Source organism: Crinia signifera, chromosome 3, assembly GCF_055691185.1.
Source record: "Crinia signifera chromosome 3, ASM5569118v1, whole genome shotgun sequence".
Classification (NCBI taxonomy): Eukaryota; Metazoa; Chordata; class Amphibia; order Anura; family Myobatrachidae; genus Crinia; species Crinia signifera.
In genome coordinates this window covers 124,398,321-124,542,499 of record NC_139219.1, presented here as the reverse complement: position 1 = coordinate 124,542,499, position 144,179 = coordinate 124,398,321, and the positions used below count along the sequence as shown (strand labels likewise).

The following is a 144,179-nucleotide window of genomic DNA, read 5'->3' as shown; positions in this document are numbered from 1 at the left end:
GGTGCCGGAGAAGCACCTAATTTCCAACTACCTCAAAAAAATGGACTGGATTACGCTGTACATATGTCTATGTTTAATGTGAAAGTAGAGGTCAGGTAATCTATGTCTGGCATTAGGACTTTTTGTGTGAATTCAGTAAGGACGTATAAATACCCCTCCCAGTGGCCTTACCTTGTATGCCTTGAAAAAGATATCGCAAGATATCGAAACCGGTCGGCTGGGGCCATTTGGAAGAACAAAAGAAGGGGATCCAGAAGGACTATCAAACCAGTTTCCGTATCCAGGGACGCCTGAATTGGAATCCATTACATCATATGCTTTGTTTGTCTGCACTTTGCCTGTAGACATAACTATTTGGTGAGAGTCCATCTGTTTTCCCTATTCATTGTTCATGTAATTTTAATTGTTTCATTAAAGTGTGTACATACTACACCATGAAGTCTCTTTTATATATTTGAGATAATTATCGCATACTACAGAGGAGGAAAGGAGAGGACCTTATCCCGTGTGACGTGTATCGTCCCCCATGTTTATGCGCAGTTGTCTACACCACATGTAGACCACATTTTAGGGTACGAGTCCATTATCTGATAAATGCCGGAATCGAATTGATGTTAAAACAATATTACACTATTGTAGCATTTCTCTTTTCTTTTTGGGTTTATCTTCTGGACTCAATTGGATGTTTGCTATAGCGCCCAGGAGACCTATTCACAATCCATATTGGTATTGTATGTCAACCCCCTTGTTTGAAGTGGTTCTTCAAAATTCTGTGAAAGTGGTTACCAGGGCTGCTTAATTTAGCGCACGACATTTTGGATTTAAATCTTTTTGTGTAAAACTAACAAAATGTTGACATGAAAATTCAGTATGTGTACATGGACAACGTATAAGTGTGGTTGTGGTATCTACAATGTCTAGATCTACAGTCATATGGTCGACCACTAATAATCGACAGTCAAATGGTCGACAGGGTCAAAAGGTCAACAATGAAAAGGTCGACAGGGTCCAAAGTTCGACCGTGAAATGTTGACAGGTTCTAAAGGTCGACATTGTTAACAGGTCGGCAGCCAAAATGTCAACATGGTCAAATGGTCGACATGGAAATGACAGGCAGTACCAGCCGTGTGGCTTCTATCTGTGTGTGTGTCTGAACTATGATCTAATAACACTTGAAATGTATTTAGCTCTTCAAATAGCTGTAATGTATCTAGTCTAAACGAACGTTGCAGGTTTGGGATCAGGGTGCCGTGTACCTAAGCTGAAGATCGCAGCTTGTATGGGCATCTGACCCGCTACGGCGCTCAAGTCTGTCTCTGATCATATACTAATACTGTACGCATATGAGAGGTGGTTGCGGCCGCAAGATTGCCTATGTATATTGATTGAGTTAGACTACAACAATAGCCAGGATTGGAGGCAGATCTTTCAGAAGACTGTCTGTTTGGTGCAATAAATGTAATTATACAAATCCCTCTAATGAACCAAGGGTATTTTTATGTGAAATAAAACTAAAGGACACATCTCATGACTAAATATATATGCAACAATAGCCCATTTTTATGTAAAAACACAGAGGAGCAATAATAGTCATAGTGTGTTCTTAGTGGTGCAACATTGTATCTGTGTCTTATTATACAAATAAGGCAAACTACAATATAACAGAAAGTGTTATCCCTCTGGTTACAGAGATTCTATAAACCTGCAACAGTTGCTTGATTAATAAAACGACTGAATATAAAATAATAAATAAAACTACGTGAGACGTAAAAACACACACAATATCCCCACACGTGCTGTTTTAACACGCACATTGTTTCACTTGTCTGTTTATGTTTGTATGTGTTATTTTAATATTTTTTCACCAAGTTTTTAATAAAACAACATTAAAAGTTATATCTTACTGTGCAATTATTCTTCTTGAGGTGCATCGCACTATAGACACACCTTTTTCTTTCCTAAAAATGATCGACATGGAAATGGTCGACATGGAAAAGGTCGACATGAGTTTCTCTGTTTTTTGTGTCTTTATCAACATAGGTCTGAGTGTACTGCATCCCCTCGCATGGCTCGCTGCACTCGCCATGCTTCAGGCCCGGTGCCTCGGTGTGCTCGGCACACTATTCTATTCTCCCTTCATGCCGTAGTGGATGGTAGGACATGAGATATCGGCACATTTTTCATGCCAACCTTTTCCATGTTGACTTTTGCCCATGTTGACATTTTGGCTGTTGACCTATTGACCCTGTCGACCTATTGTCTGTCGACTTTTAGACCCTGTTGACCTTTTCACTGTCGACCTTTTGACCCTCTCGAACTTTTCACTGTCGACCATTTGACCCCGTCGACCTTTTGACCCTGTCAACCATATGACTGTAGACCTAGACGTAGATCTAATATACCATAACCATACTTATACGGTGTCCATGTACACATATTTATTTTTCATGTCAACATTTTACTTGTGTTGTTAGTTTTGTCAATGTCTGACTAATGCATGTCTGACTTTTGTCAATGTCTGACTAATGCATGTCTGACTTTTGTCAATGTCTGACTAATGCATGTCTGACTTTTGTCAATGTCTGACTAATGCATGTCTAACTTTTGTCAATGTTTGAATAATGCATGTCTAACTTTTGTCAATGTCTAAATAATGCATGTCTGACTAGACATTGTCGGTCAGCTGTCTGAAACCCGCACAATCCTATGGTTGCTCAGAATGACCATCATAAATGAGTCCAAAGGCACAAGCGCTGACTGCAACACAAATATTTGTGTCACACCTGCATTTTGACATACCTCCCAACATATATAAGATGGGAAGTGGGATTACTATGTGGCAAAGCCACATCTTGAGCACATACTTGTGCAGTAGCCATAACATTGAGAAAAATGTGCACAGCTCTGCAGTGCTGCAGCTCTGCAGTGCTGCAGCTCTTAACCGGTATATTGCCAATTTTTTTGCCTTTTAAAATGGTTGGAGCTGCAGTGTGAAAGCGTCAGTCTGCATTTACCAGTTACAAATAACCGGTATTTGCAAATGGGTAAGAAAAGCAGAGTCCTATGGTTCAGAGTCGTTTTTTATGCAGTGTGAACGGCTCTACCGGTATTTAGGACTCAGGCAGCAGTGAGCACTGAGCTGGTCCCGCTCTGTGCATATATATAAAGAAGCGGGACCCAGTGCAGTGAATATTTAATGAGCAGGACCCGCTCATTACATATGCGCATATGTAATGAGCGGGTCCCGCTCATTACATATGCACTGTGCTGTCTCATAGCTACTGTGTGTCCTGTTCTCCTCCAGCTGCTTTCACACCACAAACCTGCTTGAGACCCGGTATTTACGTGTGGTGTGAAAGGGGTTTTACTTGCTCTGACCCATTTTGAAAAACGTTTTAAATACTGGGTCTAAGCAGGTTTTGCGGTGTGAAAGAAGCATATGTGTGTTTGTGGGAACTGAATATAAAGTACCAATAGACATTTAGGGGGAAATTTCCTAAAATGAAAAACCTAGTTTTTCTTATTAGTATTTTCTCTACGACTGCATACAACTGTTTCAGTCGTATGCAAAGTCGTGATCCGGAGGGGGATTTACAAAGCAGTCATATACGACTGCTTTGTAACCCTCCGATGTTGTACTAATTCGTATTAGCTGGCCATATATACGGCCGCTAATACGAATTAGTGGAGGCAGTCTGCACGGATCAGTCAGATCCGTGCAGGCTGCAAGGTGTAAAAAAAAAATGGAAAAATAAATAAATAAAAAAAAAACGGCGTGGGGTCCCCCCCCCACCGGTAATTAAAAATCAGGGAACCCGACAAATAGGGTTACCCGATTTTTAACAACCAGCCCCAGGCTCCAGGTCCTGGGCTGGTTCCCAAAATACGGGGGACAAAATGACTAGGGGTCCCCCGTATTTTAAGAACCAGCTCCAGGCCAAACCAGCCAGCAGGGTAATGCCACAGCCGGGGGGAGACTTTTTATACAATTCCCCCCAGCAAAAGCATTCATCCCTACTGACCAGTCAGCCTGGCCAGGGGCCCTGGTGGAGTGGGGACCCCCCCAATAAAGAGATCCCCCCCCTCCAGGACTTACCTGACCAGGCTGAAGCCTGGTGCTGTCCTCGATGCCCCTGGGCATCGAGCTGATAGTGATGTAAAACAATAGATGAATAAACTATTGTTTTAAATTGTGGAACTATGAGTCCCAGTAAGCCTCCCCGCAAGGGGCATTAAAGGGCCCACTGGGTCTTGTAGTTCCACAGTAAAAAAAATAGTTAAATAAATACACACTGACACAATGAAAAATAAAAGTTTAATACATACATTACACACATACTGATACTTACCTATCTTGATCCCGTAGGTAGGTCCCAGGGTCTTGATCCGGTGCCTTGTCCTGGTTCCGGATCCATGTCGTCATTCTTCAGCATGACGATCTTCATGTCGGCGTCCGGTCCGGGTCCGAAGAAATCCATGGGGGACCTGTGGAAGGAAATCCAACTCACCCAGGTCCTCCATGGAAGCTCTGGTCTTGACTCGCAGTAGTCCAGGGCTTTTTCCATCGTCTTCCATCTTCTTCAAGCTGCCGGCGACTCCGGCAAGCTCCGCGCTGCGGACTGAGAGGCGCAGAGATGTTTCCTCCTCTGCGCCTCTACTCACAATGATTTCTGGCCAATCAGGAATTTATTGGCTCCTGATTGGCCACTAGGCGGCCAATAGAAATCATACTGAGAAGACATGTTTCATGTTCGGCGCCTCTTTTCAGTATGATTTCAATTGGCCACCTAGCGGCCAATCAGGAGCCAAGAAATTCCGCTCCTGATTGGCCAGAAATAATTCTGAGTAGAGGCGCAGAGGAGGAAACAAGGAAGAAGCCCTGGACTACTGCGGATCAAGACCAGAGCTTCCATGGAGGACCTGGGTGAGTTGGATTTCCTTCCACAGGTCCCCCATGGATTTCTTCGGACCCGGACCGGACGCCGACATGAAGATCGACATGCTGAAGAATGACGACATGGATCCAGAACCAGGACAAGGCACCGGATCAAGACCCTGGGACCTACCTACGGGATCAAGATAGGTAAGTATCAGTATGTGTGTAATGTATATATCAAACTTTTATCTTTCATTGTGTCAGTGTGTATTAAACTATTTTTTTTACTGTGGAACTACAAGACCCAGCGGGCCCTTTAATGCCCCACAGGCTGGGAGCTTGCGGGGGAGGCTTGCTGGGACTCATAGTTCCACAGTTTAAAACAATAGTTTATTCATCTATTTTTTTACACCACTATCAGCTCGATGCGAACCGCCCAGGGGCATCGAGGACAGCACCAGGCTTCAGCCTGGTCAGGTAAGTCCTGGAGGGGGGGGACCCCTTTATTGGGGGTCCCCACTCCCCCAGGGCCCCTGGCCATGCTGACTGGTCAGCAGGGATGAATGCTTTGGCCGGGGGGACTTGTACAAAAAGTTTCCCCCCGGCTGTGGCATTACCCTGCTGGCTGGTTTGGCCTGGGGCTGGTTCTTAAAATACGGGGGACCCCTAGTCATTTTGTCCCCAGTATTTTGGGAACCAGCCCCGGACCTGGAGCCGGGGGCTGGTTGTTAAAAATCGGGGAACCCCTATTTGTCAGGTTCCCTGATTTTTAATTACCGGGCCCGGGTCTTTCAGCCTCGTGCTGGTTACAGCTGTGGGCGGGACCCCACGCCGTTTTTAATTTTTTTTTATTTAATTATCTATTTTTTTTACACTAAAGCCTGCATGGATCTGACTGATCCGTGCAGGCTTAAAGCAAATATGACAGGACAATCAAGGTGTATTTTCCTGTCGTATTTTCGTGCCTGTTTTACACCAATTAGCAGCCGTATTATCAATACGGCTGCTTAGTAAATCAGGAACCACCATTCTTTTGAATGGTGATTCCTGTCGTATTCTATCGATGGTGTAGACATTCGTATTTGTAAATACAAATACGAATGTGCCATCTTTAAGAATACGAATTGCTGTATTTTTGGGATAGTAAATCCCGAAAATACAAATGTGTAAAAAATAGGTGTATTTCTGCCTACGAATATACCTATTTTTTACGAATTCATATTAGTAAATTTCCCCCTCATTGTTTTCTCAGTTATGCGGTACTAACTAATATTAGTTTGTTTAACAATTAGTGATATAATATTTTACAATGAAAAGAAAAGAGTAAGAATTGCATACAATAAGCTGCTGCAAGCATCTTAGCATATACAATCCCAGCTGAATTAAGCCCGTAGAGTCATAAATATATAACGTCTTCATTGTTTCAAATAGGTTTAGAAGAAGCTGGGATCCATTTCTGGTGCAACCAGTGGATGATGGAGAAGAAAAGACAGGGCGATGCACTGGTGTCCTAATATGGCTGACATGCATCGCTGTTGGTCTCTTAGTTTTAGCAACTGGATTTCTCAGCAAGGTACGTCAATTCTTGGTATCTTTTAGTCCACCAAACATACGCTATTTAATTACTGCAGCTTTATGTATTACTGTATGTAAAGGCTTACTTATTTTAAAAACGTCATGGGAACATTTACAGTTGTTCCTTTAGTTCTAGGCATTTACTGTATAAAGCAACTGACACAACAAATAAACAAATGAGACTCAAAAAAGTAATCACAATTTACAAGTATGTAATTGAAGGAAAAACCATGAAGATTTATTTGGAATGTCTTTTTGGGACAATGTACTAATTCTTAGATCCTGGGATACAGCACTTTTGAGTTCAGACCAAACTGAGCATAACATGCATATGTGATACCCGCACTTTTTTTAGGGACTTTCCATCCAGGGGATTAGACAGCAATAGTGGACACAGAGTCGAGGGAGCATGATACACTTGAACAGGTTGAGATTTTATTATTCGCCCTCTTACAAGAGAACATGTCAAAGCTGCGGGTAAACAAGTTATTGTGATAACAAAATCAAGGGTTTAATCTACGGTAATCAAACGTACACATTCCATATCTCAGAATTCGTGCAACCAGGAGATAGGCCCAGTGCAATTCAACCTAGATAGACTTGCTCCTGATGTACAAAACAAACAACCTCACTTAATCTAACGATCACGGTCTCTGCTGTTCCTAACAAAGTATGTCCTAGCGGTACCGGTACCCAATTACGGTCCTGGACCCAAATCCATGACTCGGCCGGTGCACCGGGATTAACATATAACTCCCCGGGGAAGCAGTCTCTAATGGAGAACCCCGGCCTTCCTACGGATCAGTAGCCTGGGGAGTACTTGGCCCGGCCTTCCTACGGATAAATAGCCTGGGTCTTGCTTGCTGCAGGCCTTCCTACGGATAAATAGCCTAGGGAGTATCTATACTCGGATATGGGGTAAATCTGTAAAAATGCAGGGTATTAACCAGTCTGGCCACTAGGTGGTCTTGTTTCCTCACAAGTCCATTTACATAGCTGACTTGGGCCTTAACCAGGAGACAGAGTGATAGCACCGAGGATTCACTAATTGGTCATTGCTGGGGTGGTTTTGCCTGGGGTAACTACCCAATATATACAGAGTCCCACCACTGGGCATGGTGCCCTCCAGGATAATGAGGTGTAGCACTCTGCCTCTGGGCAACCAGGGTGCCCCGACTGGCTGAAGTGTACAAGTACCGGTGTGGTGGTGCAGCGGAGCCCTTTACCTGTGGGGGGCTCTGCCCTTGCTTGCTGCGACTGGTAGGGGAGGCTATTGCTGGCTGCTCTCCCTCTCCCTTTCTCCCTGGGTTGGGCGGTGGGGGTCCCTGGCGATTTGCCCAGTCTGTCCCCGGCTGCGCTTGTCAGCCTTACCTCCCAGTTGCTCTCTCCTTCCCTGTGCAGCCGAGGCTGACGTCACCTGCGCCCGCAGGCTGCTGTGAGTGGCTCCGACTACTGTCAGTGCTGCAGCTGCGATCAGCCCCCTCACGCTGCCGGGTCTCCTGTCTCCTTTCCGGCGCACGCTGCCACTCACACCATCAGCCGTGTTCCTTCCGCGCTCTCCAGACAATTCCTCCGCTTCCGGGCTCTTCCTCACTCCTTCGCTCTGTGGCCCCCTCCAATCCTCGCCGGGCTCCTGCCATCCATCATTCTGGGTAGGTCCCGCCCCCTGTCCTTCAGCATTGGCACTAGTGGGGAGGGTAGTTAATGCCTTCTCTGGGGTGGGATCAACTTCAACTGCCCTGCTTAGTGGGACCCGCTGTGAAGTGCCACACATAACTACCAACAATCATAAAACATGATGTGTGCTCCCGAAAGGCGGTGTGGCCTCTGCAAAAAAGGGATATGACCTTCAGGCCCTATGTGTTGCACGCATTAAGCGTGATCTTGTGTGGCAGGGCTGACTGGCCGCTCGCATCCACGTCTCCGCCAGTGTCAGGTACGGTTGCTCAGCAACCAGGGATGCCAGGGAATGACGTGGCTGGACATAGCCTCCGGCAGAAGTAATCTTCCCCGCTCCGGCGTTGCTGGGCAGCGTGCAGGACGCTGTCTAGTGCGCGCTTCCCCAGCTGGGGGCAATTAGGCTAGGCTGGGGCTTCATTGTGATTGGTCACACTTCCTTTTAAAGTCAGCCCAGCTGAGCCCCGCGGTGATAGCTTCTGTGCTAGCACTATTCACCTGCCTGATCCTTCTGTCCCAGTGCCTGTCAGCTTCTGGAAGACCATCTCTGCGGTCGCTGCCTGCATAGCAGTCTGTCCTGGTTCCGTAAGTTCCCCTGTTAGGGGACCTGGTTCTTTATTATTTCTGGTTGGCCTCCTGGACATTCGCCTTATTTGCCTTCCCTCCTTTTACATTAGGGTTTTTTCCAGCGTTATTTGTCTCTGCCTGGGTGCTACCCAGCAGTGCTATTCTTAGTGTTTATTGTCTAGTGTGTCCATTTTGTTGTGTACCTTTGGTGTGGTGTATTTTCTCTTGTGTATGCAACGCGGTCGCTGGCAGTTGGCGACTAGGTCAATGGCGCTATTAGCAGGGTTAGTTAGTTTTGGCAAGTTGCCTTCCTTCTTATTTTCTAGTCAGGTCCTCTTAGCCAGATTTCCTTTTGACCGTACCCTTAGGGAGTCGCTGATTCTTTGTACCTACATAACAACTGGTTGCACCGGAGCTGTAGCGGGCCTAACTCGCTACTTCAAACGTGGCAACTACAGGTAAGGCCTAGCATCTGCAGGAATCAGCCACCTTACTTTGGGGGTCAACAGAGTCAGCGTAGGGATCTGCCGTGGCTGTCCTAAACAGCAGTCCCAGCTGTGGGTTCATGCCCCAAATCCATAACATTATGTGAAGACTAGATGGTCAAGTGGTTCTTATGTCCTGTCAAATTCTATGTTTCTATATTTACAAAACACACACTAATAGACTGGAAATGCCTGTCCCCAGCAATGCAATATTGGAAGGTTATTACAGTATTACCACATAATATAACAGGAAGAAACAATTAATAGGGATCTGGAAAATGGTAACCTACTAGCAAGTGAATTTGCTGTAGTGTAATAAGAGAATACACACATTATTTAGGGGTCTAAAAATACTGAACTTCTAAAGTTAGTTAAATTAATTAGGACATTTTGCTGTGAAAATTTTTGAGGTTTTGGCAGGAATTAGCATTGAGGTTGCCTATGGTTTAATGGTTCTGTATCCAAGGAAACACCCCCCTGGTGGCTAGTAGGACTTTTGCCCCCAGTGGCCAGTGAGTGCAACCACTAATGAGGAGGCAATAGATTTATTATGATACACAACAGTGACCTACATTTATATATCCAGGGGTAACCCCAGTAACTCAGTGCTATCTAATGGGGTTATATTTTTCAGATATCTATCTAGATCGTTTTTATAACATATTACTGCTATTTCTACTTACTGTAATAACATATAATGGGGCAGATGTATTAAGCCTTAACAAGAGATAAATTCAAGGATGATAAAGAGGGATAAACGTCCAGCCATTCCGCTCCTTACTTACTTTTTTCAGACACAGCCTGTAACATGGCAGTTAGCAGGTGATTGGCTGGATGTTTATCTCTCCTTATCAACCTTGCATTTATCTCTTATTAAGGCTTAATACATCTGCCTCAGTGTTTTCATTTATAACTTTGCAATATTAACACAACAACACATACCCTGTCCTGGAGACATTTCACTTCTTACCATGTGTCAGGTTTGTTTTTACGCTGTAAGTTACTTATGTTTGGATCAGTGGTTATAATACAGAATTTATTTGCTACTCAGATATGAAGTTAGCAGATCATATATATTGTAAATGCGTGCTGTGCATCATAGGAGATGATGTCATGCTGAGGGGACTTACTTCCTGCTGGTCTCCTATTACTTTCACCTTGTGTCTGGCTCATGTTGAGTAAAGACCTGCATTACATTTATGCTGCATGTGTTGTCCTGATTTTGTTACTATACATCTACATGGTGTCAGAAGAGGGTTGCCATGGCACATGGTTTGAGAAGAATAGATCCGCTGATATTTGATAAAAATGTGGCTGATAACTGGCTCAGGTTTAAAAGGGAATGGTACGTGTACTCCATAGCAGGCCTTTCAGACAAATCAAAAAAGTCCAGACATACTGTACACCCTGCTGAACCTCGCAGGCACCAATGCTGTTGTATGTGCTGATGGAAAAAACAGAGAGGATCCTGACATCCTACTTGCAAAGTTTGAAGAGATCTGCTTGCTAGTAAAGAATGTCATTATGAACATACATACATAGGCGGATCTAGAATTATGGTAATGGGTCCCAGATCTAGACACAACAGCAGGGGGACCTTTGCGCGGCGTAGCTGCGCAGCAAAAGGGGGCGTGGCCTCATGAGGAGGCGTGGCATCACAAAAAGGGGTGTGGTATTACACTTTAGACCATACACAGTAATGCCCATTACACATTTTAGCAAACTCCGTAATACCCATTACACATAAAGCCACACGCCGTAATGCCAATTACACATAAGGCCACACACCATAATGCCCATTACACATTGTGCCACACATCATGATGCCCATTTCATACTATATAACAAACAGTAATGCCCATTACATATTTGCCACATAAGTGCTGCTTTCCTACGTGCTCATTGCTAGGGGGTTCTTGCTTGATGGCACCATAGTACCCATTACACATGATGCCGCACACCATAGTACCCATTACACATGATGCTGCACACCATAGTACCCATTACACATAATGCCGCACACCATAGTACCCATTACACATGATGCCGCGCAACATAGTACCCATTACACATGATGCTGCACACATAATGTCCCTTACACATGATGCTGCACACATAATGCCCCTTACACATGATGCTGCACACATAATGCCCCTTACACATGATGCTGCACACATAATGCCCCTTACATATGATGCTGCATACCGTAATGCCCCTTAAAACATTAAGCCATACATTATGATGCCCATTTCATACTATATAACAAACAGTAATGCCCATTACATATTTGCCACATAAGTGCTGCTTTCCTACGTGCTCATTGCTAGGGGGTTCTTGCTTGATGGCACCATAGTACCCATTGCACATGATGCCTCACACCATAGTACCCATTACACATGATGCTGCACACCATAGTACCCATTACACATAATGCCGCACACCATAGTACCCATTACACATGATGCCGCGCAACATAGTACCCATTACACATGATGCTGCACACATAATGTCCCTTACACATGATGCTGCACACATAATGCCCCTTACACATGATGCTGCACACATAATGCCCCTTACACATGATGCTGCACACATAATGCCCCTTACACATGCTGCACACCGTAATGCCCCTTAAAACATTAAGCCATACATTATGCGTAATGCCCCCACATACCACCACTTGTAGCGTCCCTTAAGCAATGCTCCCAAAAGTGCCAGTTACTGTAAATATTTATATGAGCCTTCGCTGCTGCTGCAGGGAGAGATGGAGAGGGGTGCAGCTGCTTCTATGGGGAGAGGAGCAGAGCACAGCGCAGAGCACGCTCCCACTCCCCTCCTGGTGTCCCCTCTAGCCGAGTGGACATTTGAAATATTGTGTGCGCTGTTGTTGTGCGTGACGTCAGGGGAGCACGACGGGCACCAGCACCACATGATTAAAGGGGGGGTGGGCTGAGGTGAAAGCGGGGAGAAGAATTGGAGCGGAAGCTGCAGGGGTGACAGTCATTGACAGCTGGGCAGAGAGCAGGGGGCTGCCCGGCTGTATTCAGAGCACTGCAGGTCATGGCTGTTTGAAATAATACCCCTTTCACAACAGAAAATGCAGGGATTTACCCGGGAATATGGTCCCAGGATCATGCAGGGACATTCCCAGGCTGACCCCTTATACACCAGCCTCGTCCCTGCATTTTCTGGTGTGAGGGGGAGAGACAACCACTCACCTCTCCCTACCCCCCTTTAACCAACCAGCTATACTGTATCTTCGGAACCAACTGACCCATTTACATGAGACCAGTATCATATTGAAGAACTTTTGAGTTGGCTTGAATGATTTTGGTCCCGTGAAACTGGGCTGTTTGGTTCCAGAGAAATCTGCCCTCAAAGAACATAAATTACATTTAAGAAATGAAAAAAAAAAAACGGTTTAACCTCAATATCCCTGGAACCAATTAACCCATATGGATCCAGCCTGGTATCAGATTGAAGGCCCAGCGATTTGGGTTCGAATGAGATCAACCTCGAGCTTCAGTGATGCCGAAGGGGGAACTGGCAGCCGTTGAACTGGGTAGGGGTCGGAATTAGCGGGTCCCATGTTATCCTATAGGGAAAACGTTCCAGCTTTGCCTGGCAGTATCTCCGGTTCCCAGGGGGCTAGAGACACGGGGCTGGGCTCGTTGGAAAAGCCCCATCCCTCAGCTACACAATGGGCTACTGGGTGGTCCTGTGCACCCCCGGACCACCCCCTAGATTCGCCTATGCATACATATCTTCAACAGCACAAACCAAAAGGGTGATGACACTACAGTCCTACATCTCCAAACTAAAGCTGCTGGCAAAGAAGTGCAATTTTGGTATCCTCACAGACAAGCTCATCTGTGACAGAATCGTATGTGGCATATACGCAGCGACAAGGTACGTGCACAGCTGCTGCGGGAGAAAGTGCTCACATAAAAAAATGCCATAAGTATCTGTAAAATAAACAGTCAGAAAAGGGCACAAGGGAACTTAGAAAGGATGCTGAGGTGTGTGTCATGGCAGCCATTCCACACCGATACTCCACATTTGGGAACTGCATGGCACAGCACCCTCCTGGCAAGCAAAGTTGCCCTGCATATGATAAATGATGTAACGCATGTGGCAAATGGAATCATTTGGAAGGTGCTGCCGCTCCAAAGATCAAACTGCGATAAAGCGACAGTCTGAGTCACGCTACAGCCGCTCACCCCACTAGATTAACCAGGTTGAAACAGAGCAAGGGTGGGACACAATTCTCATGACAGTTTGTGATAGTGTAGACCACGGATTAGAAGGGTGAAACATTCGTCAAATTGAGAACAAAGTATACGAACAAGGTGGCCACAGTCAAAATAGACTCAGGAGCCAAGTGCAATTTCATGTCCTACAAACAACTACGTGAAATAGATCCAACTGCACAGATAAACCACGAGACTAGATCAACTTGATCTTGGTGATTATGGTGGCCAGATCATCACCACACTGGGTACCACACCGCTAAAGTTTACCAGTGCTGATTTGCTATTCCACATTGTGGATCAACAGGTTAAACCACTGTTAGGTCCCTGACAGTATCAAGCTAGGCCTTATCAAATTGGGGCCTGAGGTACATGCATTACCGATGACCGTTCCGGAGATAAAAGAATTTCAGGATTTATTTGATTGCATTTTTGCTTGGCAAGCTTACTGTTGTGAACCATATGAGGCTGGATGACTCTGTTGTACCTACTGTCTGTGCCTCCTTTAGGGTCCCTACTGCAATGAAAGACAAAATATTTACAGAGATCCACAGAATGACTCAATTGGGTGTCATGGGTGTCATTGCCCCCATAGAGGAAACAACATCGTATGTATCCACCATGGTGACCGCATACAAAAAGATGGGACTGTACACCTTTGTATTAATCCAGTACACTTAAACAAAGCACTCCTGCATCCATATCACCCTCTCTGCACCATCGTAAGTGATTTTTTGACATGACTGGTTCCATAGTTTTCAGTACCCTGGATGCAAAGTATCTTCACTCTTATGCCCTGGAATCACTATGGGCAGTGAGGTCTTCCAGCATTGAATGGAGCAACTGTTTGCAGGCTATCTCTGTGAAATAATCGTCGATGACATCCTGGTATGGGGCCGCGCCAAGGAAGAACACAACCAGCAACTGCACCAAGGACTTGAACAGGCCAGTGATTTGAACCTCAAGCTTAATCCAGACAAATGTAAGTTTAGAGTTACAGAAGTGGTGTATGTGGGTCATGTGCTCACCAGTCAAGGTGTCAAACCAGACCGAATAAAATCACTGCCATCCTGCAAATGCCACTTCCAGCTGACAAACAGGCACTGCTGCTCTTCCTGGAATGACCAACTACCTTTCTAAGTTTGTTCCACAATACAGTGAAACCATGGCACATTTGCAGCATACGAGTCACCAGGACTCAGAATGGTGCTGGCTGGACAAACACACAGCTGCTGTTGATCGCTTCAAGTCCATGCTGACAAATCCACCGGTACTGCAATACTTCAATGTGCAATGTGAATGTCGACACTTCACAAAGTGGTCTAGGGGCCATGTGCCTCCAACACCACAGACCGCTGGCTTTTGCTTCAAGGGCCCTCACTGATACTGAAACCAGTATGCACAAATTGAGAAAAAACTGTTGGCACTGGTGTTCGCCTGCAACTGTTTCCATGACTTTATCTATGGCCATCTTGTCACTGTGGAAACTGACCATCAGCCCCTCATCACCATACTGAGGAAGCCCATCCACTCTGCTTCTTCCCATATTCAGGGCATGATGCTCAAGCTGCAGCAGTACAACCTGGATGTCCTGTATATTGGAGGCAAGGAAATGTATGTTGCTGATGCTGTGTCTCGAATCTTCTTTTCGACTGCTGGCTTGAACAATGAGGCTGGAAGTGCTGCGTGCTGCTACAGTTGTGGTTGATCTTTCCCAGTGTCTCTCTGCTGAGATTCTCAATGGCTGGCCATCCTCTTCCAAGGAACTGCTGCACTGCCTTTCTACTGTATGAGAGAGTTGCTCACCATGTCTGACGGTGTCATCCTGCGAGGTCATCGCTTTGTGATCCTGGCTGCCCTTCAGATTTTCTACACCCAGCAAATGCATCGGCCGCAATTTGCATGCAAAAATCGCATGTGATATTGCATGCGATTTGTGGACGATTTGCCGCAATTTCCTGCCGATTTGCATGCAATTCAATCCTTGCACATCCTCACTATCCAAGTCAGCCGGAAGCGGGGCGAGCCCAGCGAGCCCCACGAGGGGACATGGTACGCGTCCTCCCGACCTGTTCATACCCCCACTATCCACATCGGTGTGGAGTTGATTTTACAAAGTGTGGCGAGCCCGAAGCATTGCGAGCGTCCGCAGAAAACGATCCCGAAGCGTGGCGAGCGCAGCGCGGAATACACGTGAAGTAATCTGTGTCCACTCACCATGCTTCAGGATCGTTTTCCGCGTCCGCTCGCCATGCTTCGGGCTCGCTGCGCTCGCCACACGTTACAAAATCAACTCCACGCCGACGTGAATAGTGGGGGTAGGAACAGGTCGGGAGGACGTGCACCGCGTCCCTTCAAGGGGCTCGCAAATCGCATGCAAATCAGCCGCTAAATCGCATCGCGGATCGAATTGGCCGCAAATCGCATGGAAATCGGCCGCTAAATCGCATGCGATATCTCATGTGATATCGCATGCGATTTAGATGAAATCGGGCGCCGTGATAATGCACAAGTACCAAGTATTTTTATTTGATATTTAGAAATAAAATTATTCTTTTTAATACAAATGTGCCAGTGATTTGTATCCACCCACATTAAGTGTTGAAGGTTTGCGCAGAACTACCCTCCACTGCTTTTTCCTCATAAGTCCAAATAGCTACATGGTACATTCTGATAATGCCCTCTAAGAACGCAACTGCCACCATCTGTTAAGTGTTCCTGAAGAAAGCTCTACACAGCCTGACTCATCAGTTTCTACCACAGCTGCAACCAATGTCAGTGCATTGCATGGACAGTCCTTCTTCACTGGCACAGTTTTTTGCCGTTTATCGCTCGTACGGGACAGCGTACACACATATACAATTGAACGGCTGTCCGATCCAGAATGGAAGAACGGCCCAACAATTGTATATATGTGTACCCAGCTTTACTTCCTGTTGGTCTATTACTTTCATCTTGTGTCTAGCTCATGCTGAGTAAAGACCTGCATTACATTTATGCTGCACATGTCATCCTGATTTTGTTGCTACACATCTACATATATGATATATTATTATTATTATTATTATTATTGAACACACTACACCATTTACTGAATGATATGCTGTAGGTTCCATGTTAGATAAACTGTAGTCGCATGGCTCCTGCTTGTCTCTTGCTGCTCCCAAAACTCATTTCCCATCCTCCTCTAGAAGAAAAAAGGCAGGCACTTGAATGCTGACTGCCGCAGATACGTCTCCACAGAATCGGTACATCTGTCAGACCAGACTTAGGTCTACAGTCATTAGGTCGACCCCAGAAGGTCGACTGGCCCCAAGGTCGACAGGGTTAAAGGTCGACATGGGTCAAGGTCGACATGACTTAAGGTCGACATGGGCCAATGTCGACATGGGTTTAGGTCGGCAGTCATTAGGTCGACATGTTTTTTTACCCGAATGTCGACATGGACACAGTTGGAGTTGAACCGCAGCCCCTCGCATCGCTGGCTTCGCTCGCAATGCTTCAAGCACGGTGCCTCGCTACGCTACACAAGTGCAGAAAATTGCACATATATTCGCAGAGAATCGTCTATCCGCAAGCAGTGCTAAGCAATTCCCAGGCTTGCAGGGGGCAGGATTTTACTCTGACTGGGTGGTGATTACCTTATCGCAGGGGCTCGCGGATCGAATCGGCCGCAAATCGCATGCAAATCAGCCGCTAAATCGCATCGCATGCCGCAAATCGCATGGAAATCGGCCGCTAAATCGCATGCGATATCTCATGTGATATCGCATGCGATTTAGATGAAATCGGACGCCGTGATAATGCACAAGTACCAAGTATTTTTATTTGATATTTAGAAATAAAATTATTCTTTTTAATACAAATGTGGCAGTGATTTGTATCCACCCACATTAAGTGTTGAAGGTTTGTGCAGAACTACCCTCCACTGCTTTTTTCCGATAAGTCCAAATAGCTACATGGTACATTCTAATAATGCCCTCTAAGAACGCAACTGCCACCGGGCGGGATTCTCTAAACTAAAAATGCGGTAAAAACCCCGTTATCGGGGTAACCCAGCGGGGGGCATCGCCAGAAAAATCTGGCGATGCCCCATAGAAGCCAATGGGCTTCTACCGCATCCCTCCGCCGCCCCGCGCCGACCCCCCGCCGCCCCGCATCGCCCCCTTCCCCCCTCACCTGTGTCCGGGCAGCACAGCGCAGTGCTGCCCGGACCTGTGACCTCCTCCCTGCACTGATCCTCTTCCGGGTGCAGGGAGGAGGAGAGCCCGGCGCAGCAGCAGCAGCGCCGGGTGTGGGAGGGAGGGGAGAGCCGCCGGGACCTGCTGGGACCCGGCGACTCTCACCGCAAAGGACAGCTCTTAACGCAAGAGCTGTCCTTTGCCTTAATTATCGCATATGTTACAACATATGCGATAATTAAGTATGCGATGGGCGGCGAAGGGGGGCGGAGATTCTTAGAGAATCTCCCCCACCATCTGTTAAGTGTTCCTGAAGAAAGCTCTACACAGCCTGACTCATCAGTTTCTACCACAGCTGCAACCAATGTCAGTGCATTGCATGGACAGTCCTTCTTCAGAGAACACTCCTAAATCTATCGTGTGGGGGGTGCACCAATTTTCATATTGCATCCGGGCAACTGGGACGAACTTACGCCACTGCAGTGTACCATTACCAGACTTACCCAAAGTTTCAAAACATTATTGTATAATATCTTTTTTTTTGTTCATGCCTAACATTGTTGCATTTGTTTCACACATGCTGTGCATCATGGGAGATTATATCATGAGGGGACTTAAGCTGGGTACACATCTATACAATCCCTATTTCTTGCAACCGTTCGGCCGACCGTACAAACAACAGCCGACACGCGCGTACACACCTGTACAATTTTACTTGCGACGTCCGATGTACTCCTGTCCAAACAGTCGCAATAAAAAGATTGTACCATCGTACACACTGTCTCGATTTGGGCTATTGACACGTCACATGTGACCAAAATTATCATAATGGGCTGGGTTAGGGCATAATTATAGCAGTCACCCTTTTACCTACTAAAAAAACAAAACGGTGTGGGGTCCCCCCCCACAGCCGTAACCAGCACCAGGGTGAAAGAGCCGGGGCTGGTATTAAAAAATCAGGAAACCCGACAAATAGGGCTTCGCTGATTTTTTAAAACCAGCCCCAGGCTCCAGGTCCGGGGCTGGTTCCCAAAATATGGGGGACAAAATGACCAGGGGCCCCCCGTATTTTAAGAACCAGCCCCAGGCCAAACTAGCCAGCAGGGTAATGCCACAGCCGGGGGACACTTATTATATAAGGTCCCACGGCCAAAGCATTGAGCCCTCTGACCGGTCAGCCTGGCCAGGGGTCCTGGGGGAGTGGGGACCCCCCCAATTAAGGGGTCCCCCTCCAGGACTTACCTGAACAGGCTGAAGCCTGGTGCTGTCATGGATGCCCCTGGGCGGTGGGCATCGAGCTGATTTCAGTGTAAAAAATAGATGAATAAACTATTGTTTTAAACTGTGGAACTATGAGTCCCAGCAAGCCTCCCACGCAAGCTGGGACTTGGAGAACCCACACTTGAAGTCCCAGCCTGCGGGGCATTAAAGGGCCCGCTGGGTCTTGTGGTTCCACAGTAAAAAAAATAGTTAAATAAATACACACTGGCACATTAGAAAAATAAAAGTTTAATACATACATTACACAAACACACTGATACTTACCTATCTTGATCCCGTAGGTAGGTCCCAGGGTCCGGTCCGGTGGCTTGGTTCCGGGGCTGGTCAGGGTCCGGGGCTCCAGGGCTGAAGAGTCCGGGGTCCTAGATCCGTAGTAATCCAAAGGGGTACCTGGGGAAGGAAATCCTACTCACCTGCTCCTGTGGCGACCACCAAGGGCGTAACTACCATAGGTGCAAGGGGTGCAGCTGCTATGGGGCCCAGAGCTGAAGGGGGCCTATCTTTGCAGTCTAAGTGATATGTTTTACATACATTTATCACCATCAGCTACTAAATAGGGGGCCCATACAAACATTTGCTATGGGGCCCATGAATATGTAGGTACGCCTCTGGCGACCACCCCGGCATCTTCTCTTCAAGTAGCGCTGCTCCCGGCTGCAGTGGTACCTGCTCCGCTCCTCTGTACACTAGAGACGCACGAGCCAAGAAAGTCGGGGTGGTTTTAAAAAATCAGCGAAGCCCTATTTGTCGGGTTTCCTGATTTTTTAATACCAGCCCGGCTCTTTCAGCCTGGTGCTGGTTACGGCTGTGGAGGGGGGACCCCACGCCCTTTTTTTTTTTTCTAGTCACCCTGCCAGAGATGATGCAGCTATGGAATGCCCACATGGGCTTTCCAGCTTTGGCAGTATAGTCGCAAGGTCGGCCAGCATATCGGTCGAACGTGCGTACACACTGCACTTTTGTACCGATATGGGGCTGTCCTGTCGGATGAAAATTAAACAGCAAAGAACCGTCGACCGACCAAGTATGGACGGTCAAGACAGTTTTTTGCCGTTTATCGCTCGTACGGGACAGCGTACACACATATACAATTGAACGGCTGTCCGACCCAGAATGGAAGAACGGCCCAACAATTGTATATATGTGTACCCAGCTTTACTTCCTGTTGGTCTATTACTTTCACCTTGTGTCTAGCTCATGCTGAGTAAAGACCTGCATTACATTTATGCTGCACATGTCATCCTGATTTTGTTGCTACACATCTACATATATGATATATTATTATTATTATTATTGAACACACTACACCATTTACTGAATGGTATGCTGTAGGTTCCATGTTAGATAAACTGTAGTCGCATGGCTCCTGCTTGTCTCTTGCTGCTCCCAAAACTCATTTCCCATCCTCCTCTAGAAGAAAAAAGGCAGGCACTTGAATGCTGACAGCCGCTGATACCTCTTCACAGAATCGGTACGTCTGTCAGACCAGACTTAGGTCTACAGTCATTAGGTCGACCCCAGAAGGTCGACTGGCCCCAAGGTCGACAGGGTTAAAGGTCGACATGGGTCAAGGTCGACATGACTTAAGGTCGACATGGGCCAATGTCGACATGGGTTTAGGTCGGCAGTCATTAGGTCGACATGAGTTTTTCACTGTTTTTTTACCCGAATGTCGACATGGACACAGTTGGAGTTGAACCGCAGCCCCTCGCATCGCTGGCTTCGCTCGCAATGCTTCAAGCACGGTGCCTCGCTACGCTACACAAGTGCAGAAAATTGCACATATATTCGCAGAGAATCGTCTATCCGCAAGCAGTGCTAAGCAATTCCCAGGCTTGCAGGGGGCAGGATTTCACTCTGACTGGGTGGTAATTACCTTATCGCAGGGGCTCTACAATTTAGCAGAGCAGTGATCAGGTCTGAGTAACCCCCTGAATCAGGCCTTCTATGGCACATACAGTATGCACTCTTTGACTCATGCGGAGTTGAAAAAACATTGACCTTTTCTGTGAGTATCGGCATTGCGTGAGAATCAAGTCATAGGTCTACAGATTCCAGTACTGTAGTTTCCATTTCAAAGCATTTAGCCTTTAGCTTTATATGTTGTGAAAGCTTTATGGCAATTAGGGCCCTGTCCAACCCTTCATCTGGTGAAGATACATTTCTGTGTAGTCATTTACAAAACTATAAGAGCTGCAAGCATTTTATTGAATTCTTTTCTTACTTTTAAATACACACTTTGTCTAAGTGAAGCCCTTTATATATAATAATAACAGTGATAATTATATATATATATATATATATATATATATATATATATATATATAGTTTGTTATTTTTATTGAAGTGCAATTAAAATGTAATTCAAGTTTACTTATTTACTTATAGTGCCCATAACTCATTGTGCTTTTTTTTAATAACCTCTCCTTGAAGAGGAGTTTGCTATTCCAATCTGCATATACAGTATCCTCCCTTCACCTCCCATTTTGTGGGCACATGTGAAAGCTGGGATGATTGGCTCCAGGAGGGCATTGCAGAGGGACAAAGTAATTCGGGATATAGTTAAAATAAAATTAGGTGTAACTGGTACTGGGGAAAGAAAAACTATAAAATTGCTCAATGCATATAGATAACAAATGAAATAGATGAATATACTATACGGGTTGAAGATAACATTATACCAAAATACTAGTTTGTTTGTGAGAGCCAAGGATCCAACCCCTTGACCTAAACTTCAGTAACTCAACATATCGATTAAGAATGGAGGTACACAAGCCTTCACATATCTTAAGGTCCTCATACACGCTGCAATAAGCAGTGTGCAATGCGAAGCGATGCGCGTTCCTGCGGGCAGCACACCGTACACCGAATCAGCCTGGTGGCCACCGCACAGGGCCACCGGGGACAGCACCAGGCTTCAGCCTGGTCAGGTAAGTCCTGGAGGGGGGGACCTCTTTATTGGGGGGATCCCCACTCCCTCAGGACCCCTGGCCAGGCTGACCGGTCAGAGGGCTGAATGCTTTGGCCGCGGGACCTTATACAATAAGTGTCCCCCGGCTGTGGCATTACCCTGCTGGCTGGTTTGGCCTGGGGCTGGTTCTTAAAATACAGTGGACCCCTGGTCATTTTGTCCCCCGTATTTTGGGAACCAGCCCCGGACCTGGAGCCTGGGGCTGGTTTTAAAAAATCAGCGAAGCCCTATTTGTCGGGTTTCCTGATTTTTTAATACCAGCCCCGGCTCTTTCAGCCTGGTGCTGGTTACGGCTGTGGGGGGGGGGACCCCACGTCGTTTTTTTTTTTTTAGTCACCCTGCCAGAGATGATGCAGCTATGGAACGCCCACATGGGCGTTCCAGCTTTGGCAGTATAGTCGCAAGGACGGCCAGCATATCGGTCGAAAGTGCATACACACTGCACTTTTGTACCGATATGGGGCCGTCCTGTCGGATGAAAATAAAACAGCAAAGAACCGTCGACCGACCAAGTATGGACGGTCAAGACAGTTTTTTGCCGTTTATCGCTCGTACGGGACAGCGTACACACATATACAATTGAACGGCTGTCCGACCCAGAATGGAAGAACGGCCCAACAATTGTATATATGTGTACCCAGCTTTACTTCCTGTTGGTCTATTACTTTCACCTTGTGTCTAGCTCATGCTGAGTAAAGACCTGCATTACATTTATGCTGCACATGTCATCCTGATTTTGTTGCTACACATCTACATATATGATATATTATTATTATTATTGAACACACTACACCATTTACTGAATGATATGCTGTAGGTTCCATGTTAGATAAACTGTAGTCGCATGGCTCCTGCTTGTCTCTTGCTGCTCCCAAAACTCATTGCCCATCCTCCTCTAGAAGAAAAAAGGCAGGCACTTGAATGCTGACTGCCGCTGATACCTCTCCACAGAATCGGTACATCTGTCAGACCAGACTTAGGTCTACAGTCATTAGGTCGACCCCAGAAGGTCGACTGGCCCCAAGGTCGACAGGGTTAAAGTTCGACATGGGTCAAGGTCGACATGACTTAAGGTCGACATGGGCCAATGTCGACATGGGTTTAGGTCGGCAGTCATTAGGTCGACATGAGTTTTTCACTGTTTTTTTACCCGAATGTCGACATGGACACAGTTGGAGTTGAACCGCAGCCCCTCGCATCGCTGGCTTCGCTCGCAATGCTTCAAGCACGGTGCCTCGCTACGCTACACAAGTGCAGAAAATTGCACATATATTCGCAGAGAATCGTCTATCCGCAAGCAGTGCTAAGCAATTCACAGGCTTGCAGGGGGCAGGATTTCACTCTGACTGGGTGGTGATTACCTTATCGCAGGGGCTCTACAATTTAGCAGAGCAGTGATCAGGTCTGAGTAACCCCCTGAATCAGGCCTTCTATGGCACATACAGTATGCACTCTTTGACTCATGCGGAGTTGAAAAAACATTGACCTTTTCTGTGAGTATCGGCATTGCGTGCGAATCAAGTCATAGGTCTACAGATTCCAGTTCTGTAGTTTCCTTTTCAAAGCATTTAGCCTTTAGCTATATATGTTGTGAAAACTTTATGGCAATTAGGGCCCTGTCCAACCCACCATCTGGTGAAGATACATTTCTGTGTAGTCATTTACAAAACTATGGGGGTTATTCTAGTCCATTCTTTCTGACAAAATCCTTCTTAGATGAACAAAACCATGTGCACTGCGGGTGGGGCAGATGTAACTTGTGCAGAGAGAATTAGATTTGGGTGGGGTTTTTCTTTAAAGTGAGATCTATATTGAAGTGTAAAATCATGCAGTCAGTATTTTCCCTGCACAGAAACAAAATAACTCAACCAAATCTAATTCTCTCTGCACATGTTACATCTGCCCCCCTGCAGTGCACATGGTTTTGTCCATCTAAGAAAGATTTTGTCAGAAAGAATGAACTAGAATAAACCCCCATAAGAGCTGCAAGCATTTTATTGAATTATTTTCTTACTTTAAATACACACTTTGTCTAAGTGAAGCCCTTTATATATAATAATAACAGTGATAATTTTATATATATATATATATATATATATATATATATAGTTTGTTATTTTTATTGAAGTGCAATTAAAATGTAATTCAAGTTTACCTATTTACTTATAGTGCCCATAACTCATTGTGCTTTTTTTTAATAACCTCTCCTTGAAGAGGAGTTTGCTATTCCAATCTGCATATACAGTATCCTCCCTTCACCTTCCATTTTGTGGGCACATTTGAAAGCTGGGATGATTGGCTCCAGGAGGGCATTACAGAGGGACAAAGTAATGCTGGGTTATAGTTAAAGAAAAACTATAAAATTGCTCAATGCATATAGATAACAAATTAAATAATTGAATATACTATACAGGTTGAAGATAACATTATACCAAAATACTAGTTTGTTTGTGAGAGCCAAGGATCCAACCCCTCGACCTAAACTTCAGTAACTCAACATATCGATTAAGAATGGAGGTACACAAGCCTTCACATATCTTAAGGTCCCCATACACGCTGCGATAAGCAGTGTGCAATGCGAAGCGATGCGCGTTCCCGCGGGCAGCACACCGTACAAACAGTATGTGCTGCACATACTTTTTGTACTGCCCGCGGATCGATTCACACGCAAATCGCATGCAAAACGTACGCGTGCAATCCGATGCGATCCACCCGATAATGCGTCGTATTGCACACTGCTTATCGCAGTGTGTATGGGGACCATTACCGAGGCAAGGGTTAGCCTGGAATGCAAAGGGATGAGTAGTGATTATGTCTAACATGTAAAGTCACATCCACTTCCCCTTGAGCCACTCGGTACCCTCTTGACATTTAATAGGGGAATACGATATTATCTCTCCAAACTGCATCCATCTCTTGCTGACAGAAAACTCAGTAACATGACTGGACACATTAGGGGCCAGATTCTCTAAGCTTCAAAAGAGATAAAATGGAGAGTGATAAACAGCCAGCCAATCAGCTCCTGTCTGACATTTTTCAAACACAGTCTGTGACATGGCTGGTTGTTTATCACTCTACATTTTATCACTTTTAAAGCTTAGTGAATCTGGCCCATAGCATGACAGGGCATTGTTTCCCAAAGATCCTAGATTTCACAGTGTAACCGCACACTTGAGCTTCTTAAAACAGTCACACTACTATCTATAAGCAAAAACTGTATACAACAATATAATTTAGAGACTCGACTCACAGAATAGTATCACATCACTGGTTCACTGACAACAGCAAATACTGTACCCAGACTACCCACCTCACTGACAGCAGCATACCCCTCACAGACAGCAGCAAATCTCCTCTTATGGACAGCAGCACACCAATGCCTCACTGACAGCAGAACACCGGCTCCTTACTAATAGAAGCACATCCTCACCTCACTGCCAACAGTGAATACTGTACCCACCTCACTGCCATCAGCACATCTACCTCCCCCATTCATGAACAGCAGCATATTCCCCCTCATGAACAGCAGCACACCAATGCCTCACTCACTGATAGAAGCAGATCCCCACTTCACTGACAGCAGCACACTACTTCCTTACTGACTGCAGCTTACCACTGCCTCATTAACAGAACACCACTGCCTCACTGACTGCAGCACACCACTGCCTCACTGAAAGCAATGCACTACTTCCTTACTGACTGCAGCACACCACTGCCTCACTGACAGCAGCGCATTTCTTCCTCACTGACAGTAGCACATTTATGTCTCACTGATTGCAGCACATCCCTGCCTCTCTGAGAGCAGTGTGTCCCTGTCTCCCTGACAGCAGCACCCCACTTCCTCACTGACAGCAGGGTGTCCCTGTCTCACTGATAGCAACACCCCACTTCCTCACTGACAGCAGCATAACCCTGCCTCTCTCATACACATAAACATTTCTGACAGAAAATTTTAAATTACACTTATTCACTTGTCATGTCTTTTTCCACTGAAAATTATTAAAATTCAAAAGCCTATTCTGAACTATTTGATGCTGCCTGCTTTTACACCCTTAAGGTCCCCATACACTATACGATGCCCCTTAACTGCCCGGGAACTTCCCGTGCACCAAGATCACATACGATATATCATATGTTGTCCTTTTGCATATCATATATTGTATGCGTTCCCATTTCCCTGGTGTTTGGAGGCTGTCTGAGTCAGAGGTCGGACACGCAGCATGACTCCGATACACATGAGACCATGCATCAGATCAGATGTTAAACACATCAATTTGACCCCCTGATTTCTCAGCTCGATTCGTCAGAATCGGGTAAAAAGTGCACAAATCACACTATTGTATGGCCATAAAATTTTACTTGTACATTGTTCTGAAAAAGTATGATGAATTTATGTTCTTTTATTTCCATCTAGATTTGTCTAATACTTCTAATTATGGTGACTGGTGAAGATTCCAAAATTGTTTCCAACAAACCATTGTGTTCCCTGATACTGGGAGCAGTGCTGATTGTACCATACACACTAACATTTATCAAAAGTCTGTGGAAGGTGGCATTTACTCATTCTCCCAATCCAAGCAAACTTTGTCTGCTGAAGGTAAGATTGTTGCTCAGAATTGTAAAATAAAGTTTGTTATTACTGAGACACCGACCTTTCACATTTAGCGAAAATATTTAATGTTCTAGGGCAGCGGACCAAATTGGGTCCAGACCATGTAGCTGACCATCAGGCTGATGACTTTTCTAATCTCAGTCAGTGATTCAAGGAGTCTGAAAAATCAGTTGAATTGTCTGTTATTTTAGACTCCTCCCATCATTTTGGGCCTCAAGAATGCTGCCATGCATATGCTGTCTGCTGACTACACATGTGATGTGATGACCTTCTGCAGTAACTTGCTGGGGTCCTGTCATTATTTTTATTGTTTGATGGGGTCCCATAGCAAAATACTATGAGGACCCCTGTTCTTGGGGAACAGCATTGTCTAATGTTTATTTCCTTCCAATGTGTACAAGAACAAGTGGAAGTTTTATACGACAAGGAAATAAATATTTCAAATAACAGCTTACAATGTATAGGATTGTTATTTGATATACTGTATATGGCACACGAAGCTCGCTGCTCCACCTTAGAGGGTGAATTTGAAAGAAAAGTATGGCCAGGAAATGGAGAGGTTTCCCAATCCTAATCCAGCTATTATCTTTTAGAAGGTGCTAGATAAACGATATGTACTGTAAAATCTGTTGGTTGCTATTGGCAATATCTCTACTTCTATAAACCCACACTTAAGTATACATGTCCCTAGGTAGGTGACTGCTCTGTAGATTATTCCATGGGAGCCTCTTTCGTACTCTCCTCTATCTCCTGCCCCTCTGTTACCTGTAGTTTGTCTATACCATTGTGGATTAGCATCCCACCCACTTGTCCTGATGTTTTTAAAGTAGGGACCTAGCATTGAAGACTGCACAATAGTATAGCCAAACTACAGGTAAGATCCTATTATATAGCAAGCCAGATGTGGGGTGAGCTTTTGGGGTGTGGGGTACCTTGGATTTCTCTCGCTTTGGGGCACCCCCATTTAACATTACATCATTCTTTGTTTGTTTTTATATATGTACCACTTTCACTTTTAACAATTCACACCAAGCAGCCATTTATTTTTTTTCATTTTCCTACACTGATACTGCACTTCACTTTTATATTTAACACTCTGATATCTCACTCCTTTTTTAATTTTAACACACTCAGTTACTTCACTTTATCTTTTTATTTGTGGGGTGCCATGGGTTGGTCTGGATGGGGTGGTTTGGAGGTACCCTGCACCCCATGGGTGAACCCCCATAATGTTAGGGACCTGTCTGACAAGGTCACCTTGAGGAGTGGTGAGCAGGCTCATACTATTGGCCGATACTAGGCCAAGAACCTTATATATTATATATAAAATGTAAATGGTGTATAGTGAACCTTCTACTCTGTTACTATGTTGTAATATGTCTTAGCAAGCTGCCAAAAACATTTAAACCTTTGCAGTCCATTTTTTTGCAATTTAAACAGTCTGGTTTAAATGTTTAAGTTAATTGTCATTTTTTTATTTTTTATTCAAAAATGGTCTACATTGAATGTTGAACGATGTTAATGTTCAGATTTTAAAGTGCCTCACCTTTGGATCTGCTACTAGCCCTAGGGCTGTTGAGCCTGACTAGACAGTGTAAATAATTGCCGCTTTAACAAAATAGGAAAACTCTCCCAAAATTTCTTACTTTCTGATTCTCACACCCTATACATTCGGCCCACAGTTTGAACATGAAAGTACACATATTAGCTAAATGATCCACGCCATTTGTTCTAGTTATTCCACTATACTAATGCTTGCCATACATACATCATCAACTTTCCTCCAACCATCTGACTAGTTGCTTGGATGGAATAAAAATATGGTAAGGTATGGGAGCAAAGGACAATCAGAAATGTGCTCACGAACCCAGGAAAATGGACAAAAACCTACAGTCAAATAGTTTAAATAAAACAGGTTCATCTACAGTACCGTGTCTGAGTGACAGATTTTGTCCTTTTCCAGACTTTGGGAACAAATTTCTGAAGTAAATATTACATTTGCTCCCACCCAGTACCATATTTTTATTCCATCCAAGCAACTACTTGGATGGTTGGAGGAAAGTTGGTCTGATGTATGGCCAGCATTAGTATTTTTGACTAAGGGGTCAACACGTGCACATCTAATAGAGGGCGACTCTTTTCTATCTTCATCATTTTGCTTGTTTAGACCGTGGTTCAATATTCAACATAGATAGAAAATAATATAGGGGTTTCGTATATCTGGCAATTATAATGATCATATGCAAAAGAGGCGAAGTTTTATTGTGGATGTGCGCTGGATTTTCTGCCTTGTGGGGGTTATATCAAAATAGTGGTAACCCTATAACCACTTGAAACAAACAATGCAAAAGAGACAAATTGATATGTCCTCCACTGGCGCCAACTAATACGTTCCTGTATAGAGGGGAACGTTCCTCTTCTCCAAAAAAGGGAAAGCCTGTTTATAAATACCGTACGTCCCTCTGTAAATATGAGGGCTCCTCTTCTCCGAGTGTGTATAGCTTAAATGAATCCTAGGGGCGACCACCAAGCTTATAAGGATAAGCTTCCTGAGACTTCGTCCCTTATAGAGTCCGTACTCATCCGATGGTGACCCAAAACAAAAGATGATTGGGGAGGTATATAGTGTAAAATCGTTTATTGGATACAATAAATATAAAATAGGAAGACAACTGAACAAAATGGCATATTACCGTCAAAGGTGGAGAACCAGATAAAAATCAGAGTTCTCAAATAAGCAAGAGATGAGCGGGGCTGATCCCGGGATAACAGCCACCTCTCCTTCAGGATGCTTTGCGGTAAGTCCAATCAGTCCAGAGATCCTCCAAAGAATGGTCCCAAATACTCCCCTAGGATTCATTTAAGCTATACACACTCGGAGAAGAGGAGCCCTCATATTTACAGAGGGACGTACGGCAATTATAATAGTTTCCTGTGTAATAATGTACATTAGAAATTTGCATTTAGGGTAAATTAACCAAGTTATGCTTAATTCGGATTTAATATCTTAATCTTGGGTTTTTATTTACTTATAAATTCCTCCCTCGTAATTTCAGGTGCAATTTCATACATCAAAGCATAGTCAACTTTGACATGAAATTAATGTTATTGATCTTAATACTCTAGGAACAAATATAAGTCAAAATTACATCATTTTAAAAGAATCAAACAAAAAACTGAGGGTGGTTTTACCAAAAGCAAAAAACAAAAAAACAAAACATGAGGGTTTGCACAAATTAATTTTTGGATTGAGCTTTATCATATGTTCTATAGAGAACAACAGGTTGCACATAGCGATTTAACAGATTCTAGCATAACCTCAATATGTCCTCTTTAGAAGTATCTCACCCGGTCAGATTAAGCTGTGAAATAAATTTAATGGTCATTAGAATTAAGTACAAATAAAGAGCAGATCCTAAAGCTTTTTGAACATTTTGGGTCTGATTCTGAGGTACTCACAAACTGTGCGCAGTACTTTTGTCCATGTAGTTGAACGATTGCTATAACACAAAATAATCTAAATACCCTACAACCAGTGGCAGCTTCATAGGTGGGGCTGCAGCACAGTCCAAAGTTCAAATAGGGGAGCTACACCAACTGCCATCAGCTGTCATCCCATAATGACTCACTGGCTCTCCTATGGTGTGGCACTCCTCTAGAGTGTTATTCCCCCCCTCAGCAGCAGAATGCCAACAGCATGTGCTGTGCTGACAGCAGGCTCAGCCTCAGCTCTCATGCTGTCAGTGAGACACTCATGCTGAGCCTGCTGTCTGAACAGCACATGCTGTAGGTGTGTGCTGCTGCTGCCCTGGGGAGGGGGGAGGTGGTTGGAATCAGGGTCCCCACCAGGCCCCTCCAGCAAGTCCAGGCCTGGATAATTAGTTCCCACTCCCCCCCCCCTCTCAGCGGCCCTGGTAACCACTGCCAACATGTGTTACTCATGGGACCCCTGGTATCAGTAATGGAGAGGCAAAACCATGGGTGTTCCTGGGCACTGACTTTGAGGTGGCCTAAAGGGAGAGAGAAAAAATCTGTCCAATGGGCCTGTTATGGGAGTGCTGTGAATGTGGGCTGCATTCTTAGATCTACCATGTAGCTGCCTACACAGTTGCCATATGCAGGTGAAAGTAGCGATGGTGGATGCAATGATCTGCCATGATGGATTGTGTAGAACCACTGGTTTTGGTAGAAAATTAAGGGGTAGAGAAAGCAGACAGTTCAAGCTTTTTTCTCTCGTGCACAAAGGTAAGGTTGAAAGTAGTATTTGTATATATCACACCCCTGACTCCTCTGAGTCAGACCACATACATTTCAATGTTTATTTAAGCATATGTTTGCTAGACTATTACTTGACTTTATAATTCTGTTTTTGGGAATATTGGAATTCAGTAATGTGGATAATCATATTTTAAAACTGACCAAATTCTTTTTTTTACAAACAGGTGTTTGCTGTGGAATTTCTTGTTGCCCTTGGATCCTCACTGCTCATCATAGTGGCCATGCCTCACTTAAACCTATTTACTAACATCACAGTCCTTAGCAGTGTTTGCTTTCTTCCTGCAGCATTACAAATATATAATCAATTCAAGAAGAGAAATTTCAGATGGTATATGGCTATTTGTTCTTTTATTCTTCTTCTAACTGGCCATATTTTGTTCTTTTTTATTTATTATTGGGGTGAAGACTCCAATAGTTTTGCATTTTATGCAGTTGCAATGATTGGAACAATTATAGTATCAATAAATTGGTATGAAAATTTTATACCACAAGTAAATGCAGGATGTGATATAAAACCAGAAAACGATGAAAGGAACGTTCTCTATATGTTTGGCAGCATTGTAAGAATCGTGGTCACAGTGGCTGTGGTGGGGATGTATGTACCGCTACAAGGACAGCAGTGGGATGCCATAATGACTACAACCTTGAATGAACAATATTTGGTACTCAGCCTCTTTGGCATCCAGGCTCTGAGCTCTGCTCTCTGCCATTGGTTTGGAGTTGTTGCATGTAAAATGCGCAATGTTAAAAAAGGTTTTTATTTTCCTTTAATTTTTTCAACAATAACAGTTATCTTAGCCTTGATCTTGGTCTTCATTGCTGAGTACAAGGAAGCACAAAGCAACACTGAAACTGAAACATTTAACGTGTCCTATTTTTGCCAAAATTCGGTATTGTTTGACAGAGGCACATTGATTAAAAATTTGTTTTGGGAAATAACCCACCATATGTGCCATAAAGTAATGTATATTAACAATTCAAATCATGCCATAGTCCTGTTTATAAGTGGCACATGTTGGTATATAGGATCCCTCTTTGCAACTTATAAAGTTTGTAGATTAAAGGTTCAAAGGATTGAAAGGACAACTAAATTGTTTGGCCGTCGCTTGTATGAAGCAGCCTTCATTGATCAGTCCTCGCTTCTCAACATAAGAATTAAATTAAGTAAGAACATGTTGGATTCAAAAAAAGTAAGGTAAGAATTATAGTGTTCGTATAATGCAATTTCCGTAAATGCATAGAACATTAACACCTATAAATCTGTTAATTGGTTATATCATTAAATTAATGAAATGTAGAACTACTGTATCACAAGATAATAATTTTCAGTATATTAATATTGCACTATAGGACATTTACAACTGGACACAGAGCACATTGAACACATACACAACCTCATACACACACACACACACATATATATATATATATATATATATATATATATATGTATGCGGGTGTGGAGTCCCCAATCTGCACTCAGATTTACTCAAAGCAGCGCCTCTGAGGGATCCCCTGTTAGACGGGATCCAATGTTTAGAAATTAAGAACAAAGAAAAGTTTCAGAGGGCGCTAAAATGTAAATGGACTTCTGTATTTAAGAGTATACAAAACATGAAAGTAACATAAAAAAATGCCCTTCGGGCATATCAATGCATTTACTCTCAGCTTCAAAATAAGTCATATAATAGTGTAGAAATCTTTTAAAATACATTTGCAGTAGTGATCATCAAAACGGTGTAGAAATCCCAATGCATTTCGTCATTATCAAGACTTCATCAGGGGCAGAGATACAACAGTCTGATTGATGGATAACACTAATCGCTGACTGAGAAGTGGATCACAAAAATACAGAATGGTCCAAAAGTCACTAAGTCTTGGAATCCACCAATATAGGTTCCTCTAGAGATATTTATAATTACTAAGATGGGCTGATGCTCTATGATCTTAATCACTGTCAGCTGCCGTATAATAGCTCAATGAAGTAGTGTGTGTACTGCTGGGTTCCCAAAGATGGAATATATATATACCGCTATATATATATATCGCTCCTTCTCCGTCTCCACTCCGAGCTCCTCCTCTCCTACTACCCCGCAGCCAGTCGGTGTTCCCCAAGGGTCAGTCCTTGGCCCTCTCCTCTTCTCCCTCTACACCACCTCTCTGGGCACCCTCATCAGCTCCTATGGTTTTCATTACCACCTTTATGCTGATGATACCCTAATCTATCTCTCCTCCCCCGACCTATCCCCATCACTCCTGTCCAAGGTCTCCGAATGCCTCACGGCCATCTCAGCCTGGATGACCCAACGCTTCCTGAAACTAAACATGGCTAAAACTGAACTTCTAATCTTCCATCCCCCGAACATCCTCTCTTCTCCCACTATCTCCATCAGCATTGGTGAAACCGAGATCACCTCCACCGACCAAACGCGCTGCCTTGTTGTCATCATTGACTCCTCCCTCTCTTTCACCCCCCACATTCGTGCTCTCTCATAGTCTTGCCACTTTCACCTACGCAACATCTCACGCATCAGACCATTCCTCTCCACTGACGCAACCAAAATTCTCATTCACTCTCTTGTCATCTCACGCCTTGACTACTGCAACATCCTTCTCTCTGTGCTACCTCTCACCCGCCTCGCACCTCTCCAAACCATTCTTATTGCTGCTGCTAGGCTCATCTTCCTCTCCCGCCGCTCTACCTCCGCCTCCCCCCTCTGTCTATCTCTTCACTGGCTCCCCATTCCTTTCTGAGTTCTCTTTAAACTCCTCTCCTCCTCCACCGCTCCTTACCTCTCTTCACTGATCTCTATCCACACTCCCTCCCGTCCTCTTCGATCCATCGCTGACTGCCGACTGACCTCTCACCTAATCACCTCCTCCCACTCCCGTGTCCAAAACTTCTCTCGCGCTGCCCCCCTGCACTGGAACAACCTCCCGCCACCCATCAGGCTTTCTGATTCCCTTACCTCCTACAAGCGCTCCCTCAAAACCCACTTTTTTCGACTAGCATATCCCGCCTCCTAACCTCTTTTGATCCTCCTATCCTGCCTCCGTTCCCCTCCGTTCCTACTTATCCTGTTGTTTTTCGTTCGTCCACCCACCTATTTTTAGTATGTTAACTCTTATGAGTAGGGTCCTCCTGCCTCACGTACTCACCCTACCTCTTTACCTCACCTGTCCTCCTGTCCTGTTCTTCCCTTCCTCTACTTCATCTTCAGTCTCCTCGACAATTTTGACACCTACTTCTGAACTGATGCTGATTTTATTTCTACCAGCTATACCCCTATTTATACTGTATTTTTCAACACACCCTGTACAGTATGTTACCTTGTCATTTGTTTTTTGTTTGCTATGTACGGCGCTGTGGACACTTTGCGGCGCCTTATAAATAAATGTACTACTACTACTACCGTATTTGCCGGCGTATAAGACGACCCCTCAACATTTCCACTCAAAATATAGAGTTTGTTATATAAGTGCACCCGGTGTATAAGACGGCCCTCCCACTTGGAGGCATGTTTTTCAGGGGAAAAAAGTAGTCTTATACGCCAGCAAATACAGTATATATATATATATATATATATATATATATATATATATATATATATATATATATATATAAAGGTCCAATAAAGGAGGCACACGGAAAAGTAGTTTCAATCAACAACTGTATTCGGGCATAACAGTAATCGAGCGCTTTCGGGGAAACCTCCCCGTCGTCAGGATATCAGCCCTTACACCAGGATATATATATATATATATATATATATATATATATATATATATATAATCTTCCATGTATGCCGGCACTCCAATTATATTCGACAGCTTGGTCGGTGCACTCCCAATAAATTTGTAGACTTCCAAGAATGAAGGCACACGACACAGGATAAACTATTTCACCGCAGGTGTATTATGGCTAGTAACATCTAGCGCTTTCAGGGGATACAACCCCCGTCATCAGGATGGTAGCCACACAGGTACAATGGTGTAGTCTGACTACACCATTGTACCTGTGTGGCTACCATCCTGATGACGGGGGTTGTATCCCCTGAAAGCGCTAGATGTTACTAGCCATAATACACCTGCGGTGAAATAGTTTATCCTGTGTCGTGTGCCTTCATTCTTGGAAGTCTATATATATATATATATATATCTCGAACAAAGAATTACCCCAAGTGCGCCCTATAAGGTACAGCGACTGCTCTATAAATCCCCCCTGTTAGTGGGAGACAAAATGAGGGTAGAAATGGACTGTATAGAGAGCGCTAAAGTTATCCACCACCTTATAGGTTTTCACCATTAGTATAGACTGAATCACAATGTACAATTGGTAATAATTAAAACAGAATGTTTTAAAAAAGTTCCATGATACGCATCAGATTTTTTCTTTTCAGAACAAAAGTTCGTAACCCAACCCATTTTGTCTTGAAAAAGACTTCATCAGGAGTTTAGACAAATGAGAAACAAATCATAAAGATGATGAAAAATGGGTCCTTAAAACTGACTTTTTCAACAAGATCCCATGATCTACACCAGTGATTTTCAACCTTTTTACCTTGCGGCACACTAAATAAGATTTTAAAATTGCCAAGGCACACCATGAGATCTCCACAGGGAAAAACACATTGGCCCCCACAGAAAAAAACAAAACCTATTTCCTCCCATATAAAAAAACAATCACACTGGTCCCCACAGGTAACAAAAATAAAACACATAGGCCCTTTAAATGAAAAGAAGAGACCAGTAAATAACACTTGAACTGGTGGTGGCTGTAAACTAGTTTGGACATCCCTAGATCTGGAGGTACACTTGAGAACAGCTCAAGGCACACTAGTGTGCAACGGCACAGTGGTTGAAAAACACTGATCTACACTGAGGTGTGATGTCTCATAAATCAATTACTGGGGTACTTGTGAGTTATCCGGGCTGCCGATTTTTTCATCGCGCCCGAAATCGTGGGCATCGCGTCGGTCGTGGCCGTTATAAGGAGCCGCGACGCGATGCCCACGATTTCCCATAGACAGTAATGTTAAAAGACACGATGGACCCGATTTCCGACATGATTTCCCATAGACAGTAATGTTAAAAGACGCGATGGACCCGATTTCCCATAGACAGCAATGTTAAAATAAAATTACAATGTGAAATTGGCCAATATGTTTTTAAAAAAAATGTTTCATGGCCCCCCACCACCGTTAACGCCACCCCGCTATTGACGCCAACCCGAAGCGTGGCGAGCGGCGGCGGTACGCGTCCTCCGACCTTTTCATGCCCTACTATCCACTAGGGCGTGGAGTGAGAATAGAATAGTGTGGCGAGCGCAGCGAGCCACCGAGCCCGAAGCGTGGCGAGCGCAGCGAGCCCCGCGAGGGGACGCGGACACCTGTGAAGCCCGCAAGGGCACGCGGATACCTGTGAAGGTGTCCGCGTCCCCCCGCGGGGCTCGCTGCGCTCGCCACGCTTCGGGCTCGGTGGCTCGCTGCGCTCGCCACACTATTCTATTCTCACTCCACGCCCTAGTGGATAGTAGGGCATGAAAAGGTCGGAGGACGCGTACCGCCGCCCCTCGCGGGCTCGCTGCGCTCGCCACGCTTCGGGTTGGCGTCAATAGCGGGGTGGCGTTAACGGTGGTGGGGGGCCATGAAACATTTTTTTTAAAAACATATTGCCCAATTTCACATTGTAATTTTATTTTAACATTGCTGTCTATGGGAAATCGGGTCCATCGCGTCTTTTAACATTACTGTCTATGGGAAATCGGGTCCATCGTGTCTTTTAACATTACTGTCTATGGGAAATCGTGGGCATCGCGTCGCGGCCCCTTATAACGGCCACGACCGACGCGATGCCCCCGATTTGGAGCTAAATCGTGGGCATCGCGTCGGTCAGGTGTCCTTAAGTTAACCAAACTTAAGGACAAAATCGGCAGCCCGGATAACTCACAAGTACCATTACTGGTAAAGTGCAACACTGAATTCGGGGTAATATCTCAACATCGATTTCTCTGGGGCTGGTTCCCAAAATACGGGGGACAAAATGACTAGGGGTCCCCCGTATTTCAAGAACCAGCCCCAGGCAAAACCAGCCAGCAGGGTAATGCCACAGCCGGGGGGAGACTTTTTATACAAGTCCCCCCGGCCAAAGCATTCATACCTACCAACCAGTCAGCCTGGCCAGGGGCCCTGGGGGAGTGGGGACCCCCCCAATGAAGGGGTCCCCCCCCTCCAGGACTTACCTGACCAGGCTGAAGCCTGGTACTGTCCCCGATGCCCCTGGATGGTGGGCATCAGGCTGATTCAAGTGTAAAAAAAAGATTAAACTATTGTTTTTTACTGTGGCACTACAAGTGCCAGCAAGCCTCCCCAGCAAGCTGGGACTTGGAGAACCACAAGTCCCAGCCTGCTGGGCATTAAAGGGCCCGCTGGCACTTGTAGTTCCACAGTTAAAAAAATAGTACACAAAACACACTGACACAAATTTTAAATAAAAGTTTAACACACACATCACACACACACTGATACTTACCTATCTTGATCCCAGCGGTAGGTCGCTGGCTCTGGTGTCGGCGGCTCCGGTGTCGGTGGCTCCGAGGTCGGCGTCCTGTCTGAAGAAAATCCATGGTGGACCTGTGGAAGGAAATCCTACTCACCAGGTCCTCCATGGATGGTCTTGTGTCTTCTGTCTTCTTTTCCAGGGCTTATTTTTTTATCTTCTTTCTTCTACAATAGGGCCGATTTATTAGTCTAAATAAGAAATAAGCACTACTGAACGCCCACGTCCGCAATCTTTTTAATCACATCCCCATTGTGTTTGTTCCACTTTTTTGTTGTGTGTTCTTTTATACTTTGCTTTTTTTTAACATTAAGACAATAATAATAAATAATAAAAGGTTACATTTTATGTGCATATCTTTCTTTAGGTGCATCACAATTTGACAATTCTTTTTCTCTCCATACTGACTGTCACAGAAGTTTATTAGTCTAGCCAAATTTCTCTAGCCCCAATATACAAAAAAAAAATATACAAACAAAGGGTAAATCACACAAATAGAAGTAAGACACAAAAAGAGTAGAGAGCTCAAAACTGTCTGAGAAACTAAAATTTGGAAAGGAGGGGTGTTCCATTGTTGTGGATTTGGTCCACATTTTCATGGGGCAGATAAACTAAGCCTTGGACAGATGACGTAGATAAAGTGGCAGACAATCACTTTGCAACTGCCATGTTATAGGCTGTGTTTGAAAAATGATTGGAGCTGTACTTCTGCCCCTATGTGTCATATAGACATGCATGTATGTGTTCTGCACACTGGGTGCTTGGGAAATAAATAATAACATAACTAACAATTTAACTGGTGATTTTAAGCAATATATTATATTAACAAGTTGTACATGTATTCTTTGCTAACACCTAAGGTGCCCCATAATATATTTACAATCGTACATCATCCTCATTCCATATTTATACTCAGTATTTACAGTATATGTGTTTACAGTTAAGATATTAGAGTGGTGATATAAAGGTTATGTTATTTATTTTAATGACAGATAGAAAGTGCATATTTTTACTGCTAATTAGGTTATTTATATCCCTTTTACACCAAATCAATTTCCCGGATTATTGCCGAGTCGACCCAGGTCAGGCCTCAGTGTAAATGGCCCACTTAAAAACAACCCGGGTCCAAAGACCCAGCAATCCAACTCTGTTAAGGCTATGGTTTAAACATGGGTAAGATTCATGTTCAGGGGTAGTGTAAATAGGTATCCTGAGTCTGCTGACCCAGGGCCATTTTCCTCAATGGGAGAGCCCATAGCTTCGGACCACAGCATGCTGCGGACAGTCAGGGTGGTTGAGCACATGCAGCCTCCTCTGCTGTCTGCTGTACTATGCAGACAGCAGCGGTGCTAGCACAAAGGTGTCGCCTTCTTTGTCACCTCTAGGTGGCCACGGGGCAGAAGGAGGCTGGGTGCAGCTCGGAAGCTTTTCAAACATTTAGTAGGGGAACCTTAACCAGACTTCCCGGCGCTCCGAGATGTCATCTCTAAATGCAGGCCTTCAAGACTCTGCACACATGTGCAGTATGAATGGTGTCAACCTGGGAATATCCCGGTTCCATACTGCAGTGTAACTTCCGGATCTGACATGGATTGAAACCATGTTCCAAATACCGTTTTGGATCTGGGATTTTGGTGAAAAAGCAGTATAACTTTGCTAATATGCATTTTCCATTAAATGGAAAGCAGTGAAGTAAAGCTGGTGGATGGTAAAAGAATGCAGCATGATGAACGCTGCATAATAAAATAAATATCTGCTGAAATTATTTAACGAATACAGTACTTTACCCACTGTCGCACACTAAAATAATGTTACTGATTTTTTTTGATTAAACCTACAATATATTTCTGGGTAATTGTGTATTATCACGGCTCCCACAATTTCCATCTTATGGCATCTTATACAATTTAAAATTGTATACCATTGTATATGGCATACAATGGCATACGATGAGATGAGATGAGATAAGATTTTAAATTGTATAAGCACACTAATGGGTGCTTTCAATGTTAATTGGCCCCCCTATAAGATTTTTTATTGTATAAGCACCCTAATGGGTGCTTACAATGTTAAATGCACCCCCACGCCACCACCACTATCAACGCCAACCCGAAGCGTGGCGAGCGCAGCGTGCCCCGCGAGGGGCCGCGTTTTACTTTACATGTATTACGCGTCCCCTCGCCATGCTTCGGGCTCGGTGGCTCACTGCGCTCGCCACACTATATGAAATCAACTCCACGCCGACATGGATAGTGGGGGTATGAAAAGGTCGGAGGAAGTGTACCGCCGCCCCGACCGGGCTCACTGCGCTCGCCACACTTAGGGTTGGCATTGATAGTGGGGGTGGCGTGGGGGTGCATTTAACATTGTAAGCACCCATTAGGGTGCTTATACAATAAAAAATCTTATAGGGGGGGCAATTAACATTGAAAGCACCCATTAGTGTGCTTATACAATTTAAAATCTCTGCTCATCTCATCTCATCGTATGCCATATACAATGGTATACAATTTTAAATTGTATAAGATCGGGTCCCATCGCAGCACATCTCATCTCATTGCATACCATATTAAGCCTTATGGTATGCAATGAGATGGGGTGAGATGGAAGCCGTGATAATACACAAGTACCTATTTCTGTTTGCTATAGAGTAACTATGTTACTAGACTAACACAGTGCAATGTAATTTAAGATATTTGTTTATATTTTATTCTAGATCCACAGACAATGTGATGATCTATTTATGCGCCACAATGTGGCATGAGACATTTAACGAGATGCAGAAAATTCTCACATCAATATTCAGGTAATTCAGAAGGGCCTTTGTTTTTTCTACATTCCAAATATTATACCACAAGTCAATAGTATTGTTAACTGTATATTTCTTCTGGGTGTGGATGGAAAGGTCTACAGTGTCTAGGTAGACAAGTAAAAGGTCGACATACAAAAGTTTTACAATGACAAAATGTTTACATGCAAAAGATTGCCAAAAGATCGACACAAGCAAAAGGTTGACATAAAACATTTACACCTACAAAGATATGCTTTTTTTGTTTAAAATGGTGTAAATGTCAACAGCTGTCAACATGGACCCCAATTAGTGTTGGGCCTACCCTTACATGGCTTGCTTTGCTCGCCATGCTTCATGCGTGATGCCTTGCTCTGCTACCACTGCGCTCTGCATACTTTCTCATTTCCAATCAGAATCCATAAAATTTCAACAAAACAAAGAATAAAAATCCGACTTTTTCATGTGTCAACCTTTTCCATGTAGACCTTTTCACTGTGTTGATGTCTTTTGAATGTCAACCTTTTGGTGTTGACCTATTGACTGTTGACCCAGACACTGTAGACCTATCAAGCAGATAGCATTGCTGCAATGATGTTAGTGGTCTATGGACCATGGCCCTTATTCTGATTGACGCGGACTTTACCGCGTACTTACGGATCGCGTCTTTATGGCGTCTGCGCATGCGTGGAGAACGCTACGCGCATGTGCCACGCCTTGACTCGGTACCAGTTCGGGCAAATCCCGTCCAAAACTGTTCACCGCTATCAGTCGGGAAATAGGGGCGTATTATGGGCGTCATGCGGAATGACACATGGGCGTAGTTTCAAAGTGGGCAAAACGGGGCGGAAACATGGGCGGACACGGGGGAGTACACTTATGTTGGGGGGCGTACATTCGGAAACCACTCCGAATGCACGCGATCAAAAAGGGCAGAAATGTGCGGTGTCCACAAGTGTACTATTGCTTTGCGGACACCACTCGTTCATGCGGTAGGCGAACGTACGCCTAATGACTACAACCATTAACACCTGAACCCAATAGAATCTACTCCTTTACTCATTACTCACTAATAGGACGCTTGTCAGTGCTTTAATTGAAACCATTGCACTTCAATTGCTGTAAGGGTTAATGTGTGCAATGCATGTGTTAGGCATGCTTGTAAGGATATATTGGCATCTAATTGATTCCAATTCCAAATAAGCAGTTTTTTATGAGGATAGGTAATTGAATAAGTGGGTCATGTGATGTATTGCAGAAGATACTTCATAGTGGGTTGTTTGGCGTAAATACTCCGCTTACGTGCGGTAGCACCGCTTGGCTCCCGTTCGGATGCGGTATTCCCGAGCATACTCTGTAATACTCTGTAATACCGTGCCGAATCGGAGTGTTTCTCCCGCACACGCATGCTTTGTATGTCGTCCGTAAACACGCCCTGTTCTTAAAGAGTGAGTCCGTCCGAATGCGGAGGACACGTGGGCGTTTCGACGGACGATGGCCGCATGCGGCAAAACGCCGTGGCGTGCGGACCGCTCCGTAAGAATGCGGGAATTTCCGCACAGATCAGAATAAGGGCCTCTATGTTAAGAGACATGCAATGTGTGTCTTTATATTATGAAACTAGGTGTGGAACTGCATTGATAAAACATATATTAAACCTTGACAGCAAGTAAGTGTTAAGACACATTCTTAATAATAATAATAATAATAATATAAAAATTATACTGTAATATCAATTTAATATCAATGAAAAACTCATATATATATATATATTTTAGTCTTAACGTTAGTGCCAAGACTTTGGACTTGCTTGCAGGAGGACACATGCACTGATTGCTGAAATTAGGAATTATTTCTTATTTAACCTTCCATATGCTCTAAAGAGGGTGGATTATCGATCACCTGGACATTCCTGGAAGTTGGTCCCATTTTTTGGGGTCAAATTATTTTATCCTTTGAGGTTTATCTATCCAAAGCCCTCAATCAAATCTTACAAAGGTATCTGCCTTATGGAATAAGACCAATAAAGTAAAACCTTTAGGATTATTCCTTTGTTGGAGAATTTCAATATACTATATATATATATATATATTAGGTTTTTCTTAGATCATAATTTTTCGATTTTTTCTTTTCGAAATCGTTCTGACGATACACGTTGGGTTTCAATAAAGAACTTTACATCCTGAACGAAGTGTACGTTTCATTTTGGAAGATGACAAAGAATTGTTATATGAAATGTGATTGGCGTATCACGGGTATAGTTATAATTGTACAACTGATTAGGTGGTACTAAGTCCAGCGCTCTCCGATTAACCCCCTTTCTTTTATATATATATATATATATATATAAAAGAAAGGGGGTTAATCGGAGAGCGCTGGACTTAGTACCACCTAATCAGTTGTACAATTATAACTATAACCGTGATACACCAATCACATTTCATATAACAATTCTTTGTCATCTTCCAAAATGAAACGTAAACTTCGTAAATATATATATGATTCTCAGGTCCTGATAACTTCATCATAAGCCCCCCCCCCATAATCGGAGCTCAATATGCAACACATACGTGGAGCGGCACTCGAAAATAACAAGGTGGACACACAAACATAATTGCAATGGTTTGAAACATTGCAGTTACGTTTGTGTGTCCACCTTGTTTCCGAGTGCTGCTCCGTGGACATTAAGTAAAAAAAAATTGTCAGAAAGTAATATGTAGGTCTAGCCTATAAATTAGTAATTAAGTTATAACTTGTAAGCAAGTTAGTTATTGTCTTCTGCATTTGTCTGCTAATTAGTCAGTAAGCAAAATATAATTAGAATGAAAATGATTTTGTGTATGTTCTTATTAACAAATACACATGATCTGACTTGAGTGAAAAGCTATGCAGAGAAAAGGGGGCATGGCTTCACGGGAGGGCTTGGCTTCACATCTCAACACCCCCTTTTCTCACTCAATGGATCCCAGAACTGTGGGTGTGACTGTGTTTTCTGCAGTGCGGCACCTACAATGTGACAGATGCTGGCATTTTGTGTCATTCGTTGGTAGCAAACACCCAGGGATGCCATAGGGATGTCCATTTCTCTTCACCTTGAGCTGAGGCCAAGTCAAAGTTACTGAGCCTCACTCAAAGTCACGGGATATGCCTAAATTCATGCAAACATTTTTTTTAGCTTTGAACATGCATTTAGGTGTAGAAATGTAAGGTATGTTCATGGATGATAACTGTCTGGGTGGTAACAGTGTGGTGACTCTATGCTGCTGAAATTAACTGGGTCTGGATACTGGGGTGGGGGAATGTGACTAAATAAAGGAGGCGTGGCCACATCCTCCTCATCAGCTGACCTGGCCACTCTACCAAGCCTGAGCCTAGCTAATCAATAAGTCTCTGTGTCCTTGGGGTTGCAAAAAAGTTGCCAAGAAATGTTACTTCTTATGAGGCATCCAAAGTCCTTGAATATTTATGAATGCACAGATATACACCAGGGAAGGGATTTGTATTGGTATCAGTATAATATAATGCAGACGTGACTTTATTCCTACATATTGTTAAGTAGTATTTCAGATACCTGAAAGTGAGAGATTCCAACATTAACCTTCAACTAATTTGTAGTCTAAGATAATGGTGGACAATATTCCAAACTAAGTAATGGTAATATTATTGAATTATTTGGAGGAGTGTCAGTTTAATAATTGCATTAATTGTATGTGCGTTTGTAAGACTTGTCAGAAGCATCATTTCCATTTGTTCTTCCTCTCCCAGGCTGGACAAATACAAGTCTTCAATGGAAGATGACACTGTCAACTTTGAGGCACACATTTATTTTGATGATGCTTTTGTTAATGACTCTGAATACGAAGATGGTAAAAAGAAAAGATGTGTCAACAGATATGTGGAAGACCTGGTTACTGCAATTGAGGACGTCTACAGGTGCAAATAAACCTTAATGTTACTACTTAAATTGGTTCAATCCAATTTTATATGCGAGTGTATGAAAGCGATGTTATATTATGAAACTTGTACACATCTTGTGAATGTGCACACCTGAGAAACGGTACTTGCTGGGAGGTTTGCGCAACTCTTCTACAAAAAGCAATCTGGGAAAGTGCATGAATAAATGGGGAATAAATGGGGATACCATCTTGGACAAAGGCCTTATTAAACATTGTAGGCCTTGGACAAAGCAGTGTAATGGAGTCACTATCCAAACTCCATTCTTCCACACAGTGAATGACTGTCAGCTATCTGATTGGTGGATAGTCCATTTGTGTGTACCAAAAATCCATGCGTCTGCATGTACAAATGTATCCTGCCCACATTAGCAAAAAGGCTGTATTTGTGGGTATTAACAGAGGTGATTTACTAGTTTATGCTAATCTGAGGTGTGGCTTTAATGTTTACTCACCCACAGTCACAATCATTATCAATAGTATAGCTGCAATAGACCAGCAAATGACACATACACCTTACATGATAATAGATATACTGTACAGAGATCTCAGTTACATACATGTGTAAACCTCTGGATGGTAATTGCACCTACTTGTGATACATTTATATATTTTGACATTTACTGCTACCTATCTAGGAGATACCATAAGATCCCCTGATATGACACTACAAGGATCAGCTTACTCTGCAACTAATGATCCCACCCATGCCGCTCAGGTTTATTAATCCATCATAGTTGTATGTAAGGGATGAAGTTAATTTAGACTAGAAAATACAAATTACTCAGCACGCTGCAATGGACCAGAAAAATATGCATGCAACTAACATACTACTACTACTACTACTACAGGTTGAGTATCCCCTATCCGAAAATGCTCGGGACCACGAGCATTTCGGATAGGGGAATTTTTCGGTTTTTAGAATATTTTTTTTAGGCTTACTTACCTGTCCCCCGATGGTGTCCGGTGGTCCATCGGCGTCCACACAGTCCCCGGGCATCCACAGCAGGCCTCCGGCATCTTCTCTGGGTCTCCAGCGGTCCCAGGAATGCATTGTGCGGGTGTGCGCCCGCACCGGTGACGCCACCGGCGCGCGCGCACACTCGTGCAATGCATTCCTGGGACCGCTGGAGGCCCTGGAGAAGATGCCGGAGGCCTGCTGTGGACGCCCTGGGACTTGGTAAGTATGAAAAGAGGGTAAGGGGGGTAAAAAAAATAAAAAAAAATTTGAATGATTCCAAAAACCACGGTTTTTGGAATAGTTCGGATAATGGATGTACGGATACAGGATACTCAACCTGTACTACTACTACTAATAATAATAATAATAATAATAATAATAATGCAGAGATGTCAGTTACATACATTTGCTAAGCTACCATTCACGGAAAGGTATCTCTGCTCCGTTGATCCCATGCAGGGCTGCCACTAGGAATTTTGGGGCCCGGGACTGATTTCCAGTAGCTAAGAGCAGACGAGCTGTGAGTGCGCCCACATCTCCAACCCCCCCCCCCCCTCCCTCCCTTCACTTACAGCCAGACTCAGCAGGTCCCGAACCACATGCTATTGCTTTTTCAATGCAGGATGCCAGCAGCCAATAAAATGCAGCACCGGCTGGTGAGCCAATCAGAGCTTGTGTAGCGGTCAGCCGCTCTGATTGGCTAATGGTACATGAGCTCTGATTGGATTAAAAGCCGGTGCAGCATTTTAATTGCTGCTGGCGTCCTGCATTGTAGAAGCCTGCAGTTCGGGACCTGCTGAGTGACAGGACAGCGGAGGGTTGCGGTGGGCAAATTGAGCTGCCCAGTCCCTTCTAGGGGCCTGGGACATCTGTACCCACCGCACCACCCTGCCAGCGGCCCTGATCCTACACTACATAATGGAACCACTGTGGAGTGTACATAGGTTTAAAAGATTCTTCAGAAACAGACTTTCCATATGCATTATTCATATAGCATGAAACTAAAGCTAAATGTGCAGGATACTTCCAGGCCATTTCCACAAGACAAAACATTTCAGTGTGTGATCATGGCCAAAGTAACAATGTGGCAGATGGAGCTGCAGCTCCAGGCCCGCCAATAAAATAGGCCACAGCATCAGCAGAGTATAGAAACATTTTTCGGTACTTATGTAGTATCTGGGCTGCCGATTTTTTGATTGTATGCCTTAAGTTAAGGCATACAATCAGATGCGATGCGATGCGATATCGCATCGCATCGCATCGCATCGCATGCGACCATCGGATGCGATGACCCGATTTTTCCATAGGAATCAATGTTAAAATGGACTGAGTCCATTTTAACATGGAATTCAATGGGAAAAAGGGGTCCTTTTCATACCCCTACTATCCAAGTGGGCATGGAGTTGGATATAAACCTGTGGCGAGCGCAGCGAGCCACCGAGCCCGAAGCGTGGCGAGCGAAGCGAGCCCCGCGAGGGGACGGTATTCTGTGTCCCCTCGCGGGGCTCGCTACGCTCGCCATGCTTCGGGCTCGGTGGCTCGCTACGCTCGCCACAGGTTTATATCCAACTCCATGCCCACTTGGATAGTAGGGGTATGAAAAGGACCCCTTTTTCCCATTGAATTCCATGTTAAAATGGACTCAGTCCATTTTAACATTGATTCCTATGGAAAAATCGGGTCATCGCATCGCATCGCATCGCATCCGATGGTCGCATGCGATGCGATGCGATGTACCCGATTTAGAAATCGGCAGCCCAGATACTACATAAGTACCCATTTTTCTTGCTACATCTATTTATCCTAACCTCTACCGTGCGGCATTGGCAAATCAAATGTCATCAACTGCATATTCTCGGTGGAAGACTCCACTATCTCTGGCCTCTCTTTTGCGCTGCATACACAATGATACACAGTGATATCAGAGGAGCTGCCCTGCCACCACTGTACACTAAAGCAAGCACCATGGAGGTACTGTGACAGCTAACAGGCAGCTCCCTGAAGGAGGACTGAGTCTAAAAGGATAACTGCTCCTCCTTCTGAGTTGAGGTGAGATATTAATGGGACACTCAGGGAAAAGTTCAGTTTATAAACAAGTACAAATTCTGATATTATAAGTATTATAATATAATAAAAGTATTATAAGTTCTTAAAATCTCTATATTTACCCATTTTTCTTACCATAGACTGGGAAATAAGTTTCATGAACGCATGTTACACAACTAATTCACAACACAAATCATGATATAATTCAAATAGAAATGAATTACAAAGTTGCTCGTTGGTATTTTATTAAGCTGAAATGCTGCTAAGTAATCTTTTTTTAACTGTAACATTTTTTAAAGGGTTAGCACATAATACAATAGCCTGTTGTGCATTTAGTACATATCACAGCAGAAACCTTTCATCATTTACTAAAAACAGTTAACAATCCTATTAAATAATAAAGGCAATTTACAAATAATCACAGTAAGATTGCATTATCTATGGGGCCCCATTTATTTTGTAGTTATTACTATCTAGATCAGGGCTGGGCAACACCGGCCCTCCAGATGTTAATGATTTACACATCCCAGGATGCTTTGCATTAGTTTTGCTATGTGGCCATGCTGAAACTGATGCAAGGCATGCTGGGATGTGTAGTTCATCAACATCTGGAGGGCCAGTGTTGCCCAGTCCTGATCTAGATTATTACTATCTATTATGTAGTTCATGTTGGAGTACTCAAGTTTCCCGATAGCTCCTTATCCAGGTGAGCAAACTCATGCTAAGTATGGACATTGTGCAGGACTACAATAGGGGGAGAGAAACCTGTGCTCTGTATAGGGGTATCGTGCAACAGCAATAACTCGGGATTTAGTTGCGATTTGAAAGGGGTATATGTTTGCTTTTATGCTGAACACTGAAGGGATAAATATCATTGTCTCTAAAACAATGCCAGAAAAGTAATAATTACTGTTTAACACAGTCCGCAACTTTTAATAGTAGATCACTGTGAATAAACAGATCACCTCCATCTAAGTCAAACTAGCTATACAAGTCCCAGCAGCTGCATTGTGCCTTCCACCCACTCTCTGCCACACTGCAGGAACGTGAAAAGAAAAGGAGGTGTGTGCGACACCCTTTTGAGGGGGTTAGGCCCGGGGGCACTTGATATGAGTGGTAACTCTAGCAGCTGCTAAAGAAAAACAGGGTAGTTATTTCTGTGGAGTAAGTATATGCAAAAAAGGAAAATGCAAGCAGTGCTATAAATTGGGTGAAAAAATATAAAAATTATAGATGAAAGTTGGATGGTCTATAACAAAATTGAATAAGACAATAACATATAAATTACTATATAAGATAAAATCCATGATATTGTCATACACTCCATGCAAGGGGTAATGGCTTGGGGAGCTGTGTTTTGGCAAGAACCGTTTGACCTCAGATGGAAAGAGGGTGCAAGGAGGCTTCCTGTGGGGTTGGTTTACATTACAATCCAGGTGATTAAAAAAGAAGCTGGGTGAATCAGCAATACCTGATGCCTTTCTCTACGCTTGGTAGCTTTAATCAAAGGTACATATCTGCCATAACTATGTCAGGATATATATACCCTACATCTGTGGTTCCCAACCCTGGTCCTCAAGTACCCCCAACAGTGCATGTTTTCCAGGTCACCCCGCAGGTGCACAGATTATTCAGGCACATTTTAAAAGATCCACAGGTGGAGCTAATTATGTCACTTGTGATTCTGTGTGGAGACCTGCAAAACATGCACTGTTGGGGGTACTTGAGGACCAGGGTTGGGAACCACTGCCCTACATAATAAGGTCACATGACCACATACTCACAATTAGACCATCCAATTGGTTTACCAACATATAATAATGTGCTTGTCGCAGAATAGGATGCAGAGATGTTTATTCTAAAACAGATGTCAATAATGTAACAATATAGATTAGTAATAGATAAAATTAAAATGTAAGCATTCCAGAATATTAAGTACTTCTGGTATCTTGGACTTAGACTTTTTGTAGTCGATCAGGTGGACAGCACGATGCATCCCCGTTGCTAGGGGACCGATCATGTGATCGGAAGGGATATGATTAACATTATCTATTAGCAGGTCGTATAATTGGATGTGTTCCAGAAAGCTTAGAGCACACATCTTAGCCTCTATTGTGGCTTTATATATAACATCCATTAATTGAAGATAGAGCACATACAGTATTTAAAATATAAACTTTGGTATTAAAATATCAGTTATATGAAGGGACCTGATACCGGAAGCAGAACCTGTCACTTTGTCCAAAGCGACCACGTGACCCACCTACCTTTGTTACTGGGAGGCGGTCACGTGGGTGGACTAGGTGTTGGGGTGGGAGGTGTGTACCCCGGGATCTTCCCCATCTTTCCGTCCAAGGCAGACATGTGACTTGTGATGCTAGGATATCGGTCAGGTGATCGGGCTCGAACTACAATCCTGGTTATTCTTCCCCATCCTCCCATCTGAGTCAATCATTTGATTGACTAAATGTACCATGTCCTAGTATGAAGTTTCTTAACATTTCTAACATCAATTTTTTTTTTTTTTTATTATGTATACAGTATGTGTAATCTTCAGGGATATTAATATATGAAGATTTTTGTATTTCCAAAATCACATGAAGTTTCACATACTTCCTGTATCGTCTGTTGCTAAGAGACGGCTCATAAAGTCAAATTCAAACATGGGAGGGAAAGGGACATCAGTTCAAACTCAATCAGTAAAGAAATAGAAATATCAACCATTGCTAGTGAACGAATCCACGTGATCAAGCCAAATTTGAAGAAAAAGATGTAAAATATCTCATTGCCTGAGTAGATCACATTAGTTCATTACTATTCAAGAGTGATTCAACTGTATATTACAGTTTTCAATATAAATTGTATTATACATTATGCTTTTCTCAGTTGTATGTATATATTTTAGTTATAATAGAACAGTATTTGGAACTCTGTGTACTGTATATTGTATAAATATGTTTCGGTTGTCTGCGCTAGGTAGGTTGTGTGGATATCTGTAGGGTAGGGTGACCAACTCATCCCTTTAATCCGGGACACATATTAATTACACAGGTTCTGTGGCTGGCTTTCACCTGGTTTTAAACTGCCACACCCAAGACTCCATTTCACCTGGTTTTAAACTGCCACAGAACCTGTGTAATTAATATGTGTCCCGGATTAAAGGGATGAGTTGGTCACCCTACTGTAGGGACACAGGATATTCTCCCTAAATAGTTGAAGGTGTATACATATTTATAATAAAAAATGACTTTGTGTTTTTATGTTAAACTTGAAATTGTACTATTCAACTCCAATATGTTGGTTTGGCGAAAAATGTATAAAAAAAAAAAAGTGCATTCAAAATACCTCCTGCTTGCAGAGCTTCCTGAACCTATCCCCTCCTTTTCTTTTCTTTTTTTGAGAAAATTAATTTATTTCTTTTTCTTAAAGTACAATAATAATACCTGTTTAACAAAGTAGACAAATGAACCCAGAAATATGTATCTGGAAGCATTGATAAAGTGATGAGTGAAACAGAATCAATGTTAAACAAGGAGTGCATAAGTGTAAGGGCTATATGAGCATTATATTAAAATAATTTGGCTAAAACAGTTACAGAAAAGCATGTAAAGAGAGTCTATATGAGTGGGAGAGAGTAGAAAAGATTCGGAAGATAGGGATTAAAAGAAAAAGGACTAAGAAAGGAAAAACAGGGAAAAAGAAAAACAAGAAAGCTATAGAACTAGTATAGTTGTTGATGTTCATCAGAATAGTGGTAAGCATAAAAGAGCCTTATATGAAAGTCAATGGTGCCTCAATGTATAAGTAGGTTGTTCATGGGGACCAAACTTTAATAAAATTAGAGGGAGTATTATGAATTATTGAGGTGATTTTGTAAGTAAGCCAGATAGAGTTGATCATAGCAGTTATGGAAGGGTGTGAGGGAGACTTCCAGTATGCTGCAATGAGGCATTTAGCAGTGCAAAGGATATGATTGATGAATTTTTGGGTTGGAGGTGAGACGTGAGGCAGTGTAGAGTAGAAAGTGAGAGTAGAAAGGAGATGAGGGCATTTGAGTGTCCATAACCCAGTTGATCAGTTTATGAACCTCTGTTCAGAAGGGTTGTATGGATGGACAAGACCACCAAACATGCAGAAAAGCTCCCCTTTGGCCACATTGTCTCCAACAGAGATCAGATAAGGTGGAGTATATGGCATGAAATCTGAAGGGGACCATGTACCATCAGAAATATATTTTATATGCGTTGTCCTTGATTCGGACAGATATGGAGATTTTGGCAATTGCCACTTTGATCTTGGACCAGGTAGCAGGCCTTAGAATTTATCCCGTGTCTCTCTCCCATGCCAATTCGTGAGTCTCTTTTTGGGGCTGATTATAGAATAAAAGTTATTAAAATATGGAAGATACAAGCTTCTTTGTCATGTGAACATGCCTGTAAAGGGATTCAAGAGGTGAGCGAGAAAGGGATGGGGCCGATCAAGGGAGAGAATTATAGAAATGATGGAGTTGCAGATATTGATAAAAAAACACTATTTGGGAGGGAGTATCTAAATTGAATATCCCCTCCTCTTATAGTAGCAGTATCCTGTTTAACCCAGATTATTTTGAGGCTTGAGGCATCACTTTGGTGGCATGCCACAAAGTGGCACAGTACACTGTGTGTTCACACGATTTAATATGTTGCGGCAATGTTCTAGAAATCGTACTTGTAATTTCCTTGTGGTACGCCCCACATAATGGAGTCCGCATCCACAGGCTAATATATAAACTACATCTGTGGTGTTGCAGTTTATAAAGTTATTAATCTGGTGGGTCATCTCTCAAATAGAAATCTTATGGATTTTTTTTATTTCATATTTTATAGTAATTTATGTTATTGTCTTATTAAATTTTGGGTACTCTTTACCTAGAAGGGCGCCCATCGCGGCCATCGCGGCCATCGCGGGCAATGAATGCACTAAAAAATCGGGTGCGATGCGACCGACGCGATGCCCGCGATTTCCCATAGGGAACAATGTTAAATGGGCCACAGAGGCCAAATAGGCACCCTGAAGTGTGAAATGGCCCCCACAATTGTTAACGCCACCCCACGATCAACGTCAACGCGTCCTACACCTTTTCATACCCCCACTATCCACGTCAGCGTGGAGTTGAGAATAGAAAGTGTGGTGAGCGCAGCGAGCCACCGTGCCCGAAGCGTGGCGAGCGCAGCGAGCCCCGCGCGGGGACGCGGATACCTTCACAGGTATCCGCGTCCCCTTGCGGGCTTCACAGCTGTCCGCGTCCCCTCGCGGGGCTCGCTGCGCTCGTCACGCTTCGGGCTCGCTGTGCTCGCCACACTTTCTATTCTCAACTCCACGCCGATGTGGATAGTGGGGGTATGAAAAGGTCGTAGGACGCGTACCGCCGCCCCTCGCGGGCTCGCTGCGCTCACCACGCTTCGGGTTCACGTTGATCGTGGGGTGGCGTTAACAATTGTGGGGGCCATTTCACACTTCAGGGTGCCTATTTGGCCTCTGTGGGCCATTTAACATGGTTTCCTATGGAAAAATCGGGTCAATTGAGACATTGAACAGGAAAATCGGGTCAATTGGGACATTTAACATTGTTCCCTATGGGAAATCGCGGGCATCGCGTCGGTCGCATCGCACCCGATTTTTTAGTGCATTCAATGCCCGCGATGGCCCCGATTTTTTACTAACGATGCCCACGATCAAAATCGTGGGCGCCCTTCTAGGTAAAGAGTACCAAATTTTGTTATAGACCATCCAATTTTCATCTAGAATTTTTATATTTTTACACTGCCGGAACGTGTCTTGGGGGCAGATTTATTAAGCTTGGAGATAAAGCAGAGAAAAGGTAAAAAGAGATAAAGCGCCAGCCAATCAGCTGTGTTTGAAAAAGACAGTTGGGAGCTGATTGGCTGGTGCTTTATCTCCTTTTAGCTTTTCTCCGCTTTATCTCCAGTTTATCTCTTCTCCAAGCTTAATAAATCTGCCCCTGAATCTGGTCTGCTGTTTACTAGCTCTGCCCCCTTTCACATCAATTATGCTCTATTCTCTTCCAGATGGAGCTAATGGTCATCTAAAAACCCAGCAGCTGCTAACTTGGTATAGTCCATGCAGCAGTTCTACATCTTAGATAGGTCCCAGGGGTGTTTAGCTTCTGGATCTCTTGAACTTTAATGAGCCAAGGAACTACACTTAAGTAATACCAAAGCCTCCACTGGAGTTTCAATTATATTTGTCTTCTTCAACATCTATATATGGATGAGAGAAGACAAACACACATTAAACCTGGTGAAGTCTACTCTATGTGAATCATGTTTTTTTTTATTTGATCATCTAAAATATTAAAATCTCTATTTTAGTTATTTCACACTCAACAAGAAGGAAGTGTTTTATCAAAGTAGAACAGCAAAATACAAAATACAAACTATTATATCTACACCGTATGGTGGAAGGCTGCGGTACACTCTTCCTTGTGGAAATCTGCTATATGTTCACATGAAAGACAAACAGAGGATTCGAAATAAGAAGAGATGGTCACAGGTAAAAATAATAATGATCATTCTAACAAGTTATTATCATTGTTTATTGAAAAATGTTATCATCACTCTTATTGCATTCCATGTTTTACAAGGATGCAGTGCTTCATTTTTACCAAATATTTAGCAGCTATAATAACATGATGATGGTGATGATGATGAGTTCTGTGAGATTTTTCTTGATGTTTCATCGGTACTTGTGTAGTTTCATGGCGCCAGCATGGCGCCGTGCTACCTCCGGGTTCTACGCTCGCCACAAACTATGTTAAAAAAAGTAACTTAACTCCATGCCAAGATGGATAGTTCATACCTCCACTATCCATGTTGGCATGGAGTTGATTTTAAATAGCGTGGCGAGCGTAGCGAGCCACCGAGCCCGGAGCGTGGGCGAGCGAAGCGAGCCCCGCAAGGGGACTCAGACGCACAAGTACCGTTTCATCTATATAATTTTACAGGGTATCCATACAGATCTTTAAAAAATATATATACTTACTTATACCTCTTTCACACCGCACAAATAACCCAGATTCCACCCAGGTTGTTGCTGGGTTGATCCGAGTCACTGGGTCCAGCAACCCTGTATTCCGACCATGGATAAAAGAAGGGTTTTACCCGGATCAAACATGGGTTGCTGGGCAGTGTAAGAAGGGCCGAGCGACCTGATTCCGGTTTACACTATAGGGAGCAGGCAGCATCAGCTCCAAGTGCTGCCTCCTCCCCCGATGACACACCACTGCTCTGCCCCACCCCCATGTGAGGTCAGCAACCCAGCTTTTTGCCAGGTTACTTAAGGGAGCTTCACCTCACAAATGCTGGGACACACTCGGGATGGACCAATGTCCAAATCCCGGGTGCGACCCTGCATTTGCGATGTGAAACAAAATCCAAGATGAGCCACAGCTAGTGCAGGCAATTTGGAGCTTATAGTATAGATCTTGGCGAAGCAATTATCAAGGGTAATTGGTTACCCCTTAAGCTGTACTGTATGTAGAATTTATTGTTTCTCTATATGATTTACAAATAAATATTTGCTTTTATTGATCCTTAAATTGTATGCTTATTTATCAGCCATCATTGATGGGAGGTTAAAACCACTGAGCGGGGTCGACACGCATTACTTGACTGTAAAATGTTCTACAAAATGATTACTTTTAAAATATTTATTATTTCAGCATTAAGTTGCAGATTCAGATTGTATTAATATGTTAATATAATGCACACATTTTGTTTTATTTATAGATAATGTATTTATATTATTTGCTGGGATGGAAATTAAATCACAAATATGAAATTTTAGCTGGAAAAAAATATAAAGATGAAATTGATGATATAGAAGCTGAACTGAATGTAAGTAAAACACCTTTATTTGCATGTACTTTTTGAGAATTTGAAAGATGTTTGGGATGCTAATTTGATTCGCAAGCAGGGTAATCCTGGTTTCAGTCTTTTGAAGAACTGAAATATTTACAAGAAAATGATTTAGATGTGGGGGTATTCAATCCATTTTTCCCAAATTCAGAAATATCAACACTTTTTGCCGATAATAGGGTCGAATTCAAACTCGACCGATTAAATCTACCTGACTGATGGAAATATTCCGACCGCCGGATAGCCAGTGGATTGTCGATGCAAATTCAACAATTTCACTAATGCAGATTCAGCTTTTAAAAAAGTTAAATCGGCATTGAAGAAAATTCTATTTGACCCATTTATGTACACTAGGATAAGTATTGAGCCTGCTGAGTGGTACAGTATTTCTTCTGTATGAATGGGATTAAGGGAAAGTACAGTAGGTTAGTCTTAGCAGGTAAATGTAATAGCCTGCAAAATAGGGGCATCATTAAGATTCTGGCAATTCTATTTGAAATTTATAGTGGTAAAAAAAATGTTTTAAAAAGTTTGTAATTCATTTTTAAATTCATTTTTAAATTATTGCTGTTTTAAAAAATCAAGCACAAGGGAAGATGCCTTGTATTACATTTCCAGAAGCAGGTGTCATGGTATGTGGTCATTAGGTTGACAGTGTCTAGGCTGACAGTCAAAAGGTCGACCACTATTGGCCAACAGTCAAAAATGAAAGACACATGAAAATGGTCTGCGTGCATTAGGTCTACATGGACTAAAGGACAACACAAGCAAGGGGTGGACATGGGAAAAGGTTGACATTTTTGCTAGGTCTTACTCTCAACCTAGACACTGTCGACCAAATGACCCATACCCTGTGTCACATCCTGTCTATGCTCGGAGAGACTTCAGAAACATTCCGTATGATTTAACTTGATGTATAATAAATATATTATTTTCAGTTATCAATTTGACGAATAAACATATTTCTGCACAGAAAGCAAAATCAAATACCTATATTTTGGCCCTGGATGGAGACACAGACTTTCAGCCATCAGCATTGATGCTTCTGGTGGATCGTCTGAAAATGTATCCTGGTGTTGGAGCAGCCTGTGGAAGAATCCACCCAACTGGAACAGGTATAAGAAAACCACAGTGCAGGTTTATACTAAAGAATCTAAAGACATGAAGTCTTTGGGCTGATGCTGAGTTTGTTTCTGTCATGTACAATATGCAAAACAAAGGGATCACCTACATTCATCAGCATAGTATTTAAGGCTGAATAAAGATGTGCGTCCATTGAGTGCAACCTTTGGTTAGAGTGCATGATCTATTTGCTACATCCCTTTATATAAGATGTGTAATCTGATTTAATTATAGACAGGTTATGATTGATGTTTGTACCCCTGATTGATGTTTGTACCCAATAGAAGTTTGTCCAACCTTATTTTAAATGTATTTATTCTGTCTTCCGACACCAATTCTTCCGGAAGAGAGTTCCACAATTTAACTGACCAGACCGTAAAAAGTTTTTGTGGGGTTATATTTTATAATCAGAACCTGGTATACAAAAATAATGTATATGTGTGAAGATTTCACACTGTATTTGTCCGGTGGTGCACATAGAGTAATGGTTTAGAGCTGGGGTAGCCAACTCCAGTCTTTGAGAGCTACCAACAGTTAATTTTTTCCAGATCTCCTCACAGAATCACAAGTGAAGTAATTAGCTCTACCTGTGGATCTTTGAAAATGTTTCAGCTAGTAATGAGCACACCTTTGCAACAGCTAGGTTGTCTGAAAAATGTGAACTGTTTGTAGCTCTCGAGGACTGGAGTTGGCTACCACTGGTTTAGAGCAAAAAATACAGAGATGAAAGTGTACTCTTTTTGTTGGGGAACTCTTCTATTGTTAAAACTTAACTTTTAATTCAATAATTGGACTCAGACACACAAACATGTAACATATAATTTAAGTACTGACAATGTACATGAATAAACCACTGTGATAGAACATCAAAGGTTTTCCCCTCAGTCCAATTTCATATGGTGCAGAGGAAAATAGATAAACAAAAAAAGCTCTGTATGCATATCAAACAGACTACTGTACATTGTAATAGTGAAATAGCTCTGGCTGAAAACAAATACATAGATTATAATCAGTGCTGCTGACTGTAATTTGTATATAAATCCACAATCCCTCAGGTACATAGAGTATAGATTAGAAGGATAATAGAGAGAATGAAGGGTCCTGCCAAAAACTGTAGTGATTTCTGCTGTTAACCCTTTATATGACACCAATGAGAAAACACTAAGGGAGATAGATTTACATTATACAGTGGGTGAGGTATGTATTAATAAAGATACATCTACAATCCTTCAGAGAACAGAATATACATTTCCATTTTGTTACAAATAAGAGGGTTCATGGGAGTGTCAGCAGAAAGTATGGAAATGACAACCTAGTGTTTCTACTGTTTCTGTTTCTACTGTTGAAATTAACGAGAGAACACAAAAGCTGGGCATACATTAGAATGACCTGTATACAATACAGATCGTATATAGAGTGTATGGTCAATCAGTATTTGCTAAAAACACACATGATCTATTTACGACCACAACCTTTACCGACTGATCATATGTGCAGCACATAAGATCATCGGCGCAACCTCTCGACCTGCTGGATCGTAATCGTACCGAAATACCTCACGATGTTCACACAATGGATCACACAATCTATCAATATCGTGTTTTTGGTCCTAGAATCATTCTGATGTATGGCCAGCTTAAGAGAGATAAGTTTTGAGGGTACCTGTACACCATAGTGTACCTCCAGGCAGGTTTGCAGGGTGCATTCCAGCGCTAGAAGGTGCACTTTTGCTCCAACACGTGTTTCACCATAAGGCTTTCTCAAGGAAATAAGGCAGTCAATTTACATTTGATATGGTGGGGAGGGGGGTTCAGGCAAACTTATACCAAGATGCAATATAACAGGGAATTTTCTGCGCTTCACCCCTAATGGATTAAAAAAACTGAGGATATGTGTTGGTTTAATAAACCTTTTTAATGCTTCACATACAAAGTTCAAAGATGCATAAAAGTAATTGTGCGGGTAGTTCTGGAGGATAATTCTCCTAAAGTCTGGGTCACGCTAGTGGGTCCCCTTGTGGTCTGCTGCCAATGGGTAGGGGGGCCGTCTTCAGTCACTTACTGTACTTCTTACACTGTGAAAAGCTCTCTGACTCCGTCAGATGCTGGTGGTAGGTTGTTTGGACGGTAGTCAGTCTGCCTTTCTAAGTGCGAGTATGTCAGTCAGTGGGTGGTCTTAACCAATTGGTGGCAGTGGGTTGAAAGTATCTATAGTCCAGCGTCTGGGTGTTTGGAATGCTGGACGGGGGATAAGAGGATGGCAAGCCTGGCGGGGGCAGATGTTGAATACGTTGGTGGGTGGTGAGATATCAGTGCTGGGTAGCACCGGAGGATGGCGTCCCTTACCTCAGGTGGTGCACCCGCACTTCCTGCGTCTCCGCCCCTCGTCGCCGGGGTCTTGCTTCTTCTTGCTTCGTCTTGCTGGGGAGCTCTGGACGGCTCCGCCAGCTCCGGTTCCACAGGCTACAACGCCGGCTGACGCTGCTTCCGGGTCGGGCGATCTCGCGAGATTTCGTCCGCCGGGAGCACGCAGCACAGACGGAGACATCAAGCACCTTACATCCACTGACTTTTGAAAAGCCTCCTCCAGCAGAACGGAGTCGAGCGCACGGAGCTCCGTCTGTGCTGCGTGCTCCCGGTGGACGAAATCTCGCGAGATCGCCCGACCCAGAAGCAGCGTCAGCCGGCGTTGTAGCCTGTGGAACCGGAGCTGGCGGAGCCGTCCAGAGCTCCCCAGCAAGACGAAGCAAGAAGAAGCAAGACCCCGGCGACGAGGGACGGAGACGCAGGAAGTGCGGGTGCACCACCTGAGGTAAGAAACGCCGTCCTCCGGTGCCACCCAGCACTGATATCTCACCACCCACCAACGTATTCAACATCTGCACCCGCCAGGCTTGTCATCCTCTTATCCGCCGTCCAGCATTCCAAACACCCAGATGCTGGACTATAGATACTTTCAACCCACTGCCACCAATTGGTTAAGACCACCCACTGACTGACATACTCGCACTTAGAAAGGCAGACTGACTACCGTCCAGACCACCTAACACCAGCATCTGACGGAGCCAGAGAGCTTTTCACCGTGTAAGAAGTACAGTAAGTGACTGGAGACGGCCCCCCTACCCATTGGCAGCAGACCACAAGGGGACCCACTAGCGTGACCCAGACTTTAGGAGAATTATCCTCCAGAACTACCCGCACAATTACTTTTATGCATCTTTGAACTTTGTATGTGAAGCAATAAAAAGGTTTATTAAACCAACACATATCCTCAGTTTTTGGAATCCATTAGGGGTGAAGCGCAGAAAATTCCCTGTTATATTGGCAAAAATTCACAGGCCGATCACCTGTTCATTTCTAGCAGCTAACCCCGCACCAACGCACTTAGTGCGCAGTCTCACAAAACCCCACCTGCAAATTTATACCAAGATGCAGCTATGCCTGTCAGCCACACGTTTATTTACACAACTCTTTTTAGCATTTATGGGTCTGATTATTAAGTCACAAGCAGAATTGCACAAAGCAGTGTCCATTTGTGGTAACAGGTCCAAGATTTTATACAAGTACCACTACAAATGTGCAAGGTATGAGATGCCCACTTTTTTGTGATGTTTGGGCATGCTTCTACACTGATGGGTGTGTCCTTCTATGCCACCATTCGTCACACCATCAAAATTTTTCACCATTCCACATTGACACAGTTTGTGTATTTGTATTAATATTAAAAAGGAGGCATCTGACCTCATGTTACTGCTGCAGGACCTGTTTGAGTATTGGAATAAGTTTCTCTCTAGTTTCACTTGTTTATTTTGTGTGTGCTTTTTTGGTATAATTTTTTTCTGCTTTATTTAGATTTTCTCATTAATTAATGTACTTTTAGTCATTAAAAAAATATATATTTTCTGTGCCTAGGACCTATGATCTGGTACCAGAAGTTTGAATATGCTGTGGGCCACTGGTTGCAAAAATCTTCAGAACACGTGATGGGTTGTGTCCTATGCAGTCCAGGATGTTTCAGTTTATACAGAGCATCAGCATTGATGGATGACAATGTACTGAAAAAGTACAGCACAAAGGCGAGAGAAGCTTTGGAATATGTTCAGTACGATCAAGGTACCAGTTACTAAGTGTAATTATTGCCATCATTAACTATTTATATATGATGCATAGAGGTGTATAAGCCAGAGCAAAATTAAACCACAAGTTTGTTAGTAAGGCCCTATTCAGATGTTAGTGGTTTCCTTTTAACTGTCCATGTTAATTGATTGATAAGGTGGTAATCTGCTGGCCTGTCATATGTAGGGACATGTTTAGGGGATTATATTAGTGATCAGTTGTCATCCATTGCATATATTGCCTGATATTGTCTGTTGCTCTTTTTCTTGCTTCTTTCTGACTGTAATTCATACTCCCTTTTTGTTTCCTCTTTTTTGTTTGTCACATATTTTTCTTACTCTCTTTTTGCATTTTGGCTGCCATCTTTCCTGTTCCATCTGTATGTCCCAGTGTTACGTGTATCACACTGGTGGGAATTCAATTCAATATACCCTATTGATGCTCACAGGTAATTAGTGCCCAGAGCTATGCATGTAGCTATGTTACACTAAAACAAAATCTGACAAATATGATAAATAAAGCGCCTTGATGTAAATTGCGGGTTTACTGCTCACACTATTAGAATTGCACCTGGCACTTAAGTCAGAGAACACAATTTACCAAGACTAAGCAGCATTCTTTAGGAGCAGTAACCTGTCTATCTATGTATACTGTGTAATTATACCTAAAGTCACAATGACAAGTACAATTGTGAATTAGAGTTGTCTATTAAACCTTTTACACATTTTAAATGCCTGCATTAAATTAATTCCAGCCATACTTATTTAGATTACTAATAAAATCCTTAGCAAATAAAGAATTTATTTGCTAATCTTATGCCATATTTTCTAGTCTAATTTAATTTAATATCCATTTACTAGCAATTCATTTCCTATCATTTAGTGACAAAACTGAAAGTCCTTTACATATTAATGAGTATGATTACATTGTGCAAGTATAAAACACCAGTCACAGAGCACAAACATGTCATTATCTTAAGTTAGAATTTATTTAACAGTATTTATTATAGAAAGCAGTCAGCATGGGGTGCATCATCTGCTTCTCAAACGTGAGAGATTCCCAAACTGAATCTACTAAAATCGGTCCAGGCTTGTGATTTTCAATGCAAGTACAGTAGTTTTAGAAACATTTACGTGTTAAGTTATGAAAGTCTCCTCTTTAGGAGAAGCTCTGAGTGGAGACACTGCAAGCGACTTCTAGGGGTGAGGCTGAACTGACACATCATTATGCCCCACCCGCAACACAGGGAAACACCCATGATTTGTGGACACAAGTGAGGGAGATTTGTTAGATTATGTGATTCCAGGCATTTATCCCAGAAATTATAACACCATGTGGGGGAGATGCCTACTTTTATGGGACTAGCCCTATAATTGCATTTCTCCCCCAGCTTCCTGAAGGGTAGGCAAGTATGATTCCAAGTAGAGTCAGAAAGCCATTATGGATCTTCGCAGCATTCCTCACCACTGACAAGAAATATTATAATGGTTTCAGCAGTTGTGTTGGAAAGACTTTAACAAGGTTCTTGTATCAGACAAGTTGATTAGAAGTCAGAGTAGAAGGGATCAAGAGAATGCCATCAGTACAGGAAGGCAGAACTGGAGCATAGTTAAGCCAAATTCAGCACATGGGTATACAAGTTGAAACATAGTCAGGGCCAAACCAGTTTTGGTATACAGATAACAATAGTAGAATTATCTACATAGCACAAGGGAAACAGGTCGGATATGGACCTGAAGTATCAGATCATATCAAACATAACAACAATGCTGTCTGTTCAGGAAATAAATAGATAGGCTACACTATTATATTATTTGTAATAACTTACTAAAGCATATGCTATTGATGTAAGGGACATTGGGGGTCATTTAGGTGACATCAGAGTTACTTTCACTGCTGTTTCCTGTGTTAACCAGGGCCAGATTAACAATGGGACAGATGGAGCTGCTGTTCCAGACCTCCACATAAAAATAGGCCCACTACCATGACAGCATGGTGATCACCAGAAAGACACCAGTTGGCCACATGGTTGGCCATAAATCCTAAGTATTAAAATTGCATTACTATTTTACAAATGTAAGCAATTTCTTTACTTTTATATATTTAGCGGCTTATACAGGGATTCTACATGCATACGTGGCATTGGCATTACTTCCTCCACTTTTCATAACAGGCCCTTGTACATTTTCAGCTCATGAGGTCCTTAATCTGGCCCTGGTGATAACTCTGAATGTTAATGCAGATGCTTCCTGTTGCAGTATTAAGCCATACTGTAGTAGTGTTGCAGTACTGTAGCAGTAGTGATCCAACATGCATCTTAGGGCACAGCATCGGATCATAGCATCCAACACTGGATGGCTGGTGCCACTCAAGCTGCCTATCGCAGATGCCAGGAAATCTCCATCCAATGATGGAGGTTCCTGACCTCTTCCCACACCCTAATCAGCAGTGACACACCTCATTTTTTCCAAAGGAGCTCATCACCATCGTTTCCCCATGCCCGCTACAGCATCAGAATGGGTCCTGCACATGCGTTAAGTACCAACTGCACCTGAATAACCCCCAGTATGTGTGCTTTTTAGAGTCATTGTTTTCACCAGTGTCATTCATGCTCACCAATCCTTGTTGCTCTTAGGTGAGGATCGTTGGCTTTGTACATTACTTCTCCAGCAAGGCTGGCGCGTGGAATACAATGCAGCATCCGATGCCTATACTAATGCCCCTCAGGAATTTCAGGAGTTTTATAATCAGCGCAGAAGGTGGGGACCTTCAACCATGGCAAACACCATTGATTTATTGCACAGTGGAAGAGAAACATCAAAAAAAAATCCTTCCATTTCTACTGTCTACATCCTATACCAGACAATAATAATGGCATCTTCTATTTTAAGTCCTGCTACAATGTGTTTAATGATTGCAGGTACAGTACTACAGTACTTCATTATTTGTTGTATTTCTGCTAAATTAAATTTACAGCCATAAAAAACTATCCTATATTTACATTATGTTTATCTCACATGAATCAAGTTATACAAAAAGAACTATGATATGAAAATTAGTGGTAATACACATAAGTGGTACTGTAACAGGGTAGGTGTGATAGCTTTTGGTCAAAAATGTTTGGTTGCTGGTTGCTCTACATATTTAAGTGACATATTTTTAGTAATAAAATAGCATTTTAGAATTTAGCTTGATTTACAACACTTCCTAAAATATGATCCAATGTATGAGTGTAGATTGGTGCCTCTATGGGCAGTATTCAATGAGAAAATTCTCCGTGCATGGAGAGCGTTTTATTTCGCTCGCCATGCACTCTCCGTGTTTTTGCGGAGATTCTCCATGTTTGGAGATTCTCCGTCACGGCACTTTATCCACTATTCAATGTGGCTGATACTCACCGCCACTCGCGGCGAGTCTTAACCCCTGCAGCGGACGAGCGTTCGCGGCAGGGAGCTTTCAGGGAGCCGGGGGACGGAAGCAGCCAGAGAGATTAAAGTCTCCCTGGCTGCTCCAGAGGAATGTGGAGGGGAGGTGGGCTCCCCGGGACCCAGGCAGCACAGGCTGCCCCCCCCTATAGCCAGCGGGGGACCCAATATTCACTGCACCGATCGTGCATATTAACGATCGGGTGCAGTGAATATATGAATATCTAATGAGCGGCTCGCGCGCTCCGGCCCCCTGCTGGCTGCACTGTGTAAAAAAAAAAAAAAATCTATTTTTTTTTTAAATTAAATATATATTCATGTGCTATAAGCACATGAATAAAAATAACATGCCCCTTCACAGAAAAAAAAAAACAGATTTTTTGACACCAAAATTAAAAAAAAAACCCTTTTAGTTTAAAAGTTCACATTCCAGATCTCCATCAAAAGATGGAGAATTTCTACACGGAGAGAGACGGCGAAAATCACTTAGAAAGACGGAGAATATTTCACATTGAATAGGGTTGCTCGCTTTTGGAGAGCAAAATGCTCCGTCCAAGGCGAACAAAGCACAAATTCTCCATAAAACACGGAGAATTTTTCTCATTGAATACTGCCCTATGTATAAAACTGTGTATAGACAATTGCTCAAGGAAGCTCTAAAACAAAATCCCCATGGCTGGTACTTAGTAAGGAAGTAAGTTTTATTTACAGTATATAGCGCACTTTCGCCAACAGGACTCAAGGCTCTTTACAGACATTAAAAATAACAATGCACATACTGTAATACAAAGGGGTATCAGTACAAGGAACAGGCAACAATGGCAGTACAGATATACATCACACATATACATCACATGTACAGATATGCACTAGATGCATTCTGGGGTACATATTTACCTAGATGTATTCTGGGGAACATATTTACCGAGCTGTGCAGTACGCAGTACACAGGCAGCCATTCAGCGTCGCCACATGGTGATTGCACAGCCAGCTAGGTAGCCAGTAAGAGTACTGCTATATATATATATATATATATATATATATATATATATATATATATATATATATATATATATATATATATATATATATATATATATATATATATATATATATATATATACATACAGTCTTACCCGGCACAGCCTCCTGTAATGTTGCTTTGTGGGTGCCCGCACTAGTAGTTCATACAGAATGCGGTGTGGGGTGCGGCACTCTAAAAATACACAAATCAATTCGGTATCTGCATTTAATAGCAGTCAGCAACGTTTCAACGCCCCAACGGCGTTGTCATCAGGCTATACACAAATCACATAATCATAACCACATACCTTTATAGAGACACCCGGTGGAAGACCCGCTGTCCGGAGACCGCCCCGACGCCATCTCTATGGCGCGCATCTGTGACGTCAGCGGCAGCCTGCGTCCTAGCGTGAAAGGAGATAGGAGTGTTCCCGTCACCAAGGGAACGGAAATACACAAACACAAACATAACATGCAGCACGTAAAGACGGACAGGAGATACATGAGAAATAGTACACAGGACATGGAGAATAAATATAAGAAGTATATATAAAGAGTATTAAGAGGAGCATAAGCGCAGAGACAGATGTCAGCAAGAGAAAGAAATCATAACGAAACAATATGCAGAAAGAAGAAAAAAAGCAGATATTATAACAGCACAGATATCCCAGAATGTTCATTTAGTCCATAAGGGGACACTGTGCCCAATTTTATGATCCATTTGGCCTCACAACGAAGTAGGGCTGCTCCTCTGTCGCCTCCTCGCTTGGATAGGGGGATATGGTCGATCATGCGATATTTGATAGATGTTATACTATGTTTGTGATTGGCGAAGTGGCGTGCCACTGGTTGTTCACTCCCTCCAGTGACAAGTGCTTTTTTGATGGATGACCTATGAGCGGCCATCCTCTCCTTAAAGCTGCGTTCCGTCTTGCCTATGTAAGACAATCCACATGGGCATATGATTTGATATACCGTGTACTGTGAGTTACACGATAACGTATGCCGGATAAACAATGATTTTCCTGTACGTACAGGAAAATCATTGTTTATCCGGCAATTCGTTATCGTGCCGCACCCCACACCGCATTCTGTATGAACTACTAGTGCGGGCACCCACAAAGCAACATTACAGGAGGCTGTGCCGGGTAAGACTGTATATATATATAAGGGACACGGACCTGGTACTCCACATCCCTTTAACCCGGGCACCCCCATCTTCTTAAAGGCATCCGGTATTTATTCCACCATTCAACAGAAGGGCTGGCATCTCCGGGATTGAATTGGTGGCTCTTTTAACAATTCATACGCTGTATGCATAGGATCCATCTAGGTTGATGTGCAACCTTGCAACAGCGCTTTGCGCACACATCTTCTGACGGTGACAACATGGAACCTTCTATACAGGATGAACCAAGCACAAGTGCAAGTGGTTTCTCACGGCCTCAATACAATCTGGGAGCAATATATACTTACACTGAGGATGAAGCTGAACGTATCCTGGGAGAGGGAGAGCTAGATGATCTAGCGGAAGCTACCCCCCTGGATGAATTATATCGAGACCTCCTAAAGCTCAAAAAGCGTGAAATTGACTATTATTATCATGCACTCTCATTAAGCGAATACCATCGCGCTAAGAAAATACCCAGAGGCCTGAGGATCAAAAACTGCCCTACCATAGGCAAAAATGATGCAGCATTCTGTCAGCGCTGGGTAGCGATTGCCAACAAGTGTGCATTTGATTTAATGCTCCTTATTATTGAATTTTCCAACAAAGAAGTGAATAGCTGTAAAGCTAAAATTGCCACTTTTGAGGCAACACATAAAGTAAACCTTGATAATGATAAAGACACGGACTGGCATGATAAACTTAACAACTTCAAACCTACAAGCGTGAACTAATTAAGTTCAAGAAAGATAAAAGAGCTAAAGTAGATGTTGATTATGAGACCTACAGTGTCTATCAATGGACAGTCCCTGGTGGTGAAAGAAGCACGAGAAGACCATTCTTCCGCCAAAACCGAGGCCGTTACCAAAAGCCTAATGATTCCTCGACTGATTTCAATTCCACCAGTAGTGAATCCAATCGTAGCAGATCAAGAAACCCAAACCAGCTGGCCCCTTTAGGGGTGACGACACGCACCCGCACAGGCGGCAGCGCCGATACACCCGAAGAGGTGGCCAAGCCAAAAGGAAGAGCAGGAAGGAAGCCTCCAAAACCGAGGAAACCGTAGTGATTAATCTTTCTACCCATGACCTCACTGCTACTGAATCCAAACTGCTATCGAAAGGTTTATCATTTGTGCCTTCTGTATCATTTAATGAGTTAAATTGGACTATTGAACAACATCAACTAGCTCGACAGCTGCGACTAAAGGAGCACTTTAACAAACCAGCACCACCCAGACAATTGACACCTATTAACATCCAGGAGGAAACCTTACCCAAACAATTATGCCGAATACTACCTAGGTCAACATATGACCCACAGTCTTTTAATGCTTCCATCAAAACTTTTTCCCGTGTCCTCAACAACGACGTACAAAGTACTGCAAATTCGTTTAAGGCCCCACATAACAATCTGAGCAAAAACGAACGTTTGGCCTTAAAAAATCTGGCATCTAACAACACTATCGTGTTTCGCCCGGCCGACAAAGGCGGGGCGTTAGTTATGATGGATATAGATAAGTACCACACACAGGTCATGACTCATCTCAATGACACGTCGACATACCAAAATTGCGCCGTGATCCATCCATAATCTATAAAAAAGAATTTCACCAAGTATTACTAACTGCTGTCAACAGTGGAGTGATCACAGAGAAACTCATGTCGGCACTTTTGCCATCTCACCCACTGGTGCCACTTTTCTATTGCACACCTAAAGTGCACAAGACGTTAGTGGACCCCCCTGGAAGGCCCATAGTGGCTGCGAGAAATTCCTTGATGCAGCCGCTATCCATTTACCCTGACAGCATACTGCAGCCGTGCATCAGAAAGCACAGTCGATACTTGATGGACACCACAGCGCTACTCTGTGCATTACAAACACTACCCAAGCTCGAGAGTGACACACACATGTTCACCATCGATGTGTGTGCATTGTACACAGCCATCCCGCACGACCTTGGACTGATAGCGTTGAGACACTTCTTAACCAATAATGCATCCTACGATGGACCTGATGTCGACTTTGTCATTGATCTCATGAATATCATACTGACCAAGAACTTTTTTCTGTACAATGAAGAGTTCTACTTGCAGTTGATGGGCGTGGCTATGGGGGCGGCGGTGGCTCCCTCATATGCCAACGTCTTCATGTTCGAATTCGAACAATCTTTCTTCTTCGAAAATCCGGCCATATCGGCACACATAATTCAATACCATCGATATATCGATGACTTATTGATTTTCTGGAGAGGTGACCCTGTGGTACTTTGTGACTATATCAATCTACATAACTGCAGTAATAATCCAATTAAATTCACATATACACATGATGTGCAACAAGTACACTTTTTGGATGTCCAGATTAACATCAAAGATGGAAAAGTTGCCACTTGTGTATATTCAAAACCAACGGACCGAAACAATGCCCTTCTATATTCTAGCTGCCACCCTAGGGCGTCTATTAAGAGTTTGCCCCACTCTCAAATGCTGAGGGTATGACGCATTGTGTCCGATCCTCTGATAGCCTCCTCTCAAATGGACGATATGATCGATCGATTTGCAGCCAGAGGCTATCCGATCTCTGAGCTGAAAGAGACCAAAAGAAAAGTGATGTCGACAGAAAGAACAACGCTACTACAAACGAAAGACCGTTCGCCTACAACCACCGAAATATTACCTTGGGTAACCACTTATACTCACATGAGCCCCAATGTGAATAAAATCACCCGTACACATTGGCCCATTGTCCAAACAGATGCAGACATTGGCATCAAAAATTCCCATCTACTAATGAGCTATAAACGCTCCAGAAATCTGCGAGATACACTCGTGAAGTCTGATGCTGCACCATCTAAAAATACTAGTAATAGTAGACAATTGGGTTGTGTACGATGCACATGTGTGACGTGTCAGTACCTCATTCCTGGCCCTGAATTTAAACACCCTCGTACAGGAAAATAATTGTTTATCCGGCATACGTTATCGTGTAACTCACAGTACACGGTATATCAAATCATATGCCCATGTGGATTGTCTTACATAGGCAAGACGGAACGCAGCTTTAAGGAGAGGATGGCCGCTCATAGGTCATCCATCAAAAAAGCACTTGTCACTGGAGGGAGTGAACAACCAGTGGCACGCCACTTCGCCAATCACAAACATAGTATAACATCTATCAAATATCGCATGATCGACCATATCCCCCTATCCAAGCGAGGAGGCGACAGAGGAGCAGCCCTACTTCGTTGTGAGGCCAAATGGATCATAAAATTGGGCACAGTGTCCCCTTATGGACTAAATGAACATTCTGGGATATCTGTGCTGTTATAATATCTGCTTTTTTTCTTCTTTCTGCATATTGTTTCGTTATGATTTCTTTCTCTTGCTGACATCTGTCTCTGCGCTTATGCTCCTCTTAATACTCTTTATATATACTTCTTATATTTATTCTCCATGTCCTGTGTACTATTTCTCATGTATCTCCTGTCCGTCTTTACGTGCTGCATGTTATGTTTGTGTTTGTGTATTTCCGTTCCCTTGGTGACGGGAACACTCCTATCTCCTTTCACGCTAGGACGCAGGCTGCCGCTGACGTCACAGATGCGCGCCATAGAGATGGCGTCGGGGCGGTCTCCGGACAGCGGGTCTTCCACCGGGTGTCTCTATAAAGGTATGTGGTTATGATTATGTGATTTGTGTATAGCCTGATGACAACGCCGTTGGGGCGTTGAAACGTTGCTGACTGCTATTAAATGCAGATACCGAATTGATTTGTGTATTTTTGGAGTGCCGCACCCCACACCGCATTCTATATATATATATATATATATATATATATATATATATATATATATATATATATATATATATATATATATATATATATATATATATATATATATATATATACACACACACACACACAATACAATGAGGCCGGCACTCAGGTCTTAGAAGTGGATGCCAATGATTACTTGCTCCCGTGCCCTCTCACGAGAGGGGATGGATCCTCAGGATATATGCAGCGGTAATAAGCGGCACTCGGAGGGTGATGTAAGTGGTGAAACAACAGGAACTTTATTCCTTGTGCAGAAGTGAAAATGTTTTGGAGCTCGGGGGCCCCGTCGTCAGTTTAGGGAATCCACGATTAACAAACATATACAGTGTAATTTATAGGAGACTTCCCCGCCCCCTGTGTGTCCCGTTCGTGTCCTCCTCCAGCGACTTCCGGGTTGGCGCTGTCTCTGTGACGGAACTGGCGCAGGTCCGATGGTCGCGATGGTCGCGATGGTTGCCTGCAGGACGTCACTGATTTGCGCTCCCGGCTGCCGGCTACAGGGTCACGTGGGGCGACTGTGCGCTGTAGTGATAAAGATGAATAACATAAACATCTCATTCAATAAAAAAGTGACATAACACTTAGCAACCAATGTTGTGACAAAAAATGCTTCCATATACAAAAAAACTTAAGGGAAACAGTTAACTTTACAGTGAAAAAACTTTTGCTAGGTTATGACTGGTTTGTACAAAGCGAACCATGGTGTAAGACTGCCATCTACTGGGCAGAATGTGTAAATGACACAAATACATATAACGTTACTAGACATACTATCTAAAAAATGCGGACAGCATTAAGGGACTGTCCCTGCGATCTGTGTACACAGATCTACATGTGCCAAAGCAGAGGGCTATTTTAATGCCTGTACTGGTCTACTAACAAATGGGGAATATACTATCAGGTATGGCATGCTCCCATATGGTTAAAGGGCAACATGTGTCTGTACAGGGGCAGACAACTGGGTGCCAATATTAGGTACCCCTATTCTGTAAAGGAGAGAAAAACGGTTTCCACAATAATAATAGAACCCCCTGTGGAAAGTGCTGAAGAGAAAAGTGTAGGTGGGCTGACCACCAGCTATGTTGTGTAAGCCGATGGTAAGAGACTACATCGAAACAGCTGTGCTCTGCCCAACGCTGGGCCGTATTCAGTATACTAGGCACCAGGTCTGACCCAAGAAGGGCCAGTGAAGGATGGGCGGGGTGTACAGGACCTGCAGTTTTATAAGAAATTGTGTAGGCCAAGATTTTCATTGAGCCCTCTAGGTTGTAAGGAGTCTAATTTAAAAATCCATTGGGATTCAAGCTGTAACAGCTTTCTGGATCTATTGCCGCCTCTGATAGAGAACGGTACATGGTCCACTATTTTATACCGCAGGGTCGCCATGCTATGTTTAAATGTGGCGAAATGGTGAGCCACTGGCTGCTCACTTTTTCCGGAAATCAGGGCTGCTCGTATGGCGCATCGGTGTTGGGCCATTCTGACTTTGAATGTACAGTCAGTTTTCCCCACGTAATACAATCCGCAGGGGCAGATGATCACATATACAATGTATTTCGACGTACATGTCAGGGGCCAGCGTATTTGACATTTTTGCCCGGTGTGCGGATGTTGTATGATAGTGCTGGGTGTGAGCGAACTGCACGTAGTGCATCCCAGGCAGCGATAGCACCCATTTGCACGTTGTCTAGTGCCTGGTGGATGGTAATGAAATGCAGTAATGTCTAGTTTTACCAAGCGATCTTTGAGATTACAGCTACGCTTATAGCTTGGCAATAGTCTAGTTAGTTTAAGACTTCTAAGATCCGGGTCTGACGTGATTATGGGCCACCAACTTTTAGCTAGTTTGGTTGTGGCCGTGCTGGACGTACTGTATTCATTGACTTATGGGAGGGCTGGGGGTTGAGTTTTTTTAGGTTGGCTGCTGGTAATCATGGCCAATCTGTCCTGCGAACCTCAATAAGGCCAAAGACAGGGCGCTAGCACAGGACAGATTGGCCATGATTACCAGCAGCCAACCTAAAAAAACTCAACCCCCAGCCCTCCCATGGGTCAATGAATACAGTACGTCCAGCACGGCCACAACCAAACTAGCTAAAAGTTGGTGGCCCATAATCACGTCAGACCCGAATCTTAAAAGTCTTAAACTAACTAGACTATTGCCAAGCTACAGTATAAGCGTAGCTGTAATCTCAAAGATCGCTTGGTAAAACTAGACATTACTGCATTTCATACCCATCCACCAGGCACTAGACAACGTGCAAATGGGTGCTATCGCTGCCTGGGATGCACTACGTGCAGTTCGCTCACACCCAGCACTATCATACAACATCCGCACACCGGGCAAAAATGTAAAATACACTGGTCCCTGACATGTACATCGAAATACATTGTATATGTGATCATCTGCCCCTGTGGATTGTATTACGTGGGGAAAACTGACTGTACATTCAAAGTCAGAATGGCCCAACACCGATGCGCCATACGAGCTGCCCTGATTTCCGGCAAAAGTGAGCAGCCAGTGGCTCGCCATTTCGCCACATTTAAACATAGCATGGCGACCCTGCGGTATAAAATAGTGGACCATGTACCGTTCTCTATCAGAGGTGGCAATAGATCCAGAAAGCTGTTACAGCTTGAATCCAATGGATTTTTAAATTAGACTCCTTACAACCTAGAGGGCTCAATGAAAATCTTGGCCTACACAATTTCTTATAAAACTGCAGGTCCTGTACTGGCCCGTCTTGGGTCAGACCTGGTGCCTAGTATACTGTATACGGCCCAGCATTGGGCAGAGCACAGCTGTTTCGATGTAGTCTCTTACCATCAGCTTACACAACATAGCTGGTGGTCAGCCCACCTACACTTTTCTCTTCAGCACTTTCCACAGGGGGTTCTATTATTATTGTGGAAACCGTTTTTCTCTTCTTTACAGAATAGGGGTACCTAATATTGGCACCCAGTTGTCTGCCCCCGTACAGACACATGTTGCCCTTTAACCATATGGGAGCATGCCATACCTGATAGTATATTCCCCATTTGTTAGCAGACCAGTACAGGCATTAGAATAGCCCTCTGCTTTGGCACATGTAGATCTGTGTACACAGATCGCAGGGACAGTCCCTTAATGCTGTCCGCATTTTTTAGATAGTATGTCTAGTAACGTTATATGTATTTGTGTCATTTACACATTCTGCCCAGTAGATGGCAGTCTTACACCATGGTTCGCTTTGTACAAACCTGTCATAACCTAGCAAAAGTTTTTTCACTGTAAAGTTAACTGTTTCCCTTAAGTTTTTTTGTATATGGAAGCATTTTTTGTCACAACATTGATTGCTAAGTGTTATGTCACTTTTTTATTGAATGAGATGTTTATGTTATTCATCTTTATCACTACAGCGCACAGTCGCCCCACGTGACCCTGTACCCGGGAGCGCAAATCAGTGACGTCCTGCAGGCGACCATCGGACCTGCGCCAGTTACGTCACGGAGACGGCACCAACCCGGAAGTCGCTGGAGGAGGACACGAACAGGACACACAGGGGGCGGGTAAGTCTCCTATAAATTACACTGTATATGTTTGTTAATCGTGGATTCCCTAAACTGACGACGGGGCCCCCGAGCTCCGAAACGTTTTCACTTCTGCACAAGGAATAAAGTTCCTGTTGTTTCACCACTTACATCAGCCTCCGAGTGCCGCTTATTACCGCTGTATATATATATATATATATATATATATATATATATATATATATATATATATATATATATATATATATATATATATATACATATATATATATATATATATACATATATATATATATATATATATATATATATATATATATATATACTCTAATGGGGGACACGGGGAAAATATAATTACAGAACTGTGCAGCACCCAGGCAGCCATTCTGCGGCGCCACATGGTGATTGCACCAGCCAGCACTGTACATATAGAACACATTAGAACAGTACAGGGTACACAGAACTAGACATAACACAATTAAAGCACAATTCTTAGTACACGATACAGCTGAGATATAAGTAAGTGAATGAGAATAGATGCAGGTATAGATTGTAGGTGAGTAAGAGAGCTGTAGTTTTAATGCAAGAAGAGTGCTGTGAGAACAGGAGGGAAGAGGACCCTGCTCTAAGGAGCTTACAATCTAGAAGGAGGGGGAGACAGACAGGTGACATTAGGTATAGAAAGTGCTCCCTGAGGTGCACAGACAGGCACTACCAAGGGAGTGTCGCTAGGAGCTGCCACTTAGAAATGGGGTTGTCAGACCCAATATGCCAAAAACAAGAAAAAAAGAAGTGGCGCTGGTTTGATGAAAAGATGTACAAATATTTAATAACGGTTAAAAATCATACATTGCACAATATGAAAAATAAAATTAAAGAACGGGTGATTAAAAATGAACTGATAAATCTGGACCGGAGGCTGGATTGGTGAGATATATACTGGAAGTAATCCCAATGGATCGTGGAATGTAACAGTAGATGGAGTAAGTCAAGGTGCCCAATGGGCTAATAGTTACCACACAATGTCTCGAGTAGTCCAATCCCAGGTGCACAATTGCGAGGGTGTCCTCAATGGAATGCGGCAGTGGGGCATAACACCTGTGCTGTAATTTACAAACAACATAATACACATCAAAATGTATCGGGAGCAAGCTGTTTATTTGGACAGAGTGCCGGCTGCATTGGATTGTATATATATATATATATATATTTTTTTTTTTTCTTTTTTTTTTCTTTTGTTGTTTAATATGTACTGTGACTTTAATGATTGTCATGACAACCCATAAACAAATCCTGGCTGTTCCTTGAGTAGGACCAATCAGATAGATTTCCCATTCCTGGGACTTTATATGCAGTATGCCAAACTCACAAAAAATATTCATCTGAACACATATATATGAGTAAATATCTGTATCCCACTGGTAACTCTGTTTTCACGCAATCTTTTTTATGCTGGTTATGTTTACAAATTTAAGTGACCTTCTCATCTCTATGTCAGCTACAGACGCTCGCTTGTTATGCAATCAAAACAAGGTCCTACACGCTATTACTATGACCAATCCTCGGATTGCACTAGAATGAGGCCTGGCACGCAAGTCACGTGACCAAACCTCCTACTGATAAAGCCTGAAATGAGGCTTGATACACACGCCGGAATCCCGCACTTCCGGGTTCCAGCTACATGGCACCTAACGTCACGTGACCGGACTTTTAAGACAACTGATTGGACCAGCTGCCGGTTACCATAACAACCATACACAATGTTATGTTAAATCTAGCGTCCTTCAAACCGATTGGCTAATCACTGTCCCCACTTGATTCTCCTGTCAGTATAATTAATATATAAACTATACTTTATAAGACTCGTTTTTAATAAATTTGGTGTGGATTAACCATTTGATATATACTACCATTGTTTGCCTTCTGTTGATACTCATTTTTATATGTATTATGTTGTTTGTAAATTAGAGCACAGGTGTTATGCCTCAATCACCTGTGCAGGGGTATAAAAACCCCAGGGTGAATAGTACCCACTCCACCTTTGAAAAAGCTGCATACATTAAGCAGTGAAACACGTTAGGAGTACCTTCTGGACTGGACCAGTTGACTTATACTGGACCCCACTTCCCTTTCCCCGTGTCATCTGGATCACCATTGTCACTGTTGCCCCGCTCTCCCAGCCTGTCCCCCACCACAGTGGAACTTTTCCATCTCCATCCACCCCACTACTGCTGGTACCATCCCAGCCGGATAGCCATTGTGCAGCAAGTGCAGGAATTGAGGTTGGCCACTTTCATTCAAAAACCATCAAGTCTACCAACCTTAAGGACACCTGCCCCCCACCTTCTTCAATTGGGACTTCTAGCGAAGTGGGAAATCGTGGCTATTTACCATCTTAGCCCCCATTATCATCGGGTCATTGCCTATTGTGGCCCCACTGCCGCATTCCATTGAGGACACCCTCGCAATTGTGCACCTGGGATTGGACTACTCGAGACATTGGGGGAAATTTACTAAAGGAAATTTGTAAAAAAATAGGTGTATTTGTATCCAGAAAAAAAAATTATTTTTGACATTTACTATCCCGAAAATACGGCAAGTCGTATTCGTATTGATGTGCTATCAATACGAATACGACTTGCCGTATTTTCGGTATAGTAAATGTAAAAAATAAGTGTATTTCTGGATACAAATACACCTATTTTTTTACAAATTTCCTTTAGTAAATTTCCCCCATTGTGTGGTAACTATTAGCCCATTGGGCACCTTAACTTACTCCATCTACTGTTACATTCCACGATCCATTGGGATTACTTCCAGTATATATCTCAATAATCCAGCCTCCGGTCCAGATTTATCAGTTCATTTTTAATCACCAGTTCTTTAATTTTATTTTTCATATTGTGCAATGTATGATTTTTAACTGTTATTAAATATTTGTACATCTTTTCATCAAACCAGTGCCACTTCTTTTTTTTTTCTTGTAGGTTACATGAGGTACAGGTAAGGAGACCTGAAGGCAAGAAGTGAGCATGGCAGTGATAGTCAGGATATGAGGCAGCAGGTAGAGAGAAGGGACAAAGCAGTCCTCTCCCTCCTCCTATCCTCTTCTCCACCCTCCACATGCACCCTTGAACCCTAACAGCCCTGCGCTGTGGCCCATGCCACAACACCCCCTGCTAGGGTGGCAGAGAGCATGCAGAGTGAATAGGTATAGCACAGGATTGAGGAACCATGGCTGTGGTACCACAGTATAGTTCAGAAAGACAGTCTCAAAAAAGAGAAAATAAATGCAGAGTTAGGGTAAGTAGTGTTAGAAGCAGGTGTAGAGTGACATATACAATGCACAGAGAACTGATGTGGAATCTAGCACACTGAAATGGTTACAGAGAAAATGTGAGTAGTGATATTAGGGTGTGCAGACTGTTGGTGTTGCTGGATCATGTGACTCGTTGAAGAATGGTCTGTCCTTCTGTTCCTCTCCTGTTTATCTCCAGTGTATCTCCAAAGTTATATTAACATGAAATACTTAACACTAAAAATACTTTACAGCTACAAATGCTATACAGCCAGAAGGCTATGCAGCCTGAAATACACTGATTAAACAGCAATCCACATGCTTGTAATCCCCCTAAACTCCACCCACAACAAATGGTTGATCAAAGGTGTGAACAATATCAGACCACTGCCCCCTCTACTACAAAGAGATTTCTTGCTTGGTTACAGACTGCAGCAGAAATTACTAAACAAAAAATATTCTAAGTTCCGTTTACCTAATAAACTTCAATAAGTGTGTGGAATATCCAGTATATATATATATATATATATATATATATATATATATATATATATATATATATATATATATAGTGCCCATTCTCATACTTAGGGGGAATGGGCACAATAGCTTGGGATCGTGGCTGTGCCTCCTTGGCAGACCAAGGCCTTGGACAAGCCAGGTACTCAGCATTTTGTATTTGTTCACCCTTCTTATTGTCCCTGGATCCATCATGGCAAATCCTACCCAAGTTGCTCTGAGCCTTACTTCACTCTGTCTTATACTCTGAGCCATGCAGCTCATTGGAGAAGAGCGCTGTATTGTGAGTAGAAGGATTTATGATAGGATTCTAGGGCTCCAATACTAACACTAATAAGAGTAGAGGAACTGTTTTGTTCCTTACCTGAGAGGGAAGAGGAGACATCCATCCTGTTAGGAAAGTGATGGTGTTCCTTCCCAGAAACTTTTGAGTGCCTTTCAAATGGTTGCTTTAGAGACAACACATTCCTGTGTTGCTCCTCACCCCCCCCCCCCCTATTTTCTATGTCCATAAATATTTTATTGGTTTCTGATTCCAGGTTCCTACTCATTTATTTTTCAATGGAATGCCAACGTCAGCATTGTGGTAGCAACCATTCCTCCTACTCTTTATATAGGAGTGTGCTATTTCACAAAACCCAGCACCCAAATCAATATTGCTGCATTCCTCAGTGTGTGCTATGCATTTTTGATGACAGCTACATTCCTGTGTATTATTGGTAAGTGAACTTTTCTACTATAGCATAGAACTTGATTTCCTTATTATCAAAATAGTGATGGAAAGTATATATATATATATATATATATATATATATATATATTTATATATATTTATATATTATACCTATACACAAAGGCAGCGCAAACCCTTTGTAGTTTCATGTATGAATAAATACCATTTTATCTAGTATTGGAATATGAGTAACAACGTAAAGGCACACCGGTTTGGACCATCCTATGATGGATCTCAGTCCGTCCACATCCTGCCTCCATCATCCGTCCTTGTCTCTTGCAGTTGGGTTCTCCTCTTGGCTGTTATGTGTCTGACACCGCAGTAAGAATCATTGGAAAGGAAGCACCTGTAGTCACAATTCAGATAAATAACAGCAATGCTCAGCTATTTTATAAGACATTTTTTAAGTAAATAAATAGATCTAGCATAAAGTATGTGTTCTTACTGACAAGAGTACTTATGGGAAAATACATGAATGCAGATAATTTATACAGTTCTATGATAGATAATGATACAGCAGTGACAAAAAGTCTGTACATCCCATTGTAGAACAGCCACTAAAAGCCAGGACGTCTGAAATATTTAACTCATGCAGCGGAACTTACATGTCCAGATGCTCCTTGGCTTTTGCTTATACTGCCTATAATCTTAGACTTTCCTGTAATACCAATGGAGCCACGCTCATCTGAAGCACTGGAGCGCCGAAATGACCCACGGGGACAGGGACGAGCTAGCGTCTAACGTCCATTGCACAAAGTAATGGGCATTAAATCGCGTCTCAGGAGCCACTCTAATGAGCGTGGCTTCATACTGTATGCATGTCAGTTCTTCGTAACAATAAAAACTTCACAAAAACTTGTAAATATTGAGAAAATACTAAGTACAAGGAAGTTAAGTAACCTGTTTTTGTTTTTTTCTCCAGCTGACATGGTGAAACAACAAACTTTTGTGACACCAACTGGTTTGTTTTTAATCTCGATTATACTAATCTATTTAATAACAGCTTTGCTACACCCCAATGAATTCTACTTGCTATTATATGGACTTGTATACAGTATATGCATCCCAAGTGGCTACCTACTGTTAACGATATACTCCTTAGTTAACACGAACATAGTGTCCTGGGGAACCCGTGAGACTGTAGCCCCAATAAATAAAACAAATCAAAGTAACAAAAGAGTCAAATACCAGAAGACATGTAATTGCTTTTGCTGGGAAGTTGAAGTACAGTTCCATGACAAGAACTGTGAGAATAATATGGATAAATCAGATATAAACGAAGTTGATCCTACAGTTCAGCCTCAAAGGTAATGTGTGACAGATGTTATCTAACAGCAGTTTGCTGAATTTGATGAAAGTGTGTGTTTGTCTGACAAAGTCCATGATATGATGTTATGCAAGAACAAATAATCTTACTTCATGACACTAATTCAGCTGGAGACTTCATAAGCTATTTGACTTTGCTTGAAGTATGGCTCTTAAACATCTATCAATTAGTTGTTGTGTTGTTAAGCATCATTTGGTTACATAGACCCTCATACTGAATCTAATGGTTAGTGGAATCTGAAAATGTTCCTTTTTTTGAAGGAGATGCAGAGATTCCCACCCTTATATCAAATCTTCTGATGATTTTCAGAGGTTACATTTTGCACTTACTGAATCAAGTTAATATTAGTCTATGGTTTATACAGTATGTTTGCATTATGTTTCCATTTTTTTTAACGTTTGCCAGATGGCGCCCCAACAATCGGGATATTGACTGTCAATACACAGACATCAGAGTCCCAACTGTACAATTCCCAACTTACAGGGGCTATTCTCCCTTATGGGGGTCAACGAACCCCATAGAGGGAGAAGAGAACCTGTGATGAGCCACCAAGCCCGTAAAGGGCTTCTCTACGCTCGCCCCCCTGTCGGAGAACCAGTAGTCAGGATTCCGATATCAGTTCATGACCGTTGGAATCCTGACTGTCAGAGCCACATACCACACCCATTGTTTAACTACTCTATTCCGGCTTTGTTGGGTCATATTCATAGATAAGTCTTTTTGGTCTTGTACTACTAAAATTATGTTTCTACAGTATGCCACTGGAAACCATGAAGTATTATTGTGACTGTGCACAGCTCTATTAAACATTATTTGTGTTATTCCTACTTTTTTTAGTGACCTAGCCAAAAATGATTTAGAAGACAAAGAAGATATTTCTTATGAAGAAAGTAAGTTGGATGAAGTGACAGCTATTTTTTGTGAATAGTTTATTATAATTTAATGCTGCAATATTATACTGTAGGAATAAAAAAAAAATGTAACTTCTATTTCTGGAGATTTAGAGCCTGATTCAGTTGTGCAATGGGTGAACCGCGCAACTGCACAATAAATCCTGTGTAAGCACTAGCAGTCTCCTCATAGCCTTCTGCTTATATATAAAGGCAGTTGTGGATTATTAAATAGACAGTGTCTAGAAAGACAGTCAATAGATTGAAAGCAAAAGGTCGACAGGATCAAAAGGTAGACATGAAAATGTCAACATAAGTTTGTTTTTAATTGTATCAAAGTTGGCACCTGTCAACATGGACCCTCAATTAGTTTAATGTGTACCATTGCCCCGCTTTACCATTCTTAATTGTAGTCCACATGGATGATGAAGAATTTAATTATTTATTAACAGTTTCTCATATAGCACGCACATATTCCGCAGCATTTTTTTTACAGAGAATACTAGAACATTCACATCAGTCCCTGCCCCAGTGGAGTTTACAATCTATATTCCCTACCACATGTACACACACACACACACACACACACACATTCTTTCTAGGGTTAACTTTGTTAGGAGCTAAATAACCTACCAGTATATTTTTGGATTGTGAGAGGAAACCGGAGTACCCGGAGGAAACAGGAAACCCACGGAAGTACAGGGAGAATATACAAACTCTGCACAGTTAGGGCCATGGTGGGAATTGAACCTATGACCTCAGTGCTGTGAGGCAGTAATGCTAACCATTACACCATAATTTGAGTGCCTAAGTCTTTGTGAGAGATGTTCAAAATATCCGCTAAAAATACCAGCAACACTCACATTTGTCAAAGAAAAAATGTTGTGTACAAAAAGATTATACTGTATTTCCTATATAATGTAAACAATACAGGTCATTATGATCAATAAAAATGTTTATTTGGCATTTTTCACACCTATTTTGACAAATTCACTTGGTACTCAAAGGGTTAAAATAAAAATATTCAGGTTGCTTGGCCTCTGCGCACTGACCGCCGTTGTGCGGGGTTAGCTGCTTCACTCTCCGAGTGACCAGTCCGGTTGGGGTTTGAGCAAGTATTTAATGTGTCAAGTGCAGTGCTCTACCCCTTCTAATTGAAAAGGTGTTGGTGCGGTTTGTGGATTGATGGATGAATAAATGAATAAATGGGCAGGTACTGCTGTGCAAATATCTTTACTTGGTTAAAGGGGGGTTTCTTACATACAAAAATGGGTGCAGGAAAATATACATAAACAAGGCTGGTATGATACAGTAATGCAGGTATATTTTCTTACAATACACTAGTATCACAGTAGTTCTGACTTCATTGAGTCTGGATTAAGGTGGGTAAAATGGGGGTGGTGGTGGGGGGTCTGGGGTTGGGTGCCTGTCCGATAGGGATGGTCCAGGGGGGTAGCTGGTACAAGTGTCTCGAAATTCCCTTGGCTGCGGCGTCCCGCTGTGCCACGTCCCGGATGCTGTGCTGTTGCTGGCCGGTTTGCAGTGGTTGTTGGCTCCTGCAGCGGGTTAGGGGCCGTCTCGGCGGGTGGTACTGGCGGACGTCGCTGGGGTGGGGGTTGGTGGTGGCAGACCTGGGCGCTCCTTATGCCCTCCCTCCCGTACAACCGACATCGCAGGTGTCCAGTTGTTCACGTATCCCTTTGCCGTCTGACGCTGTGGGTGGGGGGACGTGGGGCGTCTGACAGGGGCCGTGGGCAGGTGGAGCTTTTGATCGCTCCTCCCTGCCTTGGTGCCTTGTCTACGGACCTAGCCAACTCACCTCCTCCTGGTTCCGGCGCTGGTCCCTTGTTCCCGTCTAGGCGCGCTGGCTGCACGGTAACTGTGCCGCGGTCTCTCAGATGCCGTCACTGCTCAGCATCCCGTTCGTACTTCAGTGCTCCGGTGGCTTCCCTGGTGTTCACCTTCGGTTTTGGGGATTGGTTGGGGACGATGTGGCTTGGTGCTTCTTACTCCAACGCGTTTCGGCCTGGTGTTGGCCTTCTTCTAGGGAGATTTACAGTCTGTGAGTCCCATCCCATTTATGTTTATGTATATTTTCTTGCACCCATTTTTGTATGTAAGAAACCCCCCTTTAACCAAGTAAAGATATTTGCACAGCAGTACCTGCCCATTTATTCATTTATTCATCCGTCAATCCACAAAGCGCACCAACACCATTTCGATTAGAAGGGGTAGAGCGCTGCACTTAAAATAAAAATAGAAAAACTCATGTCAACCTTTTCATGTGTCCTTTTGACCATGTACACCTTTTTCCTTGTCAAACATTTTCATGTTGACCTTTTGTCCCTGTCGACCTTCTGCCCTCTTGACCTATTGCAATTTCGACCTTTTGGTGTCAACCTATTGACTTCCTATCTACACACTGTATCTATCAACCATATAATCTGTAATCTATCAACCATAACCAGGCAATGCCAGGCTTTAGGGGCCCATTTATCATGCAATATTTGCGGCTAAATCCCAGAAAACACACGTTTTCGGGGTTTAGCCGCAAATACTAAGTATCACCTAAATATATTAAAGGGGACCGCAGCAGGGATCTCTGATCCCTGCTGCGATCCCCCCCTGCAGCGCCGCCGGCCGCATCCCCCATAGGTTTCTATGGGGGATGCGAAGCTGCCCGATGTATTAACATCGGGCAGCCCGACATCGCAGCCCTGGGCTATCGCCATTCTAATGTGGCGATAGCCCGTTGTAGCCTATGGCTACATATCGCACTGCACGTGTGGCAGTGCGGTCAGCGGGGTCGCGGGGGGGTCAGCGCATAATGCGCATGCGCAGACCCCCTGGCTTCCGGGCCAGGGCTTCGCAGGGACGGGCTCCTTTCGGTGCCCTGTCCCTGGGCCCTCAAACTTGATACATTCAGGTGATGTGATCGCATTTTACAATGCGATCCTGGGCGGTAATATTCTGCCCAGATCGCATTGTAAATGCGATCTTGATAAATGCGCCCCATATACAGTAAAAGGAAATTTGTAAAAAATAGGTGTATTTGTATCCAGAAATATACTTATTTTTGACATTATGGGGGAAATTTACCAATATGAAAAACCTAGTTTTTCGTATTGGTATTTTCCCTACGACTGCATACGACTGTTTAAGTCGTATGCAAAGTCGTGTTCCGGAGGATCAGTTACAAAGCAGTCATATACGACTGCTTTGTAACCCTCCGATGGTGTAATGATTCGTATTAGCGGCCGTATATACGGCTGCTAATACGAATTATTTCTAGCAGTCTGCACGGATCAGTCAGATCCGTGCAGGCTGCATGGTGTAAAAAAAATAGAAAAAAAAATAAATTAAAAAAAAAAACGGCGTGGGGTCCCCCCCACAGCCGAAACCAGCACCAGGCTGACAGAGCCTGGAGCCGGTAATTAAAAATCAGGGAACCCGACAAATAGGGGTTCCCCGATTTTTAACAACCAGCCCCAGGCTCCTGCTCTGGGGCTGGTTCCCAAAATACGGGGGACAAAATGACTAGGGGTCCCCCGTATTTCAAGAACCAGCCCCAGGCAAAACCAGCCAGCGGGTAATGCCACAGCCGGGGGGAGACTTTTTATGCAAGTCCCCCCGGCCAAAGCATTAACCCTACCGACCAGTCAGCCTGGCCAGGGGCCCTGGGGGAGTGGGGACCCCCCCAATAAAGGGGTCCCCCCCCTCCAGGACTTACCTGACCAGGCTGAAGCCTGGTGCTGTCCTCGATGCCCCTGGGCGGTGGGCATCGAGCTGATGGTTTTGTGTAAAAAATAGAATAAAAACCATTGTTTTTTACTGTGGCACTACAAGTGCCAGCAAGCCTCCCCAGCAAGCTGGGACTTGGATAACCACAAGTCCCAGCCTGCTGGGCATTAAAGGGCCCGCTGGGTCTTGTAGTGCCACCGTAAAAAAAATAGTTAAATAAAACACACTGACACCCGTTTTAAATAAAAGTTTAATACACACATTACATACATACTGATACTTACCTTTCTTGATCCCGTAGGTAGCCCTGGTCCTGATGTCCTGTGTCGTCCTCCAGGTCCATGTCGGCTGTCTGCGTCGTCCTCCAGGTCCATGTCGACGGTCCGTGTCGTCCTCCAGGTCCATGGCGGTGTCCGGGTCCGAAGAAATCCATGTTGGAGCTGTGGAAGGAAATCCTACTCACCTGTTCCTGCGCTGAAGAAGTCTTGTCTTGATCCGACGTAGTCCAGGTAATCTTCCTGCTGTCGCCGGTCCCCGCTGTCTCCGCTGTCCGTGCATCGCGCTGAGGAGAGATGCTGAAGTTTCATATTCGGCGCCTCTCCTCAGACTGAATTCTATTGGCCGCCTAGCAGGCCAATCAGGAGCCGAGAAAGTCGGCTCCTGATTGGCCTGCTAGGCGGCCAATAGAATTCAGTCTGAGGAGAGGCGCCGAATATGAAACTTCAGCATCTCTCCTCAGCGCGATGCACGGACAGCGGAGACAGCGGGGACCGGCGACAGCAGGAAGATTACCTGGACTACGTCGGATCAAGACAAGACTTCTTCAGCGCAGGAACAGGTGAGTAGGATTTCCTTCCACAGCTCCAACATGGATTTCTTCGGACCCGGACACCGCCATGGACCTGGAGGACGACACGGACCGTCGACATGGACCTGGAGGACGACGCAGACAGCCGACATGGACCTGGAGGACGACACAGGACATCAGGACCAGGGCTACCTACGGGATCAAGAAAGGTAAGTATCAGTATGTATGTAATGTGTGTATTAAACTTTTATTTAAAACGGGTGTCAGTGTGTTTTATTTAACTATTTTTTTTACGGTGGCACTACAAGACCCAGCGGGCCCTTTAATGCCCAGCAGGCTGGGACTTGTGGTTATCCAAGTCCCAGCTTGCTGGGGAGGCTTGCTGGCACTTGTAGTGCCACAGTAAAAAACAATGGTTTTTATTCTATTTTTTACACAAAACCATCAGCTCGATGCCCACCGCCCAGGGGCATCGAGGACAGCACCAGGCTTCAGCCTGGTCAGGTAAGTCCTGGAGGGGGGGGACCCCTTCATTGGGGGGGTCCCCACTCCCCCAGGGCCCCTGGCCAGGCTGACTGGTCGGTAGGGTTAATGCTTTGGCCGGGGGGACTTGCATAAAAAGTCTCCCCCCGGCTGTGGCATTACCCGCTGGCTGGTTTTGCCTGGGGCTGGTTCTTGAAATACGGGGGACCCCTAGTCATTTTGTCCCCCGTATTTTGGGAACCAGCCCCAGAGCAGGAGCCTGGGGCTGGTTGTTAAAAATCGGGGAACCCCTATTTGTCGGGTTCCCTGATTTTTAATTACCGGCTCCAGGCTCTGTCAGCCTGGTGCTGGTTTCGGCTGTGGGGGGGACCCCACGCCGTTTTTTTTTTTTATTTATTTTTTTTTCTATTTTTTTACACCGAAGCCTGCACGGATCTGACTGATCCGTGCAGGCAAAAACGCAAATACGACATGAAAATGGTGTTCTATTTTCCTGTCGTATTTGCGTGGGTGTTTTACACCACTAAGCAGCCGTATTATCCATACGGCTGCTTAGTAAATCAGAAACCACCATTCTTTTGAATGGTGATTTCTGTCGTATTCTATCGATGGTGTAGACATTCGTATTTGTAACTACAAATACGAATGTTCCATCTTTAGGACTACGAATTGTTGTATTTTTGGGATTGTAAATCCCGAAAATACAAATTCGTAAAAAAAAGGTGTATTTCTCCCTACGAATACACCTTTTTTCTACGAATCCATTTTGGTAAATGTCCCCCAATGGGGGAAATTTACCAAAATGGATTCGTAGAAAAAAGGTGTATTCGTAGGCAGAAATACACCTTTTTTTTACGAATTTGTATTTTCGGGATTTACAATCCCAAAAATACAACAATTCGTAGTCCTAAAGATGGAACATTCGTATTTGTAGTTACAAATACGAATGTCTACACCATCGATAGGATACGACAGAAATCACCATTCAAAAGAATGGTGGTTTCTGATTTACTAAGCAGCCGTACTGATAATACGGCTGCTTAGTGGTGTAAAACACCCACGCAAATACGACAGGAAAATAGAACACCATTTTCCTGTTCTATTTGCGTTTTAGCCTGCACGGATCAGTCAGATCCGTGCAGGCTGCGGTGTAAAAAAATAGAAAAAAAATTAAATATTAAAAAAAAAACGGCGTGGGGTCCCCCCCACAGCCGAAACCAGCACCAGGCTGAAGGAGCCGGGGCCGGTAATTAAAAATCAGGGAACCCGACAAATAGGGGTTCCCCGATTTTTAACAACCAGCCCCAGGCTCCAGGTCCGGGGCTGGTTCCCAAAATACGGGGGACAAAATGACTAGGGGTCCCCCGTATTTCAAGAACCAGCCCCAGACCAAACAAGCCAGCAGGGTAATGTCACAGCCGGGGGACACTTATAATATAAGGTCCCGCGGCCAAAACATTAACCCTACCGACCAGTCAGCCTGGCCAGGGGCCCTGGGGGAGTGGGGACCCCCCCAATAAAGGGGTCCCCCCCCTCCAGGACTTACCTGACCAGGCTGAAGCCTGGTGCTGTCCCCGGTGACCCTGGGCTGTGGTCACCGGGCTGATCTTGGTGTAAAAAATAGAATAAAAACCATTGTCTTTTACTGGTGAACTATGAGTCCCAGCAAGCCTCCCCCGCAAGCTGGGACTTGGAGAACCACAAGTCCCAGCCTGCGGGGCATTAAAGGGCCCGCTGGGTCTTGTAGTGCCACAGTAAAAGAAAGAGTTAAATAAACACACTGACACACGTGAAAAATAAAAGTTTAATACATACATAACACATACATACTGATACTTACCTTTCTTGATCCCGTAGGTAGCCCTGGTCCTGATGTCCTGTGTCGTCCATGTCGGCTGTCTGCGTCGTCCTCCAGGTCCATGTCGACGGTCCGTGTCGTCCTCCAGGTCCATGGCGGTGTCCGGGTCCGAAGAAATCCATGTTGGAGCTGTGGAAGGAAATCCTACTCACCTGTTCCTGCGCTGAAGAAGTCTTGTCTTGATCCGACGTAGTCCAGGTAATCTTCATGCTGTCGCCGGTCCCCGCTGTCTGCGCTGTCTCTGCATCGCGCTGAGGAGAGATGCTGAAGTTTCATATTCGGCGCCTCTCCTCAGACTGAATTCTATTGGCCGCCTAGCGGGCCAATCAGGAGCCGAGAAAGTCGGCTCCTGATTGGCCCGCTAGGCGGCCAATAGAATTCAGTCTGAGGAGAGGCGCCGAATATGAAACTTCAGCATCTCTCCTCAGCGCGATGCAGAGACAGCGCAGACAGCGGGGACCGGCGACAGCATGAAGATTACCTGGACTACGTCGGATCAAGACAAGACTTCTTCAGCGCAGGACCAGGTGAGTAGGATTTCCTTCCACAGCTCCAACATGGATTTCTTCGGACCCGGACACCGCCATGGACCTGGAGGACGACACGGACCGTCGACATGGACCTGGAGGACGACGCAGACAGCCGACATGGACGACACAGGACATCAGGACCAGGGCTACCTACGGGATCAAGAAAGGTAAGTATCAGTATGTATGTGTTATGTATGTATTAAACTTTTATTTTTCACGTGTGTCAGTGTGTTTATTTAACTCTTTCTTTTACTGTGGCACTACAAGACCCAGCGGGCCCTTTAATGCCCCGCAGGCTGGGACTTGTGGTTCTCCAAGTCCCAGCTTGCGGGGGAGGCTTGCTGGGACTCATAGTTCACCAGTAAAAGACAATGGTTTTTATTCTATTTTTTACACCAAGATCAGCCCGGTGACCACAGCCCAGGGTCACCGGGGACAGCACCAGGCTTCAGCCTGGTCAGGTAAGTCCTGGAGGGGGGGGACCCCTTTATTGGGGGGGTCCCCACTCCCCCAGGGCCCCTGGCCAGGCTGACTGGTCGGTAGGGTTAATGTTTTGGCCGCGGGACCTTATATTATAAGTGTCCCCCGGCTGTGACATTACCCTGCTGGCTTGTTTGGTCTGGGGCTGGTTCTTGAAATACGGGGGACCCCTAGTCATTTTGTCCCCCGTATTTTGGGAACCAGCCCCGGACCTGGAGCCTGGGGCTGGTTGTTAAAAATCGGGGAACCTCTATTTGTCGGGTTCCCTGATTTTTAATTACCGGCTCCAGGCTCTGTCAGCCTGGTGCTGGTTTCGGCTGTGGGGGGGACCCCACGCCGGTTTTTTTTTTAATTTATTTATTTTTCTATTTTTTTTTACACATTGCAGCCTGCACGGATCTGACTGATCCGTGCAGACTGCTAGAAATAATTTGTATTAGCGGCCGTATATACGGCCGCTAATACGAATTCCTACGACATCGGTGGGTTACAAAGCAGTCGTATATGACTGCTTTGTAAATCCCCCTCCGGAACACGACTTTGCATACGACTTAAACAGTCGTATGCAGTCGTAGGGAAAATACCAATACGAAAAACTAGGTTTTTCATATTGGTAAATTTCCCCCTTACTATCCCAAAAATACAGCAATTCATATTGGTATTGATAGCACATCAATACGAATACGAATTGCCGTATTTTCGGGATAGTAAATGTCAAAAATAAGTGTATTTCTGGATACAAATACACCTATTTTTTACAAATTTCCTTTAGTAAATTTCCCCCAGAGTTGGGAGGAAAATGGAAGTAAATTACTCAAAGAAAACACCAAAAGTGTATATCCATAAATAACAGAGGGGTAGATTTATTAAGCTCGGTGAAGTCATAAAGGGGGAAATTTACTAAAGGAAATTTGTAAAAAAATAGGTGTATTTGTATCCAGAAATACACTTATTTTTGACATTTACTATCCCAAAAATACGGCAATTCGTAGTCGTATTGATGTGCTATCAATACGAATACGAATTACCGTATTTTCGGGATAGTAAATGTCAAAAATAAGTGTATTTCTGGATACAAATACACCTATTTTTTACACATTTCCTTTAGTAAATTTCCCCCAAAATGTCTGTTTTTTTTCTCTGGCCAATCAGCTCCTATCTGTGAAGTTACAGGCTTGGTTTGAAAAATCACAGGTAGGAGCTGATTGGCAGGTGATAAAAACCAGACACTTTGGGGGAAATTTACTAATATGAAAAACCTAGTTTTTCGTATTAGTATTTTCCCTACGACTGCATACGACTGTTTCAGTCATATGCAAAGTCGTGTTCCGGAGGGTCATTTACAAAGCAGTCATATACGACTGCTTTGTAACCCTCCGATGTCGTATTCATTCGTATTAGCTGGCCATATATACGGCCGCTAATACAAATTTTTCTAGCAGTCTGCACAGATCAGTCAGATCCGTGCAGGCTGCAGAGTGTAAAAAAAAATAGAAAAATAAATAAATATTTAAAAAAAAACGGCGTGGGGTCCCCCCCACAGCCGTAACCAGCACCAAGCTGAAGGAGCCGGGGCCAGTAATTAAAAATCAGGGAACCCGACAAATAGGGGTTCCCGATTTTTAACAACCAGCCCCAGGCTCCTGCTCTGGGGCTGGTTCCCAAAATACGGGGACAAAATGACTAGGGGTCCCCCGTATTTTAAGAACCAGCCCCAGGTAAAACCAGCCAGCAGGGTAATGCCACAGCCGGGGGGAGACTTTTTATACAAGTCCCCCCGGCCAAAGCATTCATCCCTACCGACCAGTCAGCCTGGCCAGGGGCCCTGGGGGAGTGGGGACCCCCCCAATGAAGGGGTCCCCCCCCTCCAGGACTTACCTGACCAGGCTGAAGCCTGGTACTGTCCCAGATGCCCCTGGGCGGTGGGCATCGGGCTGATTCAAGTGTAAAAAAAAAGATTAAACTATTGTTTTTTACTGTGGCACTACAAGTGCCAGCAAGCTGGGACTTGGAGAACCACAAGTCCCAGCCTGCTGGGCATTAAAGGGCCCGCTGGCACTTGTAGTTCCACAGTTAAAAAAATAGTACAATAAAAACAAACTGACACAATGAAAATAAAAGTTTAATACATACATTGCACACATACTGATACTTACCTTTCTTGATCCCGTAGGTAGCCCTCTGTCCTGGTGTCCGGTGTCCTGTGTCGTCCTCCAGGTCCATGTCGGCGGTCCGTGTCGTCCTCCAGGTCCATGTCGGCGGTCCGTGTCGTCCTCCAGGTCCATGGCGGGGTCCGGGTCCGAAGAAATCCATGTTGGAGCTGAGGAAGGAAATTCTACTCACCTGGTCCTGTGCTGAAGATGTCTTCTCTTGGTCCGCCGTAATCCAGGTAATCTTCACAGCTGTCGCCGGTCCCCACACTGTCCGCATCGCACTGAGGAGAGATGCAGAGATGTTTCATACTCTGCGCCTCTCCTCAGAATGATTTCTATTGGCCGCCTAGCGGCCAATCAGGAGCCGACTTTCTTGGCTCCTGATTGGCCGCTAGGGGGCCAATAGAAATCATTCTGAGGAGAGGCGCCGAGTATGAAATATCTCAGCATCTCTCCTCAGTGCGATGCGGACAGTGCGGGGACCGGCGACAGCTGTGAAGATTACCTGGATTACCGCGGACCAAGAGAAGACATCTTCAGCACAGGACCAGGTGAGTAGGATTTCCTTCCACAGCTCCAACATGGATTTCTTCGGACCCTGCCATGGACCTGGAGGACGACACGGACCACCGACATGGACCTGGAGGACGTCACGGACCGCCGACATCGACCTGGAGGACGACACAGGACAGCGGACACCAGGACAGAGGGCTACCTACGGGAACAAGAAAGGTAAGTATCAGTATGTGTGCAATGTATGTATTAAACTTTTATTTTCATTGTGTCAGTGTGTTTTTATTGTACTATTTTTTTAACTGTGGAACTACAAGTGCCAGCAGGCCCTTTAATGCCCAGCAGGCTGGGACTTGTGGTTCTCCAAGTCCCAGCTTGCTGGCACTTGTAGTGCCACAGTAAAAAACAATAGTTTCATCTTTTTTTTACACTTGAATCAGCCCGATGCCCACCGCCCAGGGGCATCGGGGACAGTACCAGGCTTCAGCCTGGTCAGGTAAGTCCTGGAGGGGGGGGACCCCTTCATTGGGGGGGTCCCCACTCCCCCAGGGCCCCTGGCCAGGCTGACTGGTAGGTAGGGATGAATGCTTTGGCCGGGGGGACTTGTATCAAAAGTCTCCCCCCGGCTGTGGCATTACCCTGCTGGCTGGTTTTGCCTGGGGCTGGTTCTTAAAATACGGGGGACCCCTAGTCATTTTGTCCCCCGTATTTTGGGAACCAGCCCCAGAGCAGGAGCCTGGGGCTGGTTGTTAAAAATCGGGGAACCCCTATTTGTCGGGTTCCCTGATTTTTAATTTCCGGCCCCGGCTCCTTCAGCCTGGTGCTGGTTACGGCTGTGGGGGGGACCCCACGCCGTTTTTTTTATTTTCTATTTTTTTACACTAAAGCCTGCACGGATCTGACTGATCCGTGCAGGCTTAAAGCAAATACGACAGGGAAAGCAAGGTGTATTTTCCTGTCGTATTTGCGTGGGTGTTTTACACCACTTAGCAGCCGTATTATCAGTACGGCTGCTTAGTACATCAGGAACCACCATTCTTTTGAATGGTGATTTCTGTCGTATTCTATCGATGGTGTAGACATTCGTATTTGTAAATACAAATACGAATGTTCCATCTTTAGGAATACGAATTGTTGTATTTTCGGGATTGTAAATCCCGAAAATACAAATGTGTAAAAAATAGGTGTATTTCTGCCTACGAATACACCTATTTTTTACGAATCCATTTTGGTAAATTTCCCCCTTTATCACTTCACCGAGCTTAATAAATCTGCCCCAGAATATGCATACTGTATTACTATGATCAGTTCACAAATGCTGCTAATTTAAGTTACGCTTCTTTAGACTTATAGTCTATGCATGTGCATGGTAAATTCACACAAAATCGGCATCAGGACCTTAGAATTTAAATTTTGAAAAATGTACTGTTCAAATTAAGTTTGCTTCAACCAGGGCCGGTGCTAGGGGGCTCGGCACCCTCCTGCAAACTATAAATTTGCGCCCACCCAAGCTTTACAGAGGGACAGCGCACACCGAAAGAAAAATGTGTGATCTCACAAGGAAGGGGAATGGGCACACAATAGTACTCCCACTCCAAATTACACCACATAGTAGCACAATTTTGGTGCCATGAGTTAAAAAAGAGTGAGAGTTCACGCCGTAGGCGCACGCAAAAATGTAGGGGCGTGGCTTCATGAGGAAGGGGCTTGGTCACATAAAAGTACCAATTACACCGTAATCCCCATAACACATTATGCTTCACACCTCAATGCCCATTACACATTATACCACACACAGTAATGCAAATTCTACATTATGCCACACATAATGATGCCCCTTACATAATATGCAGCACAACATAATGCCCATTACACATTATACCACACACAGTAATGCAAATTATACAATATGCCACACATAATGATGCCCCTTACATAATATGCAGAACACCATAATGCCCATTACATATTATGCCACACACCCTAATTCCCCTTACAAAATATGCCATGCACCATAATGCCCATATGATATTGACACACATTATGCCCCGAGAACTCCTGCATATGCCCATATTTGAAGGGCTGCTTATTCATAACGCCCACACCAGTTGCCAAAAGTAGTTGCTCTGCTTTTACATAGTGCTCACACCAGCTGCCGACATTAGAAGCACTGTGTAACCATATGACCACACCAGTTGCCGACAGCAGTAGCGCTGCCTATACACATGCCCACACCATTTGCCGACAGCAGTGGCACTGCCTATACACATGCCCAGACCTGTTGCCAACATTAGTAGTGCTGCGTAACCATATGCCAACAATAGTTGCCGACATTAGTAGCACTGCCTATACAAATATGCCCACACCAGTTGCCGACATTAGTAGTGCTGCCTACACACGTGCCCACACCAGTTGCCAACAGCAGTAGCGCTGCCTATACACGTGCCCACACCAGTTGCCGACATTAGTAGTGCTGCTTCACCATATGCCAACACCATTTGCCGACATTAGTAGCACTGCCTATTCAAATATACCCACACCAGTTGCCGACATTAGTTTAATTTTCTTTTTTAACTACATTGCATTACATTCAAATCATATATCATATATTTAATACATTTCCCCCCATACCCCCTTCCCCTAGCTGGTTGACCGGTCCACCTCGCCTTTTCTCTCTTTTACCTACATCTGTCCTATAGTATCCCTTTTGGGTATCCTCTTCAACTATGTACTGCTTTGCCTATTTCTTACCCAGTTTATCTTACATGTTTTTCATTTCCAGTGTTTAAGTGAAGTGTCCTGTTTTTCTTTTCAATCATATTTTAAGTGCATAGTGCCTTTTTACTAGGCATTCGTGATATTTTTTAACTCATTCGTAAATGCTAACGATTACTTTTTTAACAATTATTTAAAGTGCAATATGCAAATATATTGCCTCAGTAAATAGGCCTATAAGCCTAAGTGCAAAAAATACATTGTACAGGTGTATTATACCCTTTCATTAGTTTACATGAGGAAAGTGTTTTTTTTTTTTTTATAATAATTAAATAGTTGAATTTAACTTAAGTTAATTTATCAATAAGTGTTGTTTCCCTATCTAAATTACCTATCTACCATTTAACTTCATGTTATGTGTTTACTATCCACTGGGATAGAGCTCGGACCATCGATGCCATATTTTATGGTATTTATGCATCGTATTCCTACTAGTATAAAGATATTTTTCATGCTTGAGTGTATAGGTCACCAGTGCTTTCCAGCATTCTGGACTCGGGCCATTACTTGCCATCCAATTTCTGGCAATGATTACTTTGGCAAGAGCACATAGTTTTGTTATATACTGCCTGTCACCGGGCTCTAGCTGCCGCAAATCGACTATATTAAGTAGACAGCCTCTTGAAGACAGTACTGCTCTTGGTATTCCTGAATCCACAAGTCTGAATTACTTCCGCCCAGAATGCAGCCACCAATTGGCACTGCCATAAAAGATAAAAAAAAGGTGCCTTCATACTGTTTACACTTCGGGCACAGTGTGGATGTGCGTCCGTTGAATTTGGCCATACGAGTTGCTGACATATAGACTCTATGCATTATATTGCACTTGTTGTACCCTCAGGGCATTCGTGGCCTGAGCAATATTAGAGACCGCAAATCGCCAGTCTGTCTCCTCAATTAGCCCCACCTCCTGTGCCCATTTATGCCTCAAGGCTTCCATTCCATCCTGACCCTTATCCTGGTTAAGTCTCTTGTATAATCTACTAACTAATTCCCCCCCCCCCCCCCCCCGTCTAACCCAATTATTGTTTTTATTGGGGATTCAACTAGGGTTGGCAGGCCTTCACGAAATTGTGCCCCCATTGCCGCCTTCAACTGCAAATACCTGTATAGATATGATTTAGGGAGACCAAATTCCGTTTTTAATTCCGCAAAGGTTTTTAACCGACCCGAACAAACTATTTGGCCCAAGGTTGTAATAGAGTAACGATGCCAGACTTCTTTAACTTGTATTTTTGTTAATTCTTTAAACATAACCGGATCGTCTATAGGATGCAGGGGATCTATATTTTGTATATCCAAGATTCTATTTACTTCCTTCCAAGTTTTTATAGCTTGTTTCACTATTGGTGGGTCCCTTAGTTGAATGCTAGTTTGTCGAATCCTGTTTTTAGGATTATTGCTCAGTGATGCCACCGTAACCACGGCGAGCGCCATGTCGCTATCCTCCCCCTCCACTAACCAGGGGCGGAGCTGAGCCACTTGGGCAGAGAGATAGTATAATCGAAAATCAGGGAGACCCAGTCCCCCTGCTCCTTTATCCATTGTTAGTATATTAAGCTGAACCTTTGGGCGGGTATTATGCCATATAAAGGACGAGAGTTTACTATTGAATTGCCTAAATATTGCTTTAGGGAGAAAATTTGGGGCCTGCTCAATTATATATAGCAATTGTGGGAGGACCACCATTTTTATTAAATTGATGCGGCCCGTTACTGTGAGTGGTAATTTGCTCCACGATTTAAATTTGGAGTCTAGTTTGTTCAAAATTGGAAGCATATTATACTGGGCAAATTCCTCAGAATTTCGGGTTATCTGTATCCAGGGGCTGGCTGGCAACTTTTAGCCTAGGGGGCAAGTCCAGAGCACTGGCCCATACCACCATCGCCGCCCCCCCCCCCCAACTCTCTGGAAGACAGAATGCGGTACTTGTGAGTTATCCGGACGCCCGATTTCAAAATCGGGTCGGATCGGGCACATCGCATCGCATCGCATGCGACCATCGGATGCGATGCGATGCGATGCGATGACCCGATTTTTCCATAGGAATCAATGTTAAAATGGACTGAGTCCATTTTAACATGGAATTCAATGGGAAAAAGGGGTCCTTTTCATACCCCTACTATCCAAGTGGGCATGGAGTTGGATATAAACCTGTGGCGAGCGTAGCGAGCCACCGAGCCCGAAGCGTGGCGAGCGTAGCGAGCCCCGCGAGGGGACACGGAATACCGTCCCCTCGCGGGGCTCGCTTCGCTCGCCACGCTTCGGGCTCGGTGGCTCGCTACGCTCGCCACAGGTTTATATCCAACTCCATGCCCACTTGGATAGTAGGGGTATGAAAAGGACCCCTTTTTCCATAGGAATCATTTTAACATTGATTCCTATGGAAAAATCGGGTCATCGCATCCGATGGTCGCATGCGATGCGATGCGATGCGATGCGATATCGCATCGCATCGCATCTGATTGTATGCCTTAACTTAAGGCATACAATCAAAAAATCGGGCGTCCAGATAACTCACAAGTACCCAGAATGCTTGTTGCGCGCCGGCGGTACACTGAAAAATTAGGCTTGTGACCTGTACCATGATTATATTGTGTACCTGCAGATTGCACATTGTGATGCTAATTACACATTATGCCGCACACCTTGATGCCCATTACACCCCATACTGTGATGGCAATTACCCAATGCTCCCCACACCGTAATGCCCATTACGCCCCATACCATGATGCCCATTACACCACACAATGTGATGTCCACAGTGCCAGATTTGCCCCCACAGTGCCAAATATTCCGCCACAGTGCCAAATACACATATGCCCCCACAGTGCCAGAAACACATATGCCCCCACAGTGCCAGATATGCCCCCACAGTGCCAGAAACACATATGCCCCACAGTGCCCGAATTTCCCACCAGCAACTCACCATTGTGCTGCTGGGGGGAGGGGGAGCAGGGGAGAGCGCAGTACATGCCCCTCCTGCCCACCGGGGAGGCTACTACCGACCATACTTGCCTACTTTTGAAAACTAGTTTCAGGGAGATTCCAGGCGCTAATAAAATGCAGCACCATTGAGGTGGGGGTCGCGCATGCGCGAATATGCGCATGTGCAACTTCCCTGGTAAATTGCCTTCGCTGACTTTCACACTCACTGGGGCGTTCGCTCCAGTATTGGAGGACACAGGGCACTAGCAGGGAAAAGCCCAGCGTTTTATGGGTGCGCCAATAAACACGCTGGACGTACCCCTGTGAACGCAAGCATGTCTATGGCAGGCGGATGACATCAGCTCCCGGCCTGAATTTGGCCAGGATAAAAGACAGTCAGTCAGTAGTCAGTCAGTCAGTAGACTGTTTAATCAGCGAAGGGGAAAATAAATCATTCGATGGGGAGCGACCATCGAATGATTTCTCTCCCGTGTGGCCACATGCGAGGGGATGTGTAAAAGTACACATCCACTTTCATGCTAATGCGGGGATTCGCACGCGGGGGGGGGGTATTGGCGTGATGTTGGATCGCGTCTACCTGCTCACTAGGCTGCAAATATATGCAACCTACTGAACAGGTCTGAATCAGGCCCATAGTCTATTATACACAGCCACACCATATAACACACAGCACATTATTACATTATACACACCCAAATATTACATTATACACACCCCAATTTTAATTTATACACAGCAGCTCATAAACAGTCCACTCATTATTGCATTATATACAGTACACAGCCCCCTCCCCCCACACAAACACATTACACAATGCATTATATACACAGCACCCCTCCCCCCACACAAACACATTACATTATATACACAGCCCCCCCTCCCCCCACACAAACACATTACACAATGCATTATATACACAGCCCCCCTCCCCCCACACAAACACATTACACAATGCATTATATACACAGCCCCCATCCCCCACACAAACACATTACACAATGCATTAGCTACACAGCCCCCCTCCCCCCACACAAACACATTACACAATGCATTATATACACAGCCCCCCTCCCCCCACACAAACACATTAAACAATGCATTATATACACAGCCCCCCCCCTCCCCCCACACAAACACATTAAACAATGTGCTTGTGTGATGCCCTCATATTACACCCCCACTCCCCAGCACACTCACCTGCCTGTGTTACTCCTTCCAGGGGAGTGCAGGGACCCTGCAGGGTGATGGGAGCAGTCTGTGTGGTGGTGGGGGAAGCAGCATAGGGCAGCCGGTGACAGGAGGACATAGCAGGGAGAGCAGCAGGCTGATGCACGGAGTGTGGTGGGCGGGGCCAACCTCAGAAGCCCTGGCTGCTGCTGACTCCCCTGCTCCTCCCATCCACACACGTCCTGACTGTGCCAGCAGCTCGGCCACTAGTACTTTCCACAACCCTGCGGTGGCAGGCTTTGATGTTACCGGCAAGGCCCCGCCCCCTGCGCGCGGCTTCCAGAACACGGCCGCGGCTACAGGAAGATGGCCGCCGGCCTCCCGCACTGAGGACATGTACTCAGTGCAGGGGGCCGGCGGCCATTTTCCTGTAGCCGCGGCCGTGTTCTTGCAGCCACGGCCAGCACAGGAGGGCTGGAGGAGGTGGATCCAGCGCGGCCCGATGCCAGTGACTGGGTGAGCGGCCCGGGGGGCACATGGCACCCTGCCCCCCGGCCCAGCCCGCCCCTGTCTGTATCCCCAAATATTTAAATTTTTTCACCCATGTCAGTGGGGACGGAGGAGGCAGACCCTGGGATGATGCGTTCCCCAAATACAAAATATTTGATTTTTCCCAGTTGATTTTAAAACTAGAGAGCCTTCCAAAGTCGGCTATCTGATTTATCACAGCAGGGAGTGACACCCTGTAATCAAATAGGTATACCAACACATCGTCGGCGTATAGGGAGACCACATCCATCCCATGTGCCATCAGAAGCCCACGAATGTCCGTGTGTGCCCTTAACATACAGGCAAGAGGTGCAATTGCAAGGGAAAATAAAATGGGGGAAAGGGGACACCCCTGCCTGGTGCCTCTAAAAAGCCTGAATGCGGGTGATGTCCACCCATTCAGGGATACCCGTGCCGTGGGGCATTTATACAATAGTTGCACCCATTTAATGAAATTGTCCCCTATACCAAATGCTTTTAGGGTAGCCCACAGGAATGGCCACTCCACCACATCAAAAGCTTTGGTCGCATCTAAAGATAACACTGCTGGGTGGCTGTCAGGTTCCACCGGTAACTGTAGATGAGTATATAACCGGTGTAAGTTGGCCGATGTTGATTTTCCCGGCATGAATCCTGACTGATTAGGATATGTTTTTTTAATCTATTAGCTAGAACTTTTGCGAGGATTTTAGCCTCATTTGAGAGTAACGATATAGGTCGGTATGAATCTAAATTACTGGAATCCTTTCCTTGTTTTGGAAAAACAATGATTTTGGCTTCGACCATTGACGCAGGGATCTCACCTTTATCGAAGCAGCGGGTCAGGATGGCATGGAATTGAGGGGCAATTACCTCTATATGTCTCTTAAACACCTCAATTGGAATCCCATCCAGGCCAGGTGCCTTACATCCCGGAAGCTCATTTATAGCCTGACAAACTTCGGTAATCTCTAGTGGTTTGTCAAGATCGACCCTATCGATTGGAGATAAACTGGGGTGTTCAATCTTATCTATCTTGGACTGGATTTCGTCCTGTGTAATCTTGAGCTCAGAGGAGTAAAGCGCTTCAAAATACTCACAGAACATGTTACCCATCTGTGGTGTATCGAATACCAGTTGCCCTTGCTTATCCCTTATTGGGCCTATACAGGTGGGGGGAGACTCTGCTTTTGCCAGGTATGGAAGATACCGCCCTGTTCTATCAGATGTTTGATAAGCCCTGCCGGACTGACTAATCATTAATTTATTATTATCATCCTCCTGTACTGCCTCTAACCAATTTTTTTGGGCTTCTTGCCAGCGCTGCCTTGCGGTTTCTGTTTTGTTTGTTAAATATTGTGCTTCCAGCTCCAGGGATTTCTCCTCCAACTCCTGTATTCTCTGTTTTTTAGCCTTCTTAACTTCAGTTATTCGTTTTCTAAATATACCCCGCATAAAGGCTTTGAAGGTGTCCCATTCCATGGCGGCCTTAGATGAACCCTGGTTGGCCTCCCAGAATTCACACCAAAGTTTATGCATAATGTCTTCCTGTCCCAGATAGTATAACCATGCTGGATTAAGTTTCCAGAAACTTTGACCCCTTTGTAGTTTATCCGAAAACTCCATGATCATTGGGGAGTGATCGGATATACCCCGGGGTTTATATTCTACCATGCTAACAGCGGGGGTAAAAGCCTGAGATGTCAATATTAAGTCAATTCTAGAGAAAGTTTGATATGATGAGGAGAAGCAGGAGAATTGCGATTCCCCGGGATGGTAATCTCTCCAAATGTCTACCCAGCCGACATCTTGTATAAAATTCAGGAAAGGGGTACCTCCACCCGCCACTGTGGTGGGACGCACCCTCCATCTATCCAATTGTGGGTCTAGAATGTTATTAAAGTCCCCTGCACATATTACCGAAGCCGTGGGATTACCTGCGACAAAGGCAATGGCTTTCACTAGAATCTCAAAAGAAAATGGGGGAGGGATATATACCGCTAATAACATCAGTGGGAGGGAGTTAATAATACAATCCAGAAAGATGTATCTACCACCCTGGTCTATCTCCACCCGATTACTCATGAATGCTAGTGATTTCTTTACAAGTATAGAAAGACCTCTAAAGGAGGTTGTAAACGGGGCATGAAATACCCAGCCAACCCAGCGCTGCTTCAGGGCCATGAGTTTGCCACCTCTTAAATGGGTTTCTGATAAGCAGGCAATATCCGCCCCATAGGAGCGTATCTGGTTCATCACCAAAGAGCGTTTAATCTTATTATTTAGCCCCCTAATATTCCAGGATAGTAATTTAATCATTAATTTTCCTAATTATTATCTCAACCATGATTCTTACACTTTATAATGACCATCAAAGAACCAATGAGGATATCTATAGACAAAATGTATAAAACTTGACATTCTCCATCCCAGCTTCATTGCTTTATACTCAGACCTCATATGAAACATTATACCCTCATCCCCCCAGGCTTTGACCAAAGGGTTAATAATTTCCCTCTCGGCAAAGTCTGCGTATGGATCAGTAAGAACAGTTGCAATTATAGACACGGAACAGTACTTTACAGGTTTAGCGGTCTCCAAGCTGGTCCCCGCCTCCCTCCACCCTGTATACCCAAACCCTCTAGGTATACCTGATCCCCCCCCCCCCCCCAAAAAAATGTGAAGAATAAACAGAAAAAAAGAGCAAAAAATCAGCAATGTATAAAAAAAAAAAAAGCACTCTATAGGGGCTAAAAAAAAAGCACAAAGGGCCACCCCTGAGCGGGAAGCGCCCCAGCAGTTTACTTTTTCTAAGTAGCATTTTTATACTATATAGCAGCCATTTGCTTAGAGCCAAAGGATTTAGTGTCCAGCCACTGGGCAGCTTCATTTGGGGTAGAGAAAAATTGTGTTGCATTATTATCCACCACACGTAATTTGGATGGAAATATCATAGAGTAGCTCAGATTTTGTTCACGCAGTTTTTTCTTTATCTCTCTAAATTTAGCACGTTCCCTCTGCACTTCAAGCGCAAAGTCCGGAAAGACGGAGATCTTGTTTCCGTTATAGAGCAAGGGCCTATTAGTGCGTATTGAGTGCAACACAATGTCTCTGTCCAAGAAACTTAAGAATTTTACAATAAAGGTTTGCGGTAGAGCCCCAGGTGGGGGTGGTCGAGGAGGAACTCTATGGGCTCGTTTGGCCGCAAATTGGAGTGTAAATGCCGTTTTACCGATTGTGTCCGTCAGCCAGGTTTCCACAAATTTTTGTGGGTCTTGTCCCTCGGCATGTTCCGGCAGGCCCACAAACCTGAGGTTATTGCGCCTCAGCCTTCCTTCCATCTCGACCATTTTGGTTTTTAATTCGGAGGTTTGCTGGGTGCAATGAGTCCACTTCTTAAGCCATTGGGTGTTAAAGTCTTCCAGAAGCGATATGCGTTTTTCAGCTTCATCAATGCGTTCGCTGGTGACTTTAAGATCAGACTTTAGGGATAAAATTTCAGTTTGAAGATCCTTAATCTGCCCTGAGAGGCGTTGTTCTGAGTTGGAAATAGCCTCAAGGACCTGCTGTAACATGGGCTCTATAGGTTTCTCTGGGCTTTTATGTTTTGTCGGGGTTGCATGCGAGGTTGTAGTCGGGGTCTGTGGGGGGTTGCCAGGCTGTGATCTAATGAATTTCTCAAGCCGGGCGGCGGCCGCAGCATTACCAGTTTTACCCATATTTCCCTCTTTTTTTAACCGTGCTAATTGTCACAACACAGTGTGCCCTGGCTGTATACTGCGTACCTCAGACCACCCAGAGGACAGCTCACACCTGGCCCCAGGCGGGTGGAAAGGGATTTAGAGGTTTTATCTGGCTTTTAAAACAGTGTCCGATTACCTTTAGGACCAAATAACAGTGATGACCAAACGTATGCCAAGCCTAAAGATGCTGCTATTTGTTATCCAGTATATACTCCACCTTATATATTAACTTCCTCACACAGAGGGCCGCTCTCACCTGACCCCCTGTATGTGAAGAAAGCTAGAGTTCTTCAATAATAAAGATAGAGTTCACCGCTAATGTCCAGTTTTGATTTAGCACCAGATAACAGTCATTGCAACAGGCACATAAGATATAGGGTATGTAAAAGGAATATACTGCACCGGCAGGGGCTGATCCAGGATAAAATGACAGGGGGGGCACCATGATAAAAGAGGGTTTAGGTGGGGGAGGGGCGGTGTTAGTGGTGCCAGTGTACATGCTAAGAGAGCGGCAGAGAGAGGGTGGGAATGGGATTAAAAATAGGCCCTGGCATTTAAAGTACGCAGGCCCACCATGGTGACAAAAGTGAAGGATGCAGTTGTGCGCGCACCGAAGGCGCGCTCCGGAAAATGGGGTGTGGCCACTCAACAGGGGGCGTGTCCTTGAGTGTAGTGTACAACACCATATACAACTTCTACACATTATGCAATAAAATACTAGACCCCATTATACTTGCCCCTTACACATGATGCCAAATGGAATGAACCAAAATTCACATAATGCCACACGGATTGAGCCAAAATTCAAATAATGCCATATGGATTGTGTCAAAATTCACATCAAGCCACACGGATTGAGCCAAAATTCACTTAATGCCACATGGATTGAGCCAAAATTCAAATAGTGCCACATGGATTGTGTCAAAATTCACATAATGCCACACGGATTGAGCCAAAATTTACATAATAACACACGGATTGAGCCAAAATTCACATAATGCCACACGGATTGAGCCAAAATTCACATAATGCCACACGGATTGAGCCAAAATTCACATAATGCCACACGGATTGAGCCAAAAATCACATAATGCCACACGGATTGAGCCAAAATTCACATAATGCCACACGGATTGAGCCAAAATTCACATAATGCCACACGGATTGAGCCAAAATTCACATAATGCCACACGGATTGAGCCAAAATTCAGATAATGCCACACGGATTGAGACAAAATTCACATAATGCCACATGTATTGAGACAAAATTCACATAATGCCACACGGATTGAGCCAGAATTCACATAATGCCACACGGATTGAGACAAAATTCACATAATGCCACATGGATTGAGACAAAATTCACATAATGCCACACGGATTGAGCCAGAATTCACATAATGCCACACAGATTAAGACAAAATTCCCAATACGTTTCATAAACAGGAACATTGTCCACCAAAGGCGCGCATTAAACATTTACACTCATTGTCCATTACACGTTAAGTTACACGCCATTATGTCCATTATGTATTATGTCAAACACCATAATGCCTATTAAAAATTATGCTACATAAGTGCTGCTTATCTACATGCTCATTGCCAAGGGTTACATGCTAATTGCCAGAGGTTCCATGCTCATTGCCATGTGGGATTACATGCTCATTGCCAAGGGGAATACATGCTCGTGGTAAATGGGGGACAGCCGCCAGGCAGAAGTGATAGCCACTGACAGTGGCAGAGCCTGGCTGTATTCAGAGCACTGCAGGTCCCGGCTATTTGAAATAATACCCCTTTCACACCAGAAAATGCATTCCCAGGTTGGCCCCTTTTACACCAGCCTAGTCCCTGCATTTTCTGGTGTGAGGGGGAGAGAAAACCACCTCTCCCCCTCTTTAACCAGTTATCTTATTTAACCGGCTATATCTTCGGAACCAACTGATCCATTTACATGAGACAAGTATCATATTGAAGAACTTTTGAGTGGGCTTTGAATGATTTTGGTCCAGTGAAATTGGAACGTTTGGTTCCAGAGTGATCTGCCCTCAAAGAACATGAACAACCATGAAATTATATTTCAAAAATAAAAAAATTAGTTTACACGTAATATCTCTGGAACCGATTGACCGATATGGACCAGCCTGATATCATATTAAAGGCCCAGCGATTAAAGGCCCAAGCTTCTGTGATGCCAGGGGGGGAACTGACAGCCGTCGGAACCGGGTGGGGGTCAGAATTGACGGGTCCCATATTATCCTATGGGGAAAAAACGTTACAACTTTGCCATGCGATATCTCTGGTTCCCGGGGGGCTAGAGACACGGGGCTGGGCTCGTTGGAAAGCCCTGGTCCTCAGCTACAAAATGAAATGACAGGGGGGCACGTGCCCGGGTGCCCCCCCCCTGAATCCGCCACTGTGCACCGGCTTCACTTGATTTTTAGCTTGCTGTATGGTGTCACCTCAGCCACTCTCCGCTTTCATCCAGGGACCAGGATTTCCACCTCTAGTCTGCCAAGGTTATGGCTGTCTGTCGCGGCAGAGTTTCCACAGTATGAGGCACAACTCAGCCTCCAGCCTGCTGTCCCCGTCTTTTCCTTCGGCCGCCCAGCCACAGATCCCCCTCAGTTCTCCGGGCACACACTTTCGGCCGCACGCCAGGCACCAGCAGGTACCCCAAGGGCTCAATTTACGCCCTCTCTCCAGGCGCCAACAGGTCCCCCTCAGTGCTCAGTTTCGCCCGCACTCCGGGCGCCAATACTCCAGACGCCGGTGGTGTCACGTGACCGGCAGGGGATCCTGTCTCAGGCACACACCAGACTTCCAGGTTATGGCGCCGCGTCACTCACACCGTCTCACCTCTCCACACTGCCCGGCTCAGGGACTCACTTGCTGGGAGAATAAAGCAACTCGGCGCTACACAGGTAGGATATTCCCTTCCCTGCTGGGGAGCTCTCACACCTTACACCCGCTCCGTCGTGGCCCCGCCCCCCGTGGAGCTAGTTTAGAGCTCAGTTGCCGACATTAGTAGTGCTGCGTAACCAGAAGCCAACACCAGTTGCCGACATTAGTAGCACTGCCTATTCAAATAAGCCCACACCAGTTGCCGACATTAGTATCGCTGCCTATACACGTGCCCACACCAGTTGTCGACAGCAGTAGCACTGTCTAACCATATGCCCACACCAGTTGCCGTCAGTAGTAGCACTGTTTATACACATGCTCACACCAGTTGCCGACAGTAGTAGCACTGCTTATACACATGCTCACACCAGTTGCCGACAGTAGTATCGCTGCCTATACATGTGCCCACACCAGTTGCCGACATTAGTAGCGCTGTCTACACACATGCTCACAGCAGTTGCCATCATTAGTAGTGCTGCCTATACACGTGCCCACACCAGTTGCCGACATTAGTAGTGCTGCCTATAGACGTGCCCACACCAGTTGCTGACATTAGTAGTCCTACCTATACACATGCCCACACTAGTTGCCGACATAGTACAATCACACTTTACTCTCCTGGCAGCTGCTCATCCTCTCCTGTGTCTTCACTCTTGCTCCCTCATAGCTCTGCCCCTTCTGTTCCATGTAGCCCGCCCCCTCCGCCATGTAGCCCCGCCCCTTTTCACACGTACTACTGCTGCGTGCTGCTGACCTGGCCTTATGTGATGTTTAGGTAGGACAAGTAGGGTTTTAGTGGGTTACAATAGCATTAGACTTATGGAGTTAAAGTACAAATATATTAATCTCTGGCCCCCTATGAATGCATATATCTAAGAAGGCTTTCTATTGTAAACATCTAGGGATGTGCTACCACGGACAAAGAGTCAATAGGAAATAGGGAAAAGAATATGGTTTGTCACGTGTGTGGTGCACCTATCAAGAAAAAAGGATACACAGTAAAATTTACCTTTTATTGGGTTTAAACTAAAACTGCGAAATATGACGAACCTGCATAAAACATAAGACAAGGTGAATACAGTGTTTGTTAAAAGAAGCACGTGCGGTGCCTGCATGTATTGGTCTCCTGTCTGCAAGATCTCTTGAATAAATAGTTATGAAGCTATTATTGAAGTCGCCCTCTTATTGATGGCTGTATCTGCCTATATTCAATCTGATAGGGCTATATAATGCTGATTTAACAATTATCAGGATCAGGTCTGTGTTTCGTGGCTCAGCTTGAGTAGTGCAATCTAAGAGATATGTCAAATCCTTATTGCAGGGGTAGAATTGTTAGTGTTGGCTACTGCCACTTCTCATGTATAGTGGGAGAGAAAAGAGAGAGTTTTCATTAATGTCAGTAGGATCTCTCCGATATATCCCAATCTTTAGATCTCCTGGTGTGTGCACTATTTGTGCAATTTTCCAATTGTACTAGTTACCTCCGAACAGTTTGTTATTAGGGTAATACAATAAATGGAGGTTAACCCCACATCAGATTATATCACCTGGTGTCTAGGGCGGCTGTTAATATTGTTGCGTTTTACCGCATCCAATATTTCAGCTAATAGAGTATACAATCCAGGGCTATTCGCCCTTTGATCCTCTAGTAATCCCCTGTTAAGTCTGATACCACCTGAATCTAGAGGTGAATGGTTCACTTATTCAATATCTGTTAGCGGGGTCCCTAGGTGTACACTTGTTTAAATATATCACATATGGTTGGGCAAAAATAACTTGTATTGATTTATCATATGGTGGTCCTTTTGTAGGACCAAGAATTAGAATTTGACACACATTCTCTGCATTGTTCAATGTGTATGGGCAGTGTAGCTGTTTAAACAGTGTTGCAATTTTGTTTGGTACTTTATTGGTTTTGTAACAATTTCACGTAGCAATACTGCGTATCAATAAAATTAGAGCTATATTGTCACTCTGCAGCACATACTTTGTACCATGCCCCAGCTAGTACATACTAAGTAATTTTTAGCTATTGAATTTTATAGCACATACTGGGGCAGATTTATTAAATCTGGTGAATGGAGAAAGTGGAGGAAAAGTGGAGATAAATTAAAAGAAGATAACGTACCAGTCAATCAACTGCATTTGAAAAATGACAGTTGGGTGTTGATTGGCTGGTGCGTTATCTCCTTTCATTTTATCTCCACTTTTTCTCGACTTTATCTTTTCAGCAGATGTAATATCTGCCCACTGTACTTTGTAGCCAAGCATATGTATCTAAAAGCAAACCAAGGAATTATACATCTTAGTCACAGCTCTACATTATGCTGAATGGACATAACCGGATGGCAACAGGGCAGTTATACATAGGGGGTATTAAATCTGGGATTTTGACTGTTGTAATGTCCGACAGTTGGGCACCCGGGCCGTTTTTAGTACTTCCGAATGTAAGGACAGCTGGAGTCAATGTTCAGGCTGTTGAGTGACGGAAATTTCCGGCTGTTGGATCTGCAAAAAATGTCCATGGATTGTCGAAGAACAGTCGTGAATTTGACAATCCACAGGTATTTTCTACAAAACAGATCCGACTTTTTAAAAACTTGGATCTGGCACCCTTCAGTGCTGTCGTTAATGGCAGCACTGAATAGTGCCGATATTTCCCCTATTGGGACAGATCGAATACCCCATAGTCTGTTTAGTGAAGGCATTTTGAGGGTGTGTTGAGGAATTGGTGGCTGTACCGATTTTATTTACCATAAAAAGAGCTGGTGTAAGTGCATTTTCATTATTGTGACAGCTCTTTGTAAAAGTGGATAAATAATAGCTTAATTCTAAAATAAGTGTACAGCACTTTAATAAATCTTTTCTCCTTCTCTTTCTATATTTAGGTTGGATCTCGCAAATACATATGAAAACAAGCCGTACTATACTAAAAGTGGAGAATCTAGAGGAGGTGGGCAATGGTGGATTTGGGTTCAAATATATAAAAATTAGTTTTTGTCTTTTGTAGCTGTCCAATAGTCTCTTAAGTAACAATTCTTTAGGTACTGTAGCAGAGACACTAATATAAAATCAATACATAGAATAAGCGGTACAGAACCCTAAACATACAGAGATAAAATTATATTTACTTTATTTAAAATGGAAATTTAAAGTTTGGTGTAAATATTTGCCCTATCACATACTGTAATTAACACAAAAATACAGTAATGCAACAATAAATGAAAGAGTAGTTCTTTTTGATAATAGTCATATATATATATGTATGAGTAAATGGATCAACAAAAATACATTCTGATGCAATTAGGCATAATGTACTGTATGTTTCTACAACCATAAATATATTGAACAAAAATAACAGCGTATAGTGTCATTAGGGAACCATTGCAGTGGGGGACCCGAAAAAGTTATTGCTGCATATTGCGGCAATGAGGAATGAGATTTCAGGTATATTTGTCACATATTTTGCAAAACACTGAGGGCGAAATGTAATAGGGTAAGATTTTTGGGCAGGTTCAAAAATCTCCCCAAATCGCACCTTTAAAAATCGCATTTTTTGCCGCGAATTTGCATATGTAATGAGATGCAAATTCGCGGCCAAAAAGTGCGATATGGTGCGATTTTTAGTCATGAAAATGTGCGCATTTTCAGTCATGAAAATGCGCATTTTTAGCCATGAAAATGTGCGCATTTTCAGTCATGAAAATGTGCGCATTTTAAAACATGCGATTTTGTACAAGAAAAAAACCGGCGTGGGGTCCCCCCTCCTGAGCATAACCAGCCCCGGGCTCAAAGAACCGGTCCTGGTTTCATAAAATCACAGGGACATACATGTAGGATTTCCCTTGATTTTACAAAACCAGCACCAAGCTCAAGGGCCGGTCCTGGTTCCCAAAATACAGGGGACAAAATGACTAGGGGTCCACCGTATTTCAAGAACCAGCACCGGGCCCAACCAGCCGGGTAATGCCACAGCCGGGGGAGTCTTTTTATACAAAGCATTCACCCCCTGACTGGTCAGCATGGGCAGGGGTCCTGGAGGAGTAGGGACCCCACCAAAGAAGGACCCCACCAGAACTTACCTGCCTATGCTGAAGCCCCAGGCTGTCCTCGATCCCCCTAGGCATCCAGCTGATAAATGGTGTAAAAAGAAAGAAAAACTATTGTATACTGCTGTGGAACTATGAGTCCCAGCAAGCCTGCACCACATGTAGGGACTTGGAGAACCACAAGTCCCAGCATGTCGGGCAATAAAGGGCCCACTGGGACTTACAGGTATGCTCAGGAGGGGGGACCCCACGCCATTTTTTTCTGTTGTTTTTTTAACCCTTTTTTTGGACAGAACCATGCACAGATCACAATGATCTGTGCATGGTTCTGTCAAATTCGCCAGCCAGAACCTGGTCTAATTTTTTGGTGATTTTTGGTAACCTTTACCAAAAATCACACCCTATTACATGTGCGAGTTAGATGCTTTCCAATGGGAAAACATCTGGATGCGAATTGAAGTGTGACTAAAATTCACCACTTCAAAATGTGCGATTTCATGGCAAAAAGTGTGATTTTTTTCCCGCGAATCACACCCTATTACAGGCCTCTTCTTGGCTGGCGAATCGCCAGAACGTCCCCACTGGCGATCCGCCAGCAGCCTCGCCAGCCATCAGACTGAGACGTGCGTGCGTCGCACGCGCGTCTTAATCTCCGTCGGCGGGGCGACGGGAACCCTGTCCGTCTCCGCCTCAGGGAGACGGACAGGGTTAGGGGGGGGTGCGGGCAGGCGGCGGGAACCCGGGGGAGCAGCTGGAAGCGCCGTCCCCTTCTCACAATCGATATGGCGCTGGCAGGGGATGGCGGCTGCCGTCGCCATCGCCATCCCCTGCCAAGATGGGACCTGCCCCATCTGTACATGTGCGATTTTTCAAAAACGTGCAAAATCGTCCATTTTTACCCAAAAATCGCACATGTCTAAAAAATCCCACCCTATTACATTTCGCCCTGAATTCAATTAGAAAAAATTAGAAAGATTGTGAAAAACTCGCCAACCTTTTGCACGTGTCGACCTAGTGCATGTCGACCTGTTGCTGTTGATCTATCTAGACACTGTCTGGAGTTTCTTTCACCAGAGACTGTTAGCCCTGTGAAAGATGAGCACTAGGGCGGAGTAAAAAAAATGAAATTGAGATATTCAAAATCGGTTAGTGGGAAAAGCTGTGACTTGACCTGAATAAGAAACGTGCAAAAGCATTTTGATCTGAGTCAACATCTTCTGTTCTGGGAAGAGACTTAAAGTTTCACTTTTTAGATGAAAATAACAAAACGTATGAAGAGGCTCCGATCTAGTTAAAATTATGTCAGGATGTATTAGAGTGGTTCATTAATATACTTTAGCATAGTAAAAAGGAGTACAAGCTTGTCCTAGTGCAAAGTGACTGACTTTGGCAGGACAAAAAATCCCTGATAATTGACCCATTTTAATGGTCACAATTGTGAATATTGTGTGTTTTCTCCTCAACATGTTTATTTTATTTTTTTTGAGAGGATGCTCTGTAATTGAAGTGACCAAGAAAAAAAACTTGGGGAAAAAAATCTGGGTAAATCCCCTTTGTTTGCCCTTAATAGAATAATGCACCTATGTGTGTCTTCTAATGCCCAACAAACTCTTTACTGAATGCTACAGTAAGTTCAGTAAACATTGCATTACACTCCGTTCTTTAGGTGCAGTATTTTAAACACTTCTGTTTATTGTCTTTACTTGTGGCAGTTTATTTTATACAGTTTTGGGTACTTGTGTATTATCATGGCACCCATCGCGTCGCATCGCATATCACTAATTAAGGTATGCGATGGCATGCGATGGGACCCGATTTGAGCCTTTCCCCGGGATGACTGTCCAATTTTAATGACGCATCGCATGGCATTATAATGGCATGCGATGCAACGCGATTTCCATGTTAAATGCCCCCCCATTGTTAACGCCACCCCACTATCAGCGTCAACCCGAAGCGTGGCGAGCGCAGGGAGCCTGCGAGGGGCGGCGGTACGCGTCCTCCGACCTTTTCATACCCCCACTATCCACGTCGGCGTGGAGTTGATTTTATATAGTGTGGCGAGGGCAGCGAGCCACCTAGCCCGAAGCGTGGCGAGCGGACGCATAATACTTGTGAAGTAATGCGCAACCCCTCGCCACACTTCGGGCTCGCAACACTATATACAATCAACTCCACGCCGACGTGGATAGTGGGGGTATGAAAAGGTCGGAGGACGCGTTCATAGTGGGGTGGCGTTAACAATGGGGGGCATTTAACATAGTCATTACCCATCAGGGTGGGTGTACAATCTAAAATCGGGCATGGGGGGGGGGGGCTTTTAACATAGGAATCAGGCATCTGGGTGCCTGTACAATTAAAAATCGGGTACAATCGCATCGCATCGCATGGCATGAGCTCATATCGCATGCGATGCGACACGATTTTGTGGTTGTACAATGCACTGCGATGGAAATCGGGGGTGCCGTGATAATACACAAGTACCCAGTTTTGCATTCCCTATGCTGGGAACATGATTGGGCTACATTACAGCATATAATTGTGCAAAAGATAAGCCAATATATTAACAGTCAAATACGTTAAAGTGCATTATGCTGTAATAAACACATAAATCTAATGTTTAGAAAAATAAAATCAAGAACTTTGATTAAAAAATAACAGGTTTTAAAGATGTTGCACATATAGTATTGTCTTGTTGTTTTTTTATGTTGTGTTTTTAGTTCAGTTTTATACAAACCATTTTGTTTGATGTCCACTATTATTAGACTGTTAAATTGGGTCAGTAAGCACATAAAAAGGAAATAAAGTATTGCTGATCAATCCTGCCTAGTAATTAACACAGTGATTGACATACACTGTATGTACTGCTAGACATCACTGATAGAATGAATAACTGTCAATAGCATATCCAGTAGAATATGGGGTCAATCCTATTATTGTCGAATAAGTTGTAAGTTGCCGTTCGGGTGCCGTTTAAACTCTGAAAACAGCACCCAAATTAAGCCAATCTCGCACCGTTCGCAAATTCACTTAAAAGAGCTCGCACCCCGCATGTTTTAAAATGCGCACTACTCGATTTTGAATATCTCAATTTCAACTTTTTCACTACGCCTAATGAGCAGGAAGTTGTAAGCCGACTTGTTTCCTGCTCCCTGTTTTATGTGCTGGGGGTCGAGCCAAGTACTGTGAGATGGAACAAAGCACTGGAGGGGATGATAAGACAGAGAAAAGGGAGAATACAAAGAGGTAGTGTAAAAAAGAAAGACAGCCAGGCAGGGTCTCCTTGTGACTATTGATTGTTGGGTCTTTGTTGCTTGTCTGTTTTGCAAATCGCTGAGAATTTTAATAGATATTGCACTACAGTTAACATCCTGAATTCATTGATTTTTCTAGGAGGAAATGACATTTTGGGAAGACCTCATTAAAGACTACTTAGAGCCCATTATTGAAGATAAACAAACTCAAGCTGAAATTGAAAGAGAATTAAAGTCTTTGAGAAATAAAGTAAGTGTTAATGAGGGCTTACAAATTTACTAAACCAGCTGAGGATGATGAGTAACCCGAAAATAAATATCCATGTGGGGTAAGGGATATGTGATAGTCACGTAATATGTTAAACAACATCGTCATTTGTTGAAAAGTTTATTGCTGTTACCTTCGGTTATCTGCAACAAAAAAAGTGTTGTAACACTTGAACCATAACTGCTATTTCATTTTTTGCAGCTGAAAACTTTTCAGGAAATTCTGATGTTGTTTAACATGTTACGTGACCCCGTTTCCTTTTGAAAAAATGGACTTATATTTAAGGTGGGCAATTTCAAGATGGTGCCCATGTTCAGTTCATACCCTAAAAGATAGCCCACCTCACCCATACCTTACTGGAGTTCAGTGTTCCATTTGCCCTTATTCTACCCTGGCTGTGAATGTTTTCTCTCTGCAGGATGTAGCCCCAGATACAGTACAATACAGTACAGTAAGGAGAGAAAAGCAGGGGTGACAGATGGAAGGAGGAAGTGATGTTCAGGAGTGAGAGATGGCAGGAGGAAGTGATGTTCAGGGGTGACAGATGGAAGGAGGAAGTGATGTTCAGGGGTGACAGATGGAAGGAGGAAGTGATGTTCAGGAGTGAGAGATGGCAGGAGGAAGTGATGTTCAGGAGTGAGAGATGGAAGGAGGAAGTGATGTTCAGGGTGACAGATGGTAGGAGGAAGTGATGTTCAGGGGTGAGAGATGGAAGGAGAAAGCGATGTTCACGGGTGAGAGATGGAAGGAGGAAGTGATGTTCAGGAGTGAGAGATGGCAGGAGGAAGTGATGTTCAGGGTGACAGATGGAAGGAGGAAGTGATGTTCAGGGTGACAGATGGTAGGAGGAAGTGATGTTCAGGGGTGAGAGATGGAAGGAGAAAGCGATGTTCACGGGTGAGAGATGGAAGGAGGAAGTGATGTTTAGGGGGGGAGATTCTCTAAGAATCTCCGCCCCCCTTCGCCGCCCATCGCATTTATAATTATCGCATATGTTGTAACATATGCGATAATTATAGCAAAGGACAGCTCTTGCGTTAAGAGCTGTCCTTTGCGGTGAGAGTCGCCGGGTCCCAGCAGGTCCCGGCGGCTCCCCCCTCCCTCACACACCCGGCGCTGCTGCTGCTGCGCCGGGCTCTCCTCCTCCCTGCACCCGGAAGAGGATCAGTGCAGGGAGGAGGTCACAGGTCCGGGCAGCACTGCGCTGTGCTGCCCGGACACAGGTGAGGGGGGAGGGGGCGATGCGGGGCGGCGGGGGTCCGTGCGGGGCGGCGTGGGGTCGGCGCGGGGCGGCGGAGGGTTGCGGTAGAAGCCCATTGGCTTCTATGGGGCATCGCCAGATTTTTCTGGCGATGCCCCCCGCCGCAGTAACCCGGTAAAGGAAGCTTACAGCATCCCAAAATGCGGTAAAAACCCAGATAACTGGGTTTTTACCGCATTTTTAGCTTAGAGAATCTTCCCTAGGGTGAGAGATGGAAGGAGGAAGTGATGTTCAGGGGTGAGAGATGGAAGGAGGAAGTGATGTTCAAGGGTGAGAGATGGAAGGAGGAAGTGATGTTCAGGGGTGAGAAATGGAAGGAGGAAGTGATGTTCAGGGGTGAGAGATGGAAGGAGGAAGTGATGTTCAGGGGTGACAGATGGAAGGAGCTGAAATAAAACAGATTCTGTATAGCAAAGAGGATGATAGGTAGGGGACACGGGATGGATAACATAGTGTAAAATGGTTTCTTTTATAATATATAATTTTAAAAAGTATTAAAAAGGTCTTTTCATCAGGATATACTTGCTGCCTGATTCTTACAATGACAGGAGCCTGTTTGTATGTATGAGCATTCTCTGGAAAGAGATGTCTCCAGCTAAATGTTGTTTTCATAGGGGAAAAAAACATAATATAATAATAATAATAATAATAATAATAATAATAATAATAATAATATATCTGTGTTATACAATATGCAACTATTTATATTTGATTAATTATGTCTGCTCTGAAAACTGTATCTTGAATACTTGACCACAACTTTGCAAAGCATTTATCTTTTAATGATGTGTTTTATATATTAAATGAAATACTATTGCTGTATTACTAGATTTACATTACCCTGATCCTATGCTCTTTTCATTGACAGGTAACATTTCTCTTCTTTCTGATTAATTTGCTGTGGATAGTTGCAACATTTATCCTACAGATCATTGGCTCATATGTGAACATTGCTATACCCAAGGTGTATCCAAACGGGACTGTTTCACTGACCGATGAACTACACATCGAGCCAATCTCATTCATGTTCTTGCTGTCATTTGCCATTCTGCTTCTTGTACAGTTTGGAGCCCTTCTGTACCATAGGTAAGTAATAAGTCACTTTATGCTGTAATAAGAGCCTATTATTTTGCTAGAGTAAGTATTATCAGAATGTGATTACTATATCTTATTGCTATTGAATTGTGAGGATCCACGTTGCTCTGCAGGAACAGAAAGTGGGAAAATAGAGCATAAATAGAACATAGATCTAATAATAGTAGATTTAATAATATGCTATCATGAAAACGAATAGTAGCTATGGTAAACCGCAGCACTAACATAAGAGGAATGAATTTCACAGTGAGTAGTAGTGTACAGAAGTGAGATTTCAACTACAATCATACCAGAGAGTGTACAAACACATGCATTTACTTCTTGTTGATCCCCACGGTGTACATTTGGTCATACTTTATATTAATATAACATTTCAGTACTGTAATTGTATAATTATGTACCTTAGTAAAGTTACATGTTCACCTTAGCATTGCATTTACATAACTAAATTACCACATTGCAATGCTATTTACGGTACTACAGAACCTTTGTGGCACAATATAAATAAAAGATAATAAAAATAATGGTACTTGTGTAATAGCATGGCGCCCGTTACGTAGTTAGCATAGCGTCCCTGTCATAATCAGTGTAGTGTTCGTGCGGCCAGCGTAGTTAGCATAGTCAGTCAGAAGTAGCGTAGTGTTCCCGCTAGTGTAGTAAGCGTAGTCAGCATCCCTGTCAGAAGTAGCGTAGTGTTCCTGCGGCCAGCGTAGTCAGCGTCCCTGTCAGATATGTGTTCCTGAAACACCCCCACTATCCACGGCAGCCCAAAGCGTGGCGAGCGTTGTGAGCCCCGCGAGGGGATGCGTTATGCGTCCCACCGGCCTATTCATACCCTACTATCCATGCCAAGTGTGGCGAGCGCAGCAAGCCACCGAGCCTGAAGCGCGGCGAGTGCAACGAGCCCCGCGAGGGGACGCTGAATACATGTAAAGTAAACCGCGTCCCCTAGCGGGGCTCACTGCACTTGCCACACTTTATAAAATCATCTCCACACCGACGTGGAAAGTGGGGGTATGAACAGGTCAGGGGAATGCGTAACGCGTCCCCTCGCCACACTTCCGGCTGAGGTGGATTGTGGGGGTTTGAAAAGGAGGCTCTCCCTGAAGCGGACACGGGCAGGGTTGCCATACCCTTCCGCAATAATACTGAGACGCAGGAGCGTCTGAGATGCCCCTGCGTCTCAGACAGATGGAGTGCCTCTCTCCCGGCGCTCGCATGCTCCCCTCTCCGCCAGCATCCGCCAGTGCAGGGGATCTGGTGGTTACCGCTCTGTGTGAGAGGCGCTCACTAGGCTTGCCATGGACACCGGACAGAGCCGGAATGCCGTGGAGACACTATGCTAACTACGCTAGCCAGCCGTTGGGCTGCTGCAGAGTCACTACGCTAAGTACGCTAGGCAGCCATTCGGCTACATTGACAGCGTAGCTTAGCCTACGCTGAAAACGTAGCGGCGCCATGATATTACACAAGTACCACAATAATATATGCTGACACATATGAAAGAAAGCAGCTACTGTATTACCCTGTCATACGATAGTTTTAAATGTTGTAGATGACTCCCCATGTCATCTTAGCACATACAAGATACACAAAAATTAGGTAGTTTTATTGGTCATATTCAATATTGCAAACCTTGCTTTATAGGTTGCATATTTTAATAGAATTATTTTAAAGTGTTTATAAAGAACATACTAATAATATTTTTCATTTCTGTAGAATCTACACTGGAATTCATTTTATTGCCTACAACCAGAACAAAAAGAAACAATCAGGTTGGTCATATATATATAAGATTTGTCTTTCATTATAAAGGTAATTTAGTTTCATTCATAAATATGTCATTATTTACATAAATACCCAAAATATAACTTTCAGTTACTCATCATAAATACCCAAAATGTAACTTGTATACATTTTGAATTAGTTCTCAAAATAGGTTTGATTCTATGCTTCCTTCTGAGAGACACAGTAAATGTCATATTTTAGTATATTATATACAGTATATGCCACTGGCAGACTTTACCTATGAGCTACATGACTGCACATCCCCACCCCAAGGCAAAGTCTGCCACCTAGGCTACAGTAAGTGTCAATGAGCCAGCAGTGATCCATGATTGCACTGGCTACATGGTGACTGGCAGTGACTTCCTATTGGAGGTGCTACATGCCAGACACACGCAGGACAGGCAGTCCCGCAGGGAGGGGCTTGCTCATTGGAAATTACCCTTTGCCATTTTGTATGACAATCCAATTTATATAAGCTGCAGCCAATGTAATCCATAGAAGCCATGGTTTTGCACATGCACATTCCCCCGGCCTCTTGTACACATGTGCAGGTCCCAAAGTCTGCCAGATCCATTGCACAGGCACCAGGACCTGGCTGGCCAGAGTCGGCTCTCTCCTTAACCTGCATATCATGGGCACCATCAGCCCCTTCATACTAGAAAATGGAAGCTGGCTCTGGAATACTGTGAAGAATATAACCATATTAATGTATGGAAATAATCTAAAATTGAACAATCGAATATTTAATATGCGGCTTTTGTATCATCACTTGTATGTATCACATGCATTTACCACCAACAATATTTTTATTATACCCATTACGTTTATTGACTTTGACATAGCCAAAAGTCACAATCCCAGTGCATCACATACATCCTTGGTGAGGCACATCCTTTCCTGTCATACTAACATATACGCAGAAGAATTGGGTTTATAAAGTATGTCAGAAATACAAATAATATATAAAAAATATCTTATTTTTATTATTCTAATCATTTTTATAGTCAAACCTGGCTACCTTTTCTGCACATCTCTTATCAAAACTCAGCAAATCTCCAGAAGTATATACTGCTGCACATGTGTATAATGCTGGCATGTATATTGTGTGCAAATCTGTCTCTGGTACTTGCCAGGGACTCCTCAGCCATTTACCTCACCACACGTCCCTGACCGACATTGAGGAACAGCAGCTGGCAGCCTCAAAGTAAAGTAGCTGCTGTATGCTTCTCCTCCATGTCATATTTTATAAGTCACTCATTCCAGCATCCTAGGCAACTGCCTAATGGCATTGACAGTAGCTAAATTAATTAATTAATTTGTGTAATGTAAGCATGCCAAATATCATTGTATGCGACTGTATCAGCAAACCAAATAATGTTACACTATGGGGGTTATTCTGTTTGGTATGGTGGAACCGTATACGGGCGGATCTGGCTTTTTTTTCATCTGCACATGTGTATCTTTCGCAATGCGCATGTGCGGCGACCTCACACCGCTCACGGACGGGTCTCTCCGTGCGAAAAAACCTGTCCGCAAGAGTACGGTCATTGTGGGCAGCATGTGGGCATTTTTATGGGAGCGGCCGGAATAATGAGGAAAACTGGGCGTAAACATGGGCGTACACGGGGGTGTGCACAGAAAATGCACGGTGCCACAACCGCCTCGATCGGCGAACGCACCGTGAATTTTGGCCCAAAAACAGGCGGACGCCAAAGATTGCTCATGACCACCCCTAGAGCTACCGCATGAGAGCGGACGCCTGGGTCTGCTAATTAACGCTGATTACTAGTCAAACACATACACCTGAATGTAATAAGCAATGCTGCAGGCTACTAAGTGAAAACCATTATTTCACTACCTGCAAGCCACACACAGCCCTCAAACACATTGGAAGCTTATCTTTCTACACTTCTCAACATGTAAAGTTTGGTTTAATTTTAGATAATATTCATTCTAATACCTGGTTATATATGTCCAGGTAGTTATTTTATAACTATCTACACCCATTCAGAAAGTGTTTTTTTTCTACTTTAAAAAGCAGGACACTCAATTCACAGAAGTCGACATGTGTCAACTTTTTTACTGTAACACAAACAGGCCAGTTTTTTATTATGAAAAAGACACATAAACCACGTCTAATACCATTTTCACATTGCACTTTTAAAACGGTATATTGCCGTTTTTTTCCCATTTTAAAACGTTTAAGGCTGCAATGTGAAAGTGCCAAAGTTGATTTACCGGTTAAAGATAACCGGTATTTCAACACGGTTAAAAAGCAGAGTCCTACACGTTTTAAAGCCGTTTTTTAGGCAGTGTGAATGGCTCTATTTCAGTGGCTTGAAACGTGTCCCTTGGGGGTTAAACGGGTTGAATTTTGAATGGTATTAAATGATTTTTAAAACGGTTTTCACCTGCAATGTGAAAGGTCTCAAGGCTCAGACCCGTTTTAAAGTCCCATTTAAGAATACCGTGTCATTACCCATTTCTGCAATGTGAAAGCAGTATAAGAGCAACAATGATGTTTTTGGACTCAATTTCTACTTGCAATGGTGGAGCAATGTCCTAAGGCCATGGCCACTATTTTGTACACAATCTGTATTTTTTTCCCCAAGAACATACATTATACACTTTCATATCTGCTATGAACTTTATGTAGCACACTCTGGGTGAGATTCTATGGTTTGCGCTAAATGCGCATGTTTTATTCGCGCAACACATCGCCGCAAATCGCCTTTTTCTAATTCGCACTTTTCAGCCAAAATTCGATTATTTAATGTGATGCGCATTGGAGGCTGAAAAGTGCGAAGAGGGGCGATTTGCGGCAAAGTGGTGCGCTGTATTTAGTCCTGAAAATGTGCGATTTTCATGTCTGAAAATTGCACATTTGCAGGACAGCGCAAAGTGTAAAAAAAAAAATTAGCGCGGGGTCCCCCGCCCGAGTATGACCAGCCCCGGGCTCACTGAGCCGGTGCTGGTGACATAAAATCAGGGTCCCCGACAAATAGGGGTCCCCTTGATTTCATGAAACCAGCACCAGACTCAAGGTCCGGCGCTGGTTCCCAAAATACGGGGGACAAAGTGACTAGGGGTCCCCCGTATTTTAAGAACCAGCACCGGACACAACCAGCCAGCAGGGTAATGCCACAGCCGGGGGAAACTTATGATATAAGCTCCCGCGGCCAAAGCATTAACCCCCTGGCTGGTCAGCATGGGCAGGGGTCCTGGGGAAGTGGGGACCCCCCAATGAAGGGGTCCCCCCCCTCCAGGACTTACCAGCCCATGCTGATAGTCCGGGGCTGTCCCCGATGCCCCTGGGCGGTGGGCATCGGGCTGATGGCTTGTGTAAAAAAAAGAAGTAAAACTATTGTTTTATACTGGCGAACTATGAGTCCCAGCAAGCCTACCCCGCATGCTGGGACTTGGAGAACCACAAGTCCCAGCATGCAGGGCATTAAAGGGTCCGCTGGCACTTGTAGTTCAGCAGTACAAAAAATAGTTAACAAAATCACACCGACACACTGTAAAATAAAAGTTTAATACATACAAAACACACACACACTGATACTTACCTACCTTGAGCCCGTAGGTCGGTCCCTGGATCCTGGGTCCGTCCTCCGGGGCTCCAGGGCAGAAGAGTCCGGTTCCGGGGCCTTGGTCCTGGTTCTGGGGCTGGTCCTGGGGTTCCGGGGCTCCTGGGCTGCAGAATCCGGGGTCCGGGATCTGAGGTAGTCCCCAGGGGTACCTAAGGAAGCAAATCCAACTCACCTGGTCCCCGGCGACGACCTCGGAATCCTCTCCGGTGACAGCGCTGGTCCCATCTGCTATCCGGCTCGCAGGACTTTGACAGGCGCTGAGATGTTTCCTCCTCGGCGTCTCTGAACAGAATGATTTCTTGGCCAATCAGGAGCCGAGAAAGTCGGCTCCTGATTGGCCAGAAATCATTCTGAATACAGACGCCGAGGAAGTAACATCTCAGCGCATCTAGAGCAGAGATGATTCCTCCTCGGCGTCTCTAATTAGAATGATTTCTAGCCAATCAGGAGCCGACTTTCTCGGCTCCTGATTGGCCAAGAAATCATTCTGTTCAGAGACGCCGAGGAGGAAACATCTCAGCGCCTGTCAAAGTCCTGCGAGCCGGGTAGCAGATGGGACCAGCGCTGTCACCGGAGAGGATTCCGAGGTCGTCGCCGGGGACCAGGTGAGTTGGATTTGCTTCCTTAGGTACCCCTGGGGACTACCTCGGATCCCGGACCCCGGATTCTGCAGCCCAGGAGCCCCGGAACCCCAGGACCAGCCCCGGAACCAGGACCAAGGCCCCGGAACCGGACTCTTCTGCCCTGGAGCCCCAGAGGATGGACCCAGGATCCAGGGACCGACCTACGGGCTCAAGGTAGGTAAGTATCAGTGTGTGTGTGTTTTGTATGTATTAAACTTTTATTTTACAGTGTGTCAGTGTGATTTTGTTAACTATTTTTTGTACTGCTGAACTACAAGTGCCAGCGGGCCCTTTAATGCCCCGCATGCTGGGACTTGTGGTTCTCCAAGTCCCAGCATGCGGGGTAGGCTTGCTGGGACTCATAGTTCGCCAGTATAAAACAATAGTTTTACTTCTTTTTTTACACAAGCCATCAGCCCGATGCCCACCGCCCAGGGGCATCGGGGACAGCCCCGGACTATCAGCATGGGCTGGTAAGTCCTGGAGGGGGGGGACCCCTTCATTGGGGGGGTCCCCACTTCCCCAGGACCCCTGCCCATGCTGACCAGCCAGGGGGTTAATGCTTTTGCCGCGGGAGCTTATATCATAAGTTTCCCCCGGCTGTGGCATTACCCTGCTGGCTGGTTGTGTCCGGTGCTGGTTCTTAAAATACGGGGGACCCCTAGTCACTTTGTCCCCCGTATTTTGGGAACCAGCGCCGGACCTTGAGCCTGGTGCTGGTTTCATGAAATCAAGGGGACCCCTATTTGTCGGGGACCCTGATTTTATGTCACCAGCACCGGCTCAGTGAGCCCGGGGCTGGTTATACTCTGGCGGGGGACCCCGCGCTCGTTTTTTTTTTTTTTTTTAACCCTTTATTTTATTTTTTACAGCAGAACCCTGCACAGAACATTGCGATCTGTGCAGGGTTCTGGCTCATTCGCCAAACAGACCCTGGTCTGAAATAAGTGCGAAAATTAGCCACCTAATTAATGCGATGTGCAAATGCGCATTGCATTAAATAAGCGACTTGTATACTTTTCTATACGAAAACATCTGGATGCGATAAAAATGCGAATTAATCTCGCAATTTTTATCAGCATACCTTAACGCACATAATATGTGATTTCAGTCCCTTAGCGCATCACATTAAATTTGCGATTTCTATGAAAAATGCGATATCGCCATTTTGTGGTCTAATTACCGCAAAATAAGCAAAATCGCATCCCATAGAATGTCACCCAATGTATGTAAGATGCCACCAAGCACATTATTGCAATCACATATCTCTAACAAAGGATCCCAACATCTGACTATCACACTCTAAAGTCTTATTTTGAACAATATTAGAACATGTTTGCATGTGGCGTACGCTCAGATATACGGAAGGTGTCTGTGGGAAAACGGACGAGATCCGTCCGTGCACTGTGGCGTACGCTCTGATGTACGCCAGGTATCTGTGGCTAAGAGGGAGCTCTGTCCGTACACGGTGGCGTACGCTCAAGTGAACGCCACTCCCCATTGTCGGTGTTTATGACGTCCGTGTGCGGCTGTTCTGTGGGCGGACTTACGCTCACCGTGAGCGTACGGAAAGCGCACGGTGTGACGGACCTTACGTACGTTTCACCGTACCAAACAGAATAACCCCCTATGAGGATGGAAAACACAGTAGCATAACACAGAAGCATATGATTTTAATCAACAAAAACTGCTTGTGCATCAGATTCACATAGCAAACAAATAATTTTTTAAATGTTTATTTGTTAGAAATTAGCTCTAATTTTGTACTTGTAAGTGAATTTAAATTTGCTGAATGTAACTTACCCCAAACAAAACCAACTCTAATTATGTCAGACTTTATAGAGCTGTTTTGTGTGCAACTAACTCCTAATACAGTGGTTCCCAAACTTTCTCAACCAGGGCATTCTAGAATATCAGCATTTGTTCAAGGCACCCCTAGTCAAAAAGATTATTTGGATAAATAAAAAAAATTAAATAAATTGTGCTTAACTGTAATGTAAGCTTGCGAGCAGGGCCCTCCTACATTTTGACTGTCTGTAAATACCCTGTTTGTTCTATCACTGTCTCCTTTGTAAAGCATGGAATATGCTGCACTATTTAAGAAACTTTTAATAAATAAATAACTGTCACCCTCCAGTTTAGTTATGTGGTGGGGAACATAGCAGTGGTTCTAATTGTCCATATATTTTATGATTGGTAGCCACCAGCACTGGTTTTGCCTATCACTTTGAGCATAAATAATTTGTTTTGGTTGTGGACCCCAAAGCAGAGGCACTCTTGCAAACATGCTGAGGCACCCCAGGTTGCCTAGGCACACACCGTTTGGGAACTGTCCTAATACATAGACCGAGTTGTATATTTAGGGGGAAATTTACTAAAATGGATTCGTAGAAAAAAGGTGTATTCGTAGGGAGAAATACACCTTTTTTTTATGAATTTGTATTTTCGGGATTTACAATCCCAAAAATACAACAATTCGTAGTCCTAAAGATGGAACATTCGTATTTGTATTTACAAATACGAATGTCTACACCATCGATAGGATACGACAGAAATCACCATTCAAAAGAATGGTGGTTCCTGATTTACTAAGCAGCCGTATTGATAATACGGCTGCTAAGTGGTGTAAAACACCCACGCAAATACGACAGAAAAATAGAACACCATTTTCATGTCGTATTTGCGTTTTTGCCTGCACGGATCAGTCAGATCCGTGCAGGCTGCATGGTGTAAAAAAAAATTAAATAAATAAATAAATTAAAAAAAAAACGGCGTGGGGTCCCCCCCACAGCTGAAACCAGCACCAGGCTGACAGAGCCTGGAGCCGGTAATTAAAAATCAGGGAACCCGACAAATAGGGGTTCCCTGATTTTTAACAACCAGCCCCAGGCTCCTGCTCTGGGGCTGGTTCCCAAAATACGGGGGACAAAATGAGTAGGGGTCCCCCGTATTTTAAGAACCAGCCCCAGGCAAAACCATGAATTCTGGCCAATCAGGAGGCGCCTAGCTGCCTAGCAGCCAATCAGGAGAGGTCTCTCCTGATTGGCCGCTAGGCGGCTAGGCGCCTCCTGATTGGCCAGAATTCATTCTGAGCCCAGACGGCGAAGAGAGAGGATCTCTCCGGCTCTGAAAGCCGGGGAGCGTCGCGGAAGATGCCGGCAGCTGCTGACGACTTCCAGGATGTCGACAGATGAAGAAAGAAGACCATCCATGGTGGACCTGGTGAGTAGGATTTCCTTCCACAGGTCCAACATGGATTATCCTCGGACAGGACGCCGACCCCGGAGCCGCCGACACAGGAGCCGCCGACACGGAGCCGCCGACCCCGGAGCCGCCGACACCAGAGCCAGCGACCTACCTACGGGATCAAGATAGGTAAGTATCAGTATGTTTGTGATGTGTGTATTAAACTTTTATTTTAAATGGGTGTCAGTGTGTTTTATTTCACTATTTTTTTTACTGTGGCACTACAAGTGCCAGCGGGCCCTTTAATGCCCAGCAGGCTGGGACTTGTGGTTCTCCAAGTCCCAGCTTGCTGGGGAGGCTTGCTGGCACTTGTAGTGCCACAGTCAAAAACAATAGTTTGTTCTTTTTTTTACACCTCTATCAGCTCGATGCCCACCGCCCAGGGGCATCGAGGACAGCACCAGGCTTCAGCCTGGTCAGGTAAGTCCTGGAGGGGGGCGACCCCTTTATTGGGGGGGTCCCCACTCCCCCAGGGCCCCTGGCCAGGCTGACTGGTCGGTAGGGTTAATGCTTTGGCCGGGGGGACTTGCATAAAAAGTCTCCCCCCGGCTGTGGCATTACACTGCTGGCTGGTTTTGCCTGGGGCTGGTTCTTAAAATACGGGGGACCCCTACTCATTTTGTCCCCCGTATTTTGGGAACCAGCCCCAGAGCAGGAGCCTGGGGCTGGTTGTTAAAAATCAGGGAACCCCTATTTGTCGGGTTCCCTGATTTTTAATTACCGGCTCCAGGCTCTGTCAGCCTGGTGCTGGTTTCGGCTGTGGGGGGGACCCCACGCCGTTTTTTTTTTATTTATTTATTTATTTAATTTTTTTTTACACCATGCAGCCTGCACGGATCTGACTGATCCGTGCAGACTGCTAGAAATAATTCGTATTAGCGGCCGTATATACGGCTGCTAATACGAATTCCTACGACATCGGAGGGTTACAAAGCAGTCGTATATGACTGCTTTGTAAATGACCCTCCGGAACACGACTTTGCATACGACTGAAACAGTCATATGCAGTCGTAGGGGAAATACTAATACGAAAAACTCGGTTTTTCATATTAGTAAATTCCCCCCTTAACATCAGCAAAACGTTTGGATCCGTATTTTTACCAGCAACTCTTATTTGGAGCCGTAAACATCCGACTTTTGTTGAACTCGGATATACAGTATTAGCCTGCTTTGTAAAATGTCCGGCTTTTGTGGAAAAATTGGATATTTCAACAAATTCGTACCAAAATTGTCTCCCATTAGCATAGGGGAATCTAGAATTATGGTAATGGATGGTCCCAGATCCAGACACAATAGTAGGGGGACCTTTGCGCGGCGAAAAGGGGGCATGGTCTCATGGGAAGGAGGCGTGGCATCACATAAAGGGGTGTGGTATTACACTTTCAACCATACATAGTAACAGGGCCGGTGCAAGGCACCGGAGCGCCCCAGGCAAGTCGGGGTGGGGGCGCCCCGGTGCCAGGGGGGGGGGTGGGGTGTACCTGTCCTGCGGCTGTGTATATAAAGCTTGCGGCGGCGGCAGCGGGGGGGTCCCTGCAGTCAAGAAATAAAGAGCGCTATCCGCCTGGCTACGCGGAAGCGCTTCTGTTGTGAACACACTGGCCGCACGGCGCACGCTGATTGGCTGAATCTCAGCCAATCAGCGTGCGGCTAGTGTTTGCGCGTAGCCAGGTGGATAGCGCTCATTATTTCTTGACTGCAGGGACCCCCCACTGCCGCCGCAAGCTTTATATACACAGCTGCAGGACAGGTACCCCCGCGGCACGGGGGGGGGGGGGCGAAATGCCGCCCTCCAGTGGCCGGCGCCCTAGGCAAATGCCTAGATTTGCCTAGTGGTGGCGCCGGCCCTGCATAGTAATGCCCATTACACATTTTAGCAAACTCCGTAATACCCATTACACAAAGCCACACGCCGTAATGCCAATTACACATAAGGCCACACACCATAATGCCCATTACACATTGTGCCACACATCATGATGCCCATTACATACTATATAACAAACCGTAATGCCCATTACATATTTGCCACATAAGTGCTGCTTACCTACGTGCTCATTGCTAGGGGGTTCTTGCTTGATGGCACCATAGTACCCATTACACATGATGCCGCAAAACATAGTACCCATTACACATGATGCCACACACCATAGTACCCATTACACATGATGCCGCGCACCATAGTACCCATTACACATGATGCTGCACACATAATGTCTCTTACACATGATGCTGCACATATAAAGCCGCTTACACATGATGCTGCACACCATAATGACCCTTACACATTAAGCCACACATTATGCGTAATGCCCCCACATACCGCCACTTGTAGCGTCCCTTAAGCAATGCCCCCAAAAGTGCCACTTACTGTAAATTTTTATATGAGCCTTCACTGCTGCCGCAGGGAGAGATGGAGAGCGGGGCAGCTGCTTCTATGGGGAAAGGAGCAGAGCGCAGCGCAGAGCATGCTCCTACTCCCCGAGGCTAATGGATGGTCCTGTGCACCCCCGGATCACCCCCTAGATTCTCCTATGCCCATTACATCACAACCATTGTCTCAGAACTGCTAATATTTTACACATTACCTCAGCCGGGCAATATAGTATTTCCTGAATGAGCGAGCAGGTATTTCATCTGAAGATGAACACGAAAGATGTCCCAGGAGATTAAAACGACAAATAACCTACAAAGGGGAGAACTCATAGATAGGATGTATAACACAGGGGTCTTTTCCAATAAAAGGATAAAATAGAGGGCGAAATGTAATAGGGTGCAGGGGGGTTTTTGGGGGGTTTTTTTCTCACAAAAACTGCCGTTTTCGGGCATTTCCCGAAAATCGCATATTTTATAGGGTGCGATTCGCGGCAAAAAAAATCGCACTTTTTGCCGCGAAATCGCACATTTTGAAGTGGCGATTTTTAGTCACACTTCAATTCGCATCCAGAAGTTTTCCCATTGGAAAGCATCTAACTTGCACATGTAATAGGGTGCGATTTTTGGTAAAGGTTACCAACAATCGCAAAAAAATTAGACCAGGTTCTGGCTGGCGAATTTGACAGAATCATGCACAGATCATTGTGATCTGTGCATTGTCCTGTCCAAAAAAAGGGTTAAAAAAAACTGGAAAAAAAACTGCGTGGGGTCCCCCCTCCTGAGCATAACCAGCCCGGGCTGAAAGAGCCTGGTTTCATAAAATCACAGGAACAAACAAGTCGGGGTTCCGTGGATTTTATAAAACCAGCAACCGGTCCTGGTTCCCAAGATACGGGGGACAAAATGACTAGGGGTCCCCCGTATTTCAAGAACCAGCACAGGGCCCAACCAGCCAGCACGGTAATGCCACAGCCGGGGGAGACTTTTTATACAAGTCCCCCCGGCCAAAGCATTTATCCCCCCCTCCAGAACTTACCTGCCCATGCTGAAGCCTGTCTCCGCCATCTGAAACATCTCTGGGCCTCTCATTCCAATCGTGTACCGGTGGCGGAGACAGAGAAGATGGAGAAGATGTCGGTATGTTCGTCAGAGGACCTGGGTGAGTAGGATTTCCTTCCACAGGTCCCCCATGGATTTCTTCGGATCCAGGACCCCGGACTCTTCAGCCCTGGAGCCCCGGACCCGGACCAGCCCCGGAACCAAGCCACCGGACCGGACCCAGGGACCTACCGATGGGCTCAAGATAGGTAAGTATAAGTATGTGTGGGCTTTGTATGTATTAAAGTTTTATTTTAAATGGGTGTCAGTGTGTTTATTTAATTATTTCTTTTACTGTGGAACTGCAAGTGTCAGCAGGGCCCTTTAATGCCCCGCATGCTGGGACTTGTGGTTCTCCAAGCCCCAGCATGCGGGGAAGGCTTGCTCGGACTCATAGTTCCATGGTATAAGATAATAGTTTTTCATCTATTTTTTTACACCATTTATCAGCTGGATGCCCACCGCCCAGGGGCATCGAGGACAGCCCCGGGCTTCAGCATGGGCAGGTAAGTTCTGGAGGGGGGGACCCCTTCTTTAGGGGGGGGTCCCCACTCTCCCAGGACCCCTGCCCATGCTGACCGGTCAGGGGGATGAATGCTTTGGCCGGGGGGACTTGTATAAAAAGTTTCCCCCCGGCTGTGGCATTACCCTGCTGGCTGGTTGGGCCTGGTGCTGGTTCTTGAAATACGGGGGACCCCTAGCCATTTTGTCCCCTGTATTTTGGGAACCAGGACCGGCCCTTGAGCCTGGTGTTGGTTTTATAAAATCCACGGAACCCCGACTTATGAAACCAGGCTCTTTCAGCCCGGGGCTGGTTATGCTCAGGAGGGGGGACCCCACGCAGTTTTTTTCCCGTTTTTTTTTTTTTTCACAAAATTGCATGTTTTAAAATGACTGAAAATGCCCACATTTTCATGAGTAAAAATCGCCCTAAATCGCACCCTATTGCACTTTTTTGCCGCAAATTCGCATCTCATTACATATGCGAATTTGCGGCAAAAAATGCGATTTTTTTTTTTTAATGTGCGATTTGGTGCGATGTTTTGTCCACTGTAAACAAAATGCATACAGACCACAGGTTGTGGTTGACCAAAATTTCCCAAAAATGGGTGGGATGGAGATGGGTGGATCATACAGATCAACATCTGACAAAGCAATCCATAAGTCATAAAACGGTTTGTCAGTCTTTTTACCCAGCTATTAGAGCAAGCCATTTTCAATGCTTTTATTTTATATAATAAATAAAAGTGACAACAACTATCAACAATTTGGATGGCAGAGTTGATGACCATTTTACAGAGCCCTCCACATTAAGACACTGTCATTTGGCTAACAGAGAGGTAATGACCAGATTTTTCCGAGACGCAATCCAGCAACAAAATGTGCTGTGTACTGCCACCCACCCAGTAATGCCACTGGTGTGCTGTGCATGTGAGCCCCACTCACTAAACTTACCTACCATGGGGGATGTCGCCAACTCAGAACACATTTCTGTGACAATGGAGCTTTGCCATTCTTCTGGAGATAAATGCAATAGAGATATCAGTGGGAAAATGATCCAAGTGGGGGCTTGCATGGACACTGCACAAGGGCTCCTCACCTCTTAAGTTGCTCCTGCGTAATGTGTATACTTTGTGTACAGTCCAGTCCCACCTCCTGTCATCTATAGATTGTAAGCTTGCAGCAGGGCCCTCTAACCCCCAAGTCTGTCTGTTATTACCCAGTTTGTTTTATCACTGTCTACTATTGTAAAGCGCAACGGAATCTGCTGCGCTATATAAGAAACTGTAAATAAATAAATAAATAAATAAATAAAAATTTACTGGTGCATCTGCTCCCTTTACTTCCATGACAAGAGATACACATTTGAAACGTATGCAGAGTTTGTCACATTACACATATGTGTTGATATATGCAACTTTATTCTGAGGATGCAATTTATTTTTGTTTCTGCTTCCAACTCTGAATGACGCCCTGCACAAATGTCACTGCAACAGTTATTAGTATATATTAAATGTCAAAATGTTCATTCAATCACTAGTAAGTACAGTATATATCTATGTATTATGCTTTGAGTCACAGTTTTGTGGTATTATATTGGTATTATTGTTGTAGTAAGTCTTCTATTATTAACTGCATTAAGTGAGTTTATTAATATGTTTATTAATATGCATTATTGTTTTCTTTATGCTTTTTCAGAGTCAAATAATGACACTAGAGAGAACATCTATGAAAATACTTTTGCAGAAGAATCAACTGTATGACAATTTTTAATATAATTAGAAATAAAATAAAATATTCTTATTTTTATATAATAAGCCAGCCTGTACGAGATGGTTTTAATAAATGATTAATTCTTCAGTATTCTGTCACTTCTATATATTACCCAAGAGCCAGCTTAATTCACTTTACAATATTTAAAATGACTTTTGTTTGTATTGTAATCCATCTCCTGTCCATGACCAGTAATTCTCTTATACGATTTTTGAACTAGAAATGGTTTTGTGTCTGTAATCTTAACACTTTAAATTCTAATTGTATCTACTCCTATGTCTACATATTGTGTTCAGTGTGTGCATGTAAGAATTTACTATTAGGTTTCAATATAATGTTAAAGTTCTGTAATAATCTAATAATCAGATCCAACTCACCATTTTATGGTCTATTTTATTTTGTAAAGCAGACACATAAAAACTCTATATGCACATAAAATGGAGAAATCTTCTATCAGTATTAAGCTCTCAATGAACCAATCACAAATGGCTCACTAGTGCTGGCACTTGCTCTTGACCACCTACAAAAAAAATGTCTTTCACACTCTTATCTGTGGCAAATGCAGGATTTTTAGAGGGGGGTTTCCAAATGTAATCCAAAGTATCCCACTCTGTAGCACATTGGAGTAAGTAAGAGTCTGGGGGGTGTGGTAGCAGTCATGAAAATTAGTATTTTGATACATTGGTTACAGTATGGGATACAGTATTAATATTTAACAGTACAGATGGTCTATAGTATAGGCTGTTTCAAAGATGTAAATAAAATAAGTGGCCAGGAAAAGGTTAAACATGCCATAATAAATACACAGACATAATAGAACCAGTACTGCACTTGCTAAGCTCACATTCTCCCACCTCTCGTTAAGGCTCCTGTCTCTTCCTCCTGGCAGCTACTCTCTGGTCTATTACAATTTTTGAGGGCTCAGATCCACACACACACACAGACAGGAAACTGTAGAAGAAGCTGCTCCCACGGGACATGTGCAGCAGTTCTGCTTTTTCCCTTATACTGATATGGTGGCAGCTCGATTTATCATATTATATATCAGTGCTATTGTTGTCATCATTTAAGGCACTTGCCAAGAGATGGCAACCAGAAACCCCCCTGCATTTGCCTATGCTTATATGGTGGTGTGCTGATCTGCATTCAGGCAATGTTAGCATGCATAGATGCCACAATCACAAAAATCTGTGCATCTGCAAATGTGCCCATATAATTTTCAGTGCACAAATGAATGTATACTTTGCAAACAGTTGTAAGTATCTCTGAAACCCAGATAGCTTTATATTTAAATTGAATCAAATGTATGATACCTATATTTTACATTTATTTAATATTCTGTATGTGATTATAATGCAAACATAAGTTTGCAAAATGTAATAGTAATGCTTGTTATATATTTATTTTTATGTATTCAAATGTGTCTGTCTGTCTGTTTCAAGTTGGCACAAGAACTACTAAAACTATTTTTATAATGCATCATTTTGTATTAGAAATTCCTAGAAATAATCTGCACTTTGTTTTATCTTGATACATCAAGTTACAGCTGAGCAATAACAAAAGCAAAATTTGAAATCTTGCGCCAGCTTGCAGAGCAGCAGCCAATCAAGAGCCATTACTCCCGGTTGGCTGCTGGACCGCGAACAAGAGTGATATTTGAAATAAACGTGGACCTGCTCATTAAGCTGGCTCTCTTCCAGTGCGCATCTCCCTCCTAACTCCTGTTCCTGGCCCTGTACATTAGATGGCAGAGTGGCTGGGGAGGCACATGGCACCCTCCCCCCCCAGCCCAGCCCGCCAATGGATGGGGGAGGTGGTTTAGGCTTGTGTTCACTTGCAGAGCAGATAATGAGAACATCTGTAGTTCTGACAGTTGCACGGTCATTCACATGTGAGCGTGCAATGATGACGCATGCCAGTTTAGGCATAACTATGTTAACATCTTCACAGTAAAAAGGTGAATGTCTTCTTCAGAATATTACTTGAAACGTCACTAATACCCCTTTTCCATCAAATTTCGACCTGAGATTTTAACAGGTCTCCATAGAAACATAGAAACATAGAATTTGACGGCAGATAAGAACCACTTGGCCCATCTAGTCTGCCCCTTTTTTAAACATGTTACCTCAAACCATATTTGATCCTTATTTTTTTGTAAGGATATCAATATGCCTATCCCAAGCATGTTTAAATTGTACTACTGTATTTGCCTCTACCACCTCTGATGGGAGTCTATTCCACTTATCTACTACTCTTTCTGTGAAGTAATTCTTCCTCAAATTTCCCCTGAATTTTCCTCCCTCTAGTTTCAGTGCATGTCCTCGTGTTCTGCTGCTCCTCTTCCTGTGAAGAATGTCTCCCACCTGTACCTTGTTAAAACCCTTGATATATTTAAAAGTTTCTATCATGTCCCCCCTTTCCCTTCTCTGCTCTAAAGTATACATATTAAGATCTTTTAGTCTTTCCTGGTACGTTTTGTGATGTAGGCCATGCACCATTTTAGTTGCCCTTTTTTGTACAGTCTCTAATGTATTTATATCCTTCTGGAGATATGGCCTCCAGAACTGAACACAATACTCTAGATGAGGTCGTACCAATGACCTATACAGTGGCATTATTACTTCTTTCTTTCTACTGCTGATACCTCTCCCTATGCAACCAAGCATCTGACTTGCCTTCTTCATTGCTTTGTTACATTGCCTACCTGCCTTTAAGTCCCCTGAAATAGTGACACCTAGATCCCTCTCTTCCTCAGTAGTTTCCATTATAGTGCCATTTATACTATATTTAGTCTTTGGATTTTTGCAACCCAAGTGCATGATTTTGCATTTTTTGGCATTAAACTGTAGTTGCCATGCTCTTGACCATTCCTCTAATCTACCTAGATCATCAATCATTTGTTTTACCCCTCCTGGTGTGTCTCCACTGTTCTGTCCACATTTCCACTCCACTGTGTTCAGAGTTTTTCCCAGGTAGACACCATTTTCACTAAAAAGGGTGGGTGGGCACCGGCTGGTGGGTGGACAGGCAGTGGTGGGCAGCAGCGGGTGGGTAGGCAGCAGCGGGTGGACAGCAGTGGGCAGATAACCAGAGGGTAGGTATCTGATGGAGTGGAAAGCAGCGAGATGGGCAGTGTGAGGTGGCTGCATAATGGACTAGCCACCCTGCTTGGGTCAAACATCCCAGCCAAGAGCTGTTTTCACTGCTCATTACTCTGGAAAGACTCGCTAAAAACCCTGCTTGTGACCAGGGTAAAAATCACTGGTCATTTTACCCAGTTTCCACTGACAAAATTCCCGGGTCGGTGCGCGTTTATGTGCAAAAACCCAGGATTTTCATGTCAGTGGAAAAGGGGTATAAGATGTCTGGATAAAACCTCCCTTTTCTGTTTCATTCTAAGAATGTTTGGTCATGTTTGGTCACTGTGAAACAAAATGTAAATGTTCATTTATTAAAAATCTTAAATCTACAAAAGTTCTACACAGATTGCTTTGAAATTTGGACACAACGTTGCATTTGTATACATGCATGTTTGTATATACATACTATTATATAAATGATGAAATTGCACAGTATCAGGCTGGAAGATACATAAGCAGCAATGAAGCGGTATGGCGAATTCTTTCATTTCCCATACATGAACGAAGTCCAGCTGTTGTTTACTTAGCAGTACATCTAAAAAATGTACACTGCATTTATTTCACAGCTGCAAGTGTGCAACAAGCACATCGCCGGCTATCGCACACATAATTATCGCATATGCACACACATAATTATCGCAAAGGACAGCTCTTGCATTAAGAGTTGTCATTTGCTTTGTGGCCAGTGATGTGCGGTAGGTCCCCAGCGGCTCTCCCTCCCTCCCTAACCCGGTGGCTGTTACCCTCATGCTGGCTGGCTGCTCCTCCTCCCTGCACCCAGAAGGGGATGTAGGGGCTAGGGAGGAGGAGGCCACTGGTCTGGCCAGCACAGCATAGTGCTGCCCGGACAAAAGTGAGGGGAGGTCGGCAGGGGGTGTCATAGGGCGATGGGGGTCACGGTTAGAAGCCAATAGGCTTCTATGGGGTAGCTCCAGCTTTTGTTAGTTCACAGCTGTAAATGTGCAACAAGCACATCGCCAGATACCGCACAAATAATTATCGCACTGGCGGTCGGGCATGACTCCGCCTCCTCCTCCCTGCACCCGGAAGGGGATGTAGGGCTAGGGAGGAGGAGGACTCTGGTCCGGCCAGCACAGCATTGTGCTGCCCAGACAAAAAGGAGGGGAGGGGGGTCAGCGTGGGGTGCCAGGGGTCAGTACCGGGCAGATGGGGTTGTGGTAAGAAACCCATAGGCTTCTATGTTGCATGTTCAAGAGTCTGCAAACCAGACAATCTCTATATCTGCACAGACAATGGAACAACAAAAAATATTGTATACCAACAAGCATTGTAAAATGAAACATATTACAAATGTGCGCTTTCTCTTTTCTTTCTTTTCCATTTAACCAGACTGAGCCACAGCAACGCGTGGCCAGGTACAGCTAAGATTTTAATAAAAATTTATTGAAATACTATAAAACGTATATCTCTTCATTGATAGTTTTAAAGAAAATGTAATTTATGAATTTATGACTGCTTGACTGCTTGTATTGTTGGTTGTCCATCTGTAACCTTATGCAAATGCCACTCCAAAGCCTTACCCTCTGGAATTCATGCATATGAATGTGCAAGGACTGAGACGCCCACTGTCGACATCAAAAGGGTGCGTGTGTCTTTAGACCATCATCAAGACTTGCACCAGCTCTATGGCAGGTGGGGTTTCTCAGTCTGAGTATGGCCTTATAAGAGAGTGGTTGAGTGCCTGTGTATGCAACCACTTTCATTGCCACCCCTGCAACACTCCCATATCATACCCATAAGGTTAACCATCTCCATTCTCGCACTAAGCCATTTCCCAGTCACCACCCAGGAATGTCCAGTCCTTTACCAGGACTTTCTTACTTTTTTTCTTGGTTGAAACAGCCTTTTTGTGAGTACAAGCATGCACCACAGGAGCAAAAGTTTGTAAGGGCCCCTATTTAGCAACTGATGGTGTTAAATGTATGTAAAACATATTACTTTACAGTAAAGATGGGCCCCCTTCAGCTCTGGGACCCATAGCAGCTGCACCCCTTGCACCAATGGTAATTACGCCCTTGGTGCTCTGATTTCTGGAAAGACACAAGGTCTCAAGCAAAAGGTCCTTTCCTTGTACAGTATTTTAATCCCTCATTCTGAATGAACGTGACCATGAAATATATCTGTTTATAGAAATTCTGATTTTTTAGTAGGTAACATTAGAAGAATAGATAACTGAATTTACTGTTAAAAAAAATGATATACAAGACAGAGAGCATTCTTGTGACCACTAGTATTCATTATATCACCCCAGTTCTGGGGGTATTTAATGAAGATAAACCAAATCTACAGTATGGTCATTCTACAATGCATGCCTCAGAAATGTCTAGTGCTGTTACAATGCAGACCCATAAAATCTCTGATGGCTTTATAATGAGAACCTCCCCTAATTCCTGGTGACCTTCCAATAGACCACAGACCTCTTGTGTCTTTATAGTTATTCAATGTATTTAAAGTCACTCTGTTCCAGCATCCACCAATTTTTAAGACCTATCATTGCATAGATTAGTGAATTAGGAGCTGAATCATTAGCATTATTTTCACTGAAATAATGTAAAAAAAAGGGTATTTTCACCTGAATGCATTAATGGGCTTTTGAAGCAGTTTTCTAATTAACCATTTTCAACACAGGCTGGGCGATAATCGAACAACCACGCATGCATATCAATCTTAGTACACAGGCGCAAACCATGATGGGATAAAATCCTGCCACTGTTTTTTATCACTGGCCGTACACAAGTTGATTGACAGGAAGCCTGAATTTGGGGGGGTGGTAACCAGACGTTTTCTGGGAGAAGGCATGCATAGGCGTTTCAAGGGAAGTCATGTGACCTCAGCTCTGTTTTTTAGCGCACCCGCCAAGTAAATCCTGGGCTATGCACGGATTGCACACACTGCAAAAATCATTTGACAGTGAGTGAGTTGTGAATGGATTTTTGCAGCTATACACCAATCCACATCATTTTCGCATTCCATTCGCAAGCATTATACAGCAATTTGCAAGCTTGCACAGTGCAGGATTCACTCTTGCAGGGTGGCAATAACCTGATTGCAGGGCTCTGCAAATTAGCAGCCAAGGCTGTGAATTTTGCAGCCTTGCGAGTCCACCATAGGCCACCTGCATGACCGCTCCCCACCCCCCTTACCTTTGCACGCCATTATCCCCCCACATGGCTGCGAATGGATGATTTGCATAATCATCCATTTGCAGCCGGGGAGAAATCATTAAAAGGGTGGTGACCATTGAACGATTTCTCCAGTTTTCGCAGATCAGAAACACATCTTTGTCATCTCTGATCTGCGAGCACCATGTGTGGAAAGCAGGAGGGTAGCTGACATCCACTGATGTCAGCTGCCCGTCCCCAACACCCACATCCCTGGGCAATTACAATGGGAACTCTCAGTGTTTTCATGGGAATGCCCATGAAACGCTGGGCGTTCCCATGTGCTGCGCCCCCCACTGCCCAGTGGTGTAGCTAGGTGCCACGGCGCCCGGAGCAAGGGCATGTTTCGCGCCCCCCCCCCCCAATTGTAGTAGGTGAGGCTCCTGCGCAGTGAAAAGTGGGCGCGGCCCAACATTATACCACACACACCGTAATGCCCATTGCACATTTTAGCGAACTTTGTAATACCAATTACACATAAAGCCACATGCCGTAATGCCAATTACACATAAGGCCACACACGTTGTCCATTGCATACTATATAACACACCGCAATGCCCATCACATACTATATAACAAACCGCAATGCCCATCACATACTATACAACACACCGTAATGCCCATTACATACTATATAACACACCGTAATGCCCATTACATACTATATAACACACCGTAATGCCCATTACATACTATATAACACACCACATTGCCCATTACATACTATATAACACACCGCAATGCCCATCACATACTATATAACAAACCGCAATGCCCATCACATACTATACAACACACCGTAATGCCCATTACATACTATATAACACACTGTAATGCCCATCACATACTATATAACACACTGTAATGCCCATTACATACTATATAACACACCACATTGCCCATTACATACTATATAACACACCGTAATGCCCATCACATACTATATAAAACACCGTAATGCCCATTACATACTATATAACACACCGTAATGCCCATCACATACTATATAACACACCGTAATGCCCATTACATACTATATAACACTCCGCAATGCCCATGACATACTATATAACACACCGTAATGCCCATGACATACTATATAACACACCGCAATGCCCATAACATACTATATAACACACCGTAATGCCCATCACATACTATATAACACACCGTAATGCCCATTACATACTATATAACAAACCGTAATGACTATTACACATTTGACACATAAGTGTCACTTACCTACATGCTCGATGCCAGGGGCTTCATGCTCGATGCCAAGGGGGACTGAAATTGCTCGTTGCCAAGGGGGAAAGAACTGTGCAGCAGCCCGCTCCCGGCTCCCCGCCTCTATTTTCAATTCAATGCACCACCAGCTACCCTGCCTGCAGCTCCCCCGCCCGCTCCCAGTTCCGGCAACAGAAATCATGGGGCCCCTACACTGATATGTGTGGGGAAATATGGATTATTATTCCCTAGTGTAAAGTCTGTGTGTATTGATTCCAAAAAAACAGTCCTGCAGACTAGATGTCTGTTGAATGGTTAAATTAGTGTTGTATCAAGAGAGTGTTGGTCAAAGAGCTAAACTGTTACTTAGTTCACGAAGAATAAGTTTGTAGTTGCTTACAGCTTAGATTAAGTAGTGTTTGCAGTAATCGTGGTCCCTTATAATGTGGGGACCTCCATACAAATACTAATATTGGGTGGCACAATATAGGTGAGGAGAGTGCTAATACAGTACAAGCAAACACGTACAATTTTATTACTGCAAAAAGTTGCTTTCTGGAGTGATTGATGCTTCACTCTCCCAACTAGTAAAGCATTTACAACTTCATAAACGCTTGTGCATATTAACTACAGTAATTGCTGAAAAGACTGCTAATATCTGGCTGACGTGGGATTACTGTAATGCCATACTGGTAGGGTACTGGTAAAAATGAATTTTAAACATTGTTGAATTGCTCAAGAATATTATTAGGGTGATACACTGCCGCTCCCAGCAGTGTTTCCCTGAGCAAGATAGAGACGGCAGGGCAATCGTCCCCATCCCCGTCCACCTCCCCATCCCCGTCCACCTCCCCCTCCCTGTCGCCGTGCCTGCCCGCTCACGGTTCCCCGCTGTGTCCGGGAGATGTTTGCTATTTAATATTCACATCTCCCGCTGCACCGCGCTAGCCAATAGACACTCGCGGTCCAGCAGCCACCAGTTGATTGGCTGCTGGACCGCAAGCGCCTATTGGCTAGCGCGGTCCAGCGGGAGATGTGAATTTTAAATAGCAGAACATCTCCCGGACACAGCGGGGAACCGTGAGCGGGCAGGCACGGCGGCAGGGAGGGGGAGGGGGAGGTGGACGGGGATGGGGACAATTGCCCTGCCCTGCAGTCTCTATCCCCGCACAGGGAAACACTGCTGGGAGCCTGGAGCGGGCAGGGGGAGCGGGCAGATGAGCGGGCATGGGAGCGGGCGAGCTGGCGGTGCCGGCACGGCTCCGGCGCCCCTGATATCTTCCTGCGCCTGAAGCTTGTGCTCCACCGGCTCCGCCCTCGCTACGCCCCTGCCACTGCCACCCCATGCCCCCTGCCTGCACTGCTAGGTGTGAGTGGGTCAACGAACATGTAGTTTGCCATACCCGTATGCACCCTGTGTCTGCACATGCACAGGGAGACCGAACCAACTTTAATAACCCCTGGGTCTAAATATCCCCTTGTATTATTTGTGTGCAGCATGTAACAGTTTACCTAAGAAGCTGAAAATGTGTGGTACTATTATCCTGGTATTTAACAGTGGCAGACAAAGGCTCGGGCCATGGACACTTTTTGCTTGACGTGACACTAGTAGACACAATCCCATGGTCAACACGGTCATACATCTCCTGCAACGTCCTAAGCACTAGCTCCTCACTCTAAATGGGGATTGGATTATAGGATCAACAGTAATTAGGTCGACGGTGTCTAGGTTGACCCCAAAAGGTCAAAATTCACAAAGTTGACATAAGCTAAAGGTTGACATGTAAATGGTTAACGCATTAAAAGGTCAACCTGAGAGTTTCGGCAGTTTCTAAATTTAAAACGTGAACCACCAATTAATGTACTTCCTACGCTCGCATTGCTCGCCATGAATCTGGCCAGGTGCCTGACTGCTAGAACTGCACTACAACTGCGAAAAAAATAATCATGGGTGGACCATTACTATGTTGATCTTTTGCTTGTGCCAATCTATTGTATTTCAATGCAGCAGGATGTGCAGTAGTGATCTATTGGACAGGTTCTCAAAGTCGGTCCTCTGGACCCCACACAGTGCATGTTTTGCAGGTCTCATCACAGAACCAAGGAGGTTATTCTGGTTGGTGCGTAAATTTCCGAATTCTTTCGTAGCGGTCCGCACGCCACGCTGTGCAGTGGTGTGCGGATATCGTCCGTAGAAACGCCCACCGGTCCTCCGCATTCGGACGGACTCACTCTTTAAGAACAGGGCGTGTTCACGGATGACATACAAACCATGCGTGTGCGGGGGAAACACTCAGATTCTGCACGGTCTGACCGCGTATGCACGGCCTTCCCGCGTCAGAACGGACGTGAACCGGCCAGTACGCACAGATGCAGTGTACTTACGCACAAAACCACACTACTCTTATCTGAGTTCCCAAATAGATCACATGACACACTTAGGCAATTATCAAACCACTTTGAAAAGGGATTGTTGCTCCTGGTCATCTATTATTTATCTAATTGATCCTTAAACACTTAAGCACTATACATTAACCCTAACATTCCCTATGGGGATAAAAATGTGATCTACCCTTTTGCTGCGTACATAACTAAACATCACCATGATTGTATTTGCTATGCTATTTATACTTTTAATGTAAAATACTAAAATAACACACAGACAACTTCTTAATTAAACGGTAACTTTTATTTACAAAATCATAAATAGAAAATAAACTTATTCCAGGAGCAGGTCGCAGAGGTCCTGGACATGGCCAGCCATCCGCATGAGGTCCTCCCGCAACCTCATGAGGGCCCCTCGCACACCCTGGGCTGCCTCCTGGTAATCTGTGGGCATGAGAAAGGGGGTACAACATTAATTATGCTACTCAGGTACACCTTGTACAGTCAATCCTAAGTACCTACACCATGAGAAATCATACATACAAACAAATACTTAGGCAATCCTGTATCTAATGGCAGCAAATATATGTTCATGATGCTGCCACCACACACACACACACACACACACACACACACATATACACACACACACATACACACATACACACATACACACATACACACACTTGTGTGACATATACATTTCACAATGTATATATCAAAATCACAACCACACTTGAGGACCACTCACAGTTGTCCTGGCCAAACACTCCCCAATCTACTCGAAACCTACACCCACTACAACATGCCACATTTAGCCATACATATATACCTGCATGTTACTGCTTAATAGCTAAACTGCATGATAGATAGATAGATAGATAGATAGATAGATAGATAGATAGATAGATAGATAGATAGATAGATAGATAGATAGATAAGAGATAACACATTAAAAGCCTACGCTACTCACTCTAACCTATTACTTCATGATTCCTTGTCACATTGCCAGACAGGTGAAAGTGCATCACTAATCTGCTTTTATACACCAAACAATTTCTAAGTTCAATACATCCTACATAAGTACATTCAAAAATACATGGCAACAACACAGGACCACTGGCTACAGGGTGGCCCAGGAGAACTGGACACTTGAGACTCCGTTAGAAATCTGGCCTGCCGATATTCCATTGATGTTTTGTTTGTCTTCGATACAAAGACCCTGCTTAAAGAAACACTCATCACCTACATGAGCCTGCACATTGCACGGTTGCAGCATGGCCCTATAAGGCCAAAGTGTGTCAGTTGTTGTACATTTCTTTGGACTACTCTTTACTCTATTATACCAAAATGTCATCATCTTTGCCACATAAATAACTGTCCCTAAGTTAGTCATGAGTAATTACGTCTACTTACCCCTGCCAGACACCTCCACCGTCTCTTCTTCCTCCCCACTTGGAGGCGGTGGCAGCTCTTCAAGGGGTACGGCCTCTTGATACACGGGGGGGAGGTACAAAGTGGAGGTTGTTGATTGGCTAGGGGGAGGGGTGTGTGTAGGGGTGTTGGAGGCGAGGTATTCCACCTCATGGTGGCCCTCAACCTCCTCCTCCATCTCCACCTGTCCCGCCTCCTCCTCCTCCACCTCAACCTGGCCCTCCACTTCCACATTCAGGGCGACCTCCTGGACCTCTAGGGCGTCGGATGTTTCCTCCTGGGCGACCTCCTGCCCCTCATCTGAGGCCTCCTGCCCCTCATCTGAGGCCTCCTGGGCCTCCTGGGCCTCCTCCTGGGCCTCCTCCGCCGCCTCCTGGGCCTCCTCGGCCTCCTCCTGGGCCTCCTCCGCCGCCTCCTGGGCCTCCTCCTCTCTGGCCTGTCTGGCTCTCTCCCGTGCTGTGGGTTAACCAAACAAAATGGGTCAGTGTCATTTGGCATTGTAATTGACCAAGTACATATCCTAACCACATTATATATGTGTTATATATCACACATATAGTATATGGCATTTCTATGTCATAAACACCCAACTGACCTCATGTTATGTTATTATTCAATAATGTGAAAATGCAAACACTCACTGGCCTAGATGCACTAAGCTTCAAAAGTGACACAATGGAGAGTGATACACAGGCAGCCAATCCGCTCCTTCCTGTCATGTCACAGACTGTAGTTGTTTTGAAGCTGAGCAAATCTGGCCCACTGTCAATTATATGTATTTTGCGAAAATACTTACAGCGTTGAAGATGCCGCCTCAGAGCCTGCAGCCGCTCCGGCTCCAGCCTCCGCAGGTCGGACCATCGCCTCTCCAGTTGGGCGATGGTCCTTCGCACATTAGTGCCGGCGAATATGCGGCGCCGGGCCGCAACATATGCCCGGCGCTTGTCCCTGTTGCTGATGAAGGGGCCTGCCTGCCCCAGTCTCCTCTCCATGACTGCCACCAGCGACAGCAGCTCCGCAGTGGAGAAGGATGGTGCTCGCTGGTAGGCAGCCATTTTAGCAATGGCACATGAAAATACTTCCTGTCCTGTGATTGGTTGTTAACTTTACTATTTGGTATTAACTTTATTATCCATATTGACATGGACGTTGTGTATGCGCCCAAACATCGGCGATAACATCGCACCGCCAAGCAACGCGTGCTATAGCTAGGCATCGCTTAGCTGTACTTCGCATTACTTACTGTATGCATTTATGTGTATGCGTACATTTATGAGAAAAAAACACATACACATACTAGCACTTCGCCATTACATTGGACACCTGCCTGGTTGCCTGGTTGGCTGCCTGCCTGCCTGCCTGCCTACCTCCTACTGCTTATATATTTTTAACTAACCCCCCAAAATCAACATATATATACAGTATGTGATCATCAAAAATACATCAGAACCAAAAATATTCACATCCACATCCCACACATACATGGTGAAAAAAGTAAGAAATTCAATGTACTCACCAGACTCGGATGATAAGCTCAACTAAAAAAATGAATACATAAAATATTATTTCAAATCTATGGACAATACGTGCAATATTGGCCTTAAACCAATACACCTCAAACACAATACGTAGTGCTATTGCTATTGCCATTAAGAGGCCATGCTGCCTAATGTTTAAATCGGAGGACACAAAATTTAAGTCATTGTCAACCTTGATGGGGATAATAGATCCAAAACATGTTTGGTCTGGACAACAATCAGAAATGTACCTGAAGTATCTCAGGGCCACAGAGTCCCGCAGCTGGTATCCGCGTCTGCTTTCCGGGGAGCGGGATGGGCGCATGGGCGGGTCTTGCGGCTCAGATGGAACCTCCCACTCATCAAAGGGTATCTCACGCCGCACAGCTATGTTGTGAAAACAAACACACAGGCCCACAATCCTCGACACCATTTCAGGCGCATACTGTAGGTCACCACCAGTGCGATGGAGCACTCTAAATCGACCCTTCAACAGGCCAATTGAGCGCTCCACCACTTGCCTGGTGGCAACATGCGCCCTATTGAATGCCTCCTGTGGGCCTGGTTCTGGGGAGCTGTACGGCGTAAGTAGCCAGGGCGTACATGGGTAACCGGAGTCACCCAGAACCCACGCATCACGGCCTTCAAGCTCTTGGAGTCTTTGCCAAATGCCGGTTTGTCGGATAACATGAGAGTCATGGGCACTTCCGGGAAACTTCGAGTTGAAGGCGAGAATTTCCATGGATGGGCCACATACCACATCACGTTCAGTGAGTGGAACAATTTTCGGTTCCTATAGATCTTCTCACTTCTTGATGGAGGCACAAATGGTACATGGGTGCCATCCACAGCCCCTATCACATTAGGGAAGCCAGCAATTTGATGGAATGCCTGCTGGCTTCCGTGAAGGGTCTCTTGGGCAAAAGTCATGGCCATGAAGTGCCCCTTGCGCCTAAACATGGCTGACGTCACACGCCTCAGGATTCGGCTGAAAGCCGGCTGAGATATTCCAGCAAGTACTGCCACTACTTGTTGGAAGGATCCCGAGGCGCAGAAATGCAACACCGCCAGCAGCTGAGTGTGAGGCGGAATTGCTGTCGTGAGCCCATGAAGAGGTTCTAGATCACTCTCAATTAAAGAGAGTATATCTAGAATAACATGTGGGGGTAACCTGTACCTAGTAAGTACCTCATCATCGGGCATCCCAAAGAGTGTCACCCGTGTGCGGAAGATTCTAGCATGTCCTGGCCTCCTTGGGCGACGAGTGGGGTGAGCCGCAAGTGACCTTAGCCTCTCACCCATGTACTGCATTACAGCTTCAGCAAGCTACAACAAAAGGTTAAAAAATAAGGATACACCTATGCCAAGATTGGTGATACTTCAAAATTTGACACATTTGATGCAACTATACGTACAATACAGGGGCGCCCAGTGTAGTCCCACAGATCCATAGTAATCTAGAAAGAAGTTTCAATAATATTACCTCCCCACACACCTTGTTAAAGACACATTTATTTTAAACATGTAACAACTAAACACAAAGTAACTATTACAGGTGTGCTCATCTGCTCAATAACTAAATAAAAACAAATCAAATAATGCTGGGACATGTAGTTCACCATTATATGGTGCCACACACGTTTAACATCTGTCAGTTAAATGGTGGCCAGCTAACATGTTTCTGTAATGCTAACAAGACTTTGCTGTACCAACAATCTGGAGCAGCAGAATGCTTACCTTAGAACCTGGCCCAATACAGTTCTGGAGACAAATGGGT

General features: G+C 44.3%; 1 protein-coding gene across 1 annotated transcript; it reads left to right on the top strand.

Moving 5' to 3' along the window:
* The first annotated feature begins 30,608 nt into the window (after positions 1-30,608).
* Positions 30,609-129,680, top strand: LOC146062909 (chitin synthase chs-2-like). Its single transcript, XM_083174918.1, has 17 exons — positions 30,609-30,720; positions 31,780-31,948; positions 40,028-40,117; positions 43,865-44,032; positions 53,431-53,611; positions 54,847-54,954; positions 55,949-56,090; positions 60,009-60,209; positions 62,848-63,132; positions 77,556-77,735; positions 78,672-79,056; positions 79,914-79,966; positions 107,484-107,548; positions 112,035-112,145; positions 114,293-114,510; positions 116,239-116,294; positions 129,443-129,680. The coding sequence occupies exons 1-17, from the start codon at positions 30,609-30,611 to the stop codon at positions 129,505-129,507; spliced, it is 2,589 nt and encodes an 862-aa protein (XP_083031044.1). The 3' UTR covers positions 129,508-129,680.
* The last annotated feature ends 14,499 nt before the right edge of the window (positions 129,681-144,179 follow it).

Bases quoted from the DNA above. Each gene is read 5' to 3' on its own strand.
- LOC146062909 (XM_083174918.1), top strand. From the start codon at position 30,609: ATGGTGGATGCAATGATCTGCCATGATGGATTGTGTAGAACCACTGGT. The intron at 53,612-54,846 runs GTAAAAATAATA...TTTTATTTATAG, and splicing joins ATAAGAAGAGATGGTCACAG to ATAATGTATTTATATTATTT. The intron at 79,057-79,913 runs GTAATGTGTGAC...TACTTTTTTTAG, and splicing joins CCTACAGTTCAGCCTCAAAG to TGACCTAGCCAAAAATGATT.